General features: G+C 34.2%; 1 protein-coding gene across 2 annotated transcripts; it reads right to left on the bottom strand.

Moving 5' to 3' along the window:
• Positions 1–76,425: 76,425 nt before the first annotated feature.
• On the bottom strand, positions 76,426–127,141 carry TGFBR1 (transforming growth factor beta receptor 1). Of its 2 annotated transcripts, none has more exons than XM_031945531.1 (9): positions 126,864–127,141; positions 102,682–102,924; positions 101,375–101,632; positions 94,174–94,404; positions 90,720–90,887; positions 89,201–89,357; positions 84,158–84,282; positions 81,726–81,856; positions 76,426–80,728 (listed from the first exon to the last, which is right to left on the bottom strand). In XM_031945531.1, the coding sequence occupies exons 1-9, from the start codon at positions 127,114–127,116 to the stop codon at positions 80,603–80,605; spliced, it is 1,692 nt and encodes a 563-aa protein (XP_031801391.1). In that variant the 5' UTR covers positions 127,117–127,141; the 3' UTR covers positions 76,426–80,602. The 2 variants fall into 2 exon arrangements, with proteins under 2 accessions (XP_031801391.1, XP_031801392.1); XM_031945532.1 differs by having other exon boundaries at positions 101,375–101,611; positions 126,864–127,116.
• Positions 127,142–144,179: the final 17,038 nt, after the last annotated feature.

The raw sequence follows: 144,179 nt of genomic DNA, 5'->3' as shown, positions 1-144,179 counted from the left end.
CTAAAATAAAATTTATAATAGGACTTTTTGCAGTAGCAAAAAACTAGAAACAAAATAGATCCTTACCCATTAGAAAATGGCTAAAAAATGTGGTAAATTAAGGTAGCTAGATGGCACAGTGGATAGAGTACTAGATCTGGAGTCAGAAAAACTTGAGTTCAAATGCAGCCTTAGACACTTAAAAGCTGCATGACTCTGGACAAATCACTTAACCTCTACCTGCCTTGGTTTTCTCCAACTATAAAATGAAGATTATAATAGCACCTTCTAAGTATTGTTGTGAGAATTAAATGAGATATATGTAAAATAATTAGATTGGTGCTTGCTACAAAATAGGTGCTTAATAAATACACATTTCTTTACTAAATGAATGTAATGAAATATTACTATAGTATAAGAAATTTATAAGAAATGGATATTAGGAACATAGAGAAGCATGAAAAGACATGTAAAGTGATGTGTAGTGAAGTATGCAGACTCAGGAAACAATGACTTAAAAAAAATGAAATGGAAACAGAAAATAAAATTAACAAAACTTAACACTGCATGATTATAATGAGCATGCTTGGTCATGAAGAAGAATGAAAATTTTATCTCCTTCTCCTTTCCCTGGCCCCTCCCTTTTTCCATAGGAGTAAGACTATGGATATGGATGTCCCATAGTTTATAAATGTCAATCTAATTTGATGTATGAATTGGTTTTAGTTGCATTTTTTCTTCTCTTTCTTATTCTGTTACAGAAGACTTAATAGGTGGGAGGTGGACAAAAATATGCATGGAAATAAAAGTAATAGAAAAGCAAAATGTGTCAATTTTTACAGAAAATGCAGATTTAAGACACAAGCTAAGTAAGAAGATGAGATAGAACATCTAGAAATCTCTCAATGAATTCAATTTCAACTGAAAAGAATTTATGGATTTAATTATTGAACTGTTATCTTCTAATATCTTAGAATATTGGTGGGCAATGGAGGAGGTATCACAGCATAGGAAATGGCAAATGCCATCCAGCTTTTAAAAAAAAAGATATTCCTTCAAATGATTCCTTCAAAATATGTGCCAGAGGGGCAGCTAGGTGGAGCAGTGGATAGAGTACCAGCCCTGAAATCAGCAGGATCTTAATACTTTCTAGCTGTGCGACCCTGGGCAAGTTATTTAACCCCCCAATTGCCTCAGCAAAAAAAAAAAAAAAAAAAAAAAAAAAAAAAAAAAAAAATGTGCCAGAGGTGGATGCCTTCTTGAAGAGCTTGTATAAGTCAAAGGATATTGTAGAGAGACTAATTGTGCCCCAATGTGAGTTGGACCAGATAGCTTCTGAAGTTCTTCCAGCTTTAAGATCCAGTAATTCTAAATTTCTTCAGATCTGAGTTTCTGATATTTCTCAGGATAGTCAAATGGATTTTGAATGATTGTGCACACAGAAAATACAAGACAAGATCTCATATTAGGGATCCATTTAAAAAGAATACAGACTCTGTAACACACAATGAGTCAATTCCTGTAACCTTCAATTAGACTTCTCAGTTCAATATAATTGAGGGATATAATTGAGTTCAAGTAGTGCTCCCAACCAAATGACAACTAAAGAGAAATAGTGACCTATCTCTGGATAGTTCATATCTAACTCTCATACCATTCAGTTACAAAACTATATTTGTGTGGTAGATATAATTAACACAACAGGAGATAAACATTTGAGCTGTGAGGACAGAAAGGAAGGCAGTACTTTCAATCGTCATAAAAATACCAATTGCACTCTCATTCTGAGACTATCTGCAGGCAGAAGATAAAATCAGGAAGGACTAGAAACTAGTTGGTCTACATATAAATGGACCCATTATATTGCATTTGTAAAGCTGATTGCTTTGAAAGGAAGAAAAGTAAAAGAAATGTTGAGATTTCTTTATGGAATAGCAATGCAGCTATAGAGGATCTGTTATTTTAAAGGCAACATTACTTAAGGCTTATTTCTGTCTCCTCTGTTTTATTTGTCCTCAAGAAAATCTTGTATGTTGGGCAATATTTAAAGGTGCCTGGAAGGCTATGATATAAAATCATCAGGTCAAACAACTGCATCTTTAATAATACCTTTTTGAGCCTTCCTTATTCTTTCAGGCATATCTGAATCAGAAATTATTGTGCTGTAGACAGAGATTGTGTGACACCCTGATAGACACCCAGCAGTAATTCTGCCCTTTTTATTACACTACAGTCTTTAGGTAGGTTTATTTTCTTTTTGGATTTCTTTTGTACATCACAGATATCCACAGTCCCCTCCCCATATGAAAAAGAAAAACAATTAAGCATTATCAACTGGCTCTATACTCATAATCCCACCTCTCCACAAAAGGATGCCTTTGATCATCTGTTGTCTGGGACTGAGATTATTACCTTCCTCAAGAGTCCAGTTTCCTTGTAGCGTTCCTTTTGTTTGCATTATCGTAGGGAAGGGAAAAGCAATAGCATTTATATAACATATCAGGCAATCTGCTAAGTTGTTTGTTTACAAATATTATCTCATTTGATATTGTAAACTTTTTTGTTTGTGACGTTTGTTTGGCTTATTTTGATACCTTCTTCAAACCTGACGGGACACAGATGTTACAAAGTTTAAAGTCTAGCCAAGTGATTTGGAATAACGGCTGAGTCACCAAGTGACATTCTATTTAAACTGTCTCTCCCTGTCTACAACGCTCAACTTTTGGCAGGCTGCAATATCCCTTATGGCCACTAGAGGGTATTCAACGCCTGAGCTGTTTCCCCTATGGAAGTTTTTACCCCATATAAACCTTTCTAAATGCTAGAGAATAAAAATATTAATAATAAATATAATAAGTACTACAATTATATTTGCTCTGGTTCTTTTTATTTTATCTTTTTTTGACCAATAGTATTCAGATACACTGCATACAGATTATTACAGTTTTAATATATAGATAGATGGTGGGAATAGACTGACAAATGGCTGGTCCAACAGACAGATAGATAGACAGACAGACAAACAATACTTCTCTAATAGTTTTGAACTTCTTTCTTCTTCTCCCTTCTCCTCTTCCCTGCCAAGGGATCCCTCAAATCCTTCCCTGTCTCATGCAGAATAAAAAAAAAAAAAAAGCTTTTGTAATAATTTTCACATTAAAAAGATGGGTGGGGAAGCAAGCCTTTTTCCAAATCACCCACTTTGATTTCCACAGCAGTCTCTTATGACAGATGATCATGCCATGGAAATGTCTCTTCTTGTATTCCAAAGAAGTCCCCTCTTTTCTGCCATTCTGGTAGAATTTGGCTCTACCCAAAAATTCCAAAAGAAAAGCTAAAAATTATAGCCAGTCCTCTAAGCACAATACTTAGAACATAATAGGTGCTTAATAAGTGTTTAGCAAATTGAATTTCCATGTTATTTGTCACAGAGGAAATTAGTAAATCTTTAAGGAAATCCCTTTGTGGTAGCAAGATCCCAAAATCTGTTCTTCTTTGCTCCTTTCTGATTTCTTTTTTGGGAGGTTGGGGATGGGGAAATTATCATATCCAACTGTCATATTGAGCTTAGGATCCATGACCTTTTTCATAAAAACTGTTGTTTTGCCACATCCCCACCCATCATTTTGTAGAGTTGCTTTTTTTCCCCCTGAGGCAATTGGGGGTTAAGTGACTTACCCAGAGTCACACAGTCAGGAAATGTTAAGTGTCTGAGGCCAGATCTGAACTCAGGTCCTCCTGACTTCTGGGCTGGTCATCTATTTACCTAATTGCCCACCTAGCTGAATTTTTTAATCCAGTGTAGAACTTTACATTGATCCCTATTAAATTTCATTATCTTAAATTCATTCTAATTTTCTAGTAGCCAAGATCTTTTTTGGATATTGATTATTTTTAAATATATTATTTAGTCTTCTTAAGTTCCATTCATCTGCAAAGCTGATAAATATACCTTCCAGGCTTTCATCTAAAGTGTGACCTGAAATCCAAGGGATATGTATCTGACCAGACGTTGAAGAATGAGTCATATTTCACCTTTCCCTGGTTCCCTGAAATCACCAATCATGAGCTTATTTCCATCATACCTGAACTTCACCCAATCTGCCTATTACCTCTACTGTGCAAATTCCTAACCTCCACTTTTCTGAACTAAATATTGGCTTCTTAGGACAATTATGACCTTAGGACAATTACTTAGACCTTTACAGTAGCAATTTGCAGGTACCATTGATTAATTCCTTTCCCTACTTGTCCTTCAGTCCTATTAGAACAATTTGAGTCTGTCTGTGGTGGCCATCCCTCAGAGAGTATCCTCTTTACTTTAGCATAGTGACTGTGAAGGAAAAAAAACCCTGTCTCCTCCCTTTTCTTTTTGGGTAAATTAGGGTGAATCTCTCAAGATGAATAGGTATGAAAGCTTTGTGATGCTTTTCATAGTTCTCATTACAATATTTTTTCCCAAAAACCTTGCTCCCTCTTCTAAATTTCCTATTTATTCTCAAGGACAACAATTCTTCAAGTCACCTGGTTTACCACCTTGGTATCATCCTCAATTCCTTATTCTGCTTTACTCCACTGACTTAAAAGGCATAACTTAGCCCCAGTGCTTCCTATCAGCTCAACCTTAAGGTGGGAATCTCAAACCCAAATCCCCTCTTTTTTTCAGATCTTGATTTTTTTTCCACTTGGTCCCCTCCCCTCCAGAAGACAGAATGAAATCTACTTCCTGTGAGTCTCATAAATCAATTACATTCAACAATATTGTGTATTGTGTGCCAGGAATATTATTTTCTGAAACCAAAAATAAAAATGACAGTCTGTACCCTCAAGGAATTTATAGTCTAATGGGAGAAAACAACAGGTAAGGATAAATATATGAAAATGAAATAGAAACATAATGAAAGAGAAGGGTTTCTACCTGGAGATAGAAATACATAATTTCTTGAGGGAGCAATAGCTAATTAATGGACCTTTGCCTTTAAGTGGAATCTGTACACTTCCCTTAGATAATTTTGTATATTATTTACCTAAACACTGAGACATCTTTCCTCCTTCTATTCCTGTGAGATCTATAGCTTCATAGATTTAGAGTTGGTAAAAACTTAGAAGTCATTGCATCAAAACCCTTATTTTCCAGATGAAAAAAAAAATTCAGAGAAATCATAACTTTCCTGTCGTTGTTTACTCATGTCCAACTCTCTGTGACCCCATTTGGGGTTTTTTTTGCCAAAGATATTAAAGTGGTTTGCCATTTTCTTCTCCAGCTCACTTTACAGATAAGGAAACTGAGGTAAACATGGTTAAATGATTTGTCCAGGGTCACACAGCTAGTACCTGAGGCCAAATTTGAGCTCTGGAAGATGAGTCTTTTTGACTCCATGCTCAGCATTTTGTGCACTATAGCATCACCTAGCCCCTCCATAAATTGCCTAGAGTAATGCAATTAATAAGTGGTCAAAATGGAATTTAAATCTAGACCTCCTAACTTCAAGTTCAGTATCCTATTTCTTACATCACATACTTTTATCTGTCTTTGCTACATCTTTAAGATCAAGGATATCCATTGCAGTCAAATATTCTAGGTATTCCCCTATCCTTTTCTACCTCATAACATCCATAAGTATTGCCAACTCCTTTTCAAGGAATCAATACCACAGGATCACAGACCCAGAGCTAGAAGAGACCTAAGAGACTAATCTAATCTTCTCATTGTACAGATGAGGAAAATGAGGCTCCTTGAGGCTATGTTACTTATCCAAGGTCACGCAGCAAATTCAGATGTTACAAGATATATCAGGATAATATGTATGTATGCATACAACAGAATTTTTGCATTATCCAGAGGCTTTTACAGCTTAGCATTAGCCCAGTTCTAGGATTTATTTGTATATGTAATGGAAGCCCCCAATATTAATTGAGAACAATTTCTGGTATTCTAAGGGACTATTTGCTTTGTCAATTGAAGATGATGTTCCAAAATTTATTTTTTTCTAAAGCAGAAAGTATACGATAAAATAGAATGTGTTCCGTGGTTTAGAATGATAATTTCACCAAAGAATGAGGTCATATTTCACTTTTGATCATTATGATAATATAAGTTGCTAATATACTGCTTAAATCAAAATATTCAGTCAATAAATATTTATTAAGCGTATCCCATGTGTATATATATATATATATATATATATATATATATATATATATATGTAATTCTGCACTATGAATTAGATTTCTGAAAGAAAATGTCCTTAGAGAGTCAAGATGATCCCTGAGGTTCCTCTAGAATGCTATGATTCTATGAGAAGAACAAGAGTGTCACAAATTGAGCTTTGGGGATAGCCTACAGTTGGGGGTTGGAAGTTGGGGGAGAAAGAGGAAACAGAGAAAGAAAAAAGAGAAGAGCCAACAAAAATTGGGCAAATATGAGGCAAGTATAATAGCTCTATGTAAGTCAAGGGAGAAGTTTTAAAAGAGAATGGTATCCAATTTAGCAGAGAAGACAAAAAATATAGGAACATTGAATGACAATCTGAATTAGAATATAGAGGAAGTTACCTGGTACAGTGAATGGATAGAGTCTGGGACCTAGAGTCAGAAAGACCTGAGTTCAAATTCAATCTTATATATTTATTAGCCATAATAATAGCTGAATTCAAGTCTCCTAACTTAACAAGTTCAGTACTCTATTACTTACACCACACACTTTTATCTGTCTTTGCTACATCTTTATGATATCTGTTGCAGTCAAATATTCTACGTTTCCCCATATCCTTTCCTGGGTAAGTCACTTTATCCTTTTTAACCTCAGTTTCCTCATCTATCACTGAACTGGAGAAGGAGATGCTAAACCACTCCATGATCTTTGCCAAAAACAAAACAACCCTGTGAGATAATGTTGGATTTATGCTTTTGCATAATTTCAATTGAGACAACATAGGTGAAGTATTGCCAAGCCTAAGAATCTTATATAAATAGAATCCATTATTACGTGATTATTAAATTCAGACATAGTTAAGCCTGCTTATTTGACTGCAACCTCAGTCCTATAATGTGGATGTCTAAAAATAAATTTCAATAAATAAAAAACAATAATAATTTATAGGCCCTAGGCAGATGCCTTTGAACCCATGTCAAGGAAGAAATTAAGGGTAGGGGGGGATTTTCTTAGATTCTCTTTCCTTCGCTTCTTCCCTTTCTTCTCTATTCATTTTCAACCTTCCTTTAGTCTTTCTGTCTTCCTCTATTCCCCATATTGAGCCTCAGTTTCTTCAGCTTTAAAAATAAGAGGCTTAGATAGCACAATTTCAGGTTCCTTTCATCTCCATTAATGATCATACTGACAGAAAATTTAGACTTGAAATCAGAAAGGCCTTAAATCCTGTCTCAAATTCCATATTGCCCTGCATAAATGATTTAATCTCTCTAGACCTCAGTTTTCTCATCTGTAAAATAATGAGTGAAATGAACTCAACATGCAAGGACCTTCCAGAACTAAAATGTTTAACCTACAACCACAGAGGTTGGGAGAAGATGGAGAAGTACTTTCTTATAAAACATGTAGAAGGGGAGTGAGATAGAGAACAGTCAACTGTGAGTTGTAACTTTCAGTAAACAAAATTATTGATATGTCCTATAAAATGCAGTAAAAAGTCCAATAACTCTGCCAAATGATAATTTCTGCCACTAATTCTTTCCTTTGATATGATGTGATGTGAATATGATGCATACCTGCTATAATTGCTTTAAAAGTGGGAGAGGGACCTTTCCTGCTGCATTGAAGACAGTGAGGTAATTGAATCAGAAAATTACTTATAACTTATGTACTCTAAAATCAGGCACTGTGCTAGGTACAAGGAATGCAGAAACAAAAAAGAGACCTATTCTTGCTCTCAAGGAACTTAGATTATACTAGATTTACTCTGGAAATCCTAGACAATTTCTGAGAAATCATTTGTTTATTCATGATATCATTGTTAGAATGCTAAGTCTCCTTCCATGCTTCCTTCCCAGCAGCACACACAGTGAGGGGAAGCTGTAAATTCTGGGGACTACTTAGAAGGAGGCATACATGTCAGACTCCCAAGAGCTTGGCTATACAACGAACAGGAAAACTCTTGAAGCATGGTGTCTAGGTACATAGTAAATATACTCAGGTTATTCATTAAATTGTATATTTTTGATATACATATATATATATACAAACATATGTATATGTATTTGATGCTAAAGACAAAATTCTGAAAAAATAATTGACTTAAAATGTAATATGTGGTCTAGAACTGCAGGAAAGTATTTCTCTGGCTTTCAATAAACTGGGTTAAGTCTTAGTGGTTTTTCTATAAGCATATTTTTGTTTGTTTGTTTCATCCTTCCTCCCTGAGGTGCTATCTGGGAACATAAGAATTTGGCTTTTCTTTGCCCCCAAATGGGGGTTTTCCTAGGAACAGCAGAATTTATCTCATCTCTATGCCTGTAGAAAAAATCAATATGATTCAATCTATGACCTAGGAAGATTAAGACTCAATCCCTTCTTCTGATACATCCTGGCTGTGTGACTCTGGGAAAGTCATTTAACCTCTTAGTGGCCACTATCTAAGACTAAGTTGGATGCATTGGAAGGAATTTCCTCACCTCACCCTATACCAGAGAAAGCACAAACCTAGTCCCTATCTTTAGGCCTCCAGGAAAAAAGAAAAAAGGGCATTTAGTTCCTATTAAGTATTCAGGCTAATAAAACAACAAATATGGAATTACCTTGGTTGAATGTAGCAATAAAACACAAAGGACTTGTAACAAATCCCATAGATAAACTAATCCTCTTCCCTATGAAGGGTCTTCCACATTTCCTAGGTAACTGTAAAGTTCTTCAGGTACTTGGAATTAGGTCACCCTCCCTTTTCACCTTGTGGAAATCACTCTGGATCTCCCTACTGACTGACAAATTCAATCCCTTGTTTCATTTCCATATGAACTTAACTTGAGTCAAACTCACTTTTTCCTGTCTCTTTCTTTGCTTTCTTCTCATTCTAGAATACCCATTATTCTACCACTTTTCCCTGTCCAAAATACTACCCATCCCTCAAAGTCCAGTTCACATACCATCCTTACAGAATGTCATACATGTCTCAGTAGAAATGACAAAATAAAAGCCACAAGCAGTCAATGAGCTGGCTTGAAGTCACACAGATTAGTCTGCACAGATGGGCTATAACCTCAGGTCCAGTGTTCTCTCCACCAGATCATGGCTGATAAATACCCAATTCTCCCAGGAGGGAATTCCACAATGAATATTTGTTAAATTTCTAACAAGTATAAGGCCTCTATTAAAGTTCTGCTTTTATTTCTTGTCAAGTTGTAGATGGGTTCTCAGAACCTAGGCTTGTAGAAATAAACTCTAATGGGTCTCTTTGAGATATAATAACTTCAGTGATAACAACAACTGACACTGTTAAGTTTTCAAGGTACTTTATACATTATCTCATTTCAACATCAATAGCCCTATGAGCTAAGTGCTATGGGTATTAACTAGAAGGATCAGAATTCAAGAATACTTTGAAATACCCAGCTGCATCAATTGACACAGTGAATTTGCAGACTAGAGATCGTAGGATGAAACTGATATTTAAAAGTAAAATTATAATATTTGCTTTGAATTATTTGTATTTAAATTATATTTACACAGAGAAGAAAAAATTTAAGTATCCCCCCCCCAAAAAAAATTCTTGCATCAATATCAGGATTTTAAAAGAATGCAGGGTTGGTTCAGTATTAGGAAAATTATTTCTATAATTGACCGTTTCAATAACAAAACCAACAGAAATCATAGGAAAATCTCAGTAGATACAGAAAAAGCTTTTGACAAAATATAGCACTCATTCCCATTAAAAATACTAGAGAGCATAGGGATAAAGGGAACTTTCCTTAAAATTATAAGCAGTATCTATATAAAACCTACAGCTAGCATTATTTGTAATGGAGAGAAGCTGGACACATTCCCAATAAAATCAGGGGTGAAACAAGGATGCTCATTATCATCACTGTTATTTAACATTGCACTAGAAATATTGGCTTTAGCAATAAGAAAAGAAAAATAAATTTAAAAAATTAGAATAGACAATGAGGAAATAAAACTATCACTCTTTGCAGATGAAATGATGATATACTTAGACAATTCTGGAAAATCATCCAAAAAGTTACTAGAAACAATTAATAGCAAAGTTGCAGGATTTAAAATAAACCACACAAATCATTAACATGTCTATATATTACTGACAAAGCCCATCAGCAAGAGATAGAAAGAAAAATTCCATTTAAAATAACTATAGACAAAATATAACATTTGGGTATTTACCTGCCAAGACAAACCCAAGAACCATAATAATACAATTACAAAACACTTCTCACACAAATAAAGTTATATCTAAACAATTGGAAAATATCACTTGCTCATGAGTAAGCCAAGTTATATAATAAAAATGACAATTCTGCTTGAATTGATCTACTTGTTCAGTGCCATACCAATCAAAAATTGCCAAAAAATTAGTTTATAAGACTTTATTCCAACTTTAGCCTTCTCTCCTTCACTTCTTTAATGAAATTTTTACAAATCCATTTTCCCTCTAATCTGTCCATTAAGAAAATTATGCATGGAGCTATGTAACAATATATCTGATTTATAATAATTCCTAATTTCTTCTCTTATGGATTTCATTTCTCTTTTGAATCTATATTCTTTTGGTACTCCACAGGATACTATGTTTAATCAGGCACTTATTAACTTTCCTGTCTTGTAATATTGACAGGAGAGCTTTATAATCTTTTTTTTTTCTGTTTTAGGATACCTATATTTCATTTATTTGCTTGTCCTCTAGGTTTTTATATTACATATATGCAAATATATATGTATATATAATTTTATTATTTTTATTTTTCCTCTTGAAATGTTTAATATTTCAGAATGTTTTCCTTTATATTCTCCCATCACTCACTTTCTGATTTCTCTTCCCTTTGTTGATGGATATACCTCCAAGGCTAAGCTACAAAGCTGTCACGGTCTCTTCCTACATTGGGGGATTAAAATTTCTCTATACTGATCTTTGCCCTTAGTAGTCTCTGCTGGGACTGGATTGGCCCTTGGTTGCTTTCATTCTCCTCTCCTTCAGGCCTGTCATAGTCATTTCTTCTGGCTCTCCTTTTCTCTCTGGACTGAAATTAGCATTTGCTACTTTTTGCAGAGTGTGAGGAAAATGGGGAGGATATGGTACACAGAATCTCTTATGTCTGGGATTCCTAACATATAAGTGGCTAAAGGCAAAAATACATTTATTTCCTTACTGCTTTTCCTCATAAGACTGGATAGAATTGATATCTAATACTTGTTAGGTGGTGGTAGGTCAACAAAAAGTATGCTTGCAAAATGTCTGATGCAATAGGAAAGAACAATATGGCCCTATGGCATAGTCTGCAAGGCAGTTTGTAGGTTCCTGCTGGGAGAATAGAATGTAGTGGGATAGGGAGCTGAGTGAGTGCTGTAATTATTAGTGTTCCCTGCTGATAATTCATAATTTTACCTGGCTGGAGTTCTCCTTTTTTTTTTCTTTCTATAGATTCAGCTATAATTGCTATACATCTGTCACATGATTTCTTTTTTGAGAGAGTTATGTTAATCTGTGGGATGGGGTAAAGTGTCTCTAGTCTACCATCTTGTGGTCATTACCCATGACCACGATCACATGTTCACAATAATCTGCTTCCTATATTGTTTTCAATGTAAGACAAGATGAACTCTAAGCTCCCTTCCAACTTTAAATCTATGATCTTGAGATTTCAGCACATTATTTTAAAAATACTTTTTATTTATTTTATTAAATATTTCCCAGTTATATGTAAAAAAATTAACACTTTTTAAAAATTTTGAGTTCCAAATTTTCCCACTCTTTGAGAAGACAAGCAATATGATATTGATTCTATGTAAAGTAACATGTACAACATATATGTAACATATTCTCATATTATTTATGTTGTAAAAGAAACCACACCACTCCACATACACAAACTAAGAGAAATAAAATCAAAAAAAGCAACTTCACTCTGCACTCAGAGTTCATCAATTCTCTTTGGAGATAAATATCATTTTTCATCATGGGTCCTATGGAAATGTTTTGGATCATTGTCTTGATCAGAGTAGCTATGCATTTCCCAGATGATTATCCTTACAATATTGCTGTTGCTAGGCACAAGGTATTCTGATTCTGTTCACTTCACTTTGCATCAATATATATAAAAGACTTCCAGATCTTTCTGAAACCATTCTGCTTGTCCTTTCTTATAGCCCAAATTATTTCATCACAATCATATACCACAACTTATTCAGTCATTTCCCAACTGATGGGCATTCTCTCATTTTCCTTAGCATATTTTTATAATAATAACCAGTGTGTAGATTCATAGGGATGTATGAGGTGTTCAGGGAAGAGGTTGCCACTAAAAAACCCTCTCAAGAGGAAGAAGAGATGGGTGGTGGGGATTTTATGATAGATTTAATCTGGGGGGCAGCTTGTATACTGGGAATACATTCTCTAAGAGAACATTGGGCTTATTTCAAAAATATCCTGATTTAGGAGAAGAGATATCTGAGCTCCTACATACATTTTGATCAAGGAAAGGTTGGAGAAAGCAACATGGATGCAAAGATTATATGGCACAGCCACTGTTTGAGAACTATAAGGAAGGAATATGGGTTAGACTGTATAATTTGAAACAAATAATAACTTCTACCGTGATGAGGTACTACTTATAATCATATTATTTCTCTTATAAATTGATGCCTATAAGAATAACGAAAAACTTGGGGGGCGGGAGGGAAGGATAATGGAGCAAGATAATGGAGCAAGATTAAAGGCAATAATAAAAATTGCTTTAAAAAAGGAACTCAAATTTGATATTTCAGAGGCTTTAACTCTGAAGTTAAAAAAATTTAAGGAATAAATAAAACTAGAGATCATGGATAAGAGAAAAAAATTAGAATAGACAGCAAGGAAAGAGAGTTAATGAAGAAAACAAAGCAAATATACTTTTTTTTTCTTAGAAAAAGAAGCAGAAAGATAAGAACTTGGGGAGGTAGAGTATATTATGCAAGGAAAAAAAAGATAAGAAAAACAGATAAAAAGAAAAAGAAATCCATAATTTAAATTGTTCCTCCCAAATAAGAATAACTAGAATAGGGGATACAGGATGGAGAAAGATTACCTGTAAGAACAAGGTGGCATTAGAGTAGTTTAAACAAAACAAGTCATAGAGATCTTTATCAACATAAAAAAGGAAAGGATTTTTAAAGAATCTTATAAAATAAAAATCTTATAAAAATTCACACACACAAATACCCTGCAAATTTTGATTCTGACATACCCCAGTTATATGTATACTAAGACAGTGGTTAGTGGTTAATATGGGAATCATACATCTAGTCATATGCCTACAGGGATTGTACGGGTCCAATTTTGTTCAATATTTTCATTAATGACTTGAAGGATGGAGTAGAGAGTGTGCTAATCAAATTTCCTGATGATATAAAGCTAGAAGGGATAGGGGCCACTTTGAAGGGACAAGATTAAAACATAATACATACTTGACAAATTGTAGAATTGGATGTAAATCAATAAAGGGAGATTCAATAAAGATAAATGTAAGGTGTTTCAAATAAAGCAGCAAGAATTATCCAAGAACTAAATGTAGACTAAAGAAATGTAAGCTTTAAAGCAGTCAGAAAAGAAAAAAAAAATAGTGCCAACAACAGGAGATAAATTGAGGAAGTCTTTGAGTAGAAATGGGATGAACATAGGATTTTCAATTCAATTTAAAATTTATTAAATGACTATTTTCTGCAAAGCATTGTGCTAGATCCTAGAAGGGATACAATGTTTAGACAAGCTATAGCCCTTGTCCTAATGGTGCTTACTGTCTAATGCGAGGATTGTTATTCAACAAAGAAATTGATTGTGATACACAATAATATACAGTTCATGTGTTATAAAGGTGTAAAAAATGTCCTAAGTGACAGCCAAGAGATAGGTAATTACAGAGAGGATGTTCAGAAGTAGAACTTCATCCCACAAAATCTAATAGAGAATAAAGATTATCAAAATGACTGAGTTGCTTGCTGACAAAAATACCTGACCCAAGTGAGGATCTTGACACATAATAAGGGAATCTTAGATTTGGAAGTTGTCCAGTTCCCATCATCTTGCTTGTATTCTGGAAAGTTTACTACTAATAATAATAATTGTGAGAATTTATGAATTATTTCAAATTTTGCAAAAATGACATGTCACTTCAAATGATCCTTACAATAATATTAGGACATAGATGCTATTATTCTGCCCATATTACAGATAAGGAAAATGAGACTGAGATACTTTAAGGATACCAGAATCACATAATCTGGAAGGGTCCTCACAAATTATTCTGTAAAACCTATATCTATGCAGGAATCTCTTTAACAACCTCTGATAAGTGGTCATGTAGACTTTATTCTTCAGTAGTGGTGATCACACTCCTTCTAAAGGCAACTCACTGTGCTTTTGGACCACTGTAATTATTAGGAAGATTTCCCTTATACCCTAAAAATCTGCCTTTATGAAACTTCCACCCATTAAGATTTTGACTAATTTGAAATTCAAATTCTGAACCTAGATTGATTTTCTTGTTGTTGTTATTGTTATTATTGAGGCAATTGAGATTAAGTAACTTGCCCAGAGTCACACATCTAGGAAGTGTTAAGTGCCTGAGACTGGATTTGAGCTGGTGCTCTAACCACTGTACCATCTAGCTGCCCCCAACCTAGATTAATCTTCCAAAGGATACATGCTTCCACCAAGACTCCTTCCAGGTCTTCCTATTAGCTCTCATTAGAATATAAACTACTTGAGTGACTTTTTTCTATTTTTATACATGTATACCTAACAATTTTTATTGTATTTTGCTTTTATTATTTCCCACTCCTTCTCTCCCTTCACTCAAATTGAAGATTTGTGATAACCTTGTGCTGAGCAAATCTGTCAGTGCCATTTGTCCAACTGTAGGTCCTGATATAGTACCTTTGTGTCCCATTTAGGGAATTCTCCCAATATTTCAAACTTTTTTTTATTATCATATCTTTTGTGGTGATCTGTAATCAGTGAGCTTTGATATTACTGTTGTAATTGTTTTGGTACATCACAAATCATACACATATAAGACAGTGAACTTAGTAAATGTGAATGTTCTACTTTCTACCAAATGGCCAGTCCCCATCTTTCTCCCTCTCCTAAGTCCTCTATATGCCCTGAGATTCCAGAATATTGAAATATTCTATAAATTTTGTTGACAAAGCAGCAGCAGGATTTGAGAGGATTGACTCCAATTTTGAAAAAATTTCTACTGTGTATAAAATGCTATTAAACAACTTTGCAAACTACAGAGAAATCTTTTATGAAAAGAAGAATTAATTGATGTGGCATAATAAAATGGTCTTTTAAAAAAGAAATTGTCACAGCTACTCCAGCCTTCAACAATCACTACCCTGGTCAGTCATGGCCATCAATACTGAAGCAAGACCCTCCACCAGCAAAAAAGATTATGACTTGCTAAAAGCTTAGATGATTGTTAGCATTTTTTTTGCAATAAAGTATTTTAAAATTAAGATATGTACATTTTGTAAAGGACATGATATAATTATTACAGATTGAATACAGCATAATATAAATACAATTTTTATATGCACTGGGAAACCAAAAAAATTGTGTGACTCACTTTATTGCAATGCTCACTTCATTGCAATGATCTGGAACTAAACCTACAATATGTCCAAAGTATGTCTATGACTTTCTTTATGTAACTATCACTTAGTGCAATGCCTGGCACATACTAAGAGCTTAATAAATGTTTGTTGACCAACTGACTATCTTATCTTTCCTACAAAACTAATCACCCTGAGAGCTGTGTTCTATCTAATGGTTTTATTTCCCTCATTACTTAAAAGAGTTAAATTTGATTTCATAGCTATCCCTGAGACTTGGTTAGAAAAGATCCATAAATGGACTATATCACCAGAAGACCATAACTAATTCAAAAGAATCAGGTTACATCATTATTAAATGACCTATTCTTTCCTTTTGAAAAGAATAGGTAAAAATTGAGGGTATTAGTAGAATAAGCATATAAGTAGAATTGCATATTGAGTAGATACACTCATTTGAGCAAATTTAAAAAATAAAGGGGAAAAACTTGGAGGATATCAATTGAAGGAATATCATCAAAGATAGAAACAGATGGGATACTGTTATCAGGAAAGATCTCAGCTCACTAGTCACAAAGAAGACATAGATTAAGGAGTTCAGGAAATAGATCAAAAGCTTAAAACAGAAATATAATACAGTGATGGAATGCTTCGTTCATATTTCAAACAAGGGAAGAGCCAACATAAATAAATCCTTTCCTAGAAAGTATTTTTTATCAAAAAAGGAGAACCCAATTACTGGCATGGAAATGATGGTAGAGGAGATCTCCTCAAAGGAATTCTCTAGGCCAAAGAAATTAGAGATCATGCTAAAACCAAAAAAAGTTGGCTAATTGATCTAGCCTGGAGAGATCTTTTAGAATATGTATTCTCTCAGCCAGCATAAAACTATCCCTCTCAGATTCTTCTCATCTGAAAATTTGAAAAGTTTACTTTAACTAAGCCATTGATTTTTTTTTAAGTATTTAACCAAAGGTCCTTGAATACTCCACTAGACCCATTCCCTCCACCTTCTGGCTAACACTGACATAGATATGTTGATCACCACAGTTTGGGTCCAGTCATTCAATCATTTCTAAATCCATCTAACAGTATTATCATCTTCCCTCATTTCTTATAATTTCACATATTCATGCATGTATGTGTGTATACACCTATTTATAGATATATACACACACTCTCTCTCTCTCTCTCTCTCTCTCTCTCTCTCTCTCTCTCTCTCTCTCTCTCTCTCTCTCTCTCTCTCTCATTCATCTTTGTATTCCAGTGCCAAGTACATGGTAGGCATTCAATTATTTGTTGAATGATCCGATGAATGAATAAACCTTTCAGCAATTCATTATGGTTGAGAAACTATGTACAAGTCCTTAAAATATAATTTCAGTCTTCTCTCTTTTTTTAATATTATACTCTCATTCAATTATCTTGGATTCTTTTCCACATGGTCTATATCATTAGGGTCATTTGTAGAATGAAACAAAGATTTTATATTTCCTGTGTCATCTGTAGCTGCAGGGATTCCCACCTGAACCAAATGAAGCCTGCAAATAAACAAACCTGGCAAGATTTTATATGTGTTGTTCAAATTTATTAATTGTCTCTATTGATTACTTGGAAACTATTCTTAAGTGCTACATATAAACACAGCACCAGAGTGCTGAAACACCAGAGTAACTGAATTTTTTTAAAAACAGAATAAATTGAATCCTAGCCTACATTGTAAATTTTTCCAAATTGATAAATTTGGTTCTTGTTTCAATTTCATATTTTTAGTAAAAAAAAAGTTTCAATCTTATCCAGCAAATAGAATCTGGAGAAAATGTGTTTTTTTAAAAACATTTTTTAAAAAATGAAAACATATCAGTCATCTCCCATAATGGTTTTATTTCCACCAATTAAGCTACTAAAATGATCCTGCTTAGGATATGGTTAGAAAAGAAAAAAAAAGAAGTTGCTTTATGAAATAACTGAGTTTTACAGATTAAAATAAATGTATATAATTAAATAAAACATACTCTCATTATGGAGTAGACTTAGGTTGTTGTTTTTAATCCTTGTAGTAATATTTACTTATATACTTAGCCTTCACCCTAAAGAAACCCTTTCATTTTCTTGATTATTCATTTGAATCATTCTTCTATAGGTTTCCCTGTATTTTAAGGAAACATTCATTTTATGTGTAGTTACCCTTCTTGACAGGGTTTATTAAAAAAGTAAATCTTAATGATTGTTATTAGCAATAATGTACAGTTTTTTAGACTGAGTTGCATTGTGCATAATATTTATCTATTATTATAGTTGTATCTCCAAAATATAAGGGGTGTGAGAACATAGTCTTTGTTTACATAATAGCTAATAATAGAAAATGTCAGTAAATTCCATTGATTTATCTAGATTTTATGTTTTATAGACAGCACTTATCTCTATATAGGAATATCTTCTTTATATAATTGTAATATATATAACTGAATCTTATCCTGCCAAATCCCAAACCAACTGTAAGGATACTGTTCAGCTATTGTTAACTTTTAGTATTGTTCCTATGAAATTAACTGATCCCTAAAATCACATTTTAGCTGATATTATGTGTATACCTAATATTTTATTGTTTATGGAACTGATTAGTGACATTAAAATGATATTAATGAAGATAATGATAATTGTTGGAAGGGATGTGGGAAAACCTTGGACATGAATGCTTTGTTAGTGGAGTTGTGAAATGACCCAACCATTCTGGTGAGCAATTTGGAACTAAGCCCAAAGGACTATAAAATTGCGTATACCCTTTGATTCAGCAGTGTCTCTATTAGGTCTATATCCCAAGGAAATCATAAAGAGGGAAAAGGACCCACATGTGCAAAAATGTTTGTGGCAGCCCTTTTTGTAGTGGCAAGGAACTGGAAACTGAGTAGATGCCCATCAATTGCAGAATGGCTGAATAAGTTCTAGTAAATGAAAGTAATGGATCATTATTGTTCTATAAAAAAGGATGAACAAGCTAATTTTAGAATGGCTGCAAAGATTTACATGATTTGATGTTGGGCAAAATAAGTAAAACCAGGAATACATTGTACACAGTAGCAGCAAGACTGGGCAGTGATCAACTATGAAAAACTTTGTTCATCTCAGTGGTTCAATGATCCAAGGCTATTACAATAAACTTTAGGTAAAAAACACCATCTGCACCCACAGAGAGCATTATGGATACTAAATGTAAATCAACACATGCTATGTTAACTTTTTTTTTCTTTTTCTTTCTTTTCTCTCTCATGGTTTTTCCCTTTTGTTCTGATTTTTTCTCTTCCAACCTGATTCATAAAGAAATGTGTACAAAAAATTTAATGTACATGTATAATCAGAAAAAAGAAAACAATAAAAAAAGGAAAAAATGACATTAATGCCATCAGGCAGGGGGTATCTATATATATGCTGTGTAGAGATAATGTAAAAGAAGAAATGGCTAGTTGTTTGACATTTTATTTAGTATAAAAGAATCAGTTCTAAAAGTGAAGCTGGTCTATGTATTCACCTACTCCCAATTGAAGCTCATTCAGATTGAAGTTAGCTCATTTGGAAAGCACCCTTCAAAAATTTTCTTTCAATGTAAAGAAAGCTATAATAATAGAATATGTATATTTATATAGTATGTGAGCTGACTAGTGAAGACCTTTCTTCATAAAAAACGCGAAATATGTAGAGAAAGTGCCATTGTTCTCATTTTGAAGATGAGGAAATTCAGAATCAGATAGGTTGTATTCTCAGAATCATACAACCAAGGTGGACATACCTAAGTCCTCTTGATTCCACAGATTCCTGCTAGAAACTTAACTTATTTCTACAACATTCTTGACAAGTGGTCATCCAATGGTTACTCGAATATCTTCAGATACAGGAATCTCACTACCTATAGAAGCAGCTCATCTCTTTTTTAAAAAAAATGCTTTAGGTACTAGAAAATTCTTTCTTATGTTGAGCTATACTTTTAGCTCACTGGTCCTAGTACTGTCTGCAGATATCTTTTTGTGTTGAAGGCTAATTAATCATTATTGTTTAGGTGCAGTCATTCAACCTTTCGTAAAACCATTAAATTGTTCTATCATCTGGGTCACATATATTTTCATTTTGTCCACAAAAGTGTCATGAAAAACTTGTTAATGATTTGATGAAATTCAAGGGTCCATGGAATATCCTTTATTTTGAGTCTAAGACTCATGCTCAAGTCACATAAGAATTACCATTTGTACTGAGTCAGAGTGATCATTAGTTCTATTGTAAATCATTTCTTTTGTAGGGAAAGTGGAGGTGGGATGGTGACTGAGCCACAGACATAGTAGGACATCAATGAATTGATGGTATTGGGCATCAATCCCACCTCTTATCCTTCCTTGACACTTAATAGACCTTCAAGTAATTTCTATGAACCTAATCCTAGATGTTGAAGGCATGGCTGAAGTTGAAAGGAATTTACTCCTTCTAAATACCAAAGGGTATAATGGTGGCACAGTGGATAGAGAGAGCATTGAACTTCGAATTAAGAAAAATCATCTATGAATTCAAAGATGGCTTCAGATACTTACTAGCTAAGTAAACCTCCAGTTTCCTCACTGGAGAAGGAAATAGCAAACCACTCCAGTATCTTTACCAAGAAAACCCACAAAAGGAGACCTCACTGAAACAACTGACCAACAACAAAAATAGACTATTATGGAGAAGATTATAGAGATTATAGAGAAGATAAGTAGCATTGCAAAAAAAAAAAAAAAAAGGTTTTGAGAACACCCTGAGGGGTTCTCTTCTGTACTAGCCTTGTATAGTCATGGGTATGACCAAGAAAAGAGTCGATATCAAAAATGTGTTATCTAGGCAGTCTAAAAAAAATTATGATCACATTAACTTTGAGGAAGAAAGCCCCTCTGGTGATAGTTTCAGTAGGTGGCAGCAGCAGCTCAGTTCAGCTACAAAAGCAAATTGTAATAAAAATGAGAAAATCAATGAGGTTGTGGGGTATGAAGCCATGAAGATTGTTCTAGTGTTCTAGCCAGCATATAATCATAAAACTGAATTATATAAGGATGTTTCCCCCTTTCCTGGCATCATGGGAATCAGTGGGAGATTCCATTTTGTGTATATGTAATTTATCCTCATTATTTACTTTGTTATATTGTCTTAATTAAAAGCTTTACTATTAGATTTATGATTTCTAGTCTATGGAAAGAATATCCTGGGTTGGAGCTTAAATTCTCTTTGCATAGCAGTGATTATTCTAAATACCACATAGTGGAATCTGGAGTAAGAAGGGTTCCAGATTTTCTGAGACTATACTATATTTTTATCATCTGTTTTAGAGTTATGTTAATAATTTATGTCAAATTCACTAATTCCTAGATTTAAATTTACCTCTCTATGCTTCTTCCAAATTCTTCCAACCATTTGCTCATCTCTAGTCTTTTGACACCACTCTTGATTTTCATGATTTTTCAAATTATAGTTCAACAATTGCATGTATAAATTCTCTTATAATCCCGGAATTTATTTGCTCCAGACAAAGTGAATTTAATTAATTGAGGATGGATAGTTGCTTTCTTGTTGATATTTTACTTATTTTTGAAGTTCAATTCTTTTAAAAATCTTTTTTGTTCTTTTCTTTGGTCTGATGACTCTTTTTCTTGTATAAGAAGGAAGAAACAAAATAGGAATGGAGTAATTTTACTTTCTCCTTATCACCTGGTACCATTATTTCAAAGAGTGTTTCTCATTTTTAGTGTATTTTTTTGCCCTGAACAAAGGAGTTAAAATTTTTTAAATATATTATCTTATTGGGCTTTTCTCATTGTTTTATCCACCGAGCAAGGAAAGTGAGTTTGAAAGAACGATGATTTGCATAAAGTCACGCAAGTAGTAAGTAGTAAAGTTAGGATTTGAATCCTGGTCTTTCTGACTGAGCCCAAGACCTGGGCACAAAATATTGTTATCTGCATTTTACTTCAGTTCTGAAATACCTAGCTTATGGTCACAAAGTTGAGTGTCAGAATAAGGATCGAACTTCAGGTTTCTGGACCTCAGGCCCATACATCTATACTATGCTACCTCTTCAAGGTAGAACTAGTCACCTCTCCATACAAATTTATGCCATCAAATTTATAAAATTCCTCTCATACCACAAGATTTCAGAGGCTGCAACTATCCACTTGTTTTTGTTCAAAAATGGAGGAAATCATATTTAATTGTTCACAAACATAAGGGTAAAATCTGCTCTGTAAAGAATGATAATATCTAAAAATGTGTAAAAATTATATTGTTAATTTTTTTTGGAGGGGGGAAATAGGATCCAAGCTGAACAATACTAGTACCAGTAGATAAGCAGGTTTATTATTTCCTGCAAATCAAAACAAATGCTTTAAGCACTCTTTCCTGGATAGCCTACAGTAGAAATCCCATCCTCATTAGACTTATCCCTGAAAAACAGAAGCAATAAGCTCAGTTTCTAGAAAATGATATTATACTCCATCATTATCTAAAACCTCCTTGTCATTTTTTAAGAGTTCAATACAATGGTTTACAAACCTGATTGCCTCATTAAAACCTCTAGTCTCTAGCCTTCTTGAACAAAATAAGCCATCAGCATGAGATTCTATAATTGACACGATTGCTTAGGGAACCAACCCATGAATCTTATTACAGACAAATTCATTACTTTAAGTCCACCCTTAGGATTCAGAGCTCATAAAAGAAACCTCTGGAGGCCTCAGCTTAGGGGTGGAGATGATTTCAGGCTGTAGATCTACAGATTTGCTGTAATTAACCTGAACTAATTATTGTCAAGCAATGGGTCAGACTTCCTGGATAAAGGTTCCTGACGGCTTTACTGGTCTATTGGGTTTTCACGGAAAGAACTTCTTGTTAAACACAAAAGAAACCCTGAAATATGGTGGAGTATGATGTATGTGTATGCGTATATATATATATATATATATACACATATGTATATATACACACAAATACATATATATATGACACATGCACAATATAAGTAGAATATATTTACATCTATATGTTACAATGCTGTATGCATGTGTACATATATGTGTGTGTATATATATATATATATATATATATATATAACATATAGTTGTATTGTGAATTTGTTGACTATTTCTGGGAACAGTATAATTTAGAATACTACTTTTTTATCACTTTTTGTAAAAATGAAGACTTGTTTTTCTAAAATAATTTTAATATAATAATAATAGCATTTTCATAGTACTTTAAGATTTATAAAGCACTTTTATAAATATTATCTCATTTGATCCTCACAATAAATCTGGGAGGTAAATGTTATTGCTATCCTCAATTTTCAGATGAAGAACCTAAAGCCAACAAAGGTAAAATGATGCCTAGGATCCTGCCAGCTAATTAGTGTCTGAAATCGGATTTGAACTCAAGTCCTCCTGACTCTAGAACCCTTACTCTAACCACTGTACTACCCAACTAAGTGTTTCTGCATATTTATTATTTATATTTTATATATTTATATATATAGTCACATGTATATATAGTTATATGGATATAAAATATAATAGATGTATTTTATATTCCATCTATATTATTTTAATATATTCATATTATATGTACATATATTATGCATATATTTATATATACATAAACTGTATATGTTTACCTGTGTGTGTGTATATGACAACATTAAAACAGATTCTGCAGTGAGGAGATAGAATACTATTGAAAATTCATATGAAATCACCATATTTAAGCACCCTCAAATCATGATTGCTTATAATTCTTTGGCACGTAAAGCTTTGCAAAGCTTTTTACATATGCTGTTTCATTTGAGTGTTATAATAATTCAGTGAAGTAGATGCTATATTATGCCCATTCAACAGTTGAAGAAATTGATTCTCAGAGAGAATGACTGGTCCAGGTTACAGAGCTAGTAGCAGAAACAGACTTTAAATTGAGGTCTTCATGACTCCAGTCCAATTCAAGAATCACTCATCATGCTGCCTTTCTGTATCTCTGCAAAATGGTGTGTGTGTGTGTGTGTGTGTGTGTGTGTGTGTGTGTGTGTATCTCTGTGTGTGTGTCTCAAAAACCAAAAAGAGTTCTCCAGTGATAAGACAAAGACAATATTGCTGAAAGTTTTTGTGTAGTGAGCACATTAAAAAAACCTGAATGAAACCTTTTTTTAAAAATTATTTTGTTCATTTCTCAAGGCAAACTGTTATTCATGACCATATCACTAATGAATTTTTTAATTAAAGCATTTTAAGCTAAATGCCACTTAGTTTGCCCTGTCAAAGCTATCTAGTGAATTTTGGAAAGCACTCGCAAAATTTTACTTTAGGCTGAATTTTCTACCCACAGCTACCCACAGGCAGTGATTGTCAACCCCGGTTTCTTGATATAAACACAGTATCTCTAGTTTTTCCCCAAGGGATTTTGTGATATTCTCAAAACATTTTTAAACTTAATTTAATTTACTTTTAACTAAAACATATAAATATGATCCATATAACATTTTAATATATAGCAATTCATCAATGGGCCTTTATTAGCAAGCAACTGTGCCAGACGCTAGGGAAGCAAATGCAAAAGTGAGATATGCCCTGTCTGCATAAAGCTTACTTTCTACTAAGTTCTTGCAGGATTTCAAAATTCTTTTTTCATGATAATCCTGAGAGGTAGGTCATTGCAAGTATATTGTGGTGGTGGTTGTTACAGTAAGGAATTTAAGGGACTGGTCAAAGGTTACACAAGTAGAGGTCAGAGCTTGAATTTGAATTGGGGTCCTTCATGACTCCAAATTTAGCCATTTTTTCTATTACAACACATCACTTCCTTTTTTCAAGTAGATAGTGGGAAAATATTGCAAAATTATTTTTAAAAAATCACATGAATAACAACAAATGTATCTGTATATGTGTGCATATCTCTGTGTGTATGTGTATAGTTAACAACATTAACAATTCAACCTTAGGTTGAATGTCCAAAAATTATTAAACCATTATATAACTCTGAATTTGTTTCATTACAAAGAAACTGGTTTTAAGATGCCCAAGGTCTTGCTTCTGACTGTTCTAACCTAATTGCATCAATGGTTATTTGATAGTGTAGAGCAATAACAATCAGTATTTGGAATCACAGACTCAACCTAGTTCCATATACAACCTGAATCATCAAATTAAATTAGAATAAATACACTATCCCTTTTGTTTTCCTCTTTGTTCCCTTCCTCTAGAAGGGAACAAGTCTCAAAGTCCCATCAGAAAGACTGGGAAGCAGGAAGATCTGATACTCTTGGGAGCATCATTTCCTCTTTCTTTTCCCTAAATTGCATGACCACTTACATGGCTTACATGAAATGGTAGTCTATCCCTTCATTCCATCCAATGAGATAGAGGATTGCTTTGTCTCTGCCTCTGAAATCCCTCAGACCTTACCATCCACCTGACCTTTACTCCCTGCTTTCCCCTAGCACTATCATCTGACTTAGTAAAGTACTTAAGGACCCCAAATCTTGTCAGACTGGTTGTGGATGTAAAACATCTAGGCATTTCTGTCTGCCCTGCAATTGTATTTGTCCTAATTAAAAATAGCCTTTTCTATTTGTATCTCCAGTGCCTAGAAGAGTTTAATATGTAGAATGAGCTTAATGCTTTTTTCTTTTTTCTCTTCATTCCTTCCTTCCCTCTTTTCTCCCCTACTATTAATATTTTCCAGTCATAATATTTGTCCTTAATTTTTTTCTATAACCTACGGATTTAGCACATCCTTACCTGACAGTCCCATTTTACTCAATCTGGTACTACTTAGAATTCCCTGGATTATTGTTTCATCTAACATTTTTTTTAACTAATTAACAGTCTCCAAGAGATGCTTGTCTATAACTTTCAGGTGACTGATCCACACAATCTAAGTATACAATGGAAAAAACTTGGAAGAGCCTGTCATTTCAATTGCATTGCTCCCTTGACCCATAGTTGAATCCCATGAAGAGTCTGACTTAAAATCACAGCTGAAATTAGCCTGAGAACCATCTTATTATTTCATATATCCATGACCTATGATATAGGAGAGGGGCATCTCAGTAGTTTTACAACATAAGGAAATAGACAGACATTTTAATGTGAAATAATAGACACTATCTGAAGATCCTGATTGTGGTGATATCTTTTCAGGAAAGAGGAGAATTTGGCAGGAACTAGATCTGTCTTGGTTGCTACTCTAGGAGTTCAGGCAATGAAGTACCACGTAAATATTTTTTTTGTGTGTGTAGAAAAGCACCCATTATTTGTCACATAATGAATATCCTTTAAGTGTAGACAGAAATCTGATGGCTTTGTTAAACTAAGTTGGAATTTGTATCTACTATAACTAAAATTAATGATCCATATTTGGTTTGTGCTGGTACTAGCTCAAATTGGCTTGAAAGAGTGAATTGTTGAATAAATTTTCCCTATAAGCATTTATACCTTCAAAATTAGCAAATCACTATAAAGCATTTTCTCCACTATAAAATGTTAACATTGCAAGTGAAAGTAAAAAGGGTGTCATGAGTACTTTAAAAAAAATCAGATAGCTGGTTGTCAAACATTTACCATTACACCATGGATTTATACATATATGATTCTTTACACTGACAATAATTTGGCTTTTATTTTCTCAGTCCTCATTCTCATTGTCCTTTGAGACTGATGATCACCCTTTCCTCCTTGATACTCCTTGATACTCATTCCTGATTTTCCTCCTGTCTATCTGACCAATCCTTCTCTGTCTCTTGTATCTTCTTCTAGATCATATTCTCTAACCAGAGATGTCACTTAGAATACTATGCTGGGTTCTTTTTTTCTTTTTCCTCTATATTTCACATGATGATCTCATCAGCTCCCATCCATAGCATCCCATAAATTATCATCTCTAAGACAATGATTTTCAAATCTATCTTGCCCCAAATTCTGCTTACCTCTGATCTCATGTGTCCTACTTCCTTTCAGAGATTTTGAAATGGATATGCACTAGACATCTTAAACTGAACTCAATATCTTTCCCTTTAATAACAATATCCTATCAATCCCTTGAGCTCACAGACCTGGTCATCCTGGATTCCACCTCATCTTTCACCCTTCATATCCAAGCTGTTACCACGGCCTGTTGATTTTTACCTTTACAACACCTCTTAAATCTCTCTTCATTTAGACACAGCAGCACTCTAATGCAGTTTTTCATCACCTTATGCTTGAACTATTGCAATATCCTGCTGGTGGGTCTGCCTGTTTCAGGTCTCTCCCCACTTCAGTTCATTCTCCCTTCAGCCACTAAAGTGATTTTCCTAAAGCACGGGTCCAATCATTTTGCACACATACACACACACACACACACACACACTATGCAATAAATTCCAATAGTTTCCTATTGTCTCCAGAATCAGATGTATACACATATGTATATGTAAGTATATGTATATACATATATATGTACATATCATACAAATCATGCCTTACAAAATAAATACAGAGTCATTGAAAGGTAGCTTTAGAATGGAAGACACTGGCAGCTAGGAAGAGAAAGAAAGACCTCCATTAGGAAGCTAGTTCATAGATTATTACAATACTCCTAGCATGAGGTAATAAAGCCCTGAAAAATGTATCCTAGCTCTGTAAGTGTAAAGAAGCACAGTATTCATGAGTTGTGGTGGAGAAAGAAATGAAAAAATTTAGCACCTGATTGCCTATATGGAATGAACAAGAGTCAGGAATTGAAGATGGCACTAAGGTTGCATACCTGAGTCGCTAGGAGAATAATGATAGAGAATTTCAGAAGAGGAGAAGGTTTGGGGAGAGAGAAGATGAGTTCACTTTTGGACATGTTGAATTTGGGATGCATATGGTACATATAGTTTGAAAAATACAGTAAGCACTGGTCACACTGGATTGAAACTTAGAATTGAGACTAGGCTGAACAAATACAATTGGGAATCATCTCCATAAAGATGATAATTCAACTCAGTAGAGCCAATAAAAGCTGTAGTCAGAGGTGATATCAGTGGACTGGCTCCTCTTGTCTTTCTCTTTTTGTTTGTTACAGAGATTCGACCTGAGTCCCAATAACTGCAGCCCATACCAATAGCGAGAAATAAGTGCAATGACATCCCTTCCCCCAGTGAGTGTTTTTACTCCAAACTGCTGGAGGCCATATATCAGTTTGGGCTTCATTGGGGCCATTATTATAACAGGGTTCACATGACCTGGGGTCAGCTCCTGGACTCTCCCCATCCTCCATTTTATAACTTTGTTTTTCTGGACTTTCTTCCCTTGTAAAGATTTGTTTTCCTGCAATCCCATAGTCAAATTCTTACTACTCTCACTCCTCTAGGGGGTCATTTCATTCTAGCTCAGCATTCAGTAATTGTGTTTTAGTGGGGTTCACAGCAAGGCCTGGCCAAATACCTCTACACCAGTGGTGTCCCAAACTGGTTGATATGACTCCAGGTTACATCCCTCTACTTAGAATAGCCATAATAAAATAGATGTTTGCTGAATGTATGAGCCACCTAAGATAAGAAAATATAGCTCAAATGGGCCACTTCTTAAAAAAAAAGGTTAAACAAAATTTAAGTAAAATTAAATATTTTTAAATGGTCTACAGGTTGTTTGTGAGAAGTTGGGCTAGTTCTTGGGAGCCTTTGTTTCTTCAACTGTAAAGTTATAGAGTTGGACTAGATAGCTTCTGAGATTCCTTCTATTTCTGTTTACATGATCCTATTAACTGAAATACTCTGTCCAGTTCAGGACATTATATTTTAGGGAAAATATAGACAAGACAAGACAGCAGTTGAAGTACTGAATTCTGGGAAGGAAAACCTGAGCTCACACACTTATTTGCTATATTATTGTAGACAAGTTACTCAACTACAACTGCTCTGAATTTCAAGATCTTTCAGTTTGTACCTTTGCCAGCTGCCTCCAAGCAATGATTTTTTTACTATCTACCTTCTCACTTCCTCCTGGAAGCTGTGGCTACTCAGCTTATGAAGTATCTGGTCTATCCTATCAGAACATTTCTCTGAAACCACATATATCCTTTTAAGAACTGAGGCAGCAATTCAAGGCTATATTGCAGTTCAAATATCAAAGATAGCTCCAATTTAGAAAGAACATTTGTCCCTCTTAACTATAAATCTCAGGATGCTCTAAAAAGCTAAGTGACTTCCCAATGCAAGACTACAGCCTAGATCTCCTAGTGGCTGACCTAATCCTGTTCCCTTTGATTCCATGCTATATTCCCCCCTCCCCTCCATTTGTTCTACAGGAGCATTTTTTCAGCCAATTCATTGTAACCAAATCAACAAGTCAGTATTCTTAGAGAATTTACACTGAATTGTGTCAAAAGTTTTATATCTAATTTTTCTGTATTAAACTTTTCTATTTTTATTTTTTTATTATTAAAATTTTCTGTAATTAACCATATGCTGGAAATGGGATTTTCCCATGGCTGGATCTGAGATTCTAGGTAAACTAATCCTCATAAGCTTTTAGCACTTATTAATTTCTTACACTAAGCCCTACACCAGAGCATGGAGATCTATCTGGGTTCTTGAAGGTTAAGTCCACAATAAAAACTCTAGTAGTATCTACCAAGAGGAAAAATGTCAAATTCAGGCCCAGAAACTAACTATATATCTACTGTTAAGATCAGAGGAGTTCCCCATCAAAAGTGCTTAATTACCAGCTAATAATTTATTTCAACCACAGTAACACATAAGAACATTTACTAACTCAAAGAAGAATCAGATCTATAGTGAAATGAATACCTACAAAATATCAGTGTTGTTGCTAGGTTGTGGTGAATTTAATTCAAATTGACAAGGATATATTTACATACCTTTTATGTTAGATACTATGCAGATTCAGCAGTTCCTGCTTGTGCTCTAGTTGAGAAAATAAGATATATAAAATAACTAAAGAACAATTTAAGGCCATTATCAGCAAATGCTAATAGAATAAAGATTCTTTGAGAGCATAAAGTATATTTTTTTCTAAATTTTATATTTCCCCCAGTGTCTAATTCCGTCCTTTGCACACAGTAGGTGTTCAGTAAACGTCACTGAATTGAATTGAATGCTGTGCTTATAGACACCCACTTAAGTGCATAAACAATATATACTCTACAAAATCAGAATTAATTTAGAGAGAAATAATGGCCATTGTGGAATGCAAGATTTCATGAAAAACATAAATCTTTCAAGTTAGACTATGACCAAAGGGAGCTAAATACAGGTATCACCTTCCCCTCTCCTCCCTTCTTCCCCCCATTGAACAAACTGATGAACTTCTAGTTCCAGAATGAAATATAAAATTTTCTAGTTTTAAGTTAACCAGAATGATGTGATGAGAGATCATTCATTTGGGGATTGTTTGAAAGAAGTGGAGATGTTTAGCCTCAAGAGAACATGACAAGGATAATATAATTGAAAATTTTAGGTAGTTGAAAGATGTCTGGTGGAAGAGGGAGTTTTTTTTTTTTTTTAATTTGACCTCAGAAAAGGGAAATGAAAGTTCATTCTTCCCAGTATTAGTTTCAGATAGGCAGATTTCAACCTAGCATAGGAAGAAACTTCCTAACAATTGGAGTTTTGGGATAACATTGGGCTGCCTGACTGGACAACTTCAGAGGGAGACTAGATGACTACTTGTGGGAGATTCCATAGTGTGGATTCCTGTGCAGTAGATAAGGGTTGAATTAGATGTCCTATGAGGGCCCTCCCAAATCTGAGATTCAATGATTTTTGCTTTCTGGTACAAACACAATGGCTGTTCAATGACTACGAAAAAAAAAAAAAAAAAAAAAAAAAGTTGGGGGGAAACCAACAACTTCATTTCCTTATTTTTTACATCTGTCATAAAGTACAATTCATATATTTGAATTAGTCAGAACTGGGCTTGATTAATATGTACAACTTGGAGTAATGGGGCAGAGTAATGGGGTTTGTTTGATTCTTGAGGATATGTATAAAGCTTCTCTCAGTCAGTTTAACTTTAAGAGGTTCCCAAGAATAAAGGTTGCCTTACCTTCTGCTAGATTTTCTAAGGGATTCAGCTGTGTCCCTGAAGTTTCAGGGAAACACAACTGCCTGTAATTGATAATTATTCCCCAGATTCACTAGAAGCTTAAAGACAAATATTTGATGGGAACATTGAAGAAAGTGTCATGGTAGATGTGAGCTTCTAAGCTTTGATGAGTCTTTGAATGTGCTTGGGAGAAAAAAATGCATCAGAAAGATTGTCAACAGAATAAAGAAAGAGGAAACGTTGTTGGATTTGGAGAATAGGAGTGGTATATTTAAGGGAAGGAACAGGAGACTAAAATTCTGACCCTGTGTGACTCTGTAAAGGTTGTAAATCAAGGTATAGGAGAACAGTGTCTGGGGAGCTGAAGTCCTACACTCCAGAGTTTGAAGTCCCATTTATAATTCTATAGTCCTGTTTTGTATTGAGTTTGGAATTGAGAAGGATGGTCTGGGGAAAATAGGAATAACAGTGTCAAGGAGCAATGATGAAGGTGCCCAATCAGATCATGTATGTATTTTGGTGACTAATTATTGATTTCTTATAGTCTCCAGTTAAGGATGAGACTATCTTATAGATGAACAGCTAGTAATAGGGTATGTGGGTGAGAACAATAGCAATAGTATAAGTACCAGTGAGAAGGCACAATCAGGTTTTGACATCTTGGTATACTGGCAAGAGAGCAGGCACAGGGTCACCACAATTAGAAAAGAAGGCAATTGATCTGTGAGGCTGAAAGGCAGGAGCTATACCATCTATTGCTTCCTTTCTCACCTCTCTACTATTAAAAATATTTTTATTTATTTTGTATAAATGTATATGTATAATTTTTTTTACATATATCTATATAATGTTTCATAGAATTAAACAGGGACTACTTGGTTTTTGACTCTGTGTAGCTAGGGTCCAACAGTGCCTCACACATTGTAGGTACTATGATTATTATTATTCTTATAATACATTTGTTGATGAATTGAATAGCAGCTTCTCACCATACTGAAAAAATCTGTAGGTACCTGATAGCCTGAAATTTTTGAAATAATATTTATACCAATTGGTATGTGGCTTATATGTATATATTCATGAACAAGACCAAGACAACCAGATGAGACATCTTTGTGATAAAACATTGAAGTGCTCAAAGTTTGGTGTTCTTGAGTAACTTTGTGTGTATGTGTATTTATAATTTTCTCTGTATTGAGTATTCCGAGAAAAGCCTTGTATACTGAAATGGGTTATGAGCATCTTGATAGCTTAGTAAAAGTGAATTTAGTTCACTTAGTAAAAGTGAACACCAATGAACTGAGCAGAGATAATCCTGTGTTCCAAGATGGGCTACATCTTCCTTGACATCTCTTAAGACCTATCCTGTTCTGAGGTCTACCTTTATCAGAGGTCATGGAATCCTGATACAGAGTACATAAAATAAGGTTATATAAGTAGAAACCCAGATCAAGAATTTCATCTTCAGATGATCTGTAAATTATTCTATGTGATTATTTTCTCTGCCAATTGTATCACAAGAGCTCTTAAAAGATCATTTTCACAAAGTTGCTGTGGCTAAAAAAAAGTATTGCATTGTTGCCAAGACTTCTGTGATAACCTTGTCTCAATTGAGATTAACAAATCCTCAGGTAACAAACACTTTGTCCATTGTTACACCCATACTCAAAGTCTTCATAGCTTAGTAAAACTTACCAAAACCTGGGTTCCAACAGCATACATAGATTTTGAAAACCAAGTGTTATCATTATCCTCTGACAAAGCATCGTACTGGAGATTTTATACTTAAGAGTAATCATGATTTGCAAACATAAGATCTACTGAAAGAAATTCTTCTTGAGTGGCTTCATTACAAAATGCTTTCTTGAAAGCAGGCCATTCCTGGAAAATTCAGAGTGGATAGTTTTCATTATTATATTTCTTTTAATCCTACCCTTCCCTTTGCATCCTTCCTGCCCCACGGCATATAGTGGTTTACTTATTTTTGAATGTCAATAAATTTTTTTTAGTTTGATTTGGGTTTCCGTAGAAAAGTGTCCTGCTTTTCAATTTAGATTGAATAAAGATAAAGTTCTATAGTTGTACTAACAAGTACTCTTAAGAATTACTATGACCACATGGAAACAAAATACATACAGATCAAATAATGATTCAACAATTCTAGTACATGGATATAATGGAGTGTTACTGTGCTGTAAGAAATAGTGACTATGATGAATACAGATATTCATAGGAAATGAAATATGTAGATTTAGGGAAATAGTATATATGATCAAAATGGAAGTTTATGAAATTATAATTATATATATATATGATTATAATGAATTATAATGATCAATCTTAGCTCTAAGGATTATAGGAAGGCACCCTCCATTCCTGATTCTTTTTATAGATGGGCAATAATGAGCGTGCTACATAGCACATAATGTCAGATTTCTTTGATATGTTAGTTAATTATGTTGAATTAGAGATTTTTCCTCTTTTTAAATTATTTGTTATAAATGACTCTTTGGAAGGAGGAAGTGAGATGCATATATTAGGAAATATGTAAGTGATGGGGAAGAAAGATAACAATACAAATTTATTTTCATAAGAACAATTGCTACGGGAACTGATACTGCAATCATCTTTTAAAAGAGCACTTATTTTAATTCTTGATTATCATTTATGAAAGGCAATACTTTCTAGACACCGTGCTAGATTTGGATGGAGTTAAGAAACTGAGTGTCAAATCTGAAAGACTCTTATGTCATCTAGTGCAACCTGATCAGTTTAGATGAAGAAAATCTAAAGAGGTTAAATCACTTTCTGAAGTTACACAAGTAGTAAAGGGGAAGAGCTGAGAGTTGAACCTACCTCCTCTGATAAAAGAGCTAGCTGATCCTCTGGATTAAACTGGGCTTGGAATCAAGAAGATTTCAGATACTTCCTAACTGTGTGGACTTGGCCAAATCACCTAATCTCTGTTTCCTCAGTTTCCTCATTTGTAAAATGGGGAAAAACAATTGCTTCCTAGTGTTGTTGTGAGGACCAAAAGAAATTCATGTAAAGCACTATTCATGTAAGGCACTTAGCATAATGCCTGATGCAAAGTGCTATAAAAAATGCTTATTCCTTTCCCCTACCTAAGGTAAAAGACCTTAATATGGTTATCTTTGGATCTCAGTTTCTTCACCTGTAAAAGGAGGGATTTGGACTTAAGAAACGAAATTGATTTATCCAAAGTAGCCTCTACATTGTGGCCCCTGCCTGGGACTTTAGTGGATAAAATTGCTAATATAAACATGAACTATTATGTATGGAACCCATTATATTCGATCATATTCATTCTGACAATTAAGTTTAAAAACAAACAAAAACAACCAACAATAACAACAAAAAAATCCCGAAAAACCCTTCCATCAGATCTCTCCTTAGCACTGAATCCCCGAGCTCAAGGCTAGAGAAGATTTGGTGGTTTCAGTAACCATGCCACCCATTCAAATTTGCAACCTGTTAATTGCTCAAAATTCATTTGTATGATAAGTGGTGCATTTCCTTGATTATGATTGAATCCCTGACCCTGTATTCCTGGAAAAGTGCAGCTGTACACAGTTCTTGATTGGATTGCATTGCCACAGGCCTTGTCTTAAACAGGTTAGAGGCTGACAAACACAGAGGAGGATCAATATCCATTCTTCCTCTCATTGACAACCTAATCTTTTCAGTAAACATTTCATCAGTACCTGCCATTTGTATACATACTTGCCACTTGGGGATAGGAGAAAGCTGGGCTTTATAAGGTTTAGGCCACTAATAAATGAAAAGACAACAATACAAATGGGATAGATCACCTAAGCAGAGGTAGGTTTTTTTTTTTTTTTCTTTCAGTAATTGGACTTTGCTTTGCTACTAGAGAAGCCAAACATATTTTAAACAGCTTGATTTTCCACCAACTGTGTTCCAATTTCTCTGGCCCATTTTCACTTAAAGGACTTTTGTTACTTATACAGCTTTTAAGAGCTGATTCTCAAACTTAAGTTGTCTGGATACCAAAGTTCAATTTGGCAAAATATTACCATCTCCCAGGAATTAGACTTTTTTTATACAATAATTGTTACATAAAGTTATGACTTGATTCCTTCACTTATTTATTAAGTACTCAACTGTGCAAAGTATACTGTGTGCAAGAAGTACCTTGATTAAGGTACTTAATAGCTTTATACTGAGTAAGGAAGATGTAATTTCATTGCATATATTGTTTGTGTTAAATAAGAATGGTTAACTGGTTAATATAACAAATTGAACCATGGAGTCCTAAAGTTGTAAAGGATCTTGGAGGTAATCTAGGCTGACTTCTATCTGAGGCACGAACCTTCCTTTTTTCAACACCTACAACCATGATTGCGTAGCCTCTTTAAAATTTTCAGTCGCAAGAAATTCAATTCTTCCTAAGGTAGCTCATTCCATATAGGAACCATATCTACAGTGTCACCTCCATTTCTTTTCTCCCATCTTTTTCTTAACCTTTTTCAGTCTGGTTTCTATTTTAACCATCTAATAGAAACTGGAATCTCCAAATTTACTGGTGATTTTTTAATTGCCAAATCCAATAGCCCTTTCTTAGCACTCATTCTTTTTGACTTCTCTGCAGTCACCTTCTCCTTGATATTCTCTCTCCTCTATTTTTTATGGCATAATTCTCTCCTGTCTCTCTTCCTACATATCTGACCCTTCTCATTTGCTGGATCTTCAGCCAAAAATAAATTTTATAAAAAAATTAAAGCTTTCATTTAAAAAAAAATGGTTGGGGGCAGCTAGGTGGCTCAGTGAATAGAACACCAGCCCTGAAGTCAGGAGGACCTGAGTTCAAATATGACCTCACTTAATTCTTCCTAGCTGTGTGACCATGGGCAAGTCACTTAATCCCAATTACTTCAGGAAAAAAAAGTTGAACAAGTTGTGATTATGTATAATTAAGTTACAATTATGGTGGAGTACTATGGTGGAGTGCTATAAGAAATGATGAGCTAAATGATCCAGAAAAACATGGAAAGACTTACATGAAATAATGAAGAGCAAAATGATCAGAATCAAGGTATCCAAATTAACTATAAAGGGCATATGAAGAATGATGCTATCTCCATCCAGAGAAAGAAGTAATAAATAGAAGCATGGATAGAATAATTTTACATTTGTATGTGTATATGTACCTGTTTGTGTCTGGTTGCCATCTGTGGGGGAAGGAAGGAAAAAAACAAATGTATATAACTTTGTTGCATATTTAAAAGGAATAGCTCTCACTGTGTCCAGGGTCATCTTCAGTTATCCTGATCTATATGGTCACTAGAACCAGGTGGCTCCAAAGAAAAAAGTGAGGCTGGTAACTTGCATAGCCCTCCCTCACTTCAGTCCAATTCATTTGCACTTTATAGCATCACTTCCTGATGTCATGGTCCTCTTCAAGAACAAAGGGCAAACAACAACTCCCAAGTGGAACTGGCTACTTGGACAACACAACTCTTCCTCCCCCTTTCACTTTTCCATGGGTGTTCTGGCCAAAGGAAGGTAGATTCTGTTCACTAAATTCTAGCAAATTATGCCAAGTGAATGTAAATAATAATCGTTTCTGTTCTGGCGAGAAACACTGAGAGTTCCCTTCCAAATTCATATTCTCTCTGTCGAGTCTCCCCCCTTCTGCTGTGCCTCTTTCCCCTATCTCCCTCCCCATCTCTCCCTGTGTCGTTTTTCCCTCTCTCCCCCTCTCCCTCCCTTCTCTCTCCCTCCTTCTCTGTGTCTCTTTCTCCCTCCTATTTATGTGTATATCGGTATGTATTTATGTTTATATATGTATAGGGACATGCATATGTACATATACTGTATTTATAATTTTATCTATCTATCTACCTACCTACCTATACATACATACATGATAAAAGAAGCCATTCTCTAGCTCATTTCTTACCTAACTATAATCACTGATTGGGCCTGTTAAATTGAGACCTGTTAAAGACTGAGCTTAAAAGGCTCAAGGTCTCCCACTGCATCCAGGGCCATCTCCACTCATCCTGCTCTGTATCTTGCCACTGGACCCAGGTAGCTCTGGAGAGAACGTGAGACAAACGACCTTGCACAGCCTCCCTCACTCAAATGCAACTCACTTGTCTTGGCATCACCTTCCTGATATCATAATCCTCTTCTAGAACAAAGGACAGACAATGTAGGGAACAGCAAGGTGTACATAATGAATCTGCAGTTATGAAACTGCAATCATCTTTTTTATTGTATTATATTATAGAAATGCTTGTTTTATTACATAAATTAAAAATAAAATAAAATTTTAAAATCTTTAAATGAAAGCTTCACTTGTAACATCAAATTCTGTCCTGCAGAGTCTAGGCTATCCTAATCTTTCATGACACTCCTTCAATTACTTGGAAAACAATTATTATTTTTCCCTTAAAATTTTGTGACACTCTTCTGGTTCTTTTCCTAACTAGGGGATCGGCAAGTTTTCTGAGAACTGATACTCAGTCTCTTGATCTTCCTTGGTAGCATCTGCTAACTTGGGCATCTCCTAATGTTCTGTTTGAACCCTGCTCTCCTTTTCTTCTAATTATCATGTCAATGCAGATGGTACTTGTAACTATTGTCCCAGTCCTAGTCTCTCTCCTAATCCTTAATCTTATATCTCTAACAACCTGTTGGATACCTCAAACTAAATGTCCTATAGACATTTTAAACTAAAAATGTCTAAAATCAAACTCATTTTCTTTTCCCTCCAAACCTTTGCATCTTCCTAACTTTGTCATTACTGTCATTCTCCCAGTCTTCCAGGCTAAAAACATAGGTGCTAATGTCAATTCCTTTCTCTCACCTTCCATATCCAAGCTCTTGATAACTTCTATAGATTTTGAAATATCTTTCCTATGCATCCACTTTTCTCCTTTGATACTATTACACACTCCACACTTCCCAGGACAGGCCCTCATTTTCTCAAATCTTCTTAAACAGTATCTGTTTTTTGGTCTCCTTGCTTCAAGTCACTCCCACTCTAGTCCTCCTCCTACTATTAAACTGATCTTCTGAAAATCCTGCTTTGACCACATGACCTTCCCTATCACCACTATCTTCCCTATTCCAGTAATGGAGTACTACTACTTCCAGGATAACATATAAAATTTTCTGACTTTAAAGTCCTTCAAAGCCTGCCCCTATATTACCTTTCCAGTGACCTACCTTTTTTTCCTGGTCTACCTTAATACTAATGCCTGTATCCATTATCTCCAATTTTTCCTGTCTATATCTTTTTCTTATTGTCTCTTCCAGTAGATTGTGAGTTACTGGAAAGACTGGATTGATTTTCTTTTTGGGCTACCATGTCACATCTTTGATTTATAATGAGCTTGCCTTGTACTGAACCTTTAAGTCTTCAAATAAACAATTTTTAGACCATCTCTCTTGTACTTTTGCAGTTGATTTTTTTTAACTCAAATGTATGATTTTATATTTATCCTTATAAAATTTCATCTCATTCTTCTAGCCTGGTTCCTAGTTCTGTCATCTACTATATTATCAGTCTTTCCCAGCAATATCAGTATCCACTTATTTTCTAAGTATGCCCCATTTAAATCTTCATCTGAGTATTAATAAATGTGTTGAAGAGAACAGGGCCCAGCTTAGGATTTTCCATCTTGCTAAAAATGAAATAAAATTAGTCTAGTCCTTCAATCTTTCAACAAATGCTTAAGGAACACTCTGCAAAGTGTGCTCTGCAAAGCACTTTAATGAGGGCAAAAGAATGCCCTTCTTGAAAAGATGACAATATAACTAGAAAGGATATAGAAATGTGAACAATAATTAAAGATATATATCTATATCTATATATATATATATAGATATGCAAGCTACAGATTATGAAAGCATATAAGTGTTGAAGATCTATCAACCAATAAGAATTTATAAGAAAAGCCAAAGCTTTAGGGAGCTGACATTCTAATAGGAGATACAACACATATATAAATAGAAACATATAAGTAACCTTAAAGATGAACACAACAACATGTGATAAGATCTCTTGCTAAGTTCTGAAGGAAATCAAATTCTAAGAGAGAGAGAAGTAAGGAAGGGGAGCAAGAAGAAAATGCAAGAGGTTGAATAATTACTCAAGATTCCCAGCTCCTTCTAGTGACATACCTAGATACAAGTATACTCATTCAAGTAATGGTATTGTACAGGTATATTCCTAGTATGGAAATGTTCTTTAATAAAATCATCACTGTATAAAAATGCATAAAGTCACATGTGAGCAGAGTTATCTTCTTCCAGGTACTTTCTTATCCCTGACTTACCTGAAGAAACAAAAATAAAGAGAAAGATGTACTAATTTGTTAGTATATTTATATAGAATGTGGAAATCTAAATAATGTAACATTTAGTTAAACAGCAGAAAACAAATTGTAGATCAATGCTTTCCCTCCTTCCCTTCAGTTCAGGCAGGACAATTTCATAATAATTCAAATTTCTGATAGTAATAAGAATGCTTATCCTTGAAGTTATCTCTTGTCCAACATAATGAAGTATGATCCATTTCCCATATTCACACCAAAATTCATCTTGAAAACTCAAAGACGGCATAATATAGTGGAGAGAATTCCCGCATTATCTCAATTTGTAAATTGAGTGAGGTACTTCCTGTGATCATAAAGAGCCTTAGTTTGAGGATAGAAAAAAAACTATTTGCTAGATGGGCTCATCACATTACCCACAGGAAGAATCAGGCTACACTTCTGAAAGTGTAGAAATGGGTGCTTTTATGTCTATACCAAAGAACCCTTTGGAATGAGCCCAACTTCTAGGAAAATGATGAATATGCTCCAAGGTCCTTATTCCTCCAACTTCTAGCCAACAACTCTTTAAAAGATTTCAGCTCATCCTGTCTACATTGAGAAATCCTATAAAACACCAAGAGAAAAAGCCAATTTTATGCCTACAAGGCTTCAAAACTTGGACTCTGTCATGGCTTCTGCCTCTTCCCTACACTTATTTAAAAGGATGTGAATGAGAAATGAATACAGTATATGTTTCAAATGAAACCAGCTGAAGCTGGCATCAACAGGGGATTCTAGTCAGAACAGAGCAGACCACAAACTAAAGGGTTTTTTGCTGAATCACTATTGAAGAAGGGGGGTGAAGAGGAAACAGGGAAAAAATATTTCTAGTAGAATGTTGACAAATTTAAATGTCTCTTTCTATTTCCTACTGTGGAAATCCTTAGGGATTCTTTTAGGTTCATATTAGAATTCTGGTACAAGTATGTAGAGAAAGAAAATTCCATCTGCACTTAAAATGAGACATTCTGCTTTCCCAATAGAGCTGCTCTTATCCTCTGCTACTGTGACTGAACTTGTCCCTCCACCCCGCCCCCTCAGCAAACTCTATTACCCTCTTATTCTCCTAATTTCAGTAATAAGACAGTCAGGGACTTTAAAAATAAACTGCTTTCAGCCCTATGTCTAATTCTCTGTTCTCATATATTTCCACCTCACCTGTATATCCCCCATGTCCCAGTTTAGCTTTGCAGTCTATATGTATTATGCAGCAATTAAAACTTTCCTTTATTCTAGCCTTATAGCTGAGGTTTCATCCATCTTTTAGAGTTCACAGATTGGCATGCTTGATGCTGAACACTTATAGTTCCCTTGCCACCTTTAGATTCCATATGTTGGCAACTTTGTTCTTTTGAACTTCACACTATTCAAATTCATAACCCCATTAGAATTTTTATAGCTATTTATTGGCCCTAACTTATGAACCCTATATAATCTTGTCACCTCTGGCAGTAAGTACTAAAGCTCTAATGATTAGACTCTAATCTAGGACAAGTCAAGGAAAACCAGCAATGCATCTGAGTTACCATGAGACCCAATATGATAACATTTTCCATTCAATTCCATTTGGAATAAGTTGGATCTAAGAATGTATAGAATTCAGAATGTAGTTAAAATGATCCTCTTTAAAGAAAAAAAAGATTGTTTTTAAATAGTGACTGGGTTCCCAGAAGGGCCCACAAAAATTTAGTTTAATCCGTAATAAGAACTGATGATCCCCCCCAATAAGAAGTCTTTTGGGTGGAGCTGGGAGAGAAGAAATTTTGCAGTCCTTTCAAAGTAACAGGATTCTTGAGGTCAAAAGAAAAACATATTGGATCAGGAGACTGGAGTTGTTGTTATAGATTTCAGCCAAGTTGTTTTAACTCTCCTAGACCTCAGTTTGCTCCTTTGTAAAATGAAGTTAGGATTTGGTGATGCTCAAGTTCTCTCTTAGCTCTGAAAATGTGATTTTAATGGTTCAGGATGGCATCTGGTCCCAATAGGAAACTCTAATAACATCAGCTTGAATGGGGATCTAATATTCATTGTGGTGAGCAGAATATTCATGACTCCAACAAAGGCAGCTGAGTGCCTACACTGAAACACAGATTTAAATTTATTAGAGAAATGGCTGCTGTCCAGATGTTCCTACAACAGAACTGCCACCACCTTTCCTGAGACATCAGCCAGACCTGACAGCTGGAACACAAAACAAGTTTTTAGTCAGAATCAGGTTGAGAAAGGTTTGGCTTGGTTTCTTTGAATACAGATTTCCAAGCTGTTTGCTTTAAATCAAGGTAGATTTGATTTAAAATCACTGGTCAGGAATACTCTATTTATTTTTCCTTTTCAGGTACACATTCTTGTTTGGTATGACCTCATTACATAGATTTTACATCTCAGAGGCAGAGATTTCATTTGTGCAGAATTCACAAGAAATACACATCTTCAAATTTTTGTACTATCTTAACCATAAATTTGAAATGTGTTTTTAAAACAAATACTTTTTAAAAAGAGATTGCAAGATACTTAAAATATGTTTATATTGCTAAAGCACCTCTTTACCTTTATCTTCCTGTTTATTAAGAAACTAAAAAGCTAGCTTTCCTTTTTCTATTCCTAATGATTTCTTAAATTAGAAAGAATTAGTCCAAAGAAAAAATTAAATTCAATTAAAATTTTAGAAGTTTCCTTCATTCATATGAAATATTAATTTTAAAATAATCTTAAAACATTTAATCAATAACTTTTTCAATTTTTTAGACCACAGATATTTCTTGATATGAAACCTACACCTACCTCATAGATCCCTCCCTAGTAACAAAGACAAGCAAGCAAAATCAAGTAAATATTACAGCTTCCACCATATTTGACATTTATAGTTCTCACCTCTCTATCAAGCAAAGTATGTTTATTATCCTTTTTCTAGGACCAAGACTGGTTATTGCGATTAATTTGAGTTCAATTGCTTTTTGGTGATGTTTTTATTTACATTATTGTATACATTTTATTCTTATTTTGCTTCATTCCATGTCAGTTCATACAAACTTTTCCATCAAAAACTGATTTTCATTTACGTTTACCCTGTTTTACAATCCATGGAAACTACTTCACAGTCAGTGATCTCCCCTTCCTCCTATCTAATTTTATTGAAACTCTGCAGTAATTACATCGTTTGATTATATGTAAAAAAGTACTGAGACATCAACAGCAAAATCTAAGTGTAGTCTCATATATTTATAACATGTGTTGCTTAGACTAGTCTTACATGTAGGCAGTGACTTATTAGGGACTGTGACATCAGGAAGGTGATGCTAGGACATACAACCCTATTACTGTCTGGGTCCTGTTCCCTCTGACATGGACAAAAACTAGGAAAGCACACTTCTGGACAAAAAACTAGGAAAGAACACTATGTAACACTTGTTACATAGATTCATTTCTCTGTTGTTCCCCATGCCACGGTCCTTTGACAGCTCACTACTCAGCCTAGCACACAAGACTAAGTCCAAGGAGCAGAAACAAAACTAGAGGAAAACCATGAGAGAGAGATACCTAGAGCTACACCTGTAATCATGCTGATTTGTTACAAAGCCATACCTAGTTTTTCTCTCCATCAGCTAGAAATTTTGTGGTTTTGTTCAAGCAATAACATGAGGGCTAGCTTCAAACACTAAAAGTAAAATCCCTGTTTATTCTGTCTTTTATGATGTGTATTCTGCAAGCATCCCCAATGTTCCAGAGAGTTGGCTACCCTCCTCAGGGCTATTGACCTTAGTTGCTTCTTTGTCTCTCACACAGCTCTGTCACCACAAGCTAATAGTGTTATCTTAGGTAGTATTATTTTAGGAACTCAAAACCTCTATGATTGCCTGCCATCAGGCCTGAAATCCCTGCACTGGAGGGGGACATCCTTTTGACTGCCTCCCATCCCAATGTAAAATTCCTAGAGTTTTTGGTTAAATTGGTAATATCTTCTAAAGAGTAATATGCTAATCCTTATTTTTTTGTAAAATATAGACAATAGTAGCACCATCCTCATAGGGTTGTTATGAGAATTAAATAAAAAGATAGTTGTAAAACAATTTGTAAGCTTTAAAGCTCTATGAAATATGTATATATAATAACAAAAATTATTATTATTATCTCATTCATTTTCAGATCACTCTTCACTGTGACATTCAAGATTAAATGTGATTGAAGATTAGATTTTGTTATTTGGAAGGATTGAGGGGAAAAAGAATACTGCAGGGGAGGAACCTCCCTGAGAAGACTTGAAGGAGTGGAAGGATGAGCTATACATAAAGGTTAAATAAGCAGTTTCTTAATGAGATTTAAGAGTTGCTGGGAATCCCTACTGCTCAAAAATAGCCCTGAACTAGCGTGAAAAAATCCTTCACTTTGTCCCACTATTGCAAATTCTATGTTAAAAATAAAATCTTCTTTTAAAGACAGAAAAATACCTACATAGAAGGGGATATTTAGTATCTTTATTAAGGCTTTTTTTCAGGTGTGTAGACTTTCTGCTTCCTTTTCCTGAGATGTTCCACTTTGGCCAACCTTTTTCTGATGTGCTCTTTGATCCTAAAGACCCTCTTTCCTCTCCCTTCTTCACTTCAAATCTCCCATTATCTCAGTGCTTCTCACCTTGGCTAGTTACTAAAAGAAAGACAATTTATTTGGAATAATACACATTTCCTAGCTGGATCCAGTGTCACACCAAAGGTAGGACAGAATTCTAAAACCAGACTAAACTGGATTATTCTTTATTCCCCAAACATACTTTCTGTATTTTCCACAGAATATATGGCTACTGTTTATATGCCTACTGTTAGAATGTTTACCATCCCCTCTGACATCTTCTAGCCTGTTTGTTTGTTTTGCCAGAGACCAACTTTTTTTTTGCAAAAGATTTTGACATCTTTTATATTCCCAATTTTTATTGATATCTTTTAAAATCATCTTAATTTTGAAATATATCTCTCCCCACTTCTTCTGATAAGGGAACCATTCCTTGTAACAAAAATTTTAAAAGAAAGAAAAAAATAAACAAGCCATTTAGGAGTTGTCTCACATCCTGGCAATGAAAGGAAGATATACATTTATTTTCCCTCTCTCCTTTAGAAACAGAAAGTCTAGTAAATTTATAATTACACAATATTCAGTTTCATCTTCTTTGTTCTTACTATTTACCTGTGATATTACTATCTGTCCTTTAAAACCTAGTTCACAGACCACCTCTTTCATGAAACCTTTCCTGATTCCCAAACTCTGTTCATGCCCCAGATCTAGCTAGTAATTGCCATCATTCCCTCTGATCTTATCCTCCACTCTCAGACCATGCTATATTTTATTAATGCATTCTGGATATGTCTTATCTTTCTACTACTGCCATAAACATAGTGATCTTAGCTTATCTAAGCTTTTACTTTTTCCATTGCTTACCAATACAAAGGCAGCCAGATGACACAGTGGATAGAGTGACAGGCCTGTCATAAATATATATCTTTTTTACCTGAATTAGCTGCACTGACTTTATATGTCAAGTGATGATATATGATTTAATTGCCAAAACATCAAAATCATTGTCTCCTGTGTTGATGTAGTCTATGAAATCAGTTGGAGATTCCATGTGGTCAATATGACCACATGTGGGGTCAGTTAGTTGAGGTTGGACTCCAAGTTCTATCATTTAAGACCTATATAACAGTGAATGAGTCACTTAACAGTCTATTTCCCTCTAAGTTTTATTATAAGTTAAGAAGATCATGATTTGGGAGATGGTGCATAAATAAATAAATAAAACAAAAGAAAACTTTGAAGAAATAGTTTCAAGGGAGATTATAATCACTTCTAACATGAGGGTAATAAAGTTGCATCCTTTATTTCTCAAGATTATTGTCAGGAAAATTATGTATAAACCTTAAAACGTCATAGCAATGGTTGCTTTTGTTACTCTCTGAGTGCATAGTGTTGTTGAAGGGTCAATTCTAGATGCTTTTCTCCAGCCTTTCCCAAATCTATTGCCCAAGACTGTCAATTTCACCTTTGTAATTTCTTATATGCCATCCTCTCTCCTTTGACATCATCACCACCTTGTGAAGATACTCATCTCTTCAAGTTTCAACCACTGTAATGGGTGCTGCTTTAATCCCCCTTCACAAGGCTCTCCCCATTCCAATCCATGGTCCATTCAGCTGCTAAAAAAAAAATCTCCTTTAAAGCACACTATTGATAATAATCTCACTTAACCTCTGCTTGCCTCAGTTTTCTCAACTGTGAAATTTTTTGAGATTTGGAGAATGAGAGAAAAGTCAAAGATTACTTGGTAATCATGAACCTGAGAGATTGGGAAATGATGATATACTCAAAAGAAATAGAAAAATTTGGAGGAATAATTTTAAGGGGACTGATAATCCCTTTTGCTTTGTGAATGTTGAATTTGAAATGCCAGTGAGATAACCAGGTGGAGATGTCTAAAAGGTAGTTAGCAATATGGGTTTGGAGCTCAGAAAAGAGATTAAAGGTTAAATGTATAGATTTAATAGTTATCCATTTGGAGATGATAATAGAAGCCATGAGAAGAGATAGGATCACTAAAAGGGACTGCAGAGAGAGAAGCAAATATATGTGAGTAGAGAAATATATATGAAGGGGAAAGCACTTTGGAAATCCCAAAACATTATATAAATGTAAGTTATTAGTACTATCCAAATGAAAAGTATGTTTTCCTAGATCTGGATGTTTAGCACGGTGAAGATAAAACATAGGACATGCACTGAGGAATTTCATATTAAATGAATGAAAACAAAATCAGATTTGTAAATGTGTTTTCTATAACCTAAATTCCTGAAGGGAGGGCAAAACAAACCTAAAAGGAGAGATTGGAAGCAAATAGCCAATTAACATTTAACAGCCTGAAAAGGGTTTAACTTTGAAGCATTTTCCTGTTAATTAATGGCTTCTTTTGAGGTTATTGAGTTAGACTGTGCAGGTCTGAGGGCTTCACTTTCTAGCCTTCTCAATTAATGAGACCTTTGTTTGGCAAAATGTGGGTTTAAAGTAATTGGGTGTACAAATTAAAATACTATGCTCCAGAGGGGGAAAAATTGTTCCCATAAATGTAAGTTAATTACTAGTAACTGTTGCTCCCACAGCCTTGGTTATAGCTGATGAATGGCCTTGAAGGGCAGTAGAGAAGGTGTAAAGACTGTGGAAGGATTATTAGCCATTTTAACTCTCAGCAGTAAAGGTAGCCAGTACCCTAGTGTTTTGTAAAGCAATAGGAAATGTTGAGTTCAGGTGACTTAATTTGGTGGGTTTCATCCTAATGTATTTTAAATTACAAATATTGTATAATGCCACGACAGCTAAAAAGAAATATCATCCATTGCCTTTAAATAGTTTCTAGTTATCTCTTTGACTTTTCTTCCACTGATGTGTGGATGCACAGAACTCATCTTGGTGGCAACATCACTGGGAGTGATTAAGATGTAAGAAAGAGTAGTCATATCAGCTTTGTTCTCATTTTAAAGCCTCAATTTATTCACATTTTATGTGGGGGAGGCAGTTGGTTTAGCTCATTAAATTCTTTCCTTCTCTGAAAGTTTATGATTTTTGAAGAAAAAATAGGAAAAGCTAAATGAAACTTATTAGTGACATAATTCTATTTTGTTTCTAATTGTTTGTTTTGCAAACCTCTTAAATATAATTTGAAATTTTTAAAAAGTGTTTTTAAAATATTCATGCTTTTGAAGAAGATTCAAAATATGTAGTATAATTTGAGATCTAGTACTGATAGGCTTCCTTTATTCCTACTATTTTCATTTTTTTTTCCTTTGAGGTTTTTGACTTTTTGTTCCACCAAATATATTTGTTACTGTTTTGTTAAGATCTATAGAATAAGATGGAGGATTCTGGGAAGATGGTGGGGTAGGTCAGAAAACTTCTGATTTTCTGAATTTCCTCCACTAAAAAGACAGAAAGAACATCATCTCAGAGCAGCAGAAATAAATATGGAGTAAAACATCCTAAATTGTTCTAACATAATTTAGGACACAAATGTTCTAATACAACACAATGTCCTAACAATGTCCAAAGACCCTAGGAAGATTGGACCTACAGGGTAGTAGTTTAGTCTTATGAGAGTACAACCCTTTCCATGCCAACTGTGTAGAATCAATTGGCTTGTTGTATCTTAAAAATATGATAAAGAATCTTGATACAATTTCACTAGAAATTATCAGGGGAAATTACCCTGAAGTTCTAGAACAAGAAGACTAAATAGAAATAGAAAAAATATCCACTGATCACCATCTGAAAGAGATCCCAGGAGGAAAACTTATAGGAATATTGTGGCCAAGTTTCAAAGTCCCCAGGCTGAGAAGAAAATATTGGAAGCAAAAGAAAAAAATAAGTATCATAGAATTGCAATAAAAATTACACAAAAACTAGCAGCCGCTATGTTGAAGGACCATAAGTCTTAGAATATTGTATTCTATAGAACAAAAAAGTTGGGATTATGACCAAGAGTAACTTACTCAGCAAAATTTAGTATAATCCTGAATGGGGAAAAAAAGGATATTTAACTCAAAAACTTTCAGGTTTTTGTGACCCTCTCTCTCTCTTCCCCAGAACTTAAGGGAAAATTCAACATATAACATCCAGAAAAATATAAGGTAAACATTAAAGGCCAGTTATAAGGAACTCAATAAAGATGAAGTGCTTTGTAAATATTAGCAGTACTTTTTATGATTGTCATCATTATTTGGGTAATTTGAAAAAAAAAGACATGGACTGAACAGAGTATGTTGGGGATAAATCTTTTTTTAAAAATGTGTAAGAAGACATAAAAGGGAGTAGTTGTCTCATACAAATGAGACAAAAGGAAAAATTGATACAGAAAAAGATAGTAGGAAAGAAGATGGTAATGCTGAACTCTCATTGGGAATGGGTAGATAGATAGATAGATAGATTATATATATGTGTGTGTGTATGTGTATGTATATGTATATGTATAAAAATGTCTAGATTCAGAAAGAAATGAGGGCAAATGCATAGTGTGGGAGGGTACAGGATAAGGGAGGGACTCTTAGGGGGTAGATGGTTTAAGGAATAGGAGGGCAAGGTAGCAGATAAAAGTAAAACAGAGGAATGAAGAGGGTGAGTAAATAATTAGGAGGATTGTGAAGAAAAATAGCAAGGAGAAATTCCATAAGAAATAATTGTAACTTAGAATGTGAATGGGATAAATTTACACATAAAGTGAAAAATGGGTAAAAATTTGAATTCAACAATATATTATTTTCAGGAGCCATTAAGAAAATGAGGGATCCACACAAAGATAAAATAAAGGGCAGGAATGGAATTTAGTATGTTAAGAAAAAGGAGTGATAGAAATCATGATCTCAGACAAAGTTTAAGTTAAAAGAGATTTTATTCAAAATGAAAAACAGAACTCCATTATGAATCAGCAATATTATTCAATATTATTTTAGACAGCATACCTAAGACAGCATAAAATATCTGAGTATACATTCAAAACAGACACAGGAACTATATGAACATAAACATAAAACACTTTTATACAAATAATAATTGAAGTAATATTTATTATTTGTGCATAGGTAAAGCCAACACAATTTTGAAATGACAATTTTATCTAATCTATTTGTTTAATATCATCCCAATTAAAGCACTAAAAATTATTTTGCTGAGTTATAAAAAATAATAACAAAGTTTATTTGGAAGAATAAAAGGTCAGGAACTTCAAAGAAATTGGGGTAAAAAAATAAATAAAATAAAGGAAGTAGATTCAACAGTATCAGACCCTAAATTATGTTATGAGGTAAGAGAATTATTGAAGTATAAAAAATAATTTCAATTATTTTAAATTAATTTTTTTTGTATAAATAAAACTTGTACAGCCAAGAATAGGAAAAAAATGCCAAAAGTTGAAGGGAGTGTGTGGAATTTCATAGACAATTTATTAAATAGAATGTGATTGGACTCAAATATTGGCATGGTATAGTTAATGATGAGCTGGTTAATTTAGAAAAATGTGGAATGACTTGGCCTATTGAAGGAAGAGATTATATACCATTAGAAAAACAGATGATAAAAGGAAACAAGCAAAGTATGATTCTTAAATATATGTGTATAATTGTACATGTGTATTTTCATAGATGTATGTGTGTTTGTATGTGTGTATCTATATGTAATTGTTGCTTTCTTTTTTGTTTTTGCAGGTATAAATTGATTTTAATGAATCAGATGATTTTTTTTTAATAATAGGAAAAAAAACAACATTCTGCAGTTGTGATATATAAGTTCTAGTAGCTTGGTATTGAGCTTCTGGATATTTTATCTAAAATGGGATTTCCTTTTTTCTATATGTTATTATTAGATTTTGTTTGTAATATAAAATTTGTTAATTTTTATAGATTTATTATATATCTTGCTGCTTTGCTGGAGTTAATGTAAAATTTAATTGAATGTCTAGATTTTTTTTTTTGTAGGCAAACCATCATAACATCTGCAAAGTGCAATAATTTTGTTCTTTTTCCTCTGCTTTTCTTCCAGTTTTTTTTTCTTTTTGCTTCCTTGCTAAAACCAGAATCTCTAAAAGTTTATTAAATAATATTGGTGCCAATGGACATCTTGCTTAACCTATAAAGGTCTTTATTATTTTTGCATATACATATATATATAAATATATATACACACACACACATACACATATATATGCATATATATGTATGCATTGTAAAGTCTAGTCCCTTGGGTTTTAATAAATATGCTTTACCATTTTAAGAAAACATTCATTTTTATTCTTATGCTTTTTAGTGTTTTTTAAGATAAATGAGTTTTGGAGTTTTTCTAGATTTTAAAAATATATCTATTAATTAATCATATGATTTAATTTTTTAAAATTAATATGGTCTATTATATTTGTAATTATCCTAATATTGAATTCCCCTGGCATTCTTGTTATAAATCCACCCAATTACAGCCAGTGACCTTTCAATACATTACTTTAATCTCTTTGGTAATATGTTATTAAAAATCTTAGTATCAATATTCATTAGAGATTTTGGTCTAGCATAGTTGTTTTTCTTAATCATCTTTATCTCCCCCTGGTTCAGGTATTGAGAACATATTTGTTTCCCAAAAAGAATTTGATAAGACATATTTCTCTATTTTTCTAAGTAGTTTATATATAACCAGAATTCATCTTTCTTTCAACGTTTTGTAAACTTCATTGTAAATGCTTCTGAGGTCCTCCACCAACCCTTTGCCTTGGGAGTTCATTAATGGCTCTGCTTCTTATTCTGAAATTGTGCTATTTAGTTTCTCTACTTTTTATTCTAGTACTTTAATACTCTAATGAGTATTTAATTTTTGAAAATAAGTTAATTTGAAATTATTAGTTTCATTGGCATGTAATCTTAAAAATAAATTTTAAGAATTTGTATTATCTGTTGTAATTTTTCTTTTCATTTTTGAAAATGGTTGTTTGCTTTTCCTTTCTTTTAAAAATCATATTAGCTAAATCTTCTATCTAAATTTAATGGTATAGTTTTTTTTAATTATGTGTCCAATTCATTAATATTTTATTTTTTATTTTTAATGAACATCTTTAGAAATATAAATTTTCTCCTAAGCATGACTTTGGCTGCATTCCACAAGTTTTGGCATGTTGTCTCATTGTTTTGATTTTCTTTGGTACAGTTTTTATTGTTTATATAATTTCTTATTTAACCCACATGTTCTTTACAAATTTCACTGGCTGTCTCTCATTTATGGAATTCTTTACCTCCTCATCTCTCCCTTCCAACTTTCCTGGTTTATTTCAAACCCCAAATAAAATCATATCTTTTGCAACAAGACTTTCCCAACCCTCTTTAATCTTAGTGCTTTCTCATTGAGATTATCATCAATTATCCTGTTTTTATATCTTGTTTATACATAGTTGTTTGCAAGTTGTCACCTTTATTAAATTATGGGCTCCTTAAGAGAACAGGACCTGTTTATTACCTCTTTTTACACTTCTAGTGTTTAGCACAGTGCCTGACACTCAGGGATTTAATGCTTATTCACTGACTACAGTAGTTATTCTCCATTTAAGTTCAAATTTTTTCTTCAAATTATCCTTATCAATTAGAATTTTTGCTTTCATTATTATTAATTATGGTTAATAAAGACTGTTTAGTATTTCTATTTTGCTGCATTTGTTTTCATTTTTATAAAGGTAGAATGCATAGCTGACTGTGTGTGTGTTTATGAATGCGCCCATATTCCTTTTCACTCCCATTCAATAATAAACAAGGATCTATCATGTTTAATTTTTCTAAAAATCTGTTCAGTTTTTTAATATCTTCTATATGACAATTGTTTGTCTTTTGATTAGATTTGCCCAAGTCTAAAAGGATCACATCGAGGTGCTCAAGAAATATTATTTTGCTATTTCTTCCTGTTTTTTAATTAGATTTTCCTTTAAAATCTTTAGATTTAGTGACTATATATATTCAATATTAATATTTTGTTATATATATTACTTTTAAACATGTAATTTTCTCTCAACTCTTTATTTGATGTCTTTTTTTTTTACTATTACTTTGTCTGAGATCATGATTACCACCATCCTTACCCCCCCTCCCACTTTTTTTAATTTATTGGAAGCTTACTAGATTCTACTTCAACTCTCTTAAGTCTTTGTGAGTCGGTATGTTTTAAATGTATTTCTTGTAAAAAATATATTATTGAATTCTGCTTTCTGATTCATTTAGCTACTTCCCTTTGTTTTGTTGATGATTTCCTCTTACCTATGCAATCCCTTCTCATTCTTTTTTGCTGGATCATTATCCATTTCACTTTTACGAACTGAGTATATACCACAAGGTTTTGTCCTAGACCCTCTTTTCTTTCTAAACTCTGTTTTGATGACTTCAGCAGCTCCATTGGTCAGTTTTCATCTCTATACAGATAACTCCCAAATCTATATATCCATCCCTAATCTCCTAAATTTCAGTAAAACATTATGAAGTGTCTATTGGACTTTTCAAATTGGATGTCCCATAGACATCTCAAACTCAACATATCTAAAACAAAACTTAGTGTTTCCTTCCACCCTTCTTCTGACCTTTTCAATTTTTTCCTTTAAAATATATACACATCCTTTCCTAGAAAGTGAAATTAGCTTATAAGTACATATAGTTCCTTAATTTGAAGGATTGTCATGAGTGTCAAAGACAGAAATAATAAATGTCTTTCTGGATGTGTCTGGAGACAGATACAAAAACGAACAGATTTGCCAACAGGCTGCCTCCTCTGTATGTCAGAAAAGAGATTATAAGTCTTGTGTATTTCTTCCCTCTATCCTTCATACAACTCCTGATCTAGCTAGACCAGTGATAAGTTTTTTTTTTTTAAGTTTTATCCTACACTATCGTATCTTGATATATAGCCTTCTCATCAGGCCCCCATTAAACTTCCAGATAAAATTCAATAATATGATTCAACCTGAAAAATATTCAAACCTCCACAAAAATGAACCACGTGTAAGAGAATTCTATTCCACATCCTAGGTTGTGTTATTTTATGGAGATATAGTCTGGAGATAAGTGCTCTAAAAATTCTTCTTTCTTTGTAGCCAATTACATTGCTGATTGCCAAAAACTATTTCTCCATTTGCTCTGTGTCAAGTGATTAAGCACAAACAAAAACTTGTTTGATTATCGATTGTCCTTAACAAAATTCTACCTATAAAAGGAAGTTATTTCTGCAAAAGAAATTAAATAAATGCTCTAACCATTTCAAATTCAAAAAGTGAACATAAAATCTGGGCAATAAATTATTTCTGTTATCTCTACCCCAAGTTTTATATTTATGCCAAGGGAAATTCTTAAGACTAAATATTCCCCTTTTTTTTCCACTGGCAAATCTACCTTATTACATTTATATGTACACATACACACACAAACAATATTTCAATAAAACCTTCAAAATGATGTTTACTTGGTAAGTTGATAAGTATTTATTGAGCACTACATGCCAGGCACTCTGCTAAGTACTAGGGATATCCAGAAAAACAAAAACACAATCCCTTTTTCTCAAGAAGCTCACATTCTAATGGGAGAAACATGTAAATAATAAGTTAATAATAATGTAATAATCATAATCATAATAATTATTATATATAATTATAATGTTATCTATAGCACTAAGTACATGGAAGATAATATTAGAGGGAAGATAGTAGGCATGGGGATCACCAAAAAAGGTCTCTTCCATATGATGGAATTTGAACTGAATTCACTAAGGCAGGCAGAAAAGTCAAGGCAGAGGGAAGTAGATCAAAATATTGGCAGTGTCTTGCATTAGGATGGAATGCCATGTGCTAAGTACAGCAAATAAGCTGTGTGTGGTTGGTTAAGAGGTGATTAGAAGAGAAGAAAAGTAAGAAATCTGGTTTTGAAAGATTTTATATACTAAACAGGGGACTTTACATGTTAAGTCCTTATTGGTCAGTCCCTTATGACATATTTAATAGGGAGCCACTGAAGTTTGTTTTAAAACTTTTTTTTAAAAAAATTTTTATTAAAAACAATTTATCTGATATTTAGTTTTATTTCAATATGGATAAGTCAAATGTTGAACTCATCTGGAAAACCAGCAAAGTACCATGCCAGCCAGTTTCCCAAGTCCATTGTTAGATGTAGATAAAAGATATAGATAAAAGATGTAGGATCTGGTGGCTTGTGTTTTTCCCAAAGTTTCATAATCTTTCTCATTTCCACATTTGATCATCCAACTCAGAATGATCTTAACAAAACCAAGTTACACTAAAAGTTCTTCAAATTCAATTTCAATTATGCTCCTCCTAATGGTGGGTATATCCCAAATATCTATCTTAAGCCCTCATATATTTTTCTACATCCTGTGTCATTTTGTGATCTCTGTTCTTATGAGTTTAAATAGATCATCTCTATGGAGAAAATATATGTTAGTTTTCTAATATTACACAGCAAAATGGCAGACAATCATAGGACCACAGAATCATGGAATTAGAGCACAAAGATAAACTGGAGGACATCTAGCTGAACCCCTTCCCCCTTCTTTTATAGATGGAGAAACTGAAGACCACAGAAGTTAAGTGACTTAATGGCCATCCAAGTGGTAAATGACAAAAATGGGATTTGAAACTTTTTCTGACTTCATTAAGTGTTTTTTCCCTGATAACCATATTGCATAATTAGAAACAGTACAATTTCTAATTCTCTTACTTCAAATTATTTGTACTTTGTAGCCATTGATCTGCTACAATTTAATTCTCATCATGTGTCATAATGAAGCCAGTTGTGTGACTATCTTTTGTTAGAGTGAGCCAAATTTTAAATTCCAGAGACAAAATTTTGCTTCTCTCTTTGAGAGCACATGCACCCAAATTTGTTTAAAAGGAGGCTTGGGCCACTCAGTCATATTATACACTTATACTAAAATCTTAACTGGCTAGATAAATAGATTTCAGCATATGCCATTTATAGTTCCCATGATTTGGAAAGAATAAAGTGGTTATTCAACAGATTTCTATTTTAGCACTAAAAATACATCAGGAATTATCTCTGAATCTCTGTTAGGACAGGTTTTTAATTTGTGTTTGTGTATCATGGACAACTTTGGCAGTTTGACAAAACCGTTTCAAAATAATACCTACTGTAGGTTTTATATATAAATAGGTTTTTAAGATAAAATACACAGTATTTCAAAGAAAAACAATTATATTGGAATGCAGTTATAAAAATTATATTTTTAAAGATCATACACTCTAGTTAAGAACCTCCAATAGATGATATCTAAATAAGACCTGATATGCATAATGAAGAGCTAACTGCTTCTATTAAAGGTACTAGAAACTTTAACCATGGATAAAGGAGGTGATCCTGATGGGTCATGCTACAAAATATAAGTCTCAACATGACAAAGTAGAAAAGAAGCAGGGTCGCAAACTCCCTTTTGATATTATTTATCATTTTAAGGAAAACCCCAGTTATACCTATGCTCTCTAGTGCTTTTTATTAGAAATGGCTGCTGTATCAAAGGTTCTGATAAAGGATTCATTTCCAAAATATGGAGAGAATTGACTCTAATTTATAAAAAATCAAGCCATTCTCCAATTGATAAATGGTCAAAGGATATGAACAGACAATTCTCAGACGAAGAAACTGAAACTATTTCTAGCCATATGAAAAGATGCTCCAAGTCATTATTAATCAGAGAAATGCAAATTAAGACAACTCTGAGATACCACTACACACCTGCCAGACTGGCTAGAATGACAGGGAAAGATGATGTGGAATATTGAAGGGGATGTGGGAAAACAGGGACACTAATACATTGTTGGTGGAATTGTGAATGGACACAACCATTCTGGAGAGCAATTTGGAACTATGCTCAAAAAGTTATCAAACTGTGCATACCCTTTGATCCAGCAGTGTTACTACTGGGCTTATACCCCAAAGAGATCACAAAGAAGGGAAAGTGATCTGTATGTGCATGAATGTTTGTGGCAGCCCTCTTTGTAGTGGCCAGAAACTGGAAACTGAATAGATGCCCATCAATTGGAGAATGGCTGAATAAATTGTGGTATATGAATATTATGGAATATTATTGTTCTGTAAGAAATGACCAACAGGATGATTTCAGAAAGGCCTGGAGAGATTTACACAAACTGATGCTGAGGGAAACTAGCAAGGCCAGGAGATCATTATATACTTCAACAACAATACTATATGATGATCAATTCTGATGGACCTGGCCATCCTCAGCAACGAGATCAACCAAATCAGTTCCAATGGAGCAGTAATGAACTGAACCAGCTACGCCCATGAATAAGAAATGCCTTCTTATTAGTAAGTTCATTTCAAATCATTTCAAGAACGTGACTCTCCATGAGAACTTAGCCTTTTAACCCTATGAGAGCGGGAATATGCCACATGTGTTTAGCTTCACCTCTACAATCCCAGGAACTAGCCATTCCGTGGGATACAATAGGTGTCCAGGAGGGTTGGCCCCCTCCCTGACATCTACATTTATCAAGTCATATCTTGGAAGCCCATCTGGTATTTCCCTCTCCTATACTTGCATTTCAATAGATAAGCGGGTTAGCCCTTTTTCCTATATAATCAGTCCAGGTTTATTCCTCATTTGGGCTTCACCCACGGGGAGACATCCGCCTGGGACTAACACTTTTCCCAATTGAGCTGCAACGGGGCCCCTAGCTGTGCTCCAAGATCGGTGATGTACCCTATCTCTCTCTCTCCTATCTTAGTTATAGTTTTCCTTATTCTTTGTCTTTTATGTATTATTTGCTGTATTGGTTGTTATTGTAGGCAATCTATTCCGTGTATTATGTAATTAAACTTTATGTCCACTTTAATTGAGTTATAATTTTATTTTCATTTTAATTGAGTTAAAAAAGGTTATTCAAAGGAGCATTCTGAACCTATTCTTAAATTAACAGAACAGCCCAGTTTAAGAACTCTGAGAGATGACTAAGAACCATTACATAGAATCCCCAATCCCTATATTTTTGCCTGCCTGCATTTTGGATTTCCTTCACAGGCTAATTGTACAATATTTCAGAGTCCGATTTTTTTGTACAGCAAAATAACGGTTTGGTCATGTATATTATTGTGTATTTAATTTATACTTTAATATATTTAACATCTACTGGTCATCCTGCCATCTAGGGGAGGGGGTTGGGGGAAGGAGGGGAAAAATTGGAACAAAAGGTTTGGCAATTGTCAACGCTGTTAAATTATCCATACATATAACTTGTAAATAAAAAGCTATGAGAAAAAAAAATGGCTGCTGTATTTTGTCAAATGCTTTTTCTGAACCAATCCTGCATTCCCAAAAATCTAATTGAAATGGATGAATATTTGCAAATTTGTGGATTATCCAGATTAACATAAGAGGAAATAAAATGTCTAACCACATTTTAGAAAAAGAATTCGAACAAACCAATAATAAATTCCTTAAGGAAAAAACCTCCAAGTCCTACTTGATCATAGTGTATTGCTCTGGTGACAAGATGTTTTCTTTGCTATTTTCTTTAAGACTTTTTTTTTTTTTTTTTGCATCAATATTCATTAGGAATGTTAGCCTATGCTTTTCTTTCTCTGTTTTGGCTCTTCCTGTTTTAGGCATCAGCTCCATATCTGTGTCATAAAAGGAATTTGTTAGGACTTCTTCTTTACTTTTTTTTTTCTTCAAATAATTTATAGTATTGGAATCAATTGTACTTTTAATGTTAGGTAGAATTTACTTGTAAGTCCATTTGATCCTGGAGATTATTTGTCTTGAAGAGTTCATTGGGGTTAAGTATTTTATTTCTACTTCTGTTAATCTAGACAATTTATATCTTTGTAAATATCTTTTCATTTCAAATAGATTATCAGATTTATTGGCATACAATTTCAAAAAATAGCTCCTAATAATTACTACAATTTTCTTTTCATTGGAGGTAAATTTATCCTTTTCATTTTTGATATTGGTAATTTGGTTTCCTTAAATCAAACTAACCAAAATTTTATCTGTTTTATTGGTTTTTTCATTAAATCAACTCAATTTTATTTATTCAATAATTTTCTTTCATTATTATTAATCTCTCCTTTGATTTTCAAATTTCTAATTTGGTATTTAATTGGGTGCTTTTAATTTGTTCCTTTTCTAGTTTTGCACGTCCAATACATTGATCTCTTCTTTATTTTATTCATTTCAGCATCTAGAAAGATAAAGTTTCCTTTAAGAATTGCTTTGGTTGCATCCTATAAATTTTAGTATGTTGTCTCATTATTATTATTCTTGTATGAAATTATTGTTTCCATGATTTGTTGGCAAACTCCTATTTGAAGTGCCCAGCACATTGTAGACATTTAAGAAATATTTATTGATTTGCTTTACCTTCATTTCATAAGGCAACAAATCTAAATAATACTGTTATCTTGTCCAAAAATAAAACCAATTTTCTAGTTTATAGACTTAAAGAATAGAATATCCTACAAGAGGGCATGAGAATATGTTGAAATTATGAAACATTATTCATCTGGAAGAACAAAAGGTCAATTTCAAGGGAATTAATGAAAAAAATGCGAATGAAGGTAGCCTAGCTGTACCAGCTCTAAAAACTATACTGTAAAGCAGGGATAATCAAAACCATTTGGTGCTGGCTAAGAAACAGAGTGGTCAATCAGTGGCATAGGTTAGGTTCACAGGACAAAATAGTCAATAACTATAGTAATCTAGTGTTTGACAAACCCGAGCTTTTGGAATAAGAACTCACTATGACAAAAATTGCTGGGAAAATTGGAAACTAGAATGGCGGAAACTAGGCATTGACCCACACCCAGCACCATATACTAAGATAAGGTGTAAATGAATTCATGATCTAGATATGAAGAATGATATTATAAATAAATCAGAAAAACATAGGATAGTTTACCTCTCAGATCTGTGGAGGAGGAAAGACCAAAGAACAACTAGAGATCATTATTGATCACAAAATAGATCATTTTGTTAAAATTTGTACAAACACAAAACTAATGCAGACAAGCTTGGAAGGGAAGCAATAAAATGGGAAAACTTTTTTACATTCAAAGGTTCTGATAAAGGCCTCATTTCTAAAATATATAGAGAATTGACTCAAATTTATAAGAATTCAAGCCATTCTCCAGCTGATAAATGGTCAAAGGATATGAACAGATAATTTTCAATATGAAAAGGTGCTCCAAATCACTATTGATTAGAGAAATGCAAATGAAGATGGCTCTGAGATACCATTACACACCTGGCAGATTGGCTAAGATGATAGGAAAAGATAGTGATGAATGTTGAAGACTATGTGGGAAAACTGGGATTCCAATACATTGTTTGTGGAACTGTGAACGAATCCAATCATTCTGGAGAGCAATTTGGAACTATGCTCAAAAAGTTATCAAACTGTGCATATTTTATCCAGCAGTGTTACTACTGGGCTTATATCCCAAAGAGATCATAAAGAAGGGAAAGGGATCTGTATGTGCAAGAATGTTTGTGGCAGCCCTCTTTGTAGTGGCTAGAAACTGGAAAATGAGTGGATGCCCATCAATTGGAGAATGGCTGAATAAAATATGGAATGTTATGGAATATTATTGTTCTATAAGAAACAACCAGCAGGATAATTTCAGAGAGGTCTGGAGAGACTTATGTGAACTGATGCTGAGTGAAATGAGCAGGACAGGAGATCATTATACACTTCAACATGATCAATTCTGATGGACCTGGCCCTCTTCAACAATGAGATAAACCAAATCAGCTCCAATAGAGCAGTAAGTAATTGAACCAGCTACACCCAGCAAAAGAACTCTGGGAGATGACTATGAATTGATGCTAAGTGAAATGAGCAGAACCAAGAGATCATTATACATGGCAACAACAAGATTATACAATAATTAATTCTGATGGCTCTCTTCGACAGTGAGATAATTCAAATCAGTTCTAATTGTTCAGTGATCAAGAAAGCCGTCTATACCCAGAGAGATGACTGTGGGAACTGAATGTGGTTCACAACATGGCATTTTCACTCTTTTGTTGTTGTTTTCTTGCATTTTATTTTGCTTCCCTTTTTTTATTGGTTTGATTTGATTTTTTTGTGCAGCACGATAATTGTATAAATATTTTCATATATTGAATTTAACATATTTCTACCATGTTTAACATATATTGGACTACTTGCCATCTAAGAGAGGGTGTGGGGTAAAGAGGGGGGAATTGGAACACAAGGTTTTGCAAGGGCTAATGTTGAAGAATTATCTATGCAAATGTTTTGAAAAATAAAAAGTTTTAATAAAAAACATGAAGCATTTCCTGAAAAATATTAAGTACAAAAATATATTTCTTATCCAAGAGGTATCTAAAGTCCTTTTATTGAGGTCCCAATCTGGGGTATATCTTATTTGTTTATAACATAACATACATATGAGGAGAATGAACAGTATAAAAAAATAAACACTTGTCTAAAAAGAACAGATTCCAAGGAAGAAAATTATAGCAAGCCAATCACAGGAAAAATATCCCAAACAAGTTTTCTTACCATTATTGAAATTTAAGTTTAATCTAATGAAGTTTTGTCAAGAGAAGGGATCAGGTATAAGTTTTCTATATCTGATAAACCAACTCTCAAGAATAAGTAAGGTTCATAAAAAAGAGCATATCTATGATCTCACCAATGTAGGGTAAGTAGTCCCTGAGGCAGATTGTAAGCCAGTGATACCTGTCCATCTTTTTATGATGCTTTTCCATTTTTTCCTTTAAATTTATCATAAGGATACTTTACAAAATATATCCAGTTTTAAAATAGGGTAGACAAGAGAAATCAGAAAAAAAGGGTGCTGCTCTCTGGTTTGAGACAGTTAAAGCCAGTTAACAAAACCTATAGTGTTGTTCCCATTCACAAACTAAAATTCTACTCTTCAGTTTCTCAGAGATGATTCTATATCTATCATCACTACATAGGCATTATACTCTAGCTACTATCAGTACTGTTAAAACACCTTCTTCCTAACAATTAATAACATGGTTTCATAGGAACTTAAACATGATTCCAAAGCCAAAATTCCTAAAGAATTATAAAAACTTGATGAGCACAATTGAAATCTAAAATCAAAATCTTATCAGTACCATTTCTATAACAATGGACCATTGAAATTTGGTTGAATGCATGTCCATATGGATTAACTACTTCATCTGAATGTTTCCCAATTTGGGCATCATAAAAACCCACCAGAGAGCACAACCATCAATACCAATTCATCATAACTACAAAGGTGTACCACAATTGTCCATCAATTTCTATTCACAATAATTATCAAACGTGTTGTGGATAAAAATTGTGTTCTCAACTAATTTCAACAATTCAATGTTATTCCAAATAATAAAGAAATGTTTCTAATTAGACTAATTTCAAATGCAATTTCCATCTAACTATAAATTTGAAATCTATAAATTTCATATCACCTACCAAGAATGTAAATTGCTTAGATCTAGAATTCTAAATATAGTATCAATTACCTATTTGCCAGAGGGTGTTAACAAGTCCCCCAATAAATGTTCCCAATATATGGTACTTCAACTCCTTGAGGACAAAGACCGTCTTTTGCCTCTTTTTGTATCCACAATAAATGTTTTATATGACCATTTACAAGTTGACTGATTCCAGCTTTTTCTCAAACCTAACCAAGATTCTAACATATTCAGTTAAATCAGAAGACCAACAAATTGTCCCTTTTTGTGGACACAGGGAAGATTTATTACTTCATAGTTTGCCTCCTTATCCAGTTACACTTTAAATCCTTACCCTCTTCTGTTGGAACTTAAAAACATGAAAAATAAATAGCTCTAGGTCTCTAAATGACTTCTATGAAGTTGGAGTTCGGTATTCCTTTTTATCGGGATGTATGTGTAGTTTTTATAGGTTTAATATCCAGTTCTTTCCATTATTCTTTTGAATCCTACAATATAAAGGTGCTCATTTTGTGTTTAAAATGGATCCTTATTTCACTCAATAAGCACTATTGAACATTTACTGTGGGTCAGACCACACGCTAAGCTGTTAGCATACAGAGGCACACAAAACACTCCTTGTCTTCAAGAAGCTTCCATTCTATTGAGGGCAACAACACATATACATATCCCTGTTACAAAGTAATTTAAGTAGCACCTACTCGGTAAAATGTACTACCCAGGGAAAGGGGGAAAGAAGGACCAGAAAAAATCTCATGTAGAAGGTGTCTCCTGGTTGATTTTTGAAAGAAACTAATAATTCTATGAGGAAGAAGTGAGAAGAAAATGCATTTTAAGCATGAGCCTGATTGAAGGCAGAATTGGGGTAGAATGTCAAGGAAAAGGAAAAGCAAATAGGCCAAGAGAACAGAATATACCGTTTGCAAAATGCAATATATAAAGCCTAGAAAGATTTGCTTATTCTCTTGTGATTTGTTGTTGTTAAGTTGCTTAGTCTGAGGCTTTATGCGTCCGTTTTGGGTTTTCTTAGCAAAGATGTTAGTGTGGTTGGCCATTTTCTTTTCCAGTTCATTTTACAGATGACTAAGCTGAGGCAAACAGGACTAAGTGACTTTCCCAGGGTCACAGAGCTAGTATGTGTCTGAAGTTGGATTTGAACTTAGATCTTCCTGACTCCAGGCCTGAGACTCCCTTTTGTGATTTAGAAATGCTAAATTTATAGCCACATTTCTTCAGACAGAGATCACGAATGATTCCTTATTCCTCATAATTCCATTTCCCTGGAATTAGTGGCCAGAATGAGACATGAGTACTTAAAGTATTTCTTTCTGGATACTTGTAATATTTTTTTCTTTGATGTGAAAGTTTTGGATTTTAGTTATGACATTTCTGAAATTTTCCTTTTGGGGTTTCTTTCAGAAGGTGATCCATGGATATTTTTTAATGTTATATTTCTCACAAAATAAAAGTTAAAGCAGTTCCATCAAGAAAGAAGTCTTTTTCTATTCCTCTTAATTTCTCTACAAACAATATCTTTAGTATCTCTCAAGTCATCACTTTAAACAAATTTTCTCAGATTTACTCATAATAAAATTATCTTCATAATTTTTTCCTAAAATGCATTGAATAGTTATTACAAGAAAAATTTCCTTCTCATATCTTTGACATTCTCTTTATTTAATATCATAAGTCCCCATTAAAAATACCCTCTCTAACCATGTAGAAGATAGCATCTGAATTAATTTTGTTAACTCTAAATTTTGTAACTCTAAATTTTTTCTAAGTGTACATAGGCGGTTAATTTTGTAACTCTAAATAGTCAACCCAAACCTTCATTCCCTCAATATTTCTTTCTTAAGGATATATTAACAGTAACTGTAGAGCAGTGATGTTTGTCTCAAATAGAAACATCTCTGTGAATTGCGTATTGACAATGGAAATATGGTCTCTATTGAATTGCATTTTTATTTATTTTGTCAAAGATTTCTTAATTTGATATGACTAGGATATCACTGAGCATGAGTTTGATCCCCTTTTGGCAGATCATAAGGAAGCCTACTGAACTAAATGTTACAGTGACAATTTCAGTAAGTTTAATCTTATATTAATGATCAAAGGGTCATCAGATGAAGTTATCTTTGTTATATTTTTCAAGGAATTAAGTGTAATGTTGACATGTATAAGAGACACCCTACTGGAGAAAAGTCTTTGAGGTTGAATTTTCTCTTGCTTAAAAGTTATTTTATAGTGAACAAAGGAAGTGTGGGGCCATATTTTCTCTCTATCTTTCAGTCAAATGTTCAATGGTGAGATATTGTTAAAAGCAGTAAGATGGTGTAGATATGGTGCTGAACTTGTAATCAGGAAGATGAGTCTTGAATAATTTCTAGCTATCTCACAAAACCACCTAAGCTCTGTTTGCCTCAGCTTCCTCAACTCTAAAACTTTGTTACCAAATAGAAATCTTCAGGATTCCATGAAAACCAAAAATAAATAAATAAATAAATAATAAATAAAAAATAAATGCAGTTGCCATCTTGTAATGACTATCTTTTCTCTTGCTTCTTCCAACTGCCCCTGTGAGTTTTCCTTGTCTCATCAGCTGAGTTGCTTTTCATCTGAGTCTTACCTGTGTAACACAAGTGACTTCCATTATACTTGGCAACTCCTACTTCAAGACTCAACCTCATGGAGTGATTTATAGCTGCATTTTTTGTTTGTTTCAGAAAGAGAAGTGACCTTATTTCACTAGTATATTAGGGAAAGAGAAAAATCAAAGGGATGTAACAGTATGGTACTGTGGATAAAACATTTGATTTGGAGTTAGTAAGACCTAGATTCAAATTCTGCTCCATATTCTTCCTAGCTGTGTGACCTTTGGCAAGTCATATAACCTCTCCATATTTCAGCTTCCTCATCTGTAAGCACCTTAACATTCATTATGAGCTTGAACATAATATTCTTAGCTTGAATTTTCCTAATACTATTTGAACTATATTCATCTTCCATTATATATTCTTTTTTGTCTTCTGTATGTGTCTTTTAAAAATCTAAATTAGGCCATAAATCCATATTGGTCTTTTTAAACAGCTCTCCCTTTTAATCCTCATAGTAAGTATTCCTTTTTTTGTACTTTCAGAATCTTATTCTTGAAGACTTCCCATCCTTCTTGGACCAACTTCCCTGATAACATTTTTAGGCTTTTGGAGCCTACTTGTACTTTCTCTGAAATCTACTCCCCCAACTCAAAAGTAGGATGCTCATTAAACTTATCAAACAGTGATTGACTGCCCCCTCCATGTCCATCTCAAATTATTAGATGTGTCAATAGCTTTCTCACAAGCATCCATAATTCCACCCACAATAACTAATTTCTCTTTGTTGGAGAGATTCAGATACAAAATAGAAATACCCCTTATTGTTTAAGAACAACTAGGGAACACAGTGGATAGAGTGCCAGGACAACTAAACAACACCACTTATAGTTTAAATTCCTTATACTTTTTAAGTAATGGAAATATTATTAAAGCAAATCAACAAAACAGATACTCTGGAGGAAGGGAAAGGGAAGAAATTCTAGCAGATAATTGTCCCAATTAATTGAAAACCACCATTCTACCATACCTTGTTATTGTTCCAGGTTTGTAATATATTTCACATACTGCTCTTGTGTTTCTTTTTTCCTTCTAGGTGGTCAGTTAAATACCCCAAGGGCAAAATTGCTTGGGTAACCCTCTCTATTGTACTTCATTTGGTTGAAATAGGCAATATCAGCCAAGGAAGTGAACCACTCCACTTCCTCCTATTCCTGGATTTCTTCACATAAGTATCTTAAATATGCAGTGTTCAGTTATATCCACTCCTCTTTCACCCATCCAGTTTCTATTGAATAATTACACCCTTCCAGAACCATATTCCAATCATGAGTGTCATTTCATCAAGTCTCAGTGATTCTTATGTGGCTTACTTAATCTCCTAGTGTTAAGATCTCCAGTTCACTGGTTTATTTGAAGGAGTCCTCCCTTGGTTAATTACCCACATTTTGTCAATTTATAGATGAACATCCAAGGCCATAAGCTTTATTGCTGACTCTCTTCTTGCATACGGTCTCCTATGATTTATGCTATTTTCTTCCTCTCTTGCAATTAACTGGGGTGTCTGAGTTTACTTTTTTTCCTAGCCTGCTGCCATCTGTAATATCTGGTTTAGCAGATATATATAGGTTTCTACCTCTTACTCCACTTTCCATTTATTATTTCCATAATATGATTGACAAGACAAGACAAGGGCAAGTAAATTCTTACCACCCTTTGCTACATGCTCTTCATCTATAGCCAGGAGTCTACCACTTCTATATTTTAAGCAGCAGTGTGACTAGTTGAACTTGGAGTCTGGAAACACCGAGTTCAAATATTGCCTCTGGCTCTTGGTAGCTATGTGACCATGAGCAAATCACATAAGCTTCCTAGGCTTAGGTTTCTTCATCTATTAAATGGGGGCTTTGATACCTGTAGAGTCTTCATCTTAGACTTATTACTCTCAAATGAAATAATATATGTAAAAATGCTTTGAAAATTTTGAAATACCTATAAATGCCTGTTATTATTTAAGCCATACTTGAGAATTCCAAATATTGGTGCTATCTTTAGCCTGTTGCTACATAGTTCAATATCAAATATTTTTCACATAATACCTAAAGAGAAAATATTTATACAGCATTAGTACAGTCCTCGGCAGAGAGTAGGTACTTAATAAATGATCATTCCCTTTTCTTATTTCCTAGTAGAGGATTGAGATGGATTGAACTGTTCTCAACATGACTTTCGTTAACAGAAGTAAGGGATATCTAATGGGGATACTAGTAAGCTATGGACTTTGATGGAAATTCACATTTTTGTATAAATATGTAAATCTACCAAAAATAACTTAAAGGCACAATTTAAAAGAATATCCTTAAGTTAGTGGCACATAAGGATTTCTGTGAAGATAAAATTAAATTAAAATCATACTTCTCTTCCCTTAAACCAACAGGGGTTTATTACAGTTGACTATCATAAATCCCTTTTTTCAGTGTTTTTTTTTTCTTTTCTTTTCAGTCTTTCTTTTCAGAAAGACTGCTTTCTAATATGCTAAAATGTCAGTATTTTTCTCTGCCTCCTCTATTTATTGTTCCAAATGTGAGAATTTTGAAAAAAAAAACATGTTTATGTGCAAAAGCATTTCTAAACTAATTTTTTTGCACTCAATTTCTTATTTATTCACTGCTTCCTGAGGAATAGGAATAAAAGACATAAAAGGTGCTTTGTTTAAATACAGTCCCCTTTGCTGATTTACACAAGTCAGATGTGGCCCAGACTTACAATGAATGGAAAACTAGAGCTGTTCTTTTCTGAGTCTGATTTAAAAGTCCAATACTGCCATCTATTGAGATCTAGTTAGAAAAATACCAATATATCCTTTTCTTTCTAATTGACTCAGTTTAAGAAATTATATGATTATAGACTGAAGAATTAAAAAGGAACAATTCCTGAAACATAGGAGATCATTAAAAATGTTTATTAACTTGACCTTAGAAGTCATGAGCTAATTATCTTTTGAAGTGAGACCTTCAAACTTCAAGTACAATTTGTTCTTTTTCTTTTTAATAATAGCTTTTTATTTTCAAAATACATGCAAAGATAGTTTTCGACATTTACACTTATAAAACCTTGTGTTACAAATTTTTCTCCCTACCGCCCCTTCTCTTAGACAGCAAGTAATTCAATGTAGGTTAAACATTCAATTCTCCTAAATATATTTCCCCATTTATCATGTTGCACAAGAAAAATCAAATCAAAAAGGAAAAAATGAGAAAGAAAAAACAGGTAAGCAAACAACAAAAAATATGAAAATACTATGTTGTGTCCATCTTCAGTCCCCATAGACTACTCTCAGTATGCAAATATTGGTTGACTCACCTCATTGTACAACTTATTCTTTTGAGAAAGTTCTCTGCGCTCTTAGAATCTTTTTTCCCCAAATACATGTAAAGATAGTTTTCAACATTAATTTTTGTAAGACTTTGTGTTCCAAAATTTTCTCTCTCCTTCCCTTGCCTCACTCCTCCCCAAAACAGCAAGCAATCTGATATAGGTTAAATATGTACAATCCTTCTGCACATATTTCTGTATTTGTCATGTTGTGCAAGAAAAATCGGATCAAAAGAAAAAAGAAAAAAACCCCACAAGAAACAAACAAAAAGATGAAAATTCAATGTTTCAATCAATATTCAGCTTTGGTAGTTCTCTTTCTGGACACAGATGGCATTTTCCATCCCAAGTCTCTTGAAATTGCTTTGAATTACCACATTGTTGAGTAGAGCCAAGTCTATCACACACAGTTGATCATCATGAAATCTTATTGTTACTATATACAATATTTTCTTGGTTCTGCCTGCTTCACTTAGTATCAATTCATGTAAGTTTTTCCTGACCTCTCTGAAATCAGCCTGCTCATCATTTTTATAGGATAATATTCCATTACAATCATATACCATAACTTATTTAGCCATTCCTCAACAAATGGGTATCTACCCATTTCCTTCCCATTTCCATCTTCCCATTTCCAGTTCCTTGCCACTACAAAAAGAGCTGCTATAAATATTTTTTGCACATGTAGGCCTTTTTTCCTCTTTTATGATCTCTTTGGAAAACAGACCTGATAGTGGGGCTCTTAGAATCTTGAATCAATTAAATTCAGCACATTATTATTAAAGTCTTACTATGATGCAATGTACTGGGCTGGGTCCTAGAAATGGAAAGATGAAAAGTAATAATAATATGTAGGCCTAAGGTAACACCAATGCCAAGGACTAAGGATGGACTGTTTGGCAAAGCACTGTACCACACTAAAAGAATGCAGCCTTGTGAGGAAAACTGCAAGAGGGGAAAAAATGTCATTTAATTCATCCCTTCATAGTATATGCTTTTTGCATCTGTGCTGAATGCCACAGCTTTAGACCACTGTCACAAACACCATTCCCACTTCCCATCTGGAGTTCTTTGGAAAACTTTTGCTTGACCTGGTACCTAGTATCTCTTAGTTACCATTTTATCCCCTATAGGAAATAAAATTGGGTTCTCTATCCCTAGGAGATTTCTTTTTTCCAAACCTTGTTACTTGCCCTTAATCACCAACAGATGTCAAACTTATTCCCTCATAGGTTAAAAAAATGCCACCTGCCCTTTAGAAGCTTATAATCTAGTAAACAGAAAATACATGTGGACAGATAACTATAATACAGATTAGAATATAATAGGATATAAAAGATATCCGAGTTAAATGAAAGATTATAGAAAAAAAGGATCATCTCTAGGTAGGCGGATCAGGAAGTCTTCTTCATGGAGAGGGTGATATCTGAAATCGGTCAGGAAGGAAAAGGATTTCAGGAGTCAGAGATATGAAAAATTGTTTCAGGCATGGGGGCTATATGGGGCAGAGAATTTTCTTGTACAAACAATAATAAAGCACAAGATTTGGCAACAATGAACAGTCTGCTTTGACTAGTATGTAGACTGTGTGAAATGGAGTGTGAAATAATTCTGGAAAAGTAAGTTGGAGCCAGCTCATGAAGAGTCTCTGTTAGGGAATGGACAATTGTTTTTAGATTTAAGTTGGAACCAGTCTTACTCATGCCATCAGTCCCAAATGAAAACTTCCTTGGTTAGCAGGACAGAGTGAAGTGACAGATAGAGATATGTGCCAAATTGAAGGGATCTGACTCCCAAGTTGAATAGATTTTTTGATGCCCTGAGGTGACTCAGAAGTCATTTGGTTACATTCAGCAGCTAGTGAAGTAGATGATGCTTAAACTTTATCTCCTCTGCTGATCAGTATTTGATTTAGATAATTAGAATTGGGGCTCCAAGGGACAATCACCCATTATAAGTACCCACATCCAACAAGCATTTACTCAAAACCTCAGGGAGTTTACATTCTACTGGGGGTAACTAATACTTACACAGATACTAATAATAATTAGCATTTATAGAATGCCTTAAGGTTTATAAAATGCTTTCAAATATTTCAAATATCTCTATTATCTGGAAAGTAGATGCTATGATTATCCTAGTTTTCCAAATGATGAAACTGAGGTTGACAGGAATTAATTGACTTTCCCAGAAACATAAAGGTAGTAAATACATACAAAATAGATGCAAAATAATTTAAAAGGGCTGGGGCCACCTCTAGCTGGTGGCTGGGAATGGGGACTGAGAGCACTAACCATTAGGATTGTCCAAGAAAGACTTTTTATAGGAGATAGAACCTTGATTGAGATTTGAGTGGAAGGGAAAGTATTCCATTCACAAGGGACAGAAAATGCAATGTCATGTATAAGGAACAAGTTTGACTAAAATCAGAGTATGGGAGAATTAATATAAAAATAGTTTGGAAAGATAGGTTTTAGAGCTAGATAATTAAAGGGAATTAGAAGTCAAAGGAGATGCTATTTTATACTATACTATAGCACTAAAACTTTTTAAGCAAAATATGATCAGACCAGTACTTCAAAAATCTGTCTTACATGGAGGCAGCTTCTTTTTTAAAATATGTTTTGGAGGCAGCTTCTTAGCCTAGACTATATGAAACATATACCCATATTCTTACACTAGGAAGGGGATCAGGAATACATATGAAAATTGTGTTTGCAAGCTGGGCAAAGCAATGAATCAAATAGTAAGAACAGAAGATGACTGTCTCCAAGACTCAAGTGATGGCTATATTCAGCAGTACAAATAGTAGGAAAAGCAGGGAGATGATATTCAGACCTCAATGTCTCTTTCCCCCAATCCTGTCCTGAACCAGTAAGAGCTTGGTCTTTCGGGCCACTGATATAGGGAATATGGAGTGTTTCAATTGCTCTTAGAACAGCAAGTAGTTTCTGTGGTAATTGGTTTCTTGAACCAGTCCCAAGTTCATAAAGTTTTCAGGGTTCTGGCAGTTGTCTCAAAGTTCCAGAGAGTAAGGGTGATGTTGACCCAAGAATGAAAGGAAGCAAGGCTTATTTTTCCTTACCAGTGGTGGCAAGGTAGTTAGTAATCCCTGAATGGTTCCTTGCCCTCTGTGATCAAAAGGCAAAGGTAGTCTGTGCATATGATATTATGAATAATGACAAAGATTATTAAGAATAACTGGCATTTTACATGCCCTGCAAGAGCTTTAAAGGTTGCAAAGCACTCTACACACATTGCCATTTGATCGCTACAGCTCTGTAGACATGTAGATATTATTATACCTGCTTTACAAATGAGGAAGCTGAGGAAGACAGAGGTTTAGAAGTTTAAGTCAGTGGTCCAAGATTACATAGCCAGTTAAATGTCTGAGGCAGAAGAAGTTGTCTTTACTACATAGAAGCCATGCAAACTATATCAGCAACACCTCCATTCCTCCCTGTTTTCCCTCCCCCAACTTAACAGCTCTCAGTGGGCAAACAGGAATATGCTAGTCTGGTACAAGGATGTCCATGATTAGGGAATTTCATGCCATTAAGTGCAGACAAGTCAATTAGCCATTTCTGCCAAGACTCAATTATCTTGAATGGGCAAGGCTATCTTTTCTAAAAAAACTAATATACCAGAGCAAAGGTATTCCATGCTAACATGACTCTGAGTCCAGAAAGAGCTGGCATTTTTTTTATCCTACCTGGAACTTAATGGATCTACTTGTTATTCAGATCGACTCTCAGAACTTTCCTGGAGTAATTTCTCCACAATGATCACTACGGGCTCTGACCCATGAGAAAGGATGCCCGAAAGATGTGAATGGGGAAAAGGGAAAGGAAATCCCTTGAAAATAATGGGTTATCAAAGATCCTAACTTTTGGGATAAGAATTCATTATTTGACAAAAACTGCTGGGATAACTGGAAATTAGTATGGCAGAAATTAGGCATGGACCCACACTTAACACTGTACACCAAGATAAGATCAAAATGGGTCCATGATTTAGGCATAAAGAACAAGATTATAAATAAATTAGAGGAACATAGGATAGTTTATCTCTCAGACCTGTGGAGGAGGAAGAAATTTGTGACCAAAGATGAACTAGAGACCATTATTGATCACAAAATAGAAAATTTTGATTACATCAAATTAAAAAGTCTTTGTGCAAACAAAACTAATGCAAACAAGATTAGAAGGGAAGCAACAAACTGGGAAAATATCTTCACAGTTAAAGGTTATGATAAAGGCTTCATTTCCAAAACAGAGAATTGACTCTAATTTATAAGAAATCAAACCATTCTCCAATTGATAAATGGTCAAAGGATATGAACAGACAATTTTCAGATGATGAAATTGAAACTATTACCACTCATATGAAAGTGTTCGAAATCATTATTAATCAGAGAAATGCAAATTGACAACTCTGAGATACCACTACACACCTGTCAGATTGGCTAAGATGACAGGAAAAAATAATGATGTTTGTTGGAGGGGATGTGGGAAAACTGGGACACTGATGCATTGTTGGTGGAGTTGTGAACGAATCCAACCATTCTGGAGAGCAATCTGGAATTATGCACAAAAAGTTATCAAACTGTGCATACTCTTTGACCCAGCAGTGCTACTACTGGGCTTATACCCCATGGAGATACTAAAGAAGGGAAAGGACCAAAATGTTTGTGGCAGCCCTGTTTGTAGTGGCTAGAAACTGGAAAATGAGTGGATGCCCATCAACTGGAGAATGGTTGGGTAAATTGTGGTTTATGAATGTTATGGAATATTATTGTTCTGTAAGAAATGACCAGCAGGATGAATACAAAGAGGCTTGAAGAGACTTACATGAACTGATGGTAAGTGAAATGAGCAGAACCAGGAGATTATACCTCAACAACGATACTGTATGAGGATGTATTCTGATGAAAGTGAATGTCTTTGACAAAGAGACCTAACTCAGTTTCAATTAATCAATGATGGACAGAAGCAGCTACACCCAAAGAAAGAATAGTGGGAAATGAATGTAAACTGTTTGCATTTTTGTTTTTCTTCCTGGGTTATTTTTACCTTCTGAATCCAATTCACCCTGTGCAACAAGAAAATTGTTAGGTTCTGCACACATATATTGTATCTAGGATATACTGAGACCTATTTAACATGTATAGGACTGCTTGCCATCTAGGGGAGGGGGTGGAGGGAGAGAGGGGAAAAATCAAAACAGAAGTGAGTGCAAGGGATAATGTTGTAAAAAAATTACCCTGGCATGGGTTCTGTCAATAAAAAGTTATTATAATAAAAAAAATAATAAAATAAATAAATAAATATTACCCAAAAGGAAAAAAAAAGAAACAAGTTAAAAGGGGCAAGGGGGAAGCAAAAATAAGAGATAATCATAATTTCTGAGTCTAAAAAAAATAATAATGGGTTTGCTTTAATAAAAAAAAAAGTCTAAGGAACTAAATTTCCTCTAGGACTAGGGATGTGGAATGTTACATATATTTTATTAGATTGTTACTATTAGTAAGTTTTGCTGAAATGCATTTCCCTCTGTTATTTATTCCTTATAACAAAGGATGGCTGATGATTGGAGAGACTATACTTGGAAATGAAGGACATGTAAATTAATAATCAGTAAAAATTTTAAAATAAACCTGAATTTGTATTTTTTATTTTTGTATCACCCACATTGGATTTTTGTGTATTTCCAAGACTAATCCCCCATAACAAATGTTTAGAGGAAAAAAAACACATAAAAACCAAATGAATTGTCTAATTGAAAGTCTGATAATCTGATCCATTCCCCTCCCCCCATACATGCACCCCTAGTGTCTTTTCATGTATCTTTTTTTTTTTTTGGAGCCAAGCTTAACTATTAAAATTTCACAATACTCACAGTTTTCAGGGATTTTTGATGTTATTATTGGAGTTTTCCTGGTTTTACTTCAATTTATTTCAACTGATGTCTTTCTATGCTTTTCAGTATTATCAGAATTAACATTTCCCATAACACTGCATTTCATCACATTCACATCACAAATCATTTAATTATTCTCCAATAAATATAGATCTATTTGCAATTCTTTGCTGCCTTAAAAAAAAGTTCTGCTAAAATATTTAGATGTCTATGGGAATTTTTTGGTTATTATTCATCAACCCTGCAGTAGTTTGTCTTTTTATAGCCTACCCACTATTAAATGTTTTCAATTGCTAGATGTAAGGTGAACTCTTGAGTTTTGACTTTATCTTTTCTTATTAATAGAAATCTTACATACAATTGTCACCAGTTAGTTTTTAATTCTTTTGAGAGCTGCTTATTTATATCGATTGATTACTCATCCTGTTCTTTACTGAAGTATACTGGCTCTGCTTTAAATGACATGCCATTGCCCAACGTTCCAGGACTTCTCAATTCCTACTTTAATAGATTTTCCTTTACTTATTTTTGTAGTTCTATTTTTATTATTTCTAGGTGATTCTTGGAATCACAATAAGTTACTTCACAGTTATTTTATGCAGTTCAGTTTTTCAATAGGATCACTTTTGAATTGTTAGAAACATTAAAAAAAAAATCAAGATTTTTGTGAATTGTCTTGCTACTTTCCTCAAGCTTTTGGCTTAATTTGAGGCTGGTTTGAGGAATTAAACTATAAATTGAGATAGTTTTGCCTCCTTATAGCTTCAATTCTATTTTCTTCTTTGTAGTTAGCCTTTTTACTAATGTACCTAGTAATAGTGAACACAATGGACATTCTTTACTTCAGCACTGATTTCCCTTGGAAAAGTTCTAGTGCTTCCCTATTACAAATAATACTAGGCCTTTGTTTTAGATAAATGCTTTGTATTTGTTGTAGCAATTTTAATGTATTATATTAAAAAACTTTTCCTGCATTTGATGTAATCCTTATGTCACTGTCATCAAGATGATTAATTAGGCTAAAGTTTAATCATTTTTGCATTCTTGAATCCATGGTAATGTGATTATTTTTTGTGATATATTGCTATACTGCCTACTTATCCGTACATCATCAATTTCTATTACTAGTCCTATAGACTTTTCCTTTTTTAATGCTCCCAAGTTAAGGCTTCTATTTGCCCAATAGGAAGCTTGGTAAAGGCTTCCTCCCTCTACTTTCAAGAATAGCTTATATACTGCAGGAATTAATTTTTCCTTAAATGTTAATACAGAATTCACTCAAATTCATTTAGTCTTTCTTTGAGAGTTTAACTGTTTGATTTTTTTTTTTTTGAGTTGGATTGAGGTAATCCTTTTCTTATGTTATACAATATTTTTTTAAAAGCCATTCATTTATATATTCAGTTGATAACATATAGTTAGCATGGGAGTTTATGACTTTAATGAGATAACTTGCTTTAATTAGATCTGGAAGGACTCTTACAATTCATCTAGTTCATCCCCTTCTTTTTACATGAGGAAACAGGCAGAGGCTAACTGACTTGCCGGAGGTCACCTAAGTAGTAAGTGGCAGTTAGGATGTGAACATAGGTCCTCTGACTCCCAATCCTGTTTTCTTACATTGTACTGTTCAAACTCTTCCCCTTGCCTTTCTCCTTTCCGAACTTAGTTCAAAATTGATACTGGTTTTTCTTCTCTTCCAATCTTGGTCAAATTAGTTAAGAACTTTTTAAAAAATATTTTGTCAGTTCAAAATTTTTTATTTCAGATTTGGTCCTCCTATCTGAGTTCCAAAATTACTTTGTACTTGTTTAGGATTGTTGGATTTGTAGACAGAATGAATAAAAACCATAAAAATCTGATAGCAGCTGGATTGTAGGAGTTCTTATTTTTATTTGTATGCTCAAATCATGGCCCATTTTGTTATTAAAAGTGCCAAATTACTGGCATCCCCAACCCGACTGCAGTCCCTTCATAAAGTATATCATTTTCTTTAACATAATGATCAATGAGTTATTCTTTGAATCTATTCAACATTTAGTAACTCACTTAGGTCTACACCTTTTTGTGTTGCCTTTAATAGCTAGAATTACAAGGTATAATCTGAGCATGTCAAATATGGCATATCTGATTTTCTTAGGAAGAATGTTTGGAGTTTAATCTTTTCTTAGAGAGCATGCTTTATGGAATATATTTTTAGAATCAACCAATTTCCCTTTGATTATATTGGAGCCTTTTATTTCTTGTTGCCAATGAATAATCTATCTTCATAATTTGAATTAGTGTTCAATATGTAAAATTCGTTCTTCAGACTACTTACTAAATATGTGCATCTTGATCTGAGTTAAACTTAAGGTTGCTTTATGACAGTAGTATGTGAATACAGTCTCTTCACTGTAGTATTGCATGATTTTCTGAAATAGTCATTGGAGTCCTTGGAAAACTATGGTTTTCTGGGAGACCATTAAATGTCAGATTATTTTGCCAAGGTAAGGTCTTCAAGTTTTACAATTGTATTTGATTTGTTAATACTTAAAATATCTTACCTTATCAATTTTTGAATGTGTGCTACTTATTCCATCTATACAATTTTTACTGCTCATTGCTTTGAGTTAACTTTTTATTCTAAATCAATTATCTTTTTATTAATAATAGAATAAATGTCCTTCCTTGTATTGTCCTCCCAAACTCAAGATTTAAAAATCATTCTAAAGTTTCTTGAGATTGTTCCAGTTTCAGTTTTGGGTGAATGAGCATCTAGTTCATATTGCAACATTCCTTTCTTATGGAGAGTTCTGTCTTTTGTTACCTAATATTTATTATTTTTCCATATCAGTAATCCTATTGCTAATTCCTTTCTCTAGTCTCTGCTGTTTTTATGAAACTTCTCTTGGGTATTTCCTCCTACCTTTTGTATTGTTTCCTCTCCTATGTGCATGTTGCTTTTCTTGCTCTTTGAAGTGATAAAGGAGAGCAGAAATTAAACATGACAACTACTCAACCAACTTGCCCCAAAACACCTGTCCTCCACCCATTTTATAAATATAAGTTTCTTAATGGTGATGGCTCATTTCTGCTTGTAATTACAGTATATAGAGGCAGCTAGGTGGCACAGTGGATAGAGCACCAGCCCTGAAGTCAGGAGGATCCGAGTTCAAACCTGGTCTCAGACACTTAACACTTCTTAGCTGTGTGACCCTTGGCAAGTCACTTAACCCCAACTGCGTCAGCAAAAAAAAAAAAAAAAAAGGAATTACAGTATATAAAACACTCAACACACAAACTTGTAATAATAGTGCTTGGAAAAAAAGTAGTTTATTTGCATTTCTTTAATCTTTCTATTGTAGTGTTAAAATGCTAACATAAGCATTACTCTTCTACTTTCTACTTAAAATCCATTTTGGTTATGTACTACAAATACAATATATAATTTCCAAAATTTTCTGGGGAAAATGATTTGTGATTTTTTTTTCTTCTTTATAAGCTTTGCAAATTTATTCACCTAAAATGTAAATTTTATACAGGGCATAATTTGTACATCTCTAGAAGGGCATATGCTATATTGAAAATCACAACAATTTGTAATAATACAATAAAATACAGAAAATAAAAAGGATAGATAGTGTCATATGGGGCACAATTATAAACAACAGTACCATTGGAGCTGTAAATTTAGCGATATAATACCCATAGTTTATAGAAACAACTGCAAATCAAGAGAATGTTCTGACAAATATTAAAATATTATATACACAATGAGGTAAATGTACCTTGGTCTTTCAAGAGGTAATTTAGGTTTAAAGCAAATGATATATTGAAGCATTTTCTTTACATGTAAATTAACACCAAATACCTCTATAATCATTTTCAATGGCACGATGTGAAAAAGGATATGAAAAATGGTTCATGACTTATTTTACAAATTTTGTTTAGAAAAATTAATGAAAACTTATGCTCTACAAAGAGTCACATGTTATTAGCCACATTTTCAAAAGTATAACTCATAAAAATTTAGTAATGGAGTGAAAAGTGCCAATGTTGTACTATCATCTCTGAAACGTCCAAGAAATCCAGCATTCAGATTCCAGCATTTTCTTTCTGAACTTATTCCAGCATTTCAAACAGTTCATTGAAGCATCAGTAGCCGTCCAATCTAGTACCACTCTTAAAGAACTGAAACTATCTGAGAATTGTCATTTTCTAAGACCTAAAATCTGCCAAATTTGAACAAGAATCTCTCATTTGCCAAAAGAAATACCTTTAACATTTCGCTTTCAATCATTGTTTCAATACAAGGACACAAATATTGTTGAAACATTACAAAAACTAATACAGATTTCATTTTTCTTTTTTAATAATACTTTTAGTCTCCATATCATACTTTTTTTGAGTAAAAACTAGGAAACATTGGTTTACATAATGCAAAATGACAGACTAAGCAAGCCTTCTAAATTTAATTAGGGAAAGGTTAATTTAGTACTTATTACAGCAATGTCCATTCTTACATAATGTAGGCACCTTTTGATTGTATTTTGAATCTGGCTAAAGCAAAGGTTGTCTCAAACACACATCTACTATTGTAGAGGGGCTCTCCTGTGCTTTTCATGATTTTTAGCTCAATCAATAATGCTACAACTGGCACTTCTGTCATTTCCCCAAATTGTATACAAGTCTGTGGCAGTTTCACCTAGAAAGCTACAATCTACTGGCAGATTTTAATAACTTCTAGTTTAACCTGAAAATTGGTTGCCATTGTCATGCCTTATTCACAGAAAATTAAGAAATAGTATTAAACAGTAGGACAACCATAAGACCCTAGGGAAATCCAAAGAAATTCACTAGGAAAAAGTTGTAAACTCTAAATTATTTAGCAAAGAGAAACATTGTAGAACTGGTGCTGCTTGTGGACACAATATATGCTTTGTTTTGTAGCTCCCTTTTCAGAGTGAGGATGGGGTTTCTGGACAGATGACATCTTTACTCATTAGGATTAAATATATGAAATGTAACCGGCATGCAAGAAAGGCAACTGTTTCCATATTACCAAACTAACACCATCAAGCTATTTTCACTTAGAGTTATTGCCACACAAACGTTCATTTTTACTTTTAAGCCATCTTTTCCAGTATTAATTTGGGGTTATTTAAACCATCACTGACCCAGTTAGTCATATTCATAAATAAAACTATATTAGAACCTAATAAAGAAATTTACTAATTGAAATCCCTGATTTAAGAAAAGTGTAGCCAGGAACAGTCTAATGTTAACTCAACCTTTCTTCTAATGATATTAAATATGTTCTTTGCTGAAGTTTTACTTTTCACAAATTGTAAAATCATACATTACAATTTTTTAATTAGGCAAGAAATTTTGGTATATTCTTAAAATGACATAAAATCTTTTAAATGATAAAATGTATTGGTCCCCTGAATTTAATATAAGCAAACTGATAAATCTCAATTTTTAAAAATTGTTCAAAAAGCTAGAGGCATGTATTTTCTGCTTAATATAACAATTACAAAAATGAACCTCCCAAACTTTTTTGGGGGGGATAACTACAGGGGGAAGAAAAACCCTCAATTTTAGGCAAATTAGACTACTACTGTATGTATTAGTGGCTACTAATCATGGTTTCACTCATGAAGTCTTTAAATAAGTGAAATAAATGCTAAATTAAATAAATAATATCACTTAATTCTAAATTACTTTGGTTTTGGACTAACCGTCTCTCAAATTTGTTCCTTCAGATTTTATGAGACAAGGTATTATAATGCAATTCTTATTCTGTTGCATGGCTATCATTTTTAAAATAAAAATATTATGAAGTTACTCCAATTATTTATTTTAAAATGGATAACACTATGAATTCAAAACTTAACTTATCAGCTACCTTGAGGGATATGTTTTAGAAATGGATGGATTATAGTGATTAAATAAAAACTTTGAAAACTGGGGAAACACTGAAAAGATTTCATAAGCACTGGAAGAAAAGGACAGCTTTTAACTTAATTTGCTAATTTGAAGCCTATGACTTTCTGTACTTGATTTAAAAACCAGATACTTAACAGATTTTCTTGTCTCAAACACCAAGTAGTAAATTAAATTCAAATACGCATATTGAACATGTTGTGACATTCTGCTCACATTACAAAGAGAAAAAGTTAAATTCAAAGCTTTATCTTCTTCCAGGTTCTAATGATACCTCAAAAAAGCACTCCAGCTTCAACTTAACTGATGCACTTATATTTTGTATAACCATTATCTTTCAACCTATAACTTGCTTTCACTTTCCTAAGGAAAAACATCTACTGAACTTTTAACAGGGTGGTAATTACATTGTTTAAAAAAAAAAAAAACAACACCCCAAAAAACAAAACAGTTTTTGATCAGATAAAAGAAAAAGATGGATAGAGTCATAAACAAACAACTTTTTACAAGCAGATAAATATAGCAAACTTTCCCCTTTTTGAAAATTTAGACTTGATGCTCATTTTAAATGACTAAAGTACTAAAAGCATCTAAAGAGTGCCACTTAATTTTAAAAATTCTATTGATATTACAATTAAAACTCAATAGCATACTGTTAAAATATGACCATAAGTAAATCAGCTAACTTTTAATACTATCTAATTTCCATAGTGGTTTAGGTGCATATTTTGGAAAGCTTTTTTTTTTTTTTAAAGAATGGTATCATTATATGCCCAAAATACTATGTATTTTCAATCAGCTAAATTAACCTTTTGAATTTAGCCTCTGTAGATGAGATTATACAAGTAGACTTTATACAATTTTACTAATTTGAATTAGAAAGACAAAGAAGTGGCACTTGTTGGTATAGTACAATTTCATTTTGAAGGCTTGTGATTCTGAATAAGTGAAATAATAGTATACAAAATATAACTGCATAAATTAAGTTCTCAATTGGATGAGGTCATTTTAAAATTCAAGGTGAATTTCATAAGGATAGTTTACTTCTAAAAGATCCTGAAAATTAAATTGTAGTACATTCAAAGTCTGAATCAAGGATAATTTTAGTGGTTCAGAATACTTTGAGATTGTACTAACCAGAATTAAATCACTTACATTACTAATAACGTCCTGTACAATTCAGCTCCCCCTTTTAAAAAGATAAATCTTTAGCAGAGATAACTAAAGTTAAGACTGGCAATCAACTTTTAAAAAACAACTTTCATGTTAATAAAAATAAAGAGACTACACAACTGTTTTTTTTTTTTTTATGTTACTGTCCTGGGAAAGAGGTGTTCATAGTGCACAGAAAGAACCCACACAGCTTCTTCTTGGGTTCACAGTAATCCTGGGAATTAGTAATCCACTGTCACTTTCATGTTTCAAAAGGAGGCAATATCCTTTTGTTCCCTCTCAGTGAGGTAGAACAACTGACCTTCCAAACGAAAACCCAGGAGTAGATATGGATCTATAGTGTTATTCGGCTAAAATGTTGAATTACATTTTTATGCCCTCCTGTTGACTGAGTTGTGATAATGTTTTCTTAATACGTAAAGCTGTAAGCCTAGCTGCTCCATTGGCATACCAACATTCTCGCATAATTTTGGCCATAACTCTCAAGGCCTGCAGAAATAGGAAACAAAAATCAATATTTTTATAAGTAATTCAGAAAATAGCCTTAAGACTTTTGTTTATAGCATTTATAGGTACATATTTATGACATAAAACGCATAAATATATAATTTTATAAAGAAGGCAAGAATGGATTTTGCAACCATTTTTTGAAAGATTAAATGGAGGTACAAAGAACAAAAATGACTGGTCCAAAATCAACACTTTATACTCCACAAAATTTAAATGTTTCAGTTTTTAAACTTTTAAAAGTAGAATTAATAAAATTTAATACCAAAATTAAGCTGAGTTTGTAATGCAATATTACAAAACTTAGTTATGTTTAAGCTGAGTTTGTAATGCAATATTACAAAACTTAGTTATGTTTTTTGAAGATTTTAATCTAAATAATCCTTTCAAGAAAATATAAGCTTCAGCCATTGCTCATTAACAAAATGTCAATTAACTTCCAATAAATGTATTTGACTGTGATAAAAGTTTAAGATTACCAACAGAACTATTCAATAGATCTCACTAAATGAGAAATACACAGGTCTATCTGTGAAAAGATAAAAATTAAGGTTTTGATACAAAAAAATTTAGTTTTGGTAGACTATCTTTATCCAAGCATCCTAATTCAAAATGTTCAACATATCTTTAATAGCAATCTGCGCTGGAATTAAAGAGTTATGATGCTTATATTCTACTACTTCCTCCCACAATACAATCCTGATAAAATGGAAGAGAGTACAAAAGGAAATTAATGATTAAGAAACTGGCTATAGGAAGGCTTAAATATATGTATCTTCAAGCACTATGGCTTATTCTGAATACAATTCTGCACAAATTGGTGTCTTACCAAAATGTCAATTGATACATCTTCATGAATTTAAATTAGTTCATATGAAAATTATTTTATGATAATACTTGTCTTCAATTCAATAAATGAAACTTTCCCTAAATACTGGAAGCTAAAAATTGTACAATAATTATAATAAGTAGCACTTACTTCACAGCTCTGCCACCGATTTGGAATATTTGGTCGTAACTTCTGTTCACAAACAACTTTCCGCATTTCATCTACTGATGGGTCAGAAGGTACGAGATCATAATAAGGCAGTTGGTAGTCTTCATGTATTCCTAGTTTGTTTAAAAAATATATACAATTTGAGATGTGCACTTTATAAAGTACTATAAAAGTTGCATTTAATTCAAGGATGATTGTTCTTTATTTACTAAAAAAATTTCTTTGGAGCAGGGAAACATGCTTTACCTCTTAAAATAAAGATCACATCAGTAGCTCTAAGATGTGTATCTGCACTGAAGGTATCTGTTTAGAGTGGCTTAGGTCAAGTAACTGAACAAAAAGAATGTAATATTTATTCATTTCTGGGTTTTTTTGGTATAAGAAATTTCCTTCACTAATTCAACCAAAGCAAAGATTTTAGGGCTACAGAGAGGTAAAATGTTCATATAACTAGGATGTGTGAGAAGCAGGATTAGGATTAAAATACTGGTTGTAGGAAGGTTTACGTAGGTATATATTCAAGCAGTTACGGCTTGTTCTGAATACTGTTTTGCACAAACTGACATCCAAAATGTCAATTGTCATTTATCTCCATGCATTTAAATTAGTTCATACAAAAGGCAACTCATATGACAATACAATGGCCTGTGACATGTGTATAATACATATATTATATATAAATACACACATGTTTGTAACATTTATATACTAATACAATACATTTTGCCTATAGTAGACACCCTTATAAAATAAACTAAAATAGATAAGCTTCTTTATTAATTTGATAGCACTTATTGCCCTCATTTCTAAGTGGATAAGTAAAAGAAACAAAGAGAATATCGGTTTAAATAACTCCACAATAAATTGGCACACTGATGTTTATATCACCTATATGCTATCAAATTAATAAAGCTATTTGTATATATTACTTTATATGCATCCATGGTAATGAGATAGACATTAGATCCATATATACTTCTTTAAGAGCCTATCTTACACATTGTTATATTAAAAATACTATATAAATATATGTTGTATAGATATATGGACACAAGACTCTTACCCATTTATATCACATACAAAAATAAAAACAAATATCTTCATTATTAGTGTTGGTCTTCTCTACCCAGAAGATATAACTTGATTTTAAAGTTCTTTATTCTCTGTTACACATTTGTCAATAATCTGCTCTTTCCCATAAAAAAGAAATATTCCCTATGGATTTCCTTTACTCCTGCTTATTTTTTTAGATGCCATAGCCTAACTTTCAGCCTATTTTAAAAGGGTATATAGTTCTTCCTCTCAACCAGTAGTCTCTTTATCCAATATATTAAAACAATCAAACAGAAGATACTTTAAAAATGCATACATCTGCCCTCTTTACACATGGATTCAGATGGTAGACTGGAAACCAGAAAGTTCCCCAAAAAAACCCAAGTCACAATATATTTAATGAAGACAAATTATATCATCATATAGGAGGTCCTAAAATTCAGAAGCCTGAAAGAAGAATGATTTACTTCTAAGCGTTGCCCTTCTTTAACAATGGGAATGTAAGGGGTATATAAGTACATTACTTTAATGATTATAATACTACCTATTTGGGAGGAAATTGTCATTCCCGGTTTCACATGCATTTCTACAACAGAGGTAAATTAATCTATCCTCTCTTTGGACTCATTCTACTACCAAATGCATTATTATTACATTTCTAAAAAATAATTTCTTGTAAGTGTTACTGTTTTAAATGGGTATACATTTATCAGTCTATGTTGATTAACTCATAAATGAGAACAAAAAGATATAGTGTATAACAACACATTCTAAATTAAGCATATATCATAAAGGAAATAAGAATAATGGGAAAAGGTATTATAGGAACTGATGTTTAAGTGAGAAAATTTCTTTGGAATGAGCTTATTTGTTGACACCAATACCTGATGAAATTCTTCCCAGTTCAAGGTATGAACCATGTAATATATAAAAATAGATTCCTACGTAACAACTACTCTTGAACAGATAACTATTCTTTTGATAATTTCCAGTATAACATGAATTTAATTTATCCCTAACAGGTATTTCCAAACATCAGAATAGAAAAAGGTAAATAGAGACACAGAGGCAGAAAAAGAAAGATACCTAGAAACAGGTTATTTTCTTTTCCATAATTGAAAATGCCTCCCTTTTCTTTCCCTTTATAAGTGGAATTAAGAGATCATTCTTATATAGTAGATTTACTAAAAGGCTTTATTTTAGCAATTTATTTGTAATATCCTTTGGGACATTTTTTAAAGCCTTATATATTTTTTAAAAGCTTTATATTTATATTGTCCTGTGCAGCTTTTAGAAAGCATATTCCTCACAACCTTTTGAGATAGTGAGATAATATTCATATGTCTAAAATTGTAACTTACCACCAATTGAACATCTCCGAGCTATTTCCCAGAAAACTAATCCCATTGCATAGATGTCAGCACGCTTGAATGATTCAAAATGCTTCATATTTATGGAATCATCAAGAACTTCAGGAGCCATGTATCTATTAAGAAAAATCAATCAATAAACCTTAAAAGTTCTTTATGTGCCAGGTATCATGCTAAGAGCTAGGGATAGAAAAGAAGACACAAGGCAGTTCCCTGCCCTCAACAGGGAGAGACAAATGTATACAAAACAAACTACAAATATATATATATACAGGAAATTAACAGTAAAGGCACTGGAATTAAGAGAGGTTAGGGAACGCTTACTTTAGAAGGTAAGATTGTAGTTGTGGCTTAAAGAAAGTTAGAGAAGTCTATAGGGATAAGCAGAGGAGTATTCAAAAATATCTGAATGAATTTTTTTCCTTTAAAGACCATTTTATAATTTTAACTCCAAAAACAACCAACATATAAAACTGAAGAATTCTTCCGTATTTACACTTACATGTGAAAACCCATCATATACCCCCCCCCCTTAAGAGTAGATAATTCAAATTAAGGGTTACCTGTATCAATATACAATAAATGAAGTATGAAGGTACCTGATTATTAAATAAAATGTTTTAGTGTCTATTCATGTTCTTATTATAAAGACACTTATTCAGAGACTAGCAGCATAATGACGGTACCCAGACTGCGCAATTATTTGCTCAACAAAGAGACAGACTCTTGAAAATGACTGAACAAAAACATTAATCTCTTAATTCTTTCCCATATTCAAATTTGATATATGGTTGAACTCATAATATCCTTAACAACTGTTAGTTCTTGTAATCTTAACTATATCATGAATATTGTTAAATTTTAGCTTTCATTTACTTATAAAATTATTCTACTTCTGATACATACTGGCCAGGTGATCATTTAAGATCAGGCAACTCTATAAAGATATAAAGTCACAAAGTAGAACCATCTGTGTTGGCAGAGAAAGTTTCTTTGCTGAGAGTTTCTAATACTAATGAAATTATGGGTTCAGACCAAAAAAATTTTTTTCACTATACTATCCTAACTTGATCATTCTATCAGTGACAGAATGATTCATATATTACACAGCACTGATTTCTTGATAAGGCAGACTGCCGAGCTAGCTAGCTGCAACACAGAAAGATCTGTGTGCAAAGTAAAAGGGACAAAGAATGACAGTAGGAAATTCAAGGTTCAAACCCTAGTCTCAGTTTCTTAGTGATTTTTCTTCTATATTTATCACTAAAGATGAATTTCCTTCCTAGAACTCTTTTCTCACAGGTTCGCTAACAATGAACTCTCCTGGTTCTCACTGTATTTTCCTAATTTTTTCATCTGTTCAGTTCACTGGTTCCTCTTATTGTTTTAAATAATGCTACTGATTTTTAAAAAAATTCACTTTTACTTCCTCATAAACCTCCCCCCTCAATTCCAAGGAAAAAAAAAAACCTTCTTATGCAATGAAGAAGTGGATCTTCTTACTTCCTACCTCTTGGTATCAAAAATCTCTTTTGATGATCCTATCCACTGTCATAGCTTCAATTATCATTCCTATTCAAACTAAACTATTCTCATCAAACCTACAGATAACACAAACCTAGGAGGTAGAGCAATCACAACAAATGCGAGAAATAGGATCAGAAAAAGATTTTGGCAAGCTAGAATACACGGCCAAAATAAAAGATGCTATCTAATAGGTATTATCTTAGAAATTATAAAATATTTTTATTCTCAATTTTCAAAGTTCTAAATTCTAAAATTACATTAAAAAAAGCTTTACATGTATAAACTATTGTGGTCAAGTAGGTATGCTCAGCAGTTCAAAAAAAAAATCTGGGAACTTTAAGAGAAAATAAATATAATAACAGCATCCCAGAAAGACTAGTGCAATCAAGATAAGGGAGGTCATGATCTGGCTATTATCTCCCCTGGTCTCACCACACAACTTGAGTGCTAAATACAATTCTGGGTGCCAGATTCTGAAGAAGAGCAGTGATAAGTTGTAGAACTTTGAGAAGAAGGTAGCTGGAACAGAAAAGGCCTTGAGACCATGTTATACCAGTATAATCTCAGAAAGCATCTCAGAGATGCTGAGTGTTAGCTGAAAAAGACTAGAGGGGAGGAACAATACATAATAGCTGGAGCCCTATTATGTGGAAGAAGGATTAGACTTACTTTGTTGGGCCCCCAAAGGACAGAAGTAGGGAACCTATCATATCCTCCCAGAAAACTCAGGTTTAGAATATGAAGTCAACTTAGTTCTTTTCTATTCTTTACTTCTTTATTTAATAAGGCTATAGGTCCCATATTTTTTACCTTCAAAATATCTTTCCCTTTATTTCCATTCCCAATATTTCCACTCTGTTCTAAAGTTCTCATTATCTCTTGTCTAAGTCTAGAGACACAAAATACTTTTAACTTTCCACTTATAGCTATTTCTTTCTTGTTCAAACTATCTCGTCAGACTAAAATTACAGAGACAGACAGAAATGAACCTCCCTATTTCTCCTAGGCTGAAAGTATAAGGGCCATAGTCCCATATCTACTCCAACTGGCACAAGAGCTTTGATTCTTCAATCTCTATCTTGGGCTGGGATCTCACTGTAACAATGCTAAATTTAGAGTAAACAATGAATGACTTAGTCCACTGAAGCTCAATACTCCAAGAGATCTGCCAGCATCAGTCTTCCCAATAGCAGGGATTATGGGTATATGTCTAGACATCCTGGAGAATTTCACCCATCTACCTCTTTCCAAATTTACCTTAAGAAGACTATTACCATATTAATCTTTTACTGCAAAGTTGTAATCACATTATTCCTTCACTCAATAATCTTCAGGTTTCCCTCTGTTTACTGGATAAAAGGCCAGACTTGTCAAATTAGCATTCAAGACTAAGACCCTCCACAACTGAACCCTAACCTACTTTTCCACAGGAATAAAAGTGAGCTCTACGGATCTGTTCAAGGTCTTATAGCTTATTTAGTTAGTGTAGGTCCAGGACCAAGACACAGGTTTCCTGACATGACAATCATTGGTTTTACCAGAATACAAGGTTGCTTCTCTTAAAAAAAAAATCCTATAAAATGATTTAAAAAGTAGTTTCTATTTTGTAGTAAACTGGGGTCTCCTGAAAAAATATACATAACTCTACTATATCAAAAACATGACCTATCTAAAAATAATACTATTTACAAATGAAATGTTTAATTAATGATTATTTTGTTAGCATTCTTAGACTTTCAAAGGGATTTGTGGGAAGTACTTTAAATAGTCTGGGAAAGATATGAGCTAAATAAGCTGTTCTCTAGAAAAACTTTCCTATAGAATTTTTTAAAAAGTCCCAGTGACCATACTTTTTCAAAAATAGAAATTGAAATATCTTAATATTTGAAGGTACTTCATAGGACCTTTTTGCAAGGCATGGACTATAGGAGACATGCATACACATTTATGCATTTGAATATATGCCTGTATGTATGTGTTATTCTTGTTTATATATTTGTGTCTTTTCTCATCTAATGGATGGAAAGATTGTAAAAAGCAGAGCCTATTTTTTTGTATACCTCACTGTCTTTCACAGTATTTTGCATACACTAGAACTCAAATATCCTGCTGAATAAATATAACATGCTGTAAAATACATAATATGTGTCTGGATACTTTCACTCTGTGCATCAGAAATTATAATCACATTAGTACCTCTTATCTTAATACCCTCTATGATTGTTTTTTTTTTCTGATCACTCTCCAAAGAGTGCCAAGTATCACTCAAAATAAACACACTGCATCTTTTTTTCAGAAATTACTCCATTATTTCTTTCATACACATAAAATGAGATAAAACTACTACTACAAGAATTTTTAGATCTGGTCATTTAAGACTTTATATATCCCTACAGGAACAAATATTTTTAAACAGAACAAACCTTTTTGATAAGAGTTTTAAAGTGACTCAAGGAAAAAAAAAAATCTTCTGGGTATTTTTCCATAATGACCTAATGCTATATACAGAAATACCAGTTTTACAGAGAAGTGAAAGAATTCATCAGATGATTCTGGGATAACACATCTAAAAAAGCTGCTTGGGGAGAGTTATAAAATGAAAAGACAAGATGTGAAGTCAAAGGACCTAGATTTTTAATTAATAGTTCTAATCCTATTATTTGCTACCAAAGCCTTATGTTTGCATTCTACAAACTAAAAGTAACTAAATTATAACACCTTTAAGCTTCCCTCCATCTTTAGCCCTAAGATCCCATAATTTCAGATACAATAATAAAGCCACTATGAATGTCCTTAAATATTAGCTAAGGATACTTAATTTCATCTAAGAAGGGTATCTTTAGGTAACAGCTGTAAGAAAAAAAAAATCTAATCATGCATCTATACATATTTATAACTCATGTGTACATTTTACACAAAAAATATATTTACATAAATAAAAAATTCTAGGGAGTTTGATGTATTTCTAACTAAACAGTAATTTGTTTTTAAATTCTACAAGTTGTTATATAGCCTGTGATGCTGAATGCCAAATCCTAGACTCACAGAACCTACTTTTAAAGCCATGCTGGTTCTTTGTAATCATTACATTGTTTTCTAAGATTTTTATTAACTACTATGATCCATTCTAGAATTTCCCCAGGAATCAAAACTGACCAAAGCACTTTCCCCTTCTTAGAACTAGGTCCCAACAAAGCCTAGATGTTATTGGACAGAAGCAGGTCACTCTTCTATCCAAAGATTAAGGGCTATTCCAGTTTAAAGTTGCAAGCTGAAAAAAGTTTCTTACCTATTAAGTGTGTGATAAAGATAGTATCCACTTTCTCTAATTTGCACCTTTTCTTTAAGTGTGCTTCTCAGAGTTTCCCACTTTGAATGCAAAGAACTTAAGTCCCTCTAACAACTGGGTATAGGAAATCAATAAAATATAAGTTTGAGACCAAGAGAAATTAAATACAAAATAGGAAGGGGAGGAATACAAATTAAATACTGTTTAAAATTTTTTACCTTTTTGTTCCCACTCTGTGGTTTGGAGCTATATCAATTGTATCTGTGGCTGAATCATGTCTTACTGCAAGTCCTAAGTCTGCAATACAGCACGTTCCATTCTTCTTGACTAAAATATTCTTTGATTTCAGATCTCTATGGGCAATTGCTGGTTTGCCTAAAGGAACAAAAGTTAAATATGAATGTAGAAAAGATAACATATGTCAGTAGCCACAAATTATCAATCTTTTTTTTAGGACAAAAATAAAATACAAAAAAAAAATAAAAGAAATGCTTACTATAAAAAGGTGGGTAGAAAATATTTCAGAGACTATGTCTAATATATGTTCTAGTAGTCTTTTCTAGCTTGAAGAATTCTATTATTCTACTAACTCAAGAACTGAAAAACATTAACTCTGGAGATTAGTCACAGAAATTCTGATCCCAATTTGCTCTCCCCCTGCCCCAATCAATTAGCAAGCAACTTTTCTATGCTGCCAAAGTTGATGAACAGAACAGTGTAATATTATTCTAGAGAGTAAAAAAAAAAATCTAATTTAAAAAAATTACATAAAGAATAACAAAGCAGGGAGTAAAACGATAGGGAACTGCCCAAGCTCTACTCCCCAAACCCCTCCAAATTCTTTAAATAATAACTCTAAATAAATTTTAGAGTGTCAGAACACACAAAAAGATAGAGTGAAACAATTTTCTAGTCAAAGATAACTTAGAAGGTCAACAGAAAAGGTCTGTGGCACCAGGGTGGGTATCCAGTGCACAATCCTCACATAGTCCCTGTCCTAGCAAAGCAGGAACAGGCCTTGAGGCCTCTGAATCAGTGGGCAATACTGGCGATTTCCAAAACTTTCAGCTCTGAGATGCCAAAGATGGCTTGGAAAGTCAGCAGGAAAAGTTTACTAAGGTGAGAAGGCCTTGGGAAATGAAAAGATGAGGTGGGCAGTGACAGTGATAACTTCCAGAAGCCTCAGCCCCAGGTTGCTGTAGCTTCTTTACAGTTTCTTTGCTGCTTTAGCACCCTAGAGCTTATACAGCTATAGTGCAGCAAGGACCCTCCTCACAGTTTCAGAGCAGAAAGGTGCTTTTGATCAGGGACCTAGAAGGGTCTCTTAACAAAAATTACACAAAATCCCTAATGCTTGGGACATTATACCTTCCAACCTTGGAGTTCTACTTTAACAAAGAGTTAAATTAATTTTACTCTATTTTTGCTGCACAGCTAAGAGGTTACACATATAATCCTATTTCATATAAAATTTTCATTCTCAGAAATACATAATTTTAGTCTAATTCTTAAGAGTACTTGAAGTCCTTTTAACATCAGAGCCAAGCCTGGATACCAGAGAATATTTTTAAATTCACAGTAATATACCAGTGGGATGAAATTGATTATGGAAAATTAGCAAAAGAAATCATTTCCAAATCATGTTACAAATCAACCTGAGATCATCTCTTAGCACATAAACACATTACATCATTCCAAACATTCTGCACTTAAATGAATAAACACCTGAAACCCTACCTTGAGTGCCAACAATCTCCATGTGAAGATGTGCAAGTCCACTAGCAGTGGATAAAGCTAATTTTATCATTCCTTCCACAGTGACTGTGTATCTATTTAAATAATCAAAAAGGGACCCATGCTCATGATAATCTGAAACCAACCAAAGCTGAGTCCATGTACCATTGTCTGCAAAACAAAGGAATAGCAAAATTTTTTAAGATTTATGTAAAACATTTTAAATCATGTTACATAAATTATTACATTTAGCTTTTAATACTAAAACACACCAACCTATACTTGGTTTACAAGTTTTATTTGACATTTACATTATATTTTTCAAAGAGCTTTTACATAAATATAAATAATATGTAGATGTGTATGTGTGTGTATTATATAACCTATTTGACCCTAAAAATAACTCTTCAGTGTAATCAGGTTAATGATTACAATTCTGATTTTAAAAAGAAAGGAAACTAAGACTGAGAGACAGAGAGACATTAAGGGACTTGTGAGAGATGAGGCTTATATTCCTGACTCCTAAATTGGTCATCTTTCCACTCCACTGAGTAATAACAATTATTATTTTTTAAAAATTTTATATGTGTATGTGACCCAGCCTATTTTCAACTAACCTATATTTGAAAAAGCTCTTCAGCAGGTTGACTATATAAAGATAAATTTTTAAAAGAAAATATACTAACTTGAAGGGCATTTGTAATCTATATCACTGAACAAACAGTTCCTTGAAAGACATAATTTGAGTTGCTCTTATAGTATTACTATATACATGACCTTGGACATGCCATTTAATATCTCTAGACTTGTTTCATCAACTACAGAAATTGTCTTCCACCCAAACAAAAGTCCCTGGGGACTGTAGCACAATACTGAATGGATAAATGACCAAATCAAGCCATATTTAATTTTTCATTCTTATCCCAACACTCATCTATGCTGGCCCCTTAGAACAATAACCCAAACTGACCAGATATCCATAGCAGCAACTGTAGTGGTTTACCATTTCTTTCTCCAGCTATATTACAGATGAGAAAATGAAGGCAAACATTAAGTGATTTGTCTAGAGTCACACAGCTAGTAAAATATCTGAAGCCAGTTTTGAACTGAGGAACATGAGTCTTCTTGACTCTAAGTCTAGCAATCCATATCTTCCACTTATTATACAGTTTCTATAAAGTACCCCGAGTTTCAAAATCACACTTCACCAGAAAGAAACAATGAGTTGTTCCCCAATGAAGTTAGGGAAGTGTGGTCCTTGCCATATAAGGGTTCAATATATTTATTTATTTACTGAATTTCTGGGTTCTAAATAATTCTTTATACATATCTACAAAAGAGGGAAAAAATTGCATCTCTCTAGATCAATCGCTCTTTAGAAGTTCTGAAACAGAATATGGGTTGCTTTGGAAGAATGGGTCAATGAATCCATACATTGACTCCTACACGCTTGATTATATGAACAGTTCATAAAACTGAGTGTTACAAAATCACAATTATCCTATAATTTTAACAGTTCATAAAACTGAGTGTTACAAAATCACAATTATCCTATAATTTTAACATAAACAGAAAATGTCTAAAAATCCTACTTGGTTTAAAGACAAAGGACTATCTCAAAAAGGCAAAAATGGCACCAAAGACTTAGAATCTAAGAGTGGTAAAAAGTTGAAAACTTTAACTCGAACAATAGGCAATGGAAGGGGAAATCAAGAATTGAAATCCGGTTTAGGTCTTTTAAACACTATTTTCTTCCCTTACCCAAAACAAATAAAAAATCAAATTGAGGATGCTTTGTAGAAAATCTGGAACAGGTTTGATTGCCTTGAAACATAATAAGCACTCTGATTTGAATAATGAGATAATTTATACTAAATGTCATAGGAATAATCTTAATCTGTCATGTTTCAAAATGCCTAGAGGTAGTAAGAAGCCCCGGATATTGGACCTAGAATCAGAAAGCTCAAAGTTCAAATTTGGCCTCAGACACTTAGCAGCTATGTGACTCTGAATAAGTTACAATTTCCTTATCTGTAAAATAGAAATAATAATACCTAGCTCCCAGGGTTGGTATAAGGATAAAATGAGATTATCTATAAAGTTCCCTGTAAACAAAGTGTTATTTTTTTCTTTAAAGGCAGTTTGGTGTGCAATAGATAGAGTGCTGGACCTGGAGTCAGGAAAATTTCAAACTAGAGGTCTGTTAAATGGATTTGGACATTTTTTCCCCCTTGGGTTCAATTTTCCCTCTATGAAAAAGAAAAAAAGATTTTTACTAAATTATTTTAAAAGTCCCTTCCTGATATTTATATACAATTCTGTTCTGACATTTTTCCTAAATATCATTTAAAGTTTAACAATACACAAAAATCAGACTATGAAAAAGTAACTTGTGCAAAGGATAGACTTCTATGACATCTACCACCTTTTACGATTATGACTACTAGCCCATTATAAAAACACTTTTTCATCATTGCCTTATTTGATCCTGACAATCTTTTAATATGGCAATTAGGAGACAAGAAGATTGGTGATATTCCAAAAGAAAGGGAGAACTAAGAAGGGAAAATGATTTGGAGTGGTTGTTTGAAAATAAAGTCAACTAATTATCTTATACAATTTAAAGAGACTATGGTAGACTGAAAAGATGAGGTGAATCTAATAATGTTGGAATCTTTACAAAGTGTTAAGCCATTGGAGTTGATTTAATCTTAGAAAGAGTTATTTTGGGCCAGAACTTGAACTAGGTACTAAGCACAACTGATGAAAACAATGCTTGTGTTCACACCTTTAGAGAGTTCATAAGTATCTAAGTACTCAATGGAGTTTACATGTTTGGGAGATTTCAGAGAGCATGCTGGGAGATATCCCACAATCCCACTCTCAGAGAAGTAGCATAAATACAGTTCCAGTGAGAGACTCAAGGGAATTTCTCCGGAACATCAACGGGGCTCGGAGACAGAACACTCTGGAAGAAAAGCCTACAAGCCCTATCTTCCGAGGCAAGAGAGATCCATTGCATCTTCCAACTTGGTGCTGGCTGGAGGCTGAAGAAAGCAGAGGCAGAAGCCAAGGACAAAGCTGCAAGATCTCTTGAAGCCAGGCAGAGAGATAGGCCTCAACTAACCAGGCTAATTTGGAAGGAGAAATAAACGTTTGCATTTTTACCAGCTGGCTGCGATTTTGGAATAATTATTTATTTCAACTGAGACTAAGGCTGCCTCCAGGAAAACCTTCACATAATAAGATGAAATTCAGTCAAGATATAAATGAAATTTTACATTTCACCTTGTTTTCAATCATAAATGCTCACATTTATATTATGCTTTATCTTATGGTATTTATATGGTAGTTTTCCATTTCTGACCAAATTTCACTAATTATTGAATTTTTTTAAAGGTTTCATAAAGTTAATTTTGTTGTAAGTGACATATAAAAAATTTTTAAGTTTACCAACCTTTATTGTCAGCTGCTATAAATCCCAGAATGTTTTCATGGCGTAACATTACAGTTTGATAAATTTCTGCTTCACGGAACCATGAACGTTCTTCTCTTGAAGAAAATATTTTTACTGCCACTTCTTCTCCTCTCCATTTTCCTCTCCAGACTTCTCCAAATCGACCTTTCCCTATGCTTTCTTGCAATACAATAGTTCTTGCAATAGTTCTTTGAACAAGTAATGGTAATCCTTAAAAAAAAATTATTGTTATTAGATAAACCAGACTACATCATTTCTCATATCACACACACACACACACTCTCACTCTCACTCTCTCTCTCTCTCTCTCACTCTCACTCTCTCTCTAAAACATTGCAAACAAGATTATGAAGGTACAAATCCATATAAGAACATGGTCACTATCCTTACAAAGTGGCCCAATGGACCATGAAGTATTAGACCAATAAGACAACTAATAAGTAAAATAAGGACCTTCTAAACATTATAATGGTTTAAAATAAACAAGGCTTGAGAAAAACTAGCATCTGAGTACAACTTTGAAGGAGCTTATATTGAGAAAGGTATAAAGAAACAGAGAAGGAATAACAGGCAGAAAGATATATAGGCAAAGTCACAAAAATAATCAAAGAAAGTGATAATGATGTAAACCAACCTTAGAAGAGAAAGGGAGACAGTCACACCAATGTCTTTAGTCTTAGTCACACCAAATGACTTTAAATGTCCAGCTGGGAAATTTGAACTCAGAATAAGTCAGAAGTATTAAGCATTTACTACTAAGAGCACTAAAGACACTGTTGGAAGCATTGAGGAAAGAAAGAGAAATAATCCCTGCCCTCAAAGAGCCTTTAGTCTAACGGGAGCTGGGACTTGGGAGAGACATGTAAACAATTATGTGCAAATAAAGATATATACAAGTAATTTCAGAGGGAAAGCACTACCATTCAGAGGGTTCAGGAAAAGATTTCTTGCAAAAGATGGAATTTTAGCAGAGATCTGAAGGAAACTAGACAAGCCAGGAAGTATAGCATTCTAGGCAGAGAAAAAAAAAGCAAATATATATTATTATAGATTAAAGTAGAAAGTCATAAGATGTAATTAGAGTGGAAAGGTAAGAAAGAAGGTGTTCATTATAAAGGGCTTTAAAAGCCAAATAATGATTTACTCTAGATGGTTGTTGTTTAGTCATGTCTAATTCTTCATGACCCTGTAGGAGTTTTGTTGACAAAGATACTGAAGTGTCTTTCTCCAGTGAATTAAGGCAAATAGAAGTAAAGTGACTTGCCCAATGTCACATAGCTTTGAGTGTCTAAAGTTAAATTTGAATTCAGGTCTTCTTGGATTCCAGGCCTACTGAACCACTTGGTTCGTGGTATTTTAGCTACCACAAGGCATAAGGAGTATTCGGGGAAGGGAGAAGGGGGACAGGGAAGAAGGGGGAATTAACATCTCCAGGGTGAGAGCTTACTGAGCCCTTTTCAGAGCTGCTCATCCCAGCTTTGGCATTCACCTGCCATCCAATCCTCCCTATGGCTCCAAAAGGCACATGCAACTGCTGCAGTCAGGTACCATCTTGGCCAATAGGCTAAACCAAGCTGAGAGTAACTGACAAGGGTCAAACTCAATTGGTGAAGTAGGGGAATATGTACCCCAAACATGTGAAATCTTCCCCCTGGAAGAATCTAAAGATTATTATATAATTTCAAACTAGAGATCTGTTAAATGAATTTGGACGTACCATTTTTTCCCCTTGGGTTCAATTTCCCCTCTATTAAAAAGAAAAAAGATTTTTACTAAATTATTTTAAAAGTCCCTTCCTGATATTTATATACAATCCTGTTCTGACATTTTTCCTAAATATCATTTAAAGTTGAACAATATACAAAAATGAGACTGAAAAGTTGTGCAAAGGATAGACTTCTATGACATCTACCAACTTTTATGATTATGACTAATGACTCATTATAAAAGCACTTTTTCATCATTGCCTTATTTGATCCTGACAATCTTATATAATAATAAAAGTGGCCAAAGCACATGCTGGGGAGCACTTAGAGCTTGGTCAGACATCAAAGATGCCCAAGTGATCTTTGTGTTTGATTTGCAGTCATCCTGACTGGACTCTGATGACTGAAGTGCAACTCTGTCTCAAATTCAATTCACACAAAAATCGAAATATCACTCATGATGTCACTGGTTCTCTTCAAAAACACAAGATGAACAACAATGATTTTACAATTGATTCAATGACTTATTGGATCCTGGAGGTTAACTGGGAACCAATGAAGTTTACTTATTGGGAGAGGATGATAGTCAGGCCTGTACTTTATAAAAATTACTTTGTAGCTGGGGAGGATGATCTAGAATGGGAGAGATATGAAGCAACCAGGATGCTATAATCCAGACATGTGGTGGCAGTGTCAGGAGAATAAGAAGAGGTACAAATAGGTTATTGCCAACAAATTATATCTGTGGGGAGAGAGTGAGGAGTTGGGGATGATAGCTATGTTGCAAGTCATGGTCATCAAGAAGCTAGTGAAATTCTTCAGAGTAATAAGAAAGTTAGGTAGAGAGAAGGGTTTGAGGGAAAGATATTTAGATCAGTTTTGTCCATGTTGAGTTTAAGAGGCTTAGATAGAAACAAATAAAAAGTTGAACATGTGAAACTAAAGAGAGGTTTAGGCTAGGAAAAAAAATACCCTGAAAATCATCTACCAAAAGATACAGAATTTTGAGAGTTGATTAAACCATTAAATATGTAATTATGTGTGTATATAATGCACATATGAGGGGGAGGATAGTGAGCACATAGATGACACAAAGAATAGGACATGAGTGAAATAACTGAACAATAACACAACAAGAGCCCTTTGACAAAACCTTGAGAGAGACACATGATTAATGGTGATAGTCTTTGTTGGATCTTTATTCAGACCAAGAATGTAAAGAGAGAAAAAAATAGCATCAGGAGGAAAGAGGGTGAATGGCAGTGCCAAAAGCTACAGAGAAGTCAAGAAATATGTAGACTGAGAAAGGTCATTAGTTTTGGTAAGAGATAGATCACTGATACCTTAAGAAAACACAATTTTGGTTTCATTATCAGAAGACATAATGAAAAAAAAAATTCAAGCATGAGGAAAAAAGGCATTGATTATAGATATCTTTCTCAAGAGTTTAGCCACAAAAGAGGAGAAGAGATGTGAGCTGATGAAAAATGAAAGGTCAAGTGTGGATTTTTTTTTAAAGGTGGGGAAATATGAACTTGTAAAGAGAGAAAAAAGAAACCAGCAATCAAGCTTTTATTAGGCATTTACTATGTTCCAGGCACTGTAAATGCTAGATACAAAGTAGAACCCAAAAGAAAAACAGTTCTTGCCTTTAAAGAACTTACATTTTAATGGTAAAAGACAATATACAAAAAGAAAGTTGAAAAGTAAAGATTTTAGGAGGCAGTTGTGAAGTCTAGAATAGTCTGGAAGGAAATACAAGCCAGCATAGGTCCCTCCAAAAATTGAGGGAAGATGAGAAAGATTCAAGATTACTTAAAAGAGTGGGGATGACAGGGGACAAGTTGCTTAAGAAGTCGGGATGAAATGGGATCATATGTGCATATTGGAGTTTATCTGGGCAAGGAGAAGAGCTACTACTTCAAGGTAGACAGAGGTTGAAGAGAAGAGGAGGGGACACAAGGAAGGTCTTAGAAAATGGTTTCAGTTTTTCCCACTAAAAAAGGTTCTTAACTGAGAATTGAAGGGAGAGGGAACCATGAGAAATCTGCGGAAAGGTCTAGAAAAACCATTTTCATGAATGGAATAGTAAGTTAATAAGTGAAATATAAAAGGATTTCCTTGCCACAATGAGGGGCCAGTTGAGACTATGGCACAAGTCTGTGGTTTTGTGACAGGATAAAAAATTAATTCATGTGACATATGGAAAGTAGAGATTGAAAAAACAGACCATTAAGAGAGTTATATAAAAGTTGAGTCACACTGAGAAGATCTTCATTTCAGAATATCCTAAAATTTAAATAAGTTTTAGTTTAAATTTTAAAAGCTTAAAAAAAATCTAGTGTATATCCTGAAGAGAAATTAGTGTGCATCTAACTTTACCCTACATTAAAAAATAGCAAATTGCTTGCTTGTATTAATGAAACAAGTTTAAACTATACTAGCCTCAGGTTAAAAACATGTTTGACCTTAAAATTTTAAATATTCACTAGATTATAATACTATATTTGCAGCTATTTTATTTACTTACTATCCTATAAGAACTTGCACTCACAGTACAATGACAAAAACAAATATACAACATTATATTAAAACCCCATCATTAACTGCAGTCAATTCTTTTATAAAAATCAAAGCATATCATAATTTATCTCATGTTTGTTTGGATATCTATCCAAATTTTCTTGAAGTAAAGCACAGAGTAGCATAGTCAAAGATAAACAAAAAAAAATCATATAAAATGAATTAAGAGCACATGCTTATAGAACATACACTTGCTTGTTTGTCTACCAGAGAAATTAAAGGTGGCAATAAAATTCATTTTTAGGTATGTCACATCTGTTCCATCACTAGTGAAATCTAGATAATCACACAAAAGTTAAGAATAATGAACTTAATATATACTGTTTCTATTTTTCTACTTAGTTTTTTTCATATTCTGAAAAAGCTCATGTAAATTCCATTATACCAATAAATTTTGAGTAGCTTTACAGAGGGAACACAACAGAAACAATAAATGAACTGAATGAGATTATAAGTTTATACTTACACATAATATAATGATATTATACTTCCAATTCTTCAAAAATTAAAATATTGCATTTTAAAATTTCATCAGAATTCAAATGTGTACTTGTCTGATAACAACACATAAAAGAAGGTAACGAGACAGCCTACTGTCCTCTCTGCTGCTAGTGAATACTATATTTACACTTTTTTTACTGAGGCAATTGGGATTAAGTGACTTGCCCAGGGTCACACAACTGGGAAGTGTTGAGTGTGTTGAGGGCAGATTTGAACTCAGGTTGTCCTAACTTTAGGGCTGGTGCTCTTATTCAATGTGCCACCTACCTGCTCCTGAATACTATATTTATTGTAAAAGTAGAGCCTCTCAAAGAGTTTTTAATCAGGCCCTTCTTCAACCTATTAATTAATAAACATTTATTAGGAGCCTATTATGTGGTAAGCATTGTGCTAAGCATTACAATGCTTAGTTATAAACAAATATAGACATTCACATTATGAGTGCATTTTTTTTTACAAACTTTAAAAAGCCCATTTTTAATAAACCTTAACTAATAACTCTTAGCTCCATACAATACAGTTTTTAAGACTTTCATAAGCCATTTGAGGTGAACAGCTCTCAGAAAACAGTTCTTCTAATTTAGACAAAAATTTTAACAGGCATTTAGTACATGTAAATTTTGACAAAGAAAAATGACCTTAAATTCTAAACCTTTAAAAAAAATTGAGCAAACACCCAAAGAAAGAATACTGGGACATGAATGTAAACTGTTTGCATTTTTGTTTTTCTTCCAGGGTTATTTTTTACCTTCTGAATCCAATTCTACCTGTGCAACAAGAAAACTGTTTGGTTCTGCACACATATATTGTTATCTAGGATATACTGTGACATATTTAACATATATAGGACTGCTTGCCATCTAGGGGAGGGGGTGGAGGGAGAGAGGGGAAAAATCGGAACAGAAGTGAGTGCAATGGATAATATTGTAAAAAATTACCCTGGCTTGGGTTTTGTCAATAAAAAGTTATTATAATAAATAAAAAAAAACTGAGCAAAACATAGAAAAGAACTGAGAAATAATAAAATATTTTATGCCCATTTTCTCCCAAACACGACATCCAAGACCTTTTTACTCTTTTTTACTTTTTTTTGCAGTGAGAAGGAAAAGAGAAAAGGAAAGAAGGGAGAAACAGAAGAGTGAAGTTTTAATTTCATAAAAGCATTATACATTCTAGTAAATGTAAACACACAACTATACTCCATTATTCAAACTTTTAAGGGTAGTTTTCTAATTCAATTCAATAAATCTGTTGGTACATCAAGTCCTAAATAATATAACAGAGTATGGGTACACTACTAGCACATAAATCGTACAAAGCAAGGTTTAGGCAACATATTATATCATTAATGAAATAAAGGCCAACTTCTTTATCTCTACTAATATAACTTACAATTCTCTCAATAAAATCATTCTCTTAAATCTAACTATGTTATGAAAATAACCCTATGTTATTGTAAGGCTATGTAGAACAGTTGAACATAAGCTCTTGCAAAGCCTATCAAGATGAAATGACTTAGTGGTCTTTCAGTACTGATAGTTGAGGACCAATCTAATGAAGATCAGAGAAAATCATCTTCAAAGATTTGTTTGCCAGAAAATGAATTCCAATTGGCTACAATTCTTGAGATTACCTAGGAGACTACAATAGTGGAAAAAGTACCTAGATCAATAAAATTACAACCTCTAGAAAATGACTAATATGACATTTATCACACTGGATTTTATGCATCAAAAAACTTAAGTTATTTTATCATATTAGAGGTACATGCTTTTTCCCCAGGGGATAACACCTCAAATCTTAATTGTTTTCATTGTTTTGATTCATTTTACATCCTTTACAAAAAAATTATTTATGAATTTAATTTTATATTTGAGTAGCTTCTTACAGATTTTTTTAAATACTTTAAAATGCTTTCTCATTTGTCTATAAAAATTTTTTTAAAAAGGTATTATTTATTAAATTTGAAAGGTAAGGAACATAAAATCCAGAAAGCCTAAATGCCTTACTTAAGGTAATATGAATTAGTATAAGAAACAGGAAGAAAACACAGGTTTCTGATTCCTGGCTGAGTGTTACTTTTACCACACAATGAATGAGTTAAATTTAATAGCCGCCTAATGCACCTTTCAGATCTAAAATATTACTATTATCCCATAATAAGCTGCATCATTTTGGGGCGGGGGGGGACCCAACCTATAAGATAATGATAGGGAATCAGAAATGAATGCTATAACAATTTAATGCACCTATGAGGATCAAATCTGACAGAGTTCTTCATTAGCTCCATATCTTAAAAAAAAATTGTTCTAAAAGGTTTGGGTGACAGATACAATAATTAAGAATATCTTAAACTAAAAATTACTTCAATCTCCTAATCAATGCATTACCTGACCCAGATCCTGATGTTGTCATGTCATAAATTAGGTCCTTTAATGTTGTACCCTCTGAAATAAAAGGGCGATCTAATGAGGGATCTTCTTCATTTGGAACACGATGATGTATGACAGTACGATTGTGGCAAATGTAGATCATTAACATCAATGAGATACAGACAAGGCAAACAGGTCCAGCAATAACAGCTGCCAATTCCACAGGACCAAGATTAGATGGTTTCATAGGGGTACCTAAAAGAGAGGGTAAAGAAACTGTCCCCAATAAATTGGTTTCAAATAAGTTCAATGTTATATGTTTATCTGCCATGAGTACATTTTTCATGTAACAAACATTTCTGGGTCAAATTACATTGCTCTATCATGCTTCTGTAACCATAAATATTTTAGGGTAGAGTTGGCCTAACCTCAGATTTATTTGTATGGCTATGGATAAGTCACTGGGATCAAAGAGACAAACATGAAAAAGACAGTGGAAAAACCATGTTGTTTGTGCTACATGACAACAATTCTACTTATTTCTTTATTACTAAATAATGGAAAGAGAGTCCTAAAAAGGAGGAATAAGTTAATCATGCTGTTCAATTATATATATTCATTCAGAGTCAGACTCTGGGCAGAGTTCCAGAAATTCCTTATTTGTGCTTTCTTTGATTTACAGTATTGGAAAAGTTGCTACCTAACTATAGTCACATGGAAGTATTTATGCTTATTTCCTTGATCAAGTTTCTTGGCAAAATTCTTCTTCTGTGGTGTAATACAAGGACATAATAAGTTTTATCAAATTCACACAATATTATGAAATAATGGAAAAAATGGAATATTAGATCTTTGACATGTTCATTCTACAGACAAGGAAACTTAACCCATCAGTCACAGGTTTCATTTCCCTAAGTCAATAATACTTGTGAAGAAGAGATATTATATCAGCCTCCAATAAATAAGAAATTTTGTTCTTAATCATCCTTCTTATATAGTAGGCTTTAAGGAATCATATACAACAATGATCCCTAATTCTTTTTAGTTCTTTTACAAGGCGAGACATGAAAATATAGATTCCACTTAAGGCCCTCAGGACAGTCATCTCATCATCTCACCTGGCTTCTGATACAGTAAATCCTAATCAGTATAATCCATATAAACAAGATCTTGGGGGAAAGGGGAAGTTCTTGGGAGAGGCTTAATGATGTTTTAAGATATAAGCGTATCCTTAGACTAAAAAGTCTGAGAACTGTTGATTTAGAAGTTCTCTTCCTATATTTAAACTGACTGTAAACAATTAAGAACCCCCCCTCCAAACTTACCTGTTGGGAATTCTATTTTATTGCAGTGGTCTTTGGAACAACAGAAAGGTGACATCAAAAACCCATCTCTTAAAGAAGGAGCACATACAAATGGCCTATCTCGGGGAATTAAATCAACTTCTGGTATACACATGCTATTGTATATAACTTTGTCTGCATTCTGTGTTACAGCAACAAAGCAAATTCCATCTGTCACACATGTGTAGTTTTCTTTAATGCAGAGGTGGCAGTAACACTGCAAACCTAGAAAAAAAATGCAAAAATGTTAGAAATAAAAACTTTGAAGTAAAGAAAAACTTTTAAGTGGCTCTATATTTATTTACACAATACTTAAAATTGTGTTAGCAATTATGCTACCTATATTAAAATGACCAATCAAACTTATTAGACACAACATGCTTGGGATCTGCAATAACAGATAATTACTTTTGGCTAGCCAGAGACATTTGCCTACATTTTTTAAAATTAATTTTTATGTATAACTTGAAATCATGTACGGAGAAAGTAGCTACATATACTATTATTAAGATAATTTTTAAAAAGGTGAAATGGGTACTTCACTCTCCACTGCCCTTTTGCCTATCATCATTTAATTAACAAAAGCATAGAAGATATATGTCCCCCATTTATATTGAACCTATAATATTCTAAATGCTTTATAAATATCTCATTTGATACTCCTAACATCCTTGTGAGGTAGATACTATTATTATTCCCATCTTATAAATGAGGAAATTGAAGCAAACAGATGAAACAACCTGGCAAGTAAATGTCTGAGGCAGGATTTGAATTCAGATCTAACTCTAAATCCAGAGTTCTTTCCCACTATACCAACTAATTGCCTCAAATACAGAGAACCAAAACAACCTTCTTGACACTGAAGTATCACTTCAGTGATACTTAAAAGCAAACAAAAAGATAAGGAAGAAAAAGCAAAAAGAAAGAACTAGAATCCTAAGGACATATTCTGAGGTGCTATAAACCAGGGTTTTAAAAACTTTTTCTACTTGTGACCCTTTTTGCCTTAGAAAATTTTACATGACCCCAGAATATATAGGTATATAAAATAGGTATACAAATCAAACACTAATTGATAATCATAATTTTGTGATCCCCATATTCAGTTATGGAAAGTGATAAGTTGAACTCAAAATGCTAAAAAAGACACAGATTTCTACACATGGCCATTGTGTATCCATTTAGCTCAATAATGCATACTTATTGCAAAGGTATCTACCCACTCCTAATCTCATGTTTTTGGTTTAGTGTTTTATTGATTTTTTTTTAAATGAGGACCCAAGGGGAGACAAGCAGGAAAAAACAAGCAGAAGAACCAAGCAATTTTATCTTCTATTCTTTTTTCAGCTGCAGCTTATTTACCTCAAGCCAAGTCCTAGCCCTTCTTTGACCTTCCATTTTCTCCCAATAAAGCTCCAGAAAAAACCTTTGTTGTCTTTATTTCAATAACAAACAACAAATTCCCTCATTAACCTCAATTAATTCTTAGATTCAGTTTGTCAGATGCAGTTTTTAAAGAATTCTATTTTTTTTTTCTCACTGGAACAGTTTCCCTCGCCTCTTCAGAATTTCATTTTTCCCAATCTCCCACATTTTGGGGGTGACTTCCCCTCAGCAATGTGTTTCGGGGGCTCAACTATTTCTCCCTCAAACCTTTTGAAATCTGCTTTCTTAAAAACCTATGCCCATGTTTTCTCTGTTTCTGTATCACCAAGTATGTAAATAGCCACTTCCTTATAGAGTTCTCACTATATCTACCCTGGCAACCAGTTCCTCCCCTTTAGTGAGATCAAGAATAGAATTTTCTCTTCTTGGTTCCTTTGAAGGATGAATTTATTAATAAGGCAAATTACTGAACTTATTTTTACAATTTAAACAAACAAGAAACATTTATTTGTTAAGAATATACAATGGGCTGTGCTATGCTCTGGAGGTAAAAATGTAATACTGTTCTTGTACAGAAGAAGCCTTAAAAGCACAGATAGCAAGATAACAACAGGTAAGAATAGAAGGAAGGGAAGAGAGCAAAAGGAAAAAAAAGGTCTCAAAAGGTTTTAAAAATAAACATGTAAGTGTTAAATACTTCAAAACTTAAGGTGAATTTTGCCAGAAGTATGGCTATTAGGAGATACAAATCCTAATTTTGAACCTTAAGAGGAAATTTACAAGCAACTTTTACTTTCAGTTTTTACCCTCTCAGAAGTCTATCCTGTAACTAATGGGTTCATGAATCAAGAGTTAGGAAAAGAGAAATTAAAAGAAATCAGGAGCTAAACAAATTAGAAAAGAAAGGGGAAAAAAGCCAGAATATTTAAGGTTTGCAAAGCACTTTACATATACTATCTCATTTGATGCTTTAGTATCCTGGAGGATTAATCTTAGTGATCAAGAGACTGTGTTTTATTGTTGGTTCTGATATCTATTTTTAGACTTTAACAAAATTTTAAAGCCTTTTCTCTTCTGTGTTTTTTGTTCTGTTTTGTTATTATTGTACTTTAGATTGTAATAAGAACAGAGTGATGACCAAATAAAGATTATCACAGAAGATAAAAAAAGTGGATAATTTTCATTACTTAAAACCAAAAGGTTTTACACAAAGTCAATGTAATGAAAATTAGAAAGCAAATACATATAATATGATTGCAAGTTTCTCTGATTAAAGTCTTATTTCTTATAGGGAAATGATTCAAATTTATAAGAACAAAGTCATTCCCTAAATGATAAATAGCCGATGGACATATAAACACGATTTCAAAGTTAGAAATACAAGCTATAAATAGGTACATAGAAGAAAAAAATTCTCTTTGTTTTGAAGGCCTGCTCTCCCATTTTACCCCATGGCCCCAAAAAATGAGCCTGTGGTTTTGTTTTGGTTTGTTGTTTCATTCATCCTTTTCAATTTTAGATGCAAGTGGTATAAACCTCACTAGACCTGGACTCAAGCCATGGTGACCTTGGAGCCAAAGATTACAGGCCAGATATCCACTTTATATATAAAATCAAACAGAGAAGTCCTGAGAAGCTAAGATGTCCAGGACTTAAATCCAAAGACTTTTTTTTTTTTTATGGGGAGCTCTGAATGTGGAACTTGGGACTGTGCAATGGAGGAACTGAGCTAAAAACTGGAAGCTAATTCCTTTTCTCCCTCCAGAGATGGAGGTAATATAAGAGGGAAGGGGAGAGAGTATGCTCTGAGATGTTAGTGAAATGTTTGCATATTTAATATTAACATATCTTTGAAACAAATATTTCTTTGTAAAAGAAAAAGTTCTCAATCATTAACAATTAAAGAAATGCAAATTACAACTTTGAGGCTCTCACAACCAACCGCTTGACTGAAAAAATCATGGGGGGAGGAGAAGGAAATCACAAATGATAGAGGAATTATGGGAAAACTGGTACCATACTTTAATGCACTGTTGATGGAGCTATGAACTGGTCTAGTGATCCTGGGATGCAATTTGGAACTATGTCTAAAAAACTATTAAACCATACAGACTATTTAACCTAGTAATGCTACTACTAGGTCTATATCCCAGAATGATCAAAGAAAGAAAAAAAAGACTCATGTACAAAAATATTCATAGCAGCTCTTTTTGCAGTGGTAAAGATATGGAAATGGAGGAAGTACCCATCAATTAGGAAATGATAACTATTGGGCTATAAGAAATTATACAGATTTCAGATAAACTAAGAAGACTTGTATAAATTGATGCAGTGTGAAGTGGGCAAAAACAGTAAAACAATAAAACAATTTATAATGAACCATACTGTAATGACAAACTTTGAAAAACTTAAGAAGTCTGATCAATACAATAACCAACAATAATTCCAGGACTTATAATGAAACATGTTACACACCTCCTGACACAGTTAATAGATTCAATATATAGTAAGACTGTTTGCTTGGGGATTTAAAAAAATATAGCCAATGCAAGTAATTTGCTCCCTGGACTAAACATCTTTGTAAGAGTTTTAGTTTTCTTTATTTTTTTAATGATTTGTAGAGATGGCAGATTTTTGATTTGGGGGAAAAAGGAAAATAATTTTTAAAAAGGTCATAAAGAAAGTCCAATTCCATTCCTAAAGAGCTCCTTCTCTTGCTTACCACCAACTCCCCAAAATAACACACACACACACACACACACACACACACACACACATACAGAAGAGAGAAGATTTTAAAAAATTTGTCAAGATCTAAAGACAGATCTCAGAACCAACACCCAGTCTCTTGATCACCAAGATTAATCCTTCAGGAGATTATTAAAGCATCAAATGAGATAAAGTGCTTTGCAAACCTTAAAACATTCAACAACAACCAAAAATACAAATACTATGTTGTGATCCATATCCAGTCCCCATAGCCCTCTTTGTGCATGCAGATAGTTCTCTCCATCACAAATATAATTGAATTGCTCTGAATCACTTCATTGTTGAAAAGTGTCAAGTCTATCACAGTTGATCATTACTCTACAATACTATAAAATATTTTCAATTGGTGCCCAATCTCATATATAATTCAGAACAGAACTCGTTATCTTCTCTTCAATATCTATTACTCTTCCTAGTTTGTATATTTTGGTTGACGGCGCCACCATTATTCTAGTCACTCACGCTCACAAACTAGTACTCTTCCAATTCACTACCCTATAATCAATCAAGTTCTCCTTCCCTAACATCACTCATATGTTCATAGGAACTTCGACTGGTACAACCCCTTATCACCTCTGCTCTGACCTATTGCAATAGCCTAACTGGTTTTCTTGTTTCCAAAGTTTCCCTTTAATTCATTCTCTATAATTGCCAAACTGATGTATTCCTAAATCCAAATATGATCTTGTTATTCAAATAGTTTCTACTTTCTCCAAGAGAAAATGCAAACTCCTATCTACATTTGACATGTAATCTGGTTCCATCCTACCTCTCCACGATGATTTCATACTTTTGGTCCAGTTGTTTTTAATCACATCCATCTCTTATTGCATATGGAGTTTTCTTGGCAAAGATACTGGATTGGTTCACCATTTCCTTCTCTACCTCATTTTACAGATGAGGAAATGGAGGCAAACAGAACTGAGTGACTTGCTCAGAGTATACTTGCACATAGAAGGTATTTAATCAATATCTGCTTATTTTTTTTAAAATATGAAGGTTTGCATGTGGTTGACGCAATAATTTTTTCCATGGAAAGTGATTGCTATATTAAAAAACAAACAAATAAATAAATAAAAACAAAAGACTTTGTAATTCACAATCCTCTTTTAGAGCAAAGGAAAGGCAGGTGAAAGAAATGATATTTCCCCCTTAACCATTTCTAATGTTATCCTTAAGTGTCCTCTGAGCTAAGGGGTAAAATTTTGGCAACTAAAATTCTGATTGCTATCGACTTAGCACCGAAGACCTAAGACCTGGGTTGCTTTGGTTCCATCTTTAGCTGGCAATAAAACTAAGACAAGATCTTCATCAAAGAGGAAAGTGTCCTTATCCCTTTCTGGCTAGTCATACCCACTGGCAAATATGCTAGTTAGTCAAGAAGGCAAGCTATGGGAATCTTGAAATTATAAGAAAAGAAAAAAGATTTCAAAAGTAACTCCTTATTCCATCTTTTGTTGGGTCATTTCATTTATGTCCAACTCTTCAAGACCCCCATGTGGGGTTTTCTTGGCAAAAATACTAGAGTGGTTTGCCATTTCCTTCTCAGTTTATTTTACAAATGAGGAACTGAGGCAAAATTAAATGACTTGCCTAGAATCACACAGCTGGTGAGAGTATGAGACTGAATCTAAATTCAAGTCCCTTCTGCCTTCAGGACTGAAGCTCTTATGCACTTTTGACTTCTGGCTAGCACCCTACCTGCTATGACAACTAGCTGGCACTATTCCATCTAGTTATAAACCTTTCCCATTGTTGATTGTTAAAACAAACAAACAAACAAACAAAAAAAAAAACAACAACAACAAAAAAAACTTATTTCACAGACCTTAAGTCCCCTTTTCTCCCTCTGAAGGCAAATCATCACCTCATCTCTTTGTCCTTTAAGGGCTTAAGGAAAAGGAATGTGAATAAGTGACTCATTGGTAATCATTGCCTAAGTCTGCTTCCCAGAGTTATTGCTTCAGGTTGAAGCAACATTAGTAAAGATTCTAGCATCTGCCAAGCACTGGACAATCAGTAGCAGACCAGGCAAACTATCCCTTAGAAAACAGGGTAGGAATATAGTATGTGTACTATGGGTAAAGCTGACCCAAGGCAAAATTCTGAAGATGAAGACTCCCATCTCACCTATTATTAAAGTATTTATTATGTAACTCAATTATATATTACATAAATATTTGATTATAACACTAAGTTCTCTAAATATATGTTCACAGTTGGTTAGTTCATTAAAAAAATTTTTTTTTATTTAACCAGCATTAGTTATTCCTCCGAAGTATCTTTCCCAAGAAGAAGTTTGATAACTGAGAGACCTTATCTCTCTGGGTTAGTGAGAGTTTAGGCAGGTTGCTAGGCAACTTCTTACAAGAAGGAGAAAGTAGAAAATGGGAAATTCTGGCCCTCACAAACTAACATGTCTCTGGTCCAAAAGAGTATGATGAGGCATCAGGGAAAGGGCAGAACTAAGATCACCAAATGAATGGTTAAATAATAGTAAGGCTGTATCTGGAAAGAAAGGAGCCCAGGAATAATTTTATTCTTCTCCCCTCTCCCCCTTGAAGCAATTGGGGTTAAGTGACTGCCCAGGGTCACAAAGCCAAGAAGTGTTAAGTGTCTGAGGTTAGCTTTGAACTCATGTCCTCCAAACTTCAAGCCTGGTGCTCTATTCTGTACACCAACTAGCAGCCCCTAATTGTATTCTTTTTAAGTGATGCTTAGTAATGTGGATTTTGACTGCCCGGGGAACTTACTTTCCATTTATAACAAAAGTTTTATGGGATAATTGGATTTAGCTTTTGGCCCAGCTATATCTTCACTGAAAGAGAATCTTATCTAGAAGGATTAAAAGAAGTAGGGTTTTACTTGACAATTACTACCACCCCTGGGACTCTATTATTGTTCACTAGATAGGAATGATCCCAACAATTCCATGAGTAAACTAATAGTCCTACACACAAAGAGCTGAAGGTCAAAATTCTTGGAAAGGATGGACTTTAGATCTTTAAAAAATAAAAAAATAAAGTCTGTCCTATAATTCAAGATGGAAAAGGCTCTTCTCCTAGGATTACCTAGTGGAAAGAGGTCATACGAACTATGTATTAGCAGCACCTAGACACGCAGTGTGGAAAGTGACAATTTTACCATTGGTAAAGTGGAGGGTTACTTTTTTCCCATCCCACAAAAAAAAGGTTGAAACAACTGTGAAAAAGTTAAGCAAACTAGGTAAAATAACAAAACCCTTAAAGAAATGGAGAGGAACAAGGTCACAGACTCTGACAAGGTAAAAAATAAAAAAGTTTTTAAAGATTCCAGGCATCAGAGAATGCCCCCGTCCAGCACCCACTAACGAACCAACTGCCCAAGGTGGAGAGTAAAGACCTTTATGTCCTATGACTAGAAAACTTCTATATTCTCTCCTCTCTTATACTTGTTTTTATGGTGGTTTTTATGATTTTACTCCCTCTAACTTTATCAAATCCCATTCAGCTCTAGTAGCTGAAATGTGTACATAATATACATACATAATATAAAATATAGCTGGAAATAGGGGGTACTGGAATCATAGGTGGTAGCTAAATTGATATCATGGAGATGAAGATAAAAAATTGAAGAGTATATTCAAGTTCATAAAAAGAGAAATTCAGATGCAAATCTATTTTAATCAGATTACTACATGTTCCCAACTGAAGTTTGCCTAAATCTCTGAGCATACTACAACAATTAATTTTCCCCACCCAAGAGGGCCTCCACAGAAACCAAAGCTACTTGCTTCCTACATAAAGAATTTAATCTAACTCTACATGTTTTGAAGGTGTTGCTTATCATTTTCTAAGTCCGAACACCCTTGCCATCACATAACACTAAGAGCATTCAACCCCTACTCAAGAGTGCAGAGGGAAAAACAAGAACATTAATTCTAGTTATGATAAGGATATGTTCCATCATCAAACAGGAGAAAAATGAGAAGGAAGTAAGCATGTTTTAAGCATTTACTAAATGACAGTGTTCTAAGAGTTGTACAAATATTTCACTTGATCTTCACAACAATCCTGGGGAAGATAAGTGCTATTACGACCTACCTCCATGTTACAGTTGAGGACAAAGTTGAAGTAGACAAGAGTTAAGTGATTTGCCTCATGATGTTCCTGTCATCTCCTCCATAAGGTGGAGGTGGATTATATGATTTCTAAGGCACTTTTGAACTCGAAATCTATAGTCTATGATCCTGTGACCTCTAGGGTGAGTCCTGTTCCAAAACAGAGATACTATGTGGTATAGTGGATAGAATATTGGAATTAGAATCAAAGACCCTAGAGCTCAAATTCTGCTTCAGATACTTACAAGCTATAAGGTCTTAAACAACTTACTTGTCTTAGTTTCCTCAATTGTAAAGTATGGATATTAATAGCACCTAATTCATAAGGTTATTACTATGAGGACCTAATAAGATATTATCTGGAAAGCACTTATGCAGTGGCTGCCATATAGCAGGAATTATTAAATGCTAAACTCTTAATTCTACAGTTTTCTACTCCAGTGTATCTCCAGACCCCTCTTCTCCCACTTTGCCTTTTGGAATACCTGATCTATTATAATATACTTTCCTTTCTACCAGAGACTTTCATATTTTCTCCATATTCTTACATGGAAACCTGATTCCCTCCAGTACATGATATCACTGGCTCATGCCTCCAAAACACTGGGTCAGGATCCTCCTTGTTCCCCCAACTGCCATTTCCAAACTTTCTCCATCCTGACAGGATGGAGAAGGCAAGGTTTCCATCTTGTTTTAAATCTATCTCCAATAAGTAACACAAGGTGTTGAACATAAAAAGCAACTAATCAAATTTTTGCTGCTGCATTTCTTCTCAATTCAATTATTCCTATCATGCCATGAATTTGAGAGCCCCTCACCATCTTGACTATTATTAGCTGAATTTGCTTCAATCTGTCAGATTACTTGTGAAATATGATACACAGAACTGAACTTTTATCAATATAATCTGATCAGAGTAGACCTAGAAACTGGTACCTCCTTTGTTCTGTTCAGTGTGAAGTCAGAGTACATTAGGTTTTGTACACTGCAGAATCATGTTAAACTGGAAGCAAACTCAATCTGCTTAATATTTATTATGAATTGACTCACATAAAGAAAGCTATTAAGAAAAGCCTTCCTCATTCTCTTATGGTGTAACTTTGTGCTTATTTTAAAACCTAAACATATGGATAGTGTGAAATAGTGAAGAGAGCTGGCCTTGGAAGCAAAGACCTGAATTCAAGCCCTGTCTTTTCTGTATTACTGACTTTGTGACCCTGGACAAATTCTAATTCTCACTGCTCTAGGCCAAAGCTTCTTTAAACTATGGGTATATTATAATAATATAATTATTACTATTTATTCTTCCAGATATGGTTTACCAGCAAATTTGAAAGAAGGCACATGCTCTTATCTAACTTTGTGCAATGGACTAATAAATATACTTAACAGAAAAAAAAAAGCTGAGAATGGACTCAAGATTTTCCTCCAAATTGACAAGCAATCCATTAATCAATATTTTTAGCTAGTCATTCAAAAAACCTACATATATACCAAAATATATTACTAAAATGTAACCTATTCTTTGATATATGTATGTGTATATATATATATATATATATATACACACATATACATACATACATACACACATACATATATGCCTACCTATAGATGTAGACATAAAATAAATTACAAATCAAAACTAAATCATTTAATACTTCAAAATGCTTGCTTTGATAAAATGATTTATTTCAAAGCTCTAAAAATTATTTACAACAGAAACCTTTAATTAAAAAAACTAATTTTTTTTGTAGAATCATAACACTAGGCTTTCAATAAGAAAAAGTATTATCAAATAAGTCAATAGATAAATGTGTAGCAAAAAGACTCATTATTTCATTATAGGACTAAATCTAACCAATTACTTAAGACACATACACAGATGACTACAAGATCTTCTTTCTTTCAACTCTCCTCAGAAAGCTCATCTATTATTGTAACTTTTATATTGCCTCTCTTCTGATGTCTCCCAAATCTCTCTGGTTCTAACCTTGATAGAAGTTTTATATTTCAGGTTTTATGAATTTTTAAAGATATTATATTGTAAAAATGTAACAGAATGCCTGTACAAGGTGTCCTCGCATTATAAATAGAAACTATTATGTAATCAGTAAGGTTTACACCTAGGAAAATGGATAAAACTGTTAACCTAAAACAAGTGGAGCTCAAACAAACAGCATATGAGTCACAAAACCAGCTCCTGAGATATGGAGGCAAAAACAAAGAAACGACATTGAGCCAGCTGACAGAAAAAGGTAGCAGAATAAGGAAGCATTAGGATAGGATAAGACCATAATCACCAATTTCTGAACAGAAAGCATAGTTCTCTTTTCAAAGTAGACAAGAGAAGATTACTAAAAGGGAATCCAAAAGGAAGGAGGGATAATCTAGTGACAATCCTCTTCACTACATGGGCACACTGACAATGACTAAGTATTGGCTGCTAATAGTATCTTATTCAATGTTCTTCCATTCATTTTTTTCTGCTTCCCTTGGATTGTCTTCTCTTGTTTCCTTCAAAGTCCAACACAAAACCTATTTTTTGAAGAATGTGCAACTGTTATAATGAAAACATCCTTTCTTTTATTACAGCTGAAAATTAAAGCTGTTCACAATCTGGTTCCATCCATTTTCCCATACTGGTTATATATTGCTATCCTGGTTCCAAAAAGCAGATAATAAAACTTATAATCTTCTTTGGAGTAGAAAGATGGGAGACTATGGAAATCAAATATATACTTTTAGACCTGGTTTGCTTATCAGTCTATTTTGTTTAACTTTTTTCTTTGTTGTAAGAGAGGATTCATTAGGGGAGAAAGGATATAAGGGAAATAACTGATGGGGAGAGGAAAAAAAGCATCTATAAAGCTTTTTTAAAATAAATATTTATTTTGCTTTTTTAATGATGATTTTACCACTGAATTTATTATGAACAATAAAAGTTATTTAAAATAGAGAAAAGAGAAATTATTATGATCACTTAATTATTAATAAAGAACAAATTATCTTAAATTCAGTGACAAGAAAACCTAAATGTACTAACAAAATAATAAGGGAAATGAGTTGAAAGAAACATATATTCTTATTTAATAGTAAGGAGAAAAATGACAACTTCAACTGTGATGCCTAAATGAAAAGAAAATACATTTATTGAAATTAACAAAATGTCACAAGGACCAGCATATCTACAAAGAAATCTGTAATAAAACATTCCCCAAATTGCTATAAATTTCTTTTCTCCCTTCTTTCCTCCATACACAAGAACTAGAAAGTATTACTATGCTGTTTGTAAGCCTACTTCTACTATTGGTTCACTTTGTTCTTCAAGGTCACTTTTCTGAGCCTCAGTCACCTACAACCAAATTTATGATTTTTAGTAGCTATCTAATCATTTTTCTTGCTCTGTGAGGGTCAAAATGAGGGACAATTTTCTAATAAATCTGATAAAATTTATGTAAATTTAATACTGATAGGGACAACAACTTTATGCTACCTACTCTGGAAAAAAGCATATACCTGTAAAGGAAAATAAAAAACTCAAAATTTGCAATTGATCCATGTACAAGTACAAACCAGAAAACTTAGTATCATAACCAAAATTGTATTTCTAAAGCGAACATTTCTGTTAATATTGAGTAAAAATAAGAAACAAACAATAGAAATATTCTAAATAAATTAGTTTTGCTAAGCTAAACCTGTAGCTCAATCAACAAAATATTTACAAAGCCATTCAATCTAAGTATATTATTATAAAGTCTCACTACATTGAAAAAATATCCTCCAAAGCAAACCCCAACTTTCAATATAGAAAGTATCAGTGAAAATGTGATGCAATCTCATAAAACATAGCACAACAAAGTTTATCTATATGAAGACCACTCTTTTATAAAAACAGTGATGACCAAGACAAAACACTAAAGTAATGCATTTATTTCCAAATATTTGCAGGGGATTATATTGAAGACTGAAAGGTTCTCAATATCAGAGAAGTTAAAGGGATCTTTTTATACACAGTTCAAATTAGTAAAAAAGAGTTTTAAAAAAAACACAACCAACCCTCCCCCAAAATTTAGTAAGTGATCAAAATGTACAATTTTTAAAAATAATATGGATACTAATAAACTTATAAAATTCCAAAAGTTTTAATCAAAATTTCTTGTTTCCAATTTCTTTTATTTATTATCTTCTGTTTAGGTACCCAAAGAAGATCATAATTGTTTCTCATGTGAAACCCAAGCTTCTAACTCTAACCGTATGCTTTAGAGTATCTCAGAGATGGAAAGTATTTCAGAGTCCATCAAATCCATCCCATAAATGAAAAAGAATTCATTCTACATCAAACCTAATAAAATGTAAGGTCTTCATTTGCTTGAAGTCTTCTAGTGACAGGGAACCAACTACCTTTCCAGGCAGACTATTTTATTTTATTTTTCTACAAAGCTCTGTTATCAAGTATCAAACCTAAATCTGTGTCTCTGCAATTTCTAGACTCTGATCCTGGGTTTGTTTTGCCCTCTTGAACCAAGACAGACTTCTTCCAGATGACAATCATTTTTTTTTTCTTTTTCTTTTTTTATTTAATAGCCTTTTATTTACAGGATATATGCATGGGTAACTTTACAGCATTAACAATTGCCAAACCTCTTGTTCCAATTTTTCACCTCTTACCCCCCACCCTCCCTAGATGGCAGGATGACCAGTAGATGTTAAATATATTAAAATATAAATTAGATACACAATAAGTATACATGACCAAAACGTTATTTTGCTGTACAAAAAGAATCAGACTCTGAAATATTGTACAATTAGCTTGTGAAGGAAATCAAAAATGCAGGTGTGCATAAATATAGGGATTGGGAATTCAATGTAATAGTTTTTAGTCATCTCCCAGAGTTCTTTTTCTGGGCATAGCTGGTTCAGTTCATTACTGCTCCATTGGAAATGATTTGGTTGATCTCGTTGCTGAGGATGGCCTGGTCCATCAGAACTGGTCCAGATGACAATCATTGAAAAAGAGAAAGCTACCATGTATTCCTTTGTATTCCCCAAACTAAAGAGCTAAAATTCTTCAAACGGATTCCCTTATCTCAAGATAATTCACAATTTAGCCACACTGTTCTGGATTGGTCTTAAAATATAAAGTTTAGGACTACACCATACTTAGTATGTCTGACCAGAGCAGATTTGAAGTTGTTGATCGCTTGCCTAATCTCTTGACACTATGTTTCTTTTAATGAAGTCTCAGTCCCCATTGGGTTTTTTTTGGTTGCCATATTACACTACTCACTTATATTGCACTTTAAAAACACCAGATCTTTTTCCAAATCAACTTCTCTAGCCAGCATAAAACTGAATTTGATTTCAAGTGTAAGATCTTGCATTTATTCCTCTTAACTTTCATGTTATAGTCAATCCAATGCTTAAAGCCTATCAAAATTCTTTTGGACTTCATTATCCAATAGGTTAACTATCTTTTCCAGCATGTTATCAACTGTTCATATAAGGATGTCATTTATGCCTTTTCCAAATCACTGGGAGAAAAAAAAAGTTAAAACAGCAAAAGGCCAATCCTGTACCTAGTAGAAATCACTTTCAGTTCTGTACAATCAATCATCCAGGTCCTAATTCATCTAAATGTACTATTTTATTGAACAGCGCATCTCTCTATCTTGTTCTCAAGAATAGCACACGAAACTTGGTCAAATCCTTCGTGAAAATTTAAGTAAATTCTAACTAAAAAAATTCTCTTAAGTTTGTCTGACATGTCCTTGAGGAAACTATTACCTACTCTGAGTTCAGTACTTCATTTTTAACATTCACTAAGTAACCCTTTAAAATAACAAGAACCAGAATTTTGTCAGCTCATTGGCCCTTCATTTAGATTTCATTCTCTTCCCTTTAAAATGGGGGGGAGGGGAGGTGGAGAAGGCAGCACAATGGTTGATGTATAAGCCCTTGAGTCAGGAGGACCTATTTGCCCTTTTCTAATCCTCTATCACCTTTCTTTTCTCCAGTTTTTCAAAGATTTCTAGATTGTGAGCTCAGCAATCACTTCTGCCTGTTCTTTCAGTACCATATTTATCTGGGGGGGGTTACGTGTTCTATTATCTCCCTACTAGACATTTTTATCCTGATAAAGAAAAAAGGAGCAAAAGAAAAGTTGAATGTTTCTATCTTCTTTCTACGGTCTCACTGCATCAACCCTAAACAGCAGTTCTATTGCTTTTTTTCAGCTTTCTCCTCTTCTCAACATAGCTTAAAAAACTGTTTGGGCTTAGTTTTCCTCACTAGATTCTGAGCTTTAGCATTCTTGAAATTCTCTGGGTTCATTTCCCATTAACCCTCCACATTCTCAATAAATCTCTGTTCAAAAGACCTTTATTAAACACCCTTCAATGTTCATCATACTAGGCCCGGGAATACAAAGACAAAAATAACAATCCCTGACCTCAAAGAAGCTTATATTCTATAGTGTAAAATAACTGCACATGTATATCACATACAAACAGTTGTTCAATCAAATTTTTTTGTGCCTCCATATCACTCTAAACAACTCCTTTTCCTTGTCATTCAAAATGTTAATCTTCAGTATTTCCTGAGATGGTTCTATCCTTCCTTAGCTTATTTTCTTGTATCTTATCTGTGCCCATCCAATTACCTGTCTATGCCTAATGCTTCTGCTTTCCTACTACTGCCTCAATTCATTGCATTCTGGCACCTATCTTTGCCACTTCACTATTATTGCTCTCAAGGGTCACAAATGAACTCTTAGTAATTAAGTCACATTTCTTCAATCAGTGATTCTTGACCTCTCTTCTACTTTGATATGACTGAGCATTCTTCTCTTCCCTCCAGGGTACTCTTGCCTCCACTGACTTCAGAAACATTACATTTTCCTGGTTTTCTTGATCATTAAATGACACCTTCTCTGTATCAACCATTGTCCTCTTTCAAACCTCTTGATCCCCAGTAATTTTCTCTCCTCTATATATCATTTCTCCTATTATAATCACATTATAATCATAATTTCAACTCCTACCTTTACAAGGAGTTATCCTTAGTTGTTACAGTTATACTTCTCCACATTATAACTGTCTCTATAGAGATTTTAATAAACATAAGAAATTAAATGGGAATTTTGGGGTAGTTTGAGGAAGCCTCAAACAAAATTTAGAAACCTTGCAAATAATAATTCTGATCTCTGGTATGAACGGATGGCCAAAAATTTTTATGAGGATTTTCCATATCAAAGAGGCACTGCTTCCCTAATCTCTATGATGTGGAAGGGATAACTATACACCAATTTCCATCTCTGGTCCTGACCATGATTCTCCAATCTAGATGACTATTACCATCTAGCTTTAAGACATATCAATATGGGAGGTACATAGATGCACTGACAATTAGAACTCCTATCTTTAATTTATTCCTCACTTCTCATTCCCAGTAAGTAAAATGTATTTCATATCTGAAACATTTGTCACATATCCACTTTTCTCCCACTTGACCATTTTAGTATATAAGTTCTTACCACCACTTACTTACTGCAATCACCTCCTAATAAATCTTCATGGTGACTCACCTCAATCCAATTAGATTTTCCTTGATACCACTAGCAAAATAATCATTCTTACAAATACTTACATCTTACTTCACAACTCAAAAATCTTTGATGAGTCCCTATTTACTACTGAGAAAAGTTCAAATTCCTTTGCCTGGCATTCAAGGTTCTCTACAATCTTTGTACCTTTCCAAATACATAGCCAGATGTCTATAAATAGTAGGCAATTAACGAACACATTCTCATTTATTTATCAGTATCTCTGTGGATGTGCACCTTGGAGAATGCAAAAGTCTCCTTCTAAACTCACAATATCTATGAAGTCTTTCAGGATTTAGAATGGATCAGGAGTTAACAGATTTAGCTAAATCACAAAACTGCTAATCCTAACTTGGCCACTTATAAAATACTTCATATGAATTTATTCATATCAGGGGATCTTATGGAACTTTGGTTTCCTCATATGCACAGAGAATACTTGTTCTATTTGGCACCCATGGTTATTTTATTATATAGCAAAAACATGTAACATTTTGCTTAAATAAAAATTAAAACTTTATCAGAGATAAAATGATACAGATAAAAAGATACATACAGAAATGTAAATCTAAAACTTTTGTTTCAAAGATGAAAAACTTTGTTAACAGAGTTAAGTAATTTACTAGTTAATCAATTTAATAAGTACCCAATGAAAAGCCACTAATAAATGGAAAATGTATTTTCTCATAGCATATCATTATTTTAAAAACACACAGGAAATAATAGATGACAAAATACTCCATTCCTGATGACAAAATATTCCGTTCCTATTTCCCATCCTAAATCATATTTATCCTTCAAGGTATATCTCATGTTTTATGTCCTCCCTATCCCATAGTCTGGAAATACTTACTATGAGGATTCACTTAGCTCTTAGCATACACTACCCTGCAATCTTAATGCATATATCTATATTACCTTCTGGTCTAGATGTAAAGATTCTAACAATAATGATGTTCTCTAAAAATATCAGTATTTCAGAAGACAAGATACACACACATATGAAACATTTATATAACCTTGCAAGCAGAATAAATGAATGCTGTGAATAGTGTAAAAAAGATGAAATCAGTCTGAAAGTATCTATTGAAAGTAGTAGGATTTGAATGCTGAAGTGGACAGGACTAACCTGTAAAAAGAAAGGGTATTCAAGAAGAAGAAAGAGAATGATATATCTGGAAGGAAGGCTGGTCAGTGGAAAGAACAGTAGGAAAGAAATTCCAATAAATTAGATGAAATCAAGCTTTAAAGGTTCTTACAAGCCAGACTTGGAAGTTTAATCTTTTATGTAATGCAAAGGTACTAGATTCTTAATCAGGCTATGAACTGATGGAATTACTGTTTTACTAAGATCAGTTTGGGGAGAGATCAGGAGGAAGGAAACATTTATTAAGCACTTACTACATGCCAGGTACTGTGCTCAGCCCTGGATTAAAACTGGAAAGACATTAAGTAAGAGTCAGTGCCTAGAAAAAGTAGATTTAAAGGAAGTAAAAGCATAGAGAGGTATGATATGGAAAGAAGGTCTATGCCAAGGACAGCAAAACAGATGTGCTGACCAACTGGAGAATTCCTGTCCAAGCAGGTAAGTTTAATTAAAAAAAAAAAAAAAAAAAAAAAACTAGGAGAAGAAGGGAAAACTTGGTGGTCAGCTTGTATACTTTAAAAAGAACTTTAGGGATATCCTAGTCTAAAACCCATCATTATTCCTTATCCCATCTCAATGAATTTGAAAAAGCAGTTCTGTCCCCTAGGCCTGGAATGTACTCCTTCCTCACTCTCCAAAAAATCCTTGGCTTCCTTCAAGGCTTAACTTAAATTCTACCTACAGAAAGGTTATCCTGTCTTTTCCCCAGAATCGCTACAATCATCCTACTCCTTTCAAACTGATCTTTCTTGGGAGATGAAGAAGGACGGGGCAGACCTGTAATTTCAGTGATATGGAAAATTCTGATGTCAAGAATTTCATTGATATAGGGCAGCTTGATGGCTCAGTGGATAGAGCACTAGTCTCATCTTGAGTTAAATCTGGCTATAGCTAACTGTGTGACCTGGGGCAAGTCACTTAACCCTGTTTACCTCAGGTCCTAACATAGTAAAATGAGCTGGAGAAGGAAATAGCATACCATTGCAATATTCTTGGGGGAAAAACTCCAAATGGATTCATTTAATCAGACACAACTGAAAACAACTAAACTACAATGAAAATTCCTAATGAGTAAACTCCAAAAGAGCTTAGAATCATAAAATCTTGAGAGTTGTCTAAGGCACTGATACTTTAAGTGATTTTCTCAGTTACAAAGTTCAGTTAGGACCTCAACCCATCTTCCTGACCGCTATGCTAGCTCTCCATCCATTATATGCTGTTTCTTGCTTTATATTTACTTATTATAAATTAAAACTGGGAGGGACCTTAGATACCATGTAATCCAAAATCTAGATTGGAGAATTCAAATTGAGCTTTGCCAACACCAAAACCTGTCTTTCATTGTGTTAAACTTTTCCCCAGAGTTTAAGTTTTGTTTTTGTCTTTCTATTCCAGCACCTAACCCCAATGGGGTAAATTTTAGAGATGACAACACTAAGGTCAATGATCTGCCTAAGATTTTAACACCTAGTGACAAGGCAAGGATTTGAATTGAGAATCTTCTGTTAAGTCTACTGTTCTGTCCTTTATACCACAAGTTAAGCCCTACTCTAAAGTAATGTTCTCCAAATAGTCTCTTCAATTTCTCTGATGAAACAAATTAACTCTGGGGAAAAGGGGAGAAGAAATGTTCAATTTTTGCTCTTCAGAACTGCTCTTCAGATGTTTATATATAAACATCTCATAAAGGATTTTTATCACAACCCTTTTAAACAAATTTTGTGGTGGAAGGGACCTTAGTGATCATCAAATTCACCTCTAATTTTACAGAAAAGGAAACTGGTATGCACAGTGTCTTAGGTGGTTGGTTCATGAACAAAAAGCTAATAAGTATCTCCGGTGGAATTCAAATAGACCGCCCCCCCACCCCCCTACAATGAGGCAAGATTCTGTCTCTTAGTGCCTTCCATTATCCCTTCTTTATCTCTAATTTTAAAACTCTCCTTAGTTACTGGCTACTTCTACACTTTATTTGGCCTTACTCTCAAGTTTCTTTTTCACTGCTAGAATCCTAGAAAAGCTATCTACCTTTATTGCTTCCACTGCCTTACTTTTCTTTCTTGCCTCAGCTCTTTGTAATCTGGCTTCCATGTAAACCATTCTATGTTCTGAAGTCATCATTTTTTTAAAAAAATTGCTAAAACCAATGGCCTTTTCTCAGTTCCAATCCTGCTAAATATCAGGAGCTCGACTCTATGGATTATTATTTATCCTTTTTGGAAACATTCTACTCTGAATTTTTCTGACACTGCTCATGTCCATCTTTCTACTTTTCTGACCCATTTTTCTCAATTTGCACCGCAAGACAATCTCTCATACCTTGCTTCCTATGCACTGCCATCTACCAGGGCTTTTTGCTCTTCTCTCAGACATGCTCTCTCCTGGTAACCTTCATCAATTCCTCCAAAATCTACACATCTAGCCTTAATCTCTCTAAGCTCCAGTCCTACACCTCCAATCTGGATGTCCCACAAATATTAACTCAACAAATACAAAATACAATATATTATTTGTATCTCTTAACTCATGAGATTTCCTAACTTCCATATTTCTAATGAGGGCACCATACTTCTAATCACTGGTGTTTAAAATGTAAGAATCATTATTACCTCTTCAGTTTTCTTTCCCCCTAGCAATATTCAGTTGCCAAGTCTTATAAATCTCACCTTCTTAACTATCCATCCATTTTATTTTTACTCAAATCATAATCATAATAGACCAAGTCCTTATCACCTCTCTATGGACCTGAACAGCCTAGTCACTAAATCTACCAGTGCTCTGCCAGACTCTTCTTGAGTCTATCTTCCACAACGGTGTTAAGGTAGTATCATTAAAGCACAGTTAATCTAACCATGTTACTTCCCTGATCAAGAAATTTCAGTGATTCAGCAATATCTCTGTGATAAAATAAAAAATACTCTTTGGCATTTAAAGCTTTTCAGTCTGGCTCCAACTTATGTTTCTAGGCTGATTAGGTATTAATCCCCTTCCAAGATGCATAATATGGACCTGCCAAACTAGTCTACTTACATTATCCATGTGTCCACAAGCAGAAGTCTCCTCTGCCTAGAATACTATTCTTCCCTTCCCTCCCCTGTTCCTTGGTATCTTTAATGTCAACTCAAATGCTATCTGATTTCCCTCTTTGTGTTTCCCTTCCCAAATCACTGCTTATTTATTTTGTACATATACAGTAGGTACAAAGAGGTAACATGGGACAGTTGATAAAAAGCATAAATTCTAGAAGGCCTGGATTCTAGTTCTGCCTTTGATAAGGGTAGGCAAAATGACCCTGGCTAAGTAATTTAACAAAACTCTTAGGTTCCATGCACTGAGGCAATTGGGCAACTTTTTAAGATTACAAATTACAAGGGTGTCAATCTGCATTAGTAGAGAGAATTTCCACACCCAGGGGAGTCCAGACAACAATGAAATCACAGGTTTAGTCTCCATTACCTCTTCTACATTACTACCAAGTACTTGTTTTGTATCTCTTCCCCTTCCCCCCAAGTCTATCCACAGGGCAATATAAGCAACTTCTTAAAGTTATCTTGCTTTGGCATTGGTGAACCTAGCACAGTGCTAGGCACATAAAAAGTATTTGATAAATGTCTAGTTTGATTTGCTCTCATTCATAAAAGCAAATTAAGGGTTCATTTCTTTGGAACTCAGTTTCATGAATAAGATCCTTTCCAGCTCTAAATCCTATGATGTTAAGATAAATGCTCCAACTAGCTATTTCTGAAACACAAAAGGAAAGCATCTTGATAAAAACTAATTTTATCTCAACTTCAGCAAATCAAATTCACTGCCCCTCTGGATCTCCAATTACTGAAAAGGAAGTAGGCAGGAAAATGAGTCCAGGTGAGATTCCTAGACTCATTATAATTAACTAATTAACAAACCCCTGCTCCCTTTCTCTTGCTCTTTGAGCTTAGCACTTTTCCAATGGTCTGTTCTAAAGAAACAGATCATAACTAACTTATTTCCGACAAGGCAAGCTCCTTGCTACGAACAAGAATATTTTTTTTTTACCACTATATATCAAAATTCAAATAGTCACTCTCCCCTGAAAGCTCCAGCCCATGGTATTATTCAAGGATACTATTAAATTCTTCGTTTCTATCCTCAAGTTAGTTTTCCTTCCTCTCCCCTAATTCTCCTTCCCCTATATCCCTAGCTGGAGCCTGTGAACACCTCAGATGTGTTGGTCCTTCTAATGTTTATGCAATGCTCATCATAGCAAAGGTAATTTTAAAATATCTGTTGCCCGATTTCAATACACACTAGATTGCTCTAGATGCTAAATGTTCTGATGGTGTCACATGTTTCTGTATGTTCAATGCTATTATTTCCAAGCAGCCCCATCCAGCTCCAAACTTGGTGTAGAGAACAATTTAAACTTAAATATAGTCAAAATTTTGACCACTCTGTAACTTGTTTTCCATCTATAATGTGATTACTATGAAACAAACTACCCTATAACATTGTTTCACCTGGCCATATTTTCACAAAACCAAGTAACTATTACTTATGAAGCATATTAATTATGAGATATAATTATGCTTATATTAAAGATTTTTTTTAGCAGCTTTCAACAAGGTGAATCACTGCTAGAACAGTCAAGGGATTTTAAATATGGTAGTGGGCATTTAAATATTCATTCATTTCTAAACCTTCTATGCATATAATATTCATGTACACATGACATATATTTTCCTCAAACAGCCTAGAGTGTCACCCCTCCTTATTTCCACTTCCTCTTTCTTAATTTAAGACACAGCTCAAGGATCATCTTTTGCATGAAATCTTTCATTATTCTTTCCAACTGCTAGTCAACCCATTAAACTACCTTGTATTTAACTACATTATATATATTTGTATTTCTATTGCTTATATCTTTATACTTATCTCTTCCATTAGACTATAAACTTCTTGTAAGGACTGTTTCATTCTTTGCCGGTATATCTGCAGTATAATGCCTGCCTGTTATCAGCTGCTTAATAAATACCTGTTAAATGATTTGATTTCTGGGTTTGTGCTTTCCTTCCAAAGGACCTCCAAGATATAATAGCAGTTGATTATAAATACTAAAGGTTGTTTCTCACAATAATCTGGTGAAAGAGGGAGTGTAATTATGATTTCCTTTTTATAACATTTAAATGACAGGCCTAAAGCAATAGAGAATAGGCATCATCTAACTCCAAGGTCAATCAATGCCCTTTTTCCACAGCTTCAAGCTGTTTCTTTCTATGCACAGTCCGCACACAGAACTTATAACTTTGGAATGTCTATTGCGGATGTTCTACATAGAACTCAAAAAAATCTATTGCCCAAATACAATGCATAGGTTGCTAAGTTTTAAAAAAGTAGTAAAATCAACTTTTCATGATCACCCATGTTAAATGGTATGGATAATTCAAAATTCAATACTAATTACCTTTAGAATATATTATTTTTCCAGCAGATGTAAATTCTAATTATTACTTCCTTGAACAGAAATATAAAATATAAACCAGCTGCAGAATTCCAGCATAAAAGATACCATCTGCAGTGTGTGTGTGTGTGTGTGTGTAACAAAGAAAATTCCAAATATATATAATTTCAAGTATTAGAGCTTAATAATTGAAAAAGATTCAAGAGATCTTGTCTAGTTCCCTTCATGGACAGATTTAAAAAAAAAAAAAAAAGGCAGACTTCACCTCCTTGCCCAGAGTAACAAGTTTGGAAATTTCTTAGCCAAGGTACAGTATAAAGTCAAATATAAAAGTTCTGCTTAGTATTTGAAAACCCTTCACAGACCTTCTACCCTTGCAGTTTTCATACACCTTATTACATACCTCCTAGCTACTCTATGCTATCTAGCGTAATTATTGGTAACTCTCACATAATAACTCCCTCCATCTCTCTAAAACTTTTTACTGTTTCTTACACCTAGAATGCTCTAACTCTCCTTTTCTCCCAAACTCTCAAGACCCGTCTCAAACCCCACTTTCTACAATAGGCCTTTCTCGGTCCCTTCCACAGTTAATGCTTCCAAGTTGAAACAAACTATCACAGGGAAATTCACATAATCTCCCTATTAGAACCGGAGCTCCATGAGGGCAAGGAGTACATTGTTATCTTTCTTTGTATCCGAAGGGCTTAGCATAACGCCTGGCAAATTAGGAGCACTTCATGCCAGTAGCGAGACGAAGAGCGAACCTAGAACTCTTTCCACCGACTTCACTCTTTAAACGTGTTACCTAACTCCAAAAATGGGAGGCTTTAGGTTAGTTGCTTTTTTGGCGATTTATTTATTTTTGTGGGCGTTGTGTGTACGTGAAGAAGCACAGTCAAGTCTGTATTCCTAAAATGATCTCTCATTCAGGAACCAGAAAATCGAGGTCTGAAATCTCCCCAAGTCCTCCTAGAACGGCAGGAACCTGCTATAGTTTTCGTTAGTCATCTTTCTCCCCACTAGAGATCTGATTTAGCAGCAAGAAGAGGTAAAACAAATTTTCTCCAAACACGTGTTAGATGAATGTGTGTAAAAAAAAAAAGTAATTCCCATTCAAACATTTTAAAACGCTAAGCAAATATTCACACAAGTTTCTATGGCGAAAATAATTCTTAGTCACCGGTGATGGAATTCACTTGCACGCCCCCCCCCCCCCCCCCCCCCACACACACACCCCTGGAGGCACCGGGAGAGCAGCCGCTCCTCTTCCCACCTAGTTGGCCCTCCGCCTCCAGAGTGAACACAAAGATGGGTGAGGGGATGTCCTGCCTTCCCCAGCGCGGCCCGCGGGGCAGACGGGGCAGGAGGCTCCGCAGGGGCGGCGGGGGGGGGGGGGGGCCCTCCTTTTATCCGCCTCCCGACGCACTCTCCCGGCACCGGACAGCGAGGCTAGTCCGCGGAGACCCGGCAGCCGCTCCGCTCCCCTCCGCGCCGCCACCCCCGCCTCCTCGCAATCCGTCTGCGGTCTGTCTGGAAGAGGCGGCGGCGGCGGCGGCGGCGGAACCCCGGGAGGAGTTCTCCTCTCCCGACCCCGAGCTGCCCGACCACCTCCAGAGCCCCCGGGGCCCGCGCCATGTTGGAGAAAGGGGCCGCGGCCCCAGCGCCCCCGTCCGCCGCCGCCGCCGCCGCCGCCCGGCCCCTCCCCCCTCCCGTGGCTCACCCGCCGCCCCTGGGACCAGCCCCGTGGCCGCCAGGAGGAGAAACATCTGGTAGCGGGGGGGAACAGTCGCCTTCCCCGCGACGGCCGCAGCCGCCGCGGCCGCCTCCATGGTCCCGCGACGTCCTCCGCGTCCGGTCCGTTCCAGGGGCCGGGGCCGCGTCTCGGAGCCCCCGCCCCGAGGAACCCGAGAGCCTCGCCTCGCGCCGCGGCCTCGTTCGGCCCCTTTGTAACTGCTCGGGGGTGGCCCTCCCATTGGCTGCGAGGGACGTCTGGGCCCCGCCTCCCGGCAGCTGCCGAGACTGGAGAACAACAAGAGAAGCGAGAGCCCGGCCCGCAGGGCCGCAGCCAATCCGGGGCCCGAGGGCGCGGGGAACGGCCGGGCCCCCGCCTCCTCTCTAGTCCCTCCTCAGGCTCACCCCTCCCACCCCGCCTCCTTCCCGGACTCCCAGAACTCACCCGCCCCTTCCTCAACCCCACCCCCCACCCTGTGTCCCCCCAGCCTGAGGTTTCGGATGGTGCAAGAAGCGGCCCGGGGTGGGGGGGAGTGGAAGAGGAGGAGCAGTGAGCCGTGCATTGGAAGAGGAAGCAGGCGCCGAAGCGAGAGGCTCTAGGGGTCCCTAGAGCTGGGGGAATCCACGGGGCGAGAGCATCTTGCGCTTGCAAAGGGGAAGTGTTTCAGGACTGAGGGCCTTCTTTGGGGTTCTTTACGTTTTGTACGCTCTGTATGAGCACGGTGACATCTGCACCCCTTCCTGGGGGACCGTTATCGCCCTTGGCCACTGCAGAGCTGCGCCTAACTCCCAGGCACTTTTCTGTCCCCATTCCCCACCCCCCCCCCCTCCTCCGAGCCCCGGGCCAGTCCCAACTCCGCGGGCCTCCGGACTGCCCACCCCACTCCCCTTCCCCTCTGCCCACAGAGACGCGACCTCAGAGCCCCTCGTTCTTAACCACTCGTTATTGAGTCCAGAAAGCAAAAATGGCCAAGATTGGTCAACCCCGTTTTCTAATAACTGCAGCAGCGGAATAGGGGGAGGATCATCTACACGCACAATCCTCCTAGGACTTCAAGAGCCCGAACTTCTCCGGTCGTCCTTTTCTATTAAAGTCAAATAAACTCAGGAGAAACTAGGAAGGAGTAGAGAGAACATATGCCGAGATGAGTGAGGCATCTAGTTTTGCAAACCACAAGTGGCTAATGTTTTAAACCTACAGTGTTTGCATTACAACGGTTATCCAGTGTGCCTCTTGAGGGAATCTTTGGTTTCCTTAAAAACGAAAATAAGCTGAACTACTTTTCCATTCTTGATTTTCTCGACTGAGAGACACTCCTCCCACCTTCACTTCAGTATGTGCCAAAATAATTTAGCAGCCAGACTTATGATTCTGCAATAAGATACTTTTACTTTCGATACAAATACTATATAGTTTTTTTTTTTTAACACAAACTTTAAATGTCTGTTTTCCACTTGATTTAAATCCCACCCCCCTTTTAAAATTAAATTTAATGATCTCTCCTGGCTTCCACCTCCTAGCTTCAAGGCACTTTGTGCATTCTCATCCATCCTCTGCAATAAGCCTTTCCCAACATTCTTTAATATCTTCCCTCGGCGTTTTATCTCCAATTTATGCTGTATATATTTTGTTTGTTTATAGTTTGTTGTCTCCCTTATTAGACTGTGAACTCCTCGAGGGCAAGGACTGTTTTTACCTTTCTATTCCCAATGCTTAGCACAGTTTCTGCTACAAAATAGGTTTATAAATGCTTTTTTACTTGTTGAATAAGGAACTTGACTTCATTAATTCTTTTAAAATTTGTTTGGCAATAATGTCTTAATAAAAGTGGTCAAGAAAACACTTTAAATCTAGACTTTAAAAGCCTGGTAAGTAGTGGGAATGATGGTGATGCAAATGAATTTCATCCTCCCAAGAGTGGCTTGTATTTAAGGAATTTAATTGTTAAAATAAGTGAATTGATTGGTTCCTGGGACATAGGACAATGTAGGTGGCAGTTGATAGATTGACAGACCTGGAGTCAGGAAGATCAGAGTTCAAATGGGGCCTAAGATAATTAACATCTTTGTGACCCTGGACAAGTCATTTATCCCTGTTTGCCTCAGTTTTCTCATCTGAGAAATGAGCTGCAAAAGGAAACCATTCCAGTATCTCTGCCAAATTGGTCACTGAGAATCTGATACAATGGAAGCCTGGGACAAATCTTCTTCTCTCTCTCTCTCTCTCTCTCTCCTCCTCCTCCTTCCTCCTCCCCCAATTTAGACACCTTTTTGTGCTGCCTGCTTACATGTGGAGAGAGTAAAGGGAATGGCAGGTTTTAGGGTTCCTATTCCTAAAGTCTCAGAAAACTGTCTATTTCCTGATCCTGATTTCCTACTGATAGAATGTGTTCATGGACCAAAAACAGTATTACTCTCCCTCAGAAAGTCCTGCATAGACACTGACCAATTATCTCTTCCTGCATTTTATAAGCCTCTGTCTTATTAGTTTTATTTATCATCAGCTGTTTTGCTTGTCTTCCACATCTGGAACTTCATTCTTCCCCACCCCAGGATAAAAATCTCATCATCATACAGATTGACTCAGCTTTTGATATCCAACACTGCCCAGCATTCTCAGGTACCTCTTCCCTCAGATTGGGAAGACTGGAACACTAAGCAGAACTTTCCAGCAAACTTTTCATTCTCCATCAGTTGCCAGATTTGGTTTCCAAGTAGGTCTCAAATGCCCCAACTCCCTTTCATCTTTTGTGAATTGTCTTTCCTGACAGATTCTGTTTGTTTTAATTTTTATTTATATTCCCGGAATTTAAGACAGTGGCTGTCACTTAGTATGTGCTCAATAAATGTTTATTAATTGATGATAGCAGATAAATTCTCAAATTCTCAAGTTAATTTTCATGAATTGCATCTTTCATGATGATATTTCTGAAAATGCTTCAAATTCATTAGTAAATTTCCCAAGTCATTGGTTCAAAACCAAGTTCCTAGGGTGGTAGTAATATCAGAGTTTTTTAATATAAACAGGTTACTATCCCTCCATATCAAAAACCCCTGATATCACTATCACTATAGACCTTGGTTTTGAGCTTGTAATTCTAAAACTTCACTAAAGAAATTCTCTATTTTTATTTAATGAAAATAGTAATGTCTCTCTATGTCACATTTCTCTATTTCCCTTTCTGTTGAACCACGAAGAGAAAGAAAGAAGGTGAGGAGGATCTTTCCTTAAACAAATTATAAAGAAAGAATAATCAGGCCTTTTTTGGAAGTGAAGGCAAAATCCTTTAGAAAAAGAAAGTCTGCTATTTTTTACTTCATGAACATTGATTAGAAATATTGGAACCTTAAGCAAATTAGTATAATTCATGTAATATCTAGAGCAGGAGTTATTTAACTTGAAGTCAGTGAACTTTTACCTCCTTAATTAAAACTATACAGGATATTTTAAAAGTCTTAGTATAGTACAGTTTTAAGCTTTATACTATAATTCAAGGTAATTGTTTTCCTATGTTATATATATTACATATAAATAATTTAGAAATATTTCATTATTTCCTCAGATACATGATGTGATTGTTAGGAATACTTCCAGTTATATAACACACATACGCTCTTTAATCTTCAGTTATTCTTGTATGTTCTTGGGCTGGGAATGTTGTCCATCTGTAATGTCTTTTCAATAGATATATGTACTAATAGAATATGATAGACAGGTCATCCAACTGCATGTATATAGAGAGAGACAGATATAGATATGTAGATATCTATATAAATATACTTATATAAATATATGTATTTATATATATAAATATATATATTTATATATCTATACACACATACACACATATGTGTATTTGAAGGTCTGTATCCTTATATATAGGATATATCATTTCTATATGTATATATATATATACATATAGAAATTATATATAGATCATTATCTAGACACACATTGAACTAATCTAGTTCAATAAACTAGATTATTGGGGGACAAGAAGTATTTAATTTTCACCTTTATATTCTCAACATTTAGGAGAGTAGTTTATATATAGTAGGTGCTTAATGTTTGCTGGAATGAATTTTTCATTCATGTGTTCTTTCCTGCATGGATAATTAGGCTAATCATCTTACTTGAGAGACCTTGATTTTCTTTAGGAAACCCTGTAGAAGTCTGGGACTTGAGATAATCAACCCAAAACCATCTTCAAATAAGAATCCTTGGAGGACCTCATTATCTAAAGGAAATCTTTCTTTTCTTTGGATTCTGCACGAGATAGCCCCCGTAACAATGGCAAGCATTCTTGGCAATATATATTTTCATTTTATTGTGCCTCATATATTAATAATGAAAACATCATTGAACAAAATTATTTCTGCAGTTACATCTATCAAGGAATCTTAAAAATATAGGCATAGGGAAATCCATGTTGCAGCTCTAAATGCCTTTAGATAACATTTTGTTCTACTATCTTAAATGCTTTGTAATTTTAAAAAAAACTGTTTGGGCTTATGTTCTTAGAGCATTTCAGTCAATTGTATGGATGTGAAGATGTGATCACCTCTGTAAAGTAGTCTATAAAAGCTTGCCTGTTCCCTTTTCATATATATATATATATATATATGTATGTATGTGTATATATATACACATACATATATATATATATATATATATTATGATCTCAAGAAGAAATTATAAAAATAAGCCACTTAAAAAGATGACAACAACTCAATTTTAAACTATTTTAAAAGACCATTGATTCTTAGAAATGGAAACTGAATATGGTGAATATTGCTAAAACTGATTAATGAGTTAAAGCGTCACCACAATGAAGAGCCATAGCTCAGAAGCTTCAACAGCCAGCTAACACTTGATCTCTTTGGCAAGCAGAAATGTATGGCAACCAAGAACAACTCTAATTTAGAATAAAGACTTATTTGCTAAATATTGAGTAGGATGGCAAAAGATTGATTATAGGTAGTGTCTTACATGTAAGCAAAAACTAATGGAAGGCAAAATGATTCTCCAGAAATCTTGTCAAGGGACCCTAGTAAGAGGATTATTCCAATAGCATTTATGGATAAAATTGGAAGAATAAACAGATGAAAAATGGAATAGATTTGCCAGTATCTCTATAGCAATTTGTCATCATTGATTATAGAAAAACGACTACATTTACTTTTTATTAATTGCCAGCTTGCAGAGGCCCTGAAATGTTTTTTTAATGGTACTTTATTTTCCAAATACATGTAAAGATAGTTTTCAACATCCATTCTTGTAAAACTTTGTTAAGAAATCTGAAAGATAAACAGAAAACAAAGAATTTTAAGAGTAAAAGAAAAGCCAATCCAGGATTAATTTAATTAATAAATTAAATTTATTAATAATAATAATAAAAATTATTCATTTATTAGACTGTTGCAGCCTCCAAACCTTCTTTATCCAATCCTTGGTTTTTTGGGTTTTTTTAAATCAACCTTCTCCAGACATTTGAGTTTTAAAATCATCCCTCTGAGAATCTCTATCCCAGGGGCCTGGCCCACACCCCCACTTAGAGTAATCACCATAGCCCTTCTGCCAGTCAACACTAGCCACCTGCCCAGTTCTTATTAATAATAATCCTCATTCTCTAGAGCTGGCCTTCAACCAAGATTAAAGCCATTACTTTCCCTCTCCCTCCACAGCTATTTAAGATCTCTTTTGAGGCTTATTCTAGGAAGGATCTGCAGTAACTGCCCTTCCCCCATCTCCCATCATGTTGTTTTTAAATCTCAGGCATTCGGCTTCTTTAAGACTTACACAAGTTTGCCTTCCTTAGATGAAGCTTCATTCTCCCCAGACTTCCCTACCCTGAACATGAACTGTATTCCTAGGTTGCTATCCTGATTGGAAAAGATTTACTAACCCATCATGAAAGAGCATTAATCAGTGATAGAGTGAAAAGAATAGTTAACTGGAAAATGAGGAATCCTAGGTTCCATATCTATGTTATCATTTACTCTTACTGTGAGTTGGAACCATAAAATATTAGTTCTAGAAAAGAAATAATAGAAAATCTAATTCAGTTACCTCATTTTATATATAAGGAAACAAACTGCTACTCAGTTTCCTCATCTGCAAAATGGGAATATTGGACAGGATGAGCTCTAACATTACTTTTATTTTAAGTACTTTTTATTTAACATGTATATTAATTCTTGATTCTACTTTATAGACACACTGTTAACCAGTGTATCAATATCTTAAATAATACACTAATATTTTCTATGGAACTTGAAAAAATGTTAATGGAAGAAATGTTAAATGCATCACAAGGAGAAGGACCAGATTTTTAAGATTGTTACACTAATTTTCCTGTTGTTAAGAACACATTTCCCTGGGAAATATTTTTAGTGAGGCCACTAGCCCTGTAGAATGACATATCTTCTACCTTTTCACACCAACATTCGGCAGAATAGTTTGTCTGAAAGTTCACAAATTAAATATACATAAGACTCTATACCCTATGGTAAGTTGAGATTTTAAATAGATCAAAAGGGAATTAGAATTTTTTTTCCCATTTTAGTCAATTTAGTTGAAAGATGTGTGCAAAAGAAATATGCAAGAAGAAAGGATTTCATAATTATATTGAAGCTTAGACAAAAAAACAAAATACAGAAGGACAAGTAGATTTTATTTCAACATAAAGGAAAATTTTCAAACAGTTAAAGGTAACTATTTCACCAGACCAGAACAACTTCCTCCTTCCCCACCCTATCTCCACTCATCATTTCACATCTTGCTTTGGGCAGAGTATTCAAATCAATGCTACTTTTAAGGTTGGACATGAAAATTGATAGTTTTATGAATCAAATTACCTTCCTAGAGTCCCCACCAAAACATCTCTTCCTTGAAGGGAGAGGTTATCTCTCTCAGTACTTAATACAATACCTGACACAAAGCAAGTACTTAATAATTTTTAGATTAATTCATTTATTCATTTGGAAATGTTTTGTTTGTTTTTAAGGAGGTAAAAAAAGTTTTCTTTCTCTAGAGATTTTCAACCAATGACTGTTTTCAAAGAGGGATTTGTGTCACTGTATGGTCCTTTCTATCTCTAATATTCTAAGTCTCCAGGACTTTAACTTTCAGAAGAAAGATAGTATGTTGTAATGGAAAGAACACTATGTTTGGAGTCTGAGATGATGGCCTCCAAATGTTTTGATAGTAGATCTTTGTCAATATTTTTTTCTCTTTGTGGGTATGTTTGGTGAGAGCAAAGAGGAAAATGATTGCACATTTGCAGCTGATGCCATGGCTAGCTAAGTCCAAATTCTTTTATAATTGCTCTGAGAGAATGATTTCTGACTTAAAGGGAAAAAAAGGTCAACAGCTTGTTTGAAGGGAGGGTGTTAAGTGGGAAAGATTGGAGCTGTGCTGGACTGGCGATAAAGTTCATGATTCGCTATTATAGGAAGGGTGGAAGCAACCAATATTTCCTCTGTTCATCACATACCTTCTGAAGTCATGCCAATCTGCTCCCCTTCCCAAGATCTCAGGACTCACTTTGGAGATCACTGATCTAGGAAGATATCAATTCAAATCTCAGCTCTGCTGTCTTTGCTATTTACCATGTCTCTTTCTGGGCCTTAGTCAGTTAATAGTCAAGCATTTATTAAGTACATTATTTATGTCAGATAATGTCACAAGCACTGGAGACACAAAGAATGTTAAAAATGTAACTCTTGCCCTCTCTCAAGAAGCTCATGTTATATCTATATACATCAAATATATATACAGAGTATGCAAAAGATAATCTCAGAAGGAGGTGACTAAGAGTCTTCCTATCTTTCCAGGTTTATTATACTTTTTTTGTTGTTCATTTGTGTCTGATTTTCTTTACCCCTTTTGAGATTTTCTTTTTTTTTAATTAATTTTTTTAGGTTTTACATGTACATTTATTTTTTACATATTTCTATACAAGTCATAATGGGGAAGAAAAAATCAGAACAAAAGGAAAAAAACACAAGAAATTAAAAAAGGGAAAAAATGGTAAAAAGCAATATGCTTCAATTCACATTTAGTCTCCATAATTCTTTCTCTGGATGCTGATGGCATTTTCTATCCAAAATTCATTGAAATTGTCTTGGATCACTGAATTGCTGAGAAGAGCAATTCTTCTCAGCCAGGTCTATCACAGTTGATCATTTTGCAATCTTGTTGTTACTGTGTACAATGTTTTCCTGATTCTGCTCACTTCACTCTGCATCAGTTTATGTAAATCTTTCCAGGTTTTTCTGAAATCAACCTGTTCATCATTTTTTTTATAGAAAAATAACATTATATTGTTTTCACATATTATAATTTAGTCATTCCCCAATTGATGGGGATCTAATTCATTTTTCTAATTCTTTGCTACCACAAATAGAGCTGCTACAAACATTTTTGCACATATGGATCCTTTTCTCTTTTTTAATGATCTCTTTGGAATATGGACCCAGAAGTGGTATTTCTGGATCAAAGGGTATGTAATAGTTTTCTAGTACTTTGTTCATAGTTCCAAACTGATCTCCAGAATGGTTGCATCATCAGTGTTTCCACATCCTCTCTTAACATTTATCATCTTTTCCTTTCATCTTAGCCAATCTGAGAAGTATGAGGTGGAACCTCAAGGTTGTTTTAAGTTGCATTTTTCTAATCAATAGCATTTTTTGAGCAATTTTTTCATATAGCTATAGATGGCTTTAATTTCTTCGTCTGAAAATTATCTATTCATATAATTTGACCATGTATCAAGTAGAGAATGACTTATAGTCTTATACATTTTACTGTTTTCTATATATTTCATAAATAAGGCCTTTATCAGAAATACTGTTGTATTTCTGTAAAAACGTTTCCCAGCTTTATGCTTTCATTTGTACAAAAACTTTTGAATTTAATGTAATTAAAATTATCCATTTTGCATTTTATAATGTTCTCTAATTTTTCTTTGGTCATAAATTTCTCCCTTCTCCAAAGATCTGACAGGTAACCCATCCATTGATCTCCTAATTTACTTGTAGTATCACCCTTTACACCTAAATAATATATACATTTCAATCTTATCTTGGTATGGGGTGTGAGATGTTGTTCTATCCCTATTTTCTGACATATTTTTTCCAGTGTAACCAGCAATTTTTGTTAAATAGTGAAAATATCTAGAAATTGGATATTGTTCAGTTGTGTGTGACTGTTCTTGACTCCACTTGGGATATTCTTGGCAAAAATATTGGAGTGGTTTGCCATTTCCTTCTCCAGCTCATTTTACAGATGAAGAAAATGAGCTAAATATAGTTAAGTGACTTACCCAGAGTCACACAACTAGTAAGTGTCTGAAGCAAAATGTGGACTTAGGTCTTCCTAACTCTGAACCAACACTTGATCAACTGAGAAACCTAGTTGTGCCTTATTACACTTACTACCCCTCAATGTACCCAATGATACTGGATTCCTTGTTCTTCACACTTGGCACACCACATCTCACCCCTGGCTGGGGAGGGAGATAATGGATAAGATAGCACTGCCTGTCCCCTATGCCTGGAATACTGTTATTTCTGCCTCCTGGCTTCAGGTTACAGAGCAAATACCCACTTCTCTGAGAAGTCTTTCCCCAAATCCCTTAATGCTAATGCCTTCCTTTTGCTATTATCTTTAATAGAACTAGTCTAGAGCTTGTTTGTACATAGTTGTTTACATGTTGTCTCCCCATAAGACTGTGAGATCATGTGAACAGGTACAAGGTTTTTTGGTTTTGTTTTGTTTTTTAGTTATTTCATTTCTCAGCACCTTAGCACAGCACCCTGGTGCATAGTAGGCACTTAATAAAAGTTTGCTACCTGGATTGACTTGTCAGCAAACATCAACTTTTTCTCATCTGTATAATGAGTTAGAAAAGTTAAATCTAAAGTGTCTTCCTATGCTTGTTATATTTATACATTGTAAGTATTTTCTGGGAGTTCTGGTGGAAACCTCCTCATAGCTCTTTATTTGTCCCATATTTCTGAAAATTTACCTTCCTTCCTTTCATGTAGTATGGCATTCTCTTAGTGTTCTTCCTGAACCTTTCGCTTAACCTTTTTTTTTCTTTTTTCTAACAGAGGTTGGGAAAGATTTGCTATAATGACAAAAGAAAGATTTTAAAAAAGAGAAAGTATTTTCATATGTCACAGCAAGGATCTATTATTTCATCCACTTGTTCCACATTGTCCTCTTTTGTTTTACCACCAAAACTAATAAGGAAGATGTATAACATTTCAAATGCCATCCTTCAAATATCAATTTCACCTCTGGGACACAAGCTGTGAGTCTGTGGCTACTGCTATTATTGTACTTGATCCTGGGTAATTTTATGTGAGAGATTAGGAAGATTTTTTTGGTAACTGTTACAAAGAGCTAGAACCATTTTTTACAGCATAATATAAAACATAACAAATCTTTAGGAGCATGTAGGAGCTTTAGGAGCAGTTTTTCTAAGCTACTGGCTGCCAACTCCAGTGCTTCCCCACACTGTTATTCATCTGAGATATATTTCTCTTATCCAAGATAGAGAATTCTGGGTCTTCCCTGAGCCTGAGAGATCACCATATCAAGGTAAGCTCTAGCCATCTAGCTCTAGTCATGTTTCTCTACATCTTCCTGCATTGTCACACTGTATATATACTCTTCACTTTGCCCTTCTACTTCCTACTCTGAGCATAGTAATCAAGTCAGTACCCACCATAGTTCCTGGAAAGGAATCAGTCATCTATGAATCAATTCATCCTCTCTGATTCCCCAGACAGAAATTCCCTTCCCTATCAATCATACCCCCTATATGTGTATATATGTATATATATATATATATATATATATATATGTATATGTAAATGCTCAATGCCTGGTACATAGTAAGTATTTAAGTGCTATTCACTCATTTATTTATGTTATGTGAGTGCAAGCGGTGGTAGTAGTGATATATATACATACATACATACATACTTCTATATCTATATCTAGTTATCTGTTTGCTCCAAGAGTTTCTCCAGCTGCAAATGCTAGATCAAAAGAATAGGATAGTGTTAAACTTTCTTAACTTGTCTATGGCTCTACGTCACCACTCACAAGTCTACTCCTTGCCTCTTTTTCAACCTAAACTCTTTCTAAACCCTCTTTCAAAGCATGTCTCAAACAAACTAAAATAAATCCCTTCTCCATTCAATCAATGTCCTGATTCAGCATTTTCTCATCCAATCAGGAATCATTTCTCTCTCTCTCTCTCTCTCTCTCTCTCTCTCTCTCTCTCTCTCTCTCTCTCATATATATATATATATATATATATATATATATACATATATGTGTGTGTGTGTGTGTGTGTGTGTGTATGTGTATATGTCATGTCATCCTCAGAAAACCTGTCCCAGGCCTAGGTGGAAATGAGGTTAAACATTTAGCCAATAATTCATTTTGGAGTTTTTGACACAAGGAGAAAAACTCTAGGCTGGGCCTAGAATTGTGTTTGTCTCAGATGTTATCATATAAAATTAGATTTGACCCTTCCTAGTAGATAAAACCCTTCCCTATCCCAAAAGGCTTGCTCCTTTGGTAATTTTTCTCATGGACTCAGGCTACTACCCTTCAGGGATTGATGGCTATCATTGAGGACAGAAGTGCTAGATAATCTTATCAATTGTTGTGAGAGGAAACTAGATCTGCCTGAGTGGGACACATTTTCTCCAGAAATAAACTAGCCAGGGAACAGACTCCACTTTTAGACTTCTTGAATTAGCCCATAATCAACTTCTATTACTATTGTCAAGACAACTGGTGATGCTCTATGATTCAGTGGATGATCTTGGCATCTATAATGTCTGACCCTAAGCATTTCACAGCTCCTGCTTCAGCTACCATCATGACCGTTGGGAAAAAACTGTTCTCAATTGCCCATTTTGTTAGGGAAAATCTTCACATATCTATTGATATAAATTGATAAATCCCTCTAATTTATCATCAAGTTTGATATCTGTCAGTTACCCCCAGCCTGCTCTGAGGGTGCTAGTGAGGTGTGGCCACTGTACATGCTACAGCTTCTTGAAGCCATAGTGAGAGTTGGATGAAAGTAGACACCAAAGGTAGATGAACAGTCCCCAAAAGGGCTCAGCAAGCCCTCACACCACGCCAGTCCTCCCTGGATACCCCAATAAATCCAGCACTAACTCCCCCCAGTTCTTTGGCCTCCATTTTCTTTGTGTCCTCTAAATATCTAATGTGCCATGGGAAAAAGAAATCTCTATATTTTGAGTCAGAGATCTGAGTCCTGATCATTGCTTTTTCGCTTGAGACCTTGTTCAAGTTAATTAATCTCTCTGGGTCTCAGTTTCCTCTAAGGAGTTTAGACCTGATGATCTATAAGGCTTTGTTTTGTTCAATCTGTGATTTTGTGATCCCAGATTTTTTTCTTCTTTAATTCCTTCCATCTCCTGATGCTCACTGAAACCTAGTTTTTTCCTTAAGACAACACAGCCCTTTGCATCTTCTCCAAGACTGACTGTTCCTTCCTTCATACTCCCTTATACACATACAGGGCCAGGCAGAGGACTGGGCATACATACTCCTTGCTCCTCAGTACTAATTTCAGATTTTCCCTCTGTCAACGTTATTAATAGTTACCTCTCCTCTAAACTTTGCTTCATCCCTCATTAATCCTTGTTGTCACCTGTGGATTTTTAGATTGTTTTCCTTTCACTCCAACATGTTCAGTACCTAAATCACTATTGTCTTCGCTTAGACTTCTGCCCTGAGCTATGCTGCTGAATTATAAAAATGTCTCATCAAACAGATCTTCTTCCTTGCCCCTTCACTTACCTGTAGTTTCCCCCTACAATGAAATAAATTAGCCTTAAAAATAGCCTAGAAGTTGCTCTCCTACTCTGAGGCTACCAGTAACCAGCATAAAGACAGGGAGTTTAGGCCCATTAGGGTTATTGATAAGAGCCACTACTTTCTTGTCCCAATAAAGGGACTAAGGCATGTTCAGAAAAAAAATTATAAATTAACTATGTAGGAGTTAATATATATAATATATATGTATATATATAATATGTAGAGATAGATAGATAGATGCCCCAAAGTGGAAAAGGTCAAGATGGGACTAGGGAATGACAAATAATCCAATTTGTTAAATGACTTGATATGAAATGTCTAGAAAGTTAGATCAGAGCCCCATTAGCCTTGTATGCCAGAGTACAGAATTTATACTGAAGACTATTTCTAGGCTAAAGACTTACGGTGCATCTCAAATACTTAGTACTGATAGAGCCATACTGGTCACTAAAGACATAATTCTGGAGAGATGGGCTGAACATTTTCACAGTGTTCTCAATAGACTGTCATCAAACAATGCTGAAGTCACTGATGGGATATCTCAAGTTATTGTCAGTTCCTCTCTAGCCAAACTTTCAATGGAAGAACTGAATGTGAATGCCATCAGGATTCTCTTGAGTGACTATTGCTGATTCTATCCCAACAGAGATCTACAGAACAGGGGTTCACTGCTCATTCAGAAGCTAAGTAAAATCTTCCAGATTAAATAACAAGAGGAAGTTATTCCCTCAGGAGATCAAAGATGCCTCTATTGGTCTCTCTAAAGGAAAAGGAAACAGATTGTCCTGCGACAATCACAAGGGGATCTTTTTCTCTCTCTTAGTCATTGCTGTTAAGATTCTTGCCAGGGTCCTCTTTAACTGGCTGATCCTTCACTTGGAAGATCATCTCCTGGTATGATTTCAGAAAGAGACAGGAAAAGGATGATATGGTGTTTGCTACCTAACAACTCCAAGAGAAATGCCAGGAGTAGAACAGAGGTCTGTATATAACATTCACTAACCTGACAGAAGTCTTTAAAACTGAATCATGTGGGCTAGTGGAAAAATCATGGTGCAATCTAGTTGCCCAGAGAAGTTCATTAGTATTGTAGGCCAATTTCATTATGGTATCCTTTCATGAATTCTGGATGAAGAACAATGATCTCACACTTTCCCAGCCTCAAATGGAGCGAAGCAGGGTTGTGTACTTGCTCCCATGTTTTTAGCATGATGTTTTTCATGATGAAAGATGCTTTCAATGAGGAGAAAATGGCATCAAGGTCAGCTATTACAATGATAGCAAACGTTATTAATTTGAAAAATCTTTAAGCTAAGACCATAGTAGAAAGAAAGTTGGTATATTAACTTTTTGTTGACAGATAATTGTGCAGTCAATGTAGCCTCTGATACTGAGATGCAACATAGATTGATTCTCTACTATTTCTGCTCATCTTGGTCTGACAATTAACATCAAGAAAACATCAAGAAACCAGCCAGGACTTCACCATCTATATGTGGAACCACTGGCCACAGTAAATGGAAAAACTTTTTAGTAGCAGTATACTTTCCAGGGATGTCTACATAGATTAAGAAAATGATTAATGGGTTGTCAGAGATAGCAAAGCATTTGGAAGGCTCCAAAGAAAGTGTATGTGTGTGTGTGTGTGTGTGTGTGTGTGTGTGTGTGAAAATATTAGGTTCTATCCCAAACTGGAGCTCAACAGAGCAATTGTGCTGATATCACTGTAAAACCTGGACAATCAATCAGTATCATGACAGAAAATTGAGCCACATCAACTTGAATTGTCTTAGAAAGATTTTGAAGATTAACTAGCAAGATAAGATACTGGACAATGAGGTTCTTTCTTGAGCTGAATTGCCAAACATTCAAATTCTATTGCAAAGAGTACAACTTTGGTAGGGTAGTCATGTAGCCCAAATGTCAAACCTACAATTACCTAAAAGACTATTTTGCAGAGAACTTGCACAAGGAATGTTCACAAGGAGAACAGAAAAAGTGGTAGAAGGACACTTTCAAGGTGTCTCTGAAGGATTTTAGTATCAATGGTGAGGCATGGGAGATGGTTGCACAGTACAGCTCAGAATGGCATACCCACATCAAAGGTGGCACTGTATTCCATCAGCAAAGTAAAATCACAGTAGCAGAAGCATATGTGAGCTGTGCTGATCCAGAGATATCTCCACCCCAAATGTCCTAATGGACTACTTGTGTCTGAGTAGTAGGAGAGCCTTCAGAACTTGTATTAGACTGATTAACTACAGCCAAATAAACTGTATTGACATGGTAATGTCATTGGTCCTCTAAAAATAAAGGATGAACAATAAGTTTATATTTATGATTAAAGCCTTAGAATCCAATTTTTGTGGATTTTTAGAGTTGGAAGGACTTTCATTTACAGCACTATTATTTTATAGATAAGAAAACTTAATTTCATAGAAATAAATTGAAATAAACAATTTAACAACTATGAGCATTAGCAACTAATATATGCTGGGCTTATTGCTAAGGAAACAAAGGTAAAATAAAAAAAGAAAACCAAAAAAACCAAAAAGAGTTCTTGCCCTCAAAATCCTTATGTACTACTGGAATGACATCATATGTGAACAAATAAGGAAATACAAACTAAGTTCAGGAAGGGAATGTGAGGAGAGACCCAGGAAAGACTTTTTATAGCAGGAAGTTGAATTATCCCTGAAGGAATCTAGGTATTTTAAGAGAAGGAGGGGAAGAGAGAGAACTTTTCATGGGCAGGTGAGTTATGTAAACACAGAGAAGCAGAAGGTACTACAAATCAGGATAGAGGGAAGAGGTTAGTTTGACTAGGAAATATGATGTTCATGAAGGGGGATAATATCCAATAAGCCTAGAAAGGTAAATAGAAACCATACAGTAGAATTTTTAAGTTCCAAGTTGAGTAATTTATATTTTATCCTAATGACAATAGCAATCCCCTGAAGATTTTTGAGCAATGGGATGGCATGATTAGATTTCTGTCTTTTGTTGTTAAGGGTTAAGGGTTGGTTAAGATTGTAAAATATGTAAAGAGTATGGAGAACTCCTGAGGGTGGGGACTTCCTCTATTAAAGCAGATTAATTTATTCATCTGAAACTTAACAGTCTTAAAAAGTTGCCAAGGACTAAGAGAGGCTAAATGACCGGCCCATGGATACATAGTTAGATGTGTCAAAGATAGGGTCTGAATCTGGGTCTTCCTGTTTGCAAGGTCAGCTCTCTATGGAGAAGTAAAATTCAGTCAAAACTTCAGTAATAAGGAAAATACTATAAAGAATTATCTGATTTGACTTCTTTCTTCATGAATAGTGTGTTACTATATTTACTATGCAATATACTGGTATTAGAAAGAAATCGAGCTTTTTTGTATATAACAGAAGGAAGAAATTTGGGTTAGTTTCTTGTAACTGATTCTTGTTATACAAATATAATTTTTAAAAAATAGAAATTTCTTTTTATAAAAATATAAACAAAACCCTTGTACTTTAAGGCACAAAGAATGCAGGTTATTATTTTTTTTCTTGGTGGAGGGGGAGGTGAGGAGAGACAGGGAATGTCACATTTCTTTAGCTTGAGCTGCCACTGAGAAACCTGGGGAGGGGGCAATCCAAAAACCTTTAATTGGATGACCTAGTTATAGCAGCACCAACTTCATACTTGCAAACACATTGGCAATACTATACATTTTTTTGTAAGTGCCATCTGTATAACTTAAAACACAAATAGCTTCAACTGGGAAAAAAATATGTATGTATAAAATAAAAAACCCAAACCTATCTGCCTGTTATGTAAAACTGTATCTGTTGTTGAGAGAGGAAATTGGAGAACTTAAGATAAATGACACTAGAATGTGACAAGAATCCTTCATGAAAAAGCTTGAAAAGGTTCTGGCCTCTGAGCAGGACTGAGTAACCATTAATCAAAAATCAATGGGAAACAACTGTCTTGTCACCCAAGATCTAAGGAATGGCCTTGCAAAGACCAGAGTTTCCTTCTAAAACTAAAGGCATGTTCTTCAGCTTAAGGTTAATTGTCAAAATGAAATTTTCTTTCTCTTTAAAGAAGAAATATTAACATTTGCTTTTCTGCTATACCCTAAGAACCATAAAACTTTTCCTTCTAGTTAGAAAATGAAATATTTCATATGCTGTTATCTTCACTATTAGAATGTGAACTCCTTGAAAGCAAGACTATCTTTTCTTTTTCTATCCTTGGCATTTAGCAGAGTGTTTTGTACATATATATAGTAAGCACTTTAAAAAAAGCCATATTCATTTCATGTTTTTGTCTCTCTGTCTCTAATGTTCTGTTCTTTTTTCTCTCTTTTTCTCTGGGTGTGTGGGTGTGTCTGTCTGACTTTGTGTGTGTGTGTGTGTGTGTGTGTATGTGTGTGTGTGTTTCTCTTTCCACCTC

This window comes from Sarcophilus harrisii, chromosome 1, assembly GCF_902635505.1.
Source record: "Sarcophilus harrisii chromosome 1, mSarHar1.11, whole genome shotgun sequence".
Lineage (NCBI taxonomy): Eukaryota > Metazoa > Chordata > Mammalia > Dasyuromorphia > Dasyuridae > Sarcophilus > Sarcophilus harrisii.
This window is presented reverse-complemented; position numbering and strand designations above follow the sequence as displayed.

Bases quoted from the DNA above. Each gene is read 5' to 3' on its own strand.
- TGFBR1 (XM_031945531.1), bottom strand. From the start codon at position 127,116: ATGGGAGGGCCACCCCCGAGCAGTTACAAAGGGGCCGAACGAGGCCGC. The intron at 102,925-126,863 runs GTGAGCCACGGG...TTTTTTTTCTAG, and splicing joins GCTGGTCCCAGGGGCGGCGG to GTTTGCAGTGTTACTGCCAC. The intron at 84,283-89,200 runs GTAAAAAATTTT...TTTTCTTAATAG, and splicing joins CACAGAGTGGGAACAAAAAG to ATACATGGCTCCTGAAGTTC.